Source organism: Ovis canadensis, chromosome 14, assembly GCF_042477335.2.
Source record: "Ovis canadensis isolate MfBH-ARS-UI-01 breed Bighorn chromosome 14, ARS-UI_OviCan_v2, whole genome shotgun sequence".
In the NCBI taxonomy this organism is placed as follows: Eukaryota; Metazoa; Chordata; class Mammalia; order Artiodactyla; family Bovidae; genus Ovis; species Ovis canadensis.
In genome coordinates this window covers 65434121-65569006 of record NC_091258.1, presented here as the reverse complement: position 1 = coordinate 65569006, position 134886 = coordinate 65434121, and the positions used below count along the sequence as shown (strand labels likewise).

Sequence of the window (134886 nt, the reverse complement as noted above, 5' to 3'; positions counted from 1 at the left end):
TCATCTTGGCTGGGTGGGGCTTGTGGCTCAGACTTTAGTGAGACGGGTCAGAAGACGCTCGCCCTCTGGTTCCCACTCTTCTCTGCTCTCTGGCCCGCAACCCCACCCCTGCCCCGTTAGCATTCATTTATTCACAGGGGCTTTTTTGGTGTGTGTAGAGGAGGAGGGAGATATTTTTAGGATTCTGCAGGTGATGCCTGAGAGATACATGGAGTGGGGGTGGGGGAATCCCAGGACAGTGGAGGGCACAAAAGGGCATCTTTGATTAAATCGATGTAGGCCAGAAAGTGCTGGAACTCTTCTTGAGAAATTTGGTCATTCCTTGTCCTGTATGCAAATAGCTTTGCATCAGGCTCCAGGTTATGGAGGGAGGCGCAGTGTAGGGGGAGGTGGCATGTCCCACAGCTATTTGGTGCCATAGGAGGGGCACTCTTTCAGCCACTGGAAACCAGGACCCTCAGAAATAATCTGGGAAGGGCCTGAGGCTGTGACATGAAGCGGTGGGGGCTTGGAGCCCTGCGTTCTGGGCGTCCTTGTGCATGTATGTAGCCAGACCGAGATCATCTTGGGTGAGAAGGGAAGCACATGTGGCCACCAGGAACAACAAGGTTGGCAGCGGTGGAAGGAGAGGCTGACACAGGCGTGTGTTAACCAAGGTGTTTATAGCCTCTGTGGCTCTCCGACAGCGCGGTGAAGGCGTAGGGCCCCGTTGGCTCTAACTCTAGGGTGAAAGCAGGAGAACAGAGGACCACGGTCCGGCATCCTTGCTGGGAGCGAGTGGCCCTCTGCTCCAGGGGAGGAGACAAGGAGAGTGACATGAAGAGCTCGTCTCTCTGGAGGTCTCCAGGTCCACAGTGCTACTCCAGGACTGCGGGGGAAGGACGGGGCACAGGGGTGGAGGAAGCCATCAGGGGAGGTAGGGGACCAGGTCCCCGGTGCCCCCATTCCTCCTGCACCCCTGCCCGACCCTGGCCTCCCGGCGGCCCCACCCGCCCCGTGCTCAGCCTGTGCCAGGTTCAGATTCAGGAAGCTGTGGCGTTGGTCCTTGGGCGAGGAAGGAAGGTTGACTGTGAGGAGAGAGACAGGATGAAAAGGAGATCCGAAGCGTCATCAGGGGGCGACCTGCTGTCATGGACCAGCATTCTCCCCCCAACACTGACCCAGAAAACTAGGTTTTGATGAGTGAATGGATGAAGGAGGGTGCTAGGGGTGTCTGGAAGTGATTGGGTCCTTGATCCTGGGAGCTTCAAGTCTGAGGGAGGGGGGGTCACAGTCCTTGACTCAGGGACATGGCTTCTGAGACTGCCGGGTCTGATGTGGGAGGCCAGGCTCCAGGGACATGGCCTCTCAGGCCTCTGAGGATGCTCGGTCTGATGGGAGAGACAAGATCCCTAACTCTGGGAGCTCCCAGTCTGATGGAGGAGACAAGATCCCTAACTCTGGGAGCTCCCAGTCTGATGGGGAGACACGGTCCCCAACATCTGGAAGCTTCCAGTCTGATGGAGGAGACATGGTCCCTACCTCTGGGAGCTCCCAGTCTGATGGAGGAGACATGATCTCTATCTCTGGGAGCTCCCAGTCTGATGGGGAGACACGGTCCCCAACATCTGGAAGCTTCCAGTCTGATGGAGGAGACATGGTCCCTACCTCTGGGAGCTCCCAGTCTGATGGAGGAGACATGATCTCTATCTCTGGGAGCTCCCAGTCTGATGGGGAGACACGGTCCCCAACATCTGGAAGCTCCCAGTCTGATGGAGGAGACACGGTCCCTACCTCTGGGAGCTCCCAGTCTGACTGGGAGTTACGGTCCCCAACATCTGGAAATTCCCAGTCTGATGGAGGAGACATTGTTCCTGACCACTGGGAATTTCCGGTCTGAAGAGGAAACACAATGCCCACCACGTAGGGGTCTCCATCTCGATGGAGGAGATCATCCTTATTTCAGCTTGAGAGAGAAATGTACCCTCTGAGGGTAGAAATTCTGTTCTCTTACTGCATCACAAAGCACGAAACACGATCTGCATTGTCTAAGATGACAGTCTGAGGAGGGAGGCATGGCTCCACCCTCACCCTATTCCGCTCATCTGATGGAAGAGGTACAGGGTGAGGGAGGTGGCAGTGTCTCCCGTGTTTTATGTCCCAGGGAAAAGGATACCTTACCCTCAGTCTACACCCTGTATTTTGAAACCTTTGGTCTGGTGTGCTTCTTACAGAAGAGAGAAGGCATGGAAGTCCCATTGAGTGCCCCAGTCCAATGGAGGAGGCCAGTCTGCCCCTGGTCTGTCGGTTTGACAGACGAGGCAGGAGCTCTATCTGGGGAGGCCCAAGTCAGCGGGAGGACTGAGTCAGCTGGACTCCGCACTATTGGGAGCCCTTGTCTGAAAAAAGCCGCCCCCTCCCCGTCCCCTCCTGCACACTCACGGGCCACCTGCAGCTCCACTTCCAGCGTCTCCGTCTTGCCCTGCAGTGTGACGGTCTTGAGGGTGTAGCGGCCGGCATCCGTGAGGTTCAGCTTCTGCACCAGCAGTGAGCAGTTGGGGAAGCCCACCTCCCGGCCTGTGTGCGCAGGGCCTGCGATCCAGTTCCCGGAAGGAAGTTGGCTGAGAAGCCGGTTAGGCTCGGAGGCAGGCCCGCGGTACCAGGCGTAGACCAGCAGGTCCTTGGGGTAGCCCTGGACGGTCAGCGTCACATCCTGGCCCTCCATCGGCCGGGTGGGCACTGGAACAATGGTCATGACGACCGTGGCCGCTGGGGAGAGAGCGAGGGCAACTGGGTCAGCTGGGCCTCCATGGGTCACAGCGCCCCCCGCCCACCCCCAGCCAGCTCATCTATGCCTCCCGCAACTGACTGGCCCTCCCAGTGCCAGGGTGCCAGAAGGGAGACAGAGGAAGGCGGTGGTGACTTGTGTGGTGGTGGAGGTGGATTTTGTGTCTCAACAATGCCTGCCCGCCAGGGAGCTGCGTTTTCCCTCATTAGTTTGGAAAACCCCGTGCATGGGGGCCGTCTCTCTCCCATTAGACTAGGAATTTCCAGCTCTTGGGGGACTATCTCTCCCCATTAAACTGGAAGACCCTAGAGGGCCAAGTCATGTCTCCTCCATCAGATTGGAAATTGTTAAAAGTCCAGGGGCTGCATCTCCCCCATCAGATTGGAAATTCTCAGATTATGGGGGCCGTGTCTCCCCCATTAGATCATTGGGAGCTATGTACTCCAGGTATTGTCTTTTCTGTGAGCTTGCAAGAACTCAGAATAGGGGGAGCTATAGTTCCGCATTAGATTGAAAGATTCCACAGAGGGGAGGCCATGTCTCCTCCATCAGATTGGAAATTCCAATTGATTATTGGGCTGGGTCTTTCCAGTCAGCTGGGGACCCCAGAAGTTGAATGGGGGACATGTCTATCCCATCAGTCTGGAAATTCCTAGAAAGTGGGGGGCCTGTACTCCCCCATCAGATTGGGAGTACCCCCAAAAGTAGAAATTGTGTTTTCTCCATCAGACTAGGAATTCTCAAAAAAAAAAAAAAAAGCCATGTCTCTTTAAGACCCCATCTCCCCCATCAGAATACAAAATCTGCTTAAGTGTCCCCTGTGTCTCCTCCATCTGATCAGAAGTCATGCCGTCTTCATCACTGCTTGGGTGGCGTGTGAGGCATTGCCTCTTCTCTCTGACTGGCAGCTCTTGAATAGGGAGGCCGTGCTTCCCTAATTCAAGACCGTCTGTGCAAGGGCAGAGACCATGTCTCCTCCATCAGACCAGATGGGGGCAGGATGGTGGCCCCCTTTCCTGTGCCTCCCCCTTTGGTACCTGCCACGGGGTGGCTGACAGTTCAGGAGGCCTTTGGGGGCGCTGTGCCCACTCCCTGCACATACCTGCACACCTTGGACACCCCCCATCTTGACCTGCAGAGACGGGGCTCTGGGCAGCGCCTCAGGTCATCTGGTCCACCCCACTGTCTCTTGCCAAGACCAGCTGCCAAGGCCCCCCTCCGTAGGGTGGGGCAGGAGGTACACTTACCTCTGGGGATGCCATTTCTGCTTTGGGTGAAAGAGATTCCACCCTTTGGATGAGACCCAGCCTGTTAGTAGGAGGGAGGCACGAGGGCGGGAAGGATTGTTGCCACTGTCCCTGGGGGATGGTGGCCACTTGGGAAGGAACCAAGGCGGAATGAATGAGGCCCTCATGTTCAAAGCCACCATCCCCAGGGGATGAGCAGATGTCCCCTGAGGATCCTGATGGCTCTGAGAACACCAGCTGTGTCCGTGCTACCCCCACCGCCAGGTTGTTTAAGGACAGAGGCAAGACAGTGCCTCTCTCGCTGTGTTTTTCCATTTGCCGATGAAAGGCTGTAATTTCCCCGGGAGCGCGTTTGCCTGTGCGCCGGTGTGCGCACGCGCACACCAGCATCCGCGCCAGATAACTGAATAATTGAGTTGGCTGCGCGGAGGTTCAGCTGTTTCTGCGGCAGGGAGGGGGCCCAGCCTGCAGCTGCTGTGACAGACTGAATTTAAAACAGGGGCATGCATATAAAGGGACATCGAATGTTTTTCCACTCTACTGCTGCAGGGTTTGGGACATGTGGCCCGTTTCTGGCTTTGCCACCCCTCAAGGAAGAGAGTCTGATACGACGATTTTTTTTTTTCCGGGGTGGGGGTGTGATAAGACACAGACTACCTTCCTTTTGTCACCTGAGGATGAAAAGGGTCCACCTGAAATGCCACTTTGTCCTTTGGCCAATGAATGGGGTGAGAGTCTCTCCCTTTCCCATCATCTGTTGGGCAAACGGCCGCAGAATGGTGGGTGGAGCAGCCGAAGCTGGGGTCCAACTGGGCCTCCAAGGGGAGGGGGCGGTGGCCAGGCTGCGGGCGACTCACCAGAGAGTTTGACCACCACGGAGGCAGATCCAGAGAGCAGGGTCTTGGGGTTCTTAGCAATACACGTGTACGTGCCCTCCTGGGCGGCTGTCATGCTGCTGATGTTCAGGTGGTCTTGGTCATTCTTTAAGGCCCGCCCATTGAAGGCCCACACATACTCGGGCTCCGGGCAGGACCGGGCCGCGCACCACAGCGTGAGGGACGTGTTGAAGTCGACTTTGATGGTGCAGCCTGTGCGGGTGGTGGAGTCCTGGAGTATGGCCACGCGTTCCGGGCCAACTGTGAGGGCGGGAGGGAGACGAAAGGGCAGTGGAGGGAGAGGGCGGTCCAGGCGGGCACCCACCCAGCTTTCTTTCCACCAGGAGGAGCCCCTGGGAAAATCTGGAGCAAAAAAGTGCTCTGGCCTTTGCAAATCCCTCATGGATCTCTAACTTGCTCTAAGATCTTGACAATCACTTTCCCTCTCGGGAGATTTCAGTCGTCTTTTCTGTAGAAAGACGACGTTGGGGCACTGCAGAAAAGCCCTGCAAGATGTTTTTGACATCTACGGGTTCATTAAGGGAAAAAAAGGCCTAAATGATTGGTTTCCGATAAGCCATTCTAAGAATCTAGAATTCTAGGGTTCCAAGAGTAGGTATTTCTAAGTTCTAGGAGGCTGAGTCTAGAAATCTATGTTTCTAAGATTCCAGGGTTGGGCAGCTCTAAGTTTCTAGAATTAGAGTCTAAGAATCTCTGCCTCTAGAGTTTCTGGGGTTCTCAGAGTCTAGAATCCAGAGCTTCTCAAATCTAGAATTCCCTGGTTGTAGGATTCTAGGCTCTGAGTTTTTCTGCATTGCCATCGCTCGTGTACCTGAGTGATTTCTTTCCTCTGGGTTGTTGTTTAGTCGCTCAGTCGTGTTGGACTCCTTTGTGACCCCCCTGGACTGTAGCCCGCCAAGCTCCTCTGTCCATGGGATTTCCCAGGCAAGAATACTGGAGTGGGTTGCCATTCCCTTCTCCAGGCGATCTTCCCGACCCAGGGATCTAACCTGCATCTCCTGCATTGGCAGGTGGATTCCTTACCACTGAGCCACCTGGGAAGCCCTTTCTCTGAATGCCACATGGTGTGTCTGCTGCTCCTGGGGATGACTCCATACTTTGGTTATGTTTTTAATTTTATTTCCCCTCCCATTCCACCATTCATGTCCCCTCTCCCTTTCAAAAATAACCAGTCCTGGCGGTATTGATTCAAAGGGAGAGATGATTCGATTTCGAACGTGGTCTTCTTGTCCTTTGGAGATGGGTTGAGTGCATTTTGAGGGGACCCTTTGGTTTCTAACCCCAGCTGGCCTACTGACTCACTGTGTGCCCTCGGGCACCCTCTCCTGGCCTCAGTTTCCCCATCTATGAGGCTGGGGGCTGGGCTGGGAGGACTCACAGTACACGGTCAGGTTGACGGGCTCGCTGCGGCTGACACTGACAGGGTTCCAGACCTCACACTGGTAGGCGCCGGCCTCCTCCCTGCGGATGCCATGCCGAGTCAGCACCCGGCCATCGGGAGACAGGCCAAGGCGCACGGCGATGGGCAAGGCGTCGCCGTTGAAGAACCAGCGGACCTCAGCAGGGCTGGGGCTGCTGCATGTCAGGTGTAGAGTGTCCCGGCGCTCCACCAAGGCCGTGCTGTTGGCCACGACCACGGGCTGGGCCAGCATCTCTGTGGGGCAAGAGACAGAGGGGGAGGGGGCCGGGCACTGCCTGCTCCCACGGTCTCCCCCTCCCCAGGCAGGGGGCATGGCTGGATCCCAGTACCCCTGAAACCCCAGCCAGAGGGGCAAAGAACAGGAAGAGAGGAAGGTTTAAATCCTGGAAGCCATCTGGGAGGAGGTGAGCATTTTAATGTTATTTTAGGACTTTTGTTTTTGATGGCACATTTTTTAGGCTTTTTTTTTTTTTTTCCAGGATTTGGCAGGAGCTGGGAAAGCCCAGCTAGGGTAGAGGGGGCTCTCGGGGGTGTCTCACCATAGACCTGCATGTGTCCGTAGCCCACCTCCGTCTGAAATTGCCTGTTGAGAGTCTGCAGGATGTAGGTGCCCGAGTGCCCAGGCAGGGCACCCTGGATGTCCAGGCCACCGTCGGGGCGCACAGCCTCTCGCCCCGTGTGGGCTGGGCCAGGGGTCTCATCGCCTGTGCTTACGATGTAGCTGGCTACCAGGTAAGACAGGCTGAGTGTGGGCCCCGCATACCAGTTGTAGGCCAGCAGTTCCCCCGAAAGCCCTTGGACAGCCAGAGTGACGTTGTCGCCCTCGGCTGGCAGGGCAGGCTCGGGGGTGATAATGATCTCGGCCCCCGCGCTCAGGAACGCGGCTGAAAAGGAGCCAGAGGGGTGGGGTGAGACGGGCTCGACCGCTCCCCACATTTGATGGGGGAGGAGACACGGGCTCCTGGCACATGTGTTTCCTCCATACAGTAAGTGCTCAGTAACTATCTGCCAGGTGCTGACGGGGTCTCAGTCCTGGGGGGGTGGGGGCTGGGATCTGAGGACCGGATCTGTTGGGCTGCGCTAAGGATCTAGCATAGGCCTTGCTCATACCAAGCTCACAGCACCCACTCAGCCCATGGGACCCAGGACGAGACCCAGAGGGTTTTCCCCAGCCGTGAGAGTCATCAGATTAAGCGGCCTCATCCTGCCCCCCGGGAACCCTGGCTCCCGGTTGGGTGCCCTTCCTTTGCCTCCCCAGGCTCAACCACAGCAGAAAGTAGGGCTGTGATTAATCCACTCCACCCTTTCTGTTCTCAACCCAGGAGATAAGCCCCAAACCCGACTAGCTGGTCGAGTCTGCCTGGGATGAAATTGTGTGTGGCTGCCTGGATCAGGAAGCTGTGGCGGTTCTCACATAAGAAGTGTTTACATGCCTGGCCTGGTTTCTGGTACTTTCCATACTGATGGAGCCTGGCTATGAGCAAGGGCTCTGGATCTAGTGCTCAGCCCTGTCGCTTTCTGGCTGTGTGACCCTGACCAGCGACTTCACCTCTCTGAACCTCAGGCTTCTGGTCTATGGAGTGGGGGTGATGGGTGGGGTGATTATGAATACACAAAAAGTGTATAGGACAACACCCGGTAGATGGTAGTAAATGCTGCTGGGGATGACCTTCAAATGACCCCAGGAATTAGACCCATTTCGTAGATGAGGAAACTGAGGCTGAGAAGAGGAAAGCAACTGCCCAAACCACATCCTGAGGGAGGATTGATTACAACTGAAATCAACAGCTGTTGATTACAACTCATGGTAGTTAAGGCTTCTGTAGCTCAGTAAGGGTTTGCTACATGAATGAAGCACAGCAGTGGCTCCCTAACCCATACCCCGGTTTTAGAAATCTCCAAAGTCACCTCAAAAATCTCTTTGGGTGACAGTCCCCGGCCTGCCCCACACTGGTGATTCTTGGAGGAGTAAATTGTGCCTGCATGAAGCAGAGCTGTCGCCCCTGCCTGCTGGGTTTCTGGCTCATACTCTCCCTCCCCAGACTCCCCTCCCTTCCCTGAGACCATGAGGCAACGGCTCTAGGGGTGCCGTTCTCGCTCACCACTGAGAAGGAGCCATCTGCTTCGGATCAGTACCATCTTTCACCCCAAAGCCGGCTCTTGGAGACGACGGCGTGGCGGCCCGGCGCTCCGAGGCCCTTCCTGGTTGGGGTTTGGCTCTGTCTGGCGCTGGACCTGAGAGGATTCGGTGATTTGGAGCTGGGGGAGATCACCTGAATTTGGAGGGATCGAGTCACCAAGAATCTGGGGCCCCGTTTGGGTACCAGAGCGGGTGTGGCAGGCACGGGCCAGGGGCCACGACCTGGTCAGGCCTCCTGGGGCGCCGCCTGACCTTCTTTGTGCCGAGGGCCCGGGTTTGGTACCGGGAGAAGAACCAGGTCACCAGGGAGGCGGGAGGAGGGCCAGGGGAAGATTTTAGGGCAGTTCTTACCCACAGTGCAGGCCGACTTGCGGGGGACACTGAGGGATAAAACCCATCCACGGTGACTGCCATTTTCCCAGGCCCAAAGCTGTGGGTGACCCTCAGGTTTCATCTCAGTGGCTGCCCTGTGATGCGGTCACTGAGTCCCAGCGGGCAGATGGGGAAACTGGGGCATGGGGCAAGGGCTCTGACTTGCCCAAGTTCCTGCAGGCAGGGGGTTCGGAGCTCTGCTTTGTTTCTGAACCCACACAGAAGGGAAGGAGGCTAGTGACTGTACACTTTTTCTGGGGCTCTGTTTTTGTTCATTTTTTGTACGTATTTATTTATTTGACTGCGCCGGTTCTCAGATGCGGCACATGGGATCTTTAATCTTCGTTGTGGGAGGCAGGATCTTTAGTGGCGGCATAGTGTCCAAGTTCTCTGACCAGGGATTGACAGGCCCCCTCCCTGCATTGGAAGTGTGGGATCTTAACCACTGGAAGTCCCAGGGGCTATGTTTCTTGTTGGTTCCCTACATGGGGCTGAGCAATCCACACTCTCTCTCTTCTTCCCTTGAAGTCTTGTTCTTTCTGTCTGTGAAATGGGCATATGTGAACCCTTTGGGGCCAGAGAGAGTCCAGTCTTGACCTTGGCTATACACTTCCTGGAAGTGAGGCTGGAAGCAGCCTCTTCCTGAGTCTCTGTTGACTGCTCTGAAAACCAGGGGTGGGTAGACTCTAATCAGGGTTGTTGACTGATTAGTGAGATGCCACATATCAGGAACTTAGCACCTGGCAGAGTTGGGTCCCAAACACAAGAGATGGTTGGTATTATTGGACCTAGTTCCACTTTTCCTAGTTTCCATGACCATATTCAAGTTATGGAGCCCACTGGGCCTCAGTTTCCTCATCTGTAAAATGGGAGTGATGGTAATACCCATGTCATGGGCTGTTGGAATGATGAAATGAATGAACTTGTGTGAAGTACTTACCATGATGCCTGGCACGGAGCAGAGGCTCAAGAAGAAACCACTCAGGGACTTCCCTGGTGATCCAGCAGCTAAGACTCCATGCTCCCAATGCAGGGGGCCCAAGTTCGATCCCTGGTGAGGGAACTAGATCCCACATGCTGTAACTAAGACCCGGTGCAGCCAAATAAACAAACAAAATATATTTTTTAAAAAAGAAATTGCTCATTCATTCACCCTACAAATATTTAATCAGCATTGTTGGTCTGCCAAGCACTGTCCTAGGGGCTAGTAGGTAGAATTCCTGCCCTTGTGGGGCTGAGATTTGTGGGGTAAACAAACCAAACATAAAATCTATCCCACGTTGGATGGAGATAAGTGCTGTGGGGAAAAATCAAGCCAGGAAGGTGGCTGGCGGTTTTGGAATTGGGGCCAGAGGTGGGGGGGGGGGGGGCGGGGAGGCAGGGAGGCTGTCTCTGGGAAGGTGATGCTCGGTAGAGGCCCTGGGGGGATGGGGCGGGGGTGGGAAGCACCACCCCCACAGTCAAGAACATTTGTTCTTGACAAATGTGTTATCAGTATCTCGATGGTGGCTGGGTCCTGGTGTCTCTGAGGCTCCAGCATCCTGCCTCTGGGCTGGGGGCCATACCTGTGGCTCACCTGTCCTGATTTGCTCCTCCGGCACTGCGTCCTCAGCTGCCCTGGGAGGGCGGGGCTCTGATGTGGGGGACAGCGTGAGCTGAGGGGGTGGGTGCGGCCAGGTGAGTTGTGGGTTACCTGGCACACTCCCCCCATCCCTCCTGTGACCTCAACTCACCCTTCTCTGTCCCAGCCCAGCCCTCTCCCCTGAGCCCCGGGAACCTCATACAAGGGCTCAGGATATCCTTCAGGATGCTTCCCCCTCCCCACCTCCCCGAATGTCCCTGGGCACCTCTTGCTCACCCGTCCCAAACTGACCTTGAGATCTCCCCCTAGACCTGCTCCTCCTCCCCACCCTCTTATCAGAGATGGCGCCACCGTCTACCGTCACTGGGGCAGAGACGGGGCCTTGTCCCTGATTTTAATCTATGCCCCCAGCCACCGCATGCCACACTCTCTCATGCCTGCTTCTTAAATGCCCTGTGCGTCTTTGTCTCGCTCCCTGTGGCTCCTGCCTTAGTGCCGGTCTCCCCAGCCTGCACTGGCCCCTCATCTGGCTTCCCCTCCCCAACTCCTCCCTGGTCTCTGACCCTGGTTTGGCTCCCTCTCAGTGCCCAGAACCTGCTATGGCTCCTCAGGAGAAAGCTATACCCTCAGGAGAAAGCCCAGCTTGTCACTGTGGCCCCGCATGGCCTGGCCCCTGCCTGCTTGAACCCCTGTTCCTTCTGGGAACTCTGCTCCAGTTATTCCGCCTCACTGGCACTCTCTCCACCCAGCACATCCCTGCTTCCCTCTGCTCTATTTCATTGCCTATTCAACAACTCCCCCTCCTCCTCCAGGAAGTCCTCCTGGACTCCTAGACTTCATGAGGTGCACTCCTCATCCCCAGTCAGTCCCAGCCCTGACCACCTTGGGTCTTCACTGTCAGGGGGTAGGTCTGTTCCTTCAAAGCGACTGAGTCGTGGGAGGGCAGGACTAGGGCCGCTGTGCTGTGGGCATCACCGTGTCCCCCGTACTGCCCAGCACAGGATCGGGTGATGGAGCAAAGGCTGAGAGAGTGTTTGTGGAACTGGACGCCAGGGGCAGATGACATAGACAGAGGAGTCTCCAGGGAGGTCTGGGCTTCTGGGGATTTGCCGTCTGGCTGAGTAGCGAGTAGAGGCTTTGGCTCTGAGAGTCTTGAAGACAGATCCTGGCTTTTGTCCAGACCCCACCATGGCTCCCTACCACCCTCAGCAGCGCACAGACCCTCCGCTCTCTGTGGTCCCTCAGCAGCACACAGACCCTCCGCTCTCTGTGGTCCCTCAGCAGCACACAGACCCTCCGCTCTCTGTGGTCCTTGCACTTCCTGATTCACTCCCAGCTCCATCTCCCCAGCCCCTCCCCCTGGTGCTCCCAGACACGAGCCTGGACTTTTGGTCCAATTGAGTGCTGTGGTTTCTTGAGCACCTACTATGTGCCAGGCCCAGAGCTGGGCAGAAAGTCAACCTGGCCATCCTGGGCAGGGGCCTTTGCCTGTCTGGCAGGTGGGTGGCAGGTGATCGTGACACTGACCTCTCTGAGGTTTCTCTGGGGGTGAGGGAGAGCAGGTGCATGGGCTCAGTGCCGTGACTACTCCAGAGTGGGCACTGGGTACTCAGGGGCCATCATTCATTCACCTTTCAACAAACATTTATTGAGCATCTCCTAGGTGCTGGGCACTGTGCTAGGTGCTGGGTTACAGCTACGAATAAGACTGGAAAAATCCCTGCCCCATAGAGCTGACCTTTTGCTTGGGGCAATAGTCAGCTTACAAGTAAATAGATGTAATATATCAGGTGGAGATAATGTGATGGAGAGGGACAAAGCAGGAGAGGGGATGGAGGGACCTGGGGCGCTGGTTTATGTAGGGTCAACAGAAGATGTTTTAGGAGGTGACATCAGAGTAGAGAGAGACTCAATGAGGGAAAATCGAATCTGGGGGATTCTGGGGGAAAAGCATTCCGGGCAGACAGAACAGCAAGTGCAAAGGCCCCGAGGCAGCAGTGTCCTGGTGAGTGGGAGGCTGGTGTGGCTGGAGCACAGTGAGTGGAGGGGGGCAGAGAGGAAACATGGGCGGATCCTGCAGGGCCTTGTGGGCCACAGGACTTTGGCTTCCACTCTGAGGTAGGAGCCCTGGGAGAGATGTGAGCAGAGAAGGCATGGGGGCTGATAGCTGTTAATAGGATCTTCTGGCTGCGTGTGGGGCACAGACTGTGGGAGGTGGCAGCAGATACTGGGAGGCAGTGGGGTGACCAGAGCAGTCTAGACAGGGTGTCCAGTGTGCTGGTGGTTGTTCAGTCACTCAGTTGTGTCTGACTCTTTGGGACCCCGTGAACCGCAGCACGACAGGCTTACCTATTCTTCACCATCTCCCAGAGTTTCCTGAAACTCATGTGCATTGAGTCAGTGATGCCATCCAACCATCTCATCCAGTGTGGTAGTCACGGCGATTAGCTTATCCCAGTTTAGATGAGCTGTGAGTGAAAAGCACACACCGAAGAGGTGATCATCTTGTAATATACAGAAGTATTGAATCATTATGTTGTGTGCCTGAAACTAACAGTGTTGTAGGTCAATTACACTTCAACTAAAAGAAAAGACACATAATCACAGTATCCTAATAGGTCCTGCAGTGAACAATATTTACATTGTCATTATAATGGTGCAAACACTAATTATTGATATAATTAAAAGCATGGGCTTCTTAGGTGGCACAGTGGTAAAGAATCTGCCTGCAATGCAAGAGACGTGGGTTCCATTCCTGGATCGAGAAGATCCTCTGGGGAAGGAAATGGCAACCTGCTCCAGTAATTCTTGCTTGGAAAACCCCATGGACAGAAGAGGCTGGCAGGCTACAGTTCATGGGGTTGCAAAGAGTCAAACACGACTGAGCATGCATGCGTGGATGCAGGCATGATAAAATTTTGAAGAGAGGATGAGGGAGGAGAGGTGAAGATATTAAATCTTCATGTCTTATAACATCTATAAATTTATAATTATTTTTCTCTTTTTTTAAATTGTATTTGTAGGAGGCGATAGGCTTAACTAACCCTGTTGTGACAATCTTTTCACAAAATATGTAAATCAAACCATCTTGCTGTGCACCTTAAACAGTGATATATTCAACTTTTTCTTTCTTTTTCCTTTTTGGCCATGCTGTATGGCTTAAGGGATCTTAGTTTCCTGACCAGGATTTGAACCCTGGCCCCCACTCCAGTACTCTTGCCTGGAAAATCCCATGGATGGAGGAGCCTGGTAGGCTGCAGTCCATGGGGTCGTGAAGAGTCGGACACAACTGAGCGACTTCCCTTTCACTTTTCACTTTCTTGCATTGGAGAAGGAAATGGCAACCCACTCCAGTGTTCTTGCCTGGAGAATCCCAGGGATGGTGGAGCCTGATGGGCTGCCGTCTATGGGGTCGCACAGAGTCGGACACGACTGAAGTGACTTAGCAGCAGTAGCAGCCTCCACAGTGAGAGCATGGAGACCATGAGGGAACTCCCTATATAAGTTTTTTCCTAATAAAACTGAAAAAAAAAACAAAAAACAAAAAAAAAACCAAAACCCTGAAAGTGAAAAGGAAAAAAAGCTCACAAAATATTGAAGATTTATTGTAGACACATACACAAAGAATCCAAAACCTATTGCTCACTTTTTATATTGAGTCCATGTTTAAATGATGGGCACTAGTGATAAACAACCCACCTGCCAATGCAGGAGACATAAGAGATGTGGGTTTGATCCCTGGGTCAGGAAGGTCCCCTGGAGGAGGGTATGGCATCCCACTCCAGTATTCTTGCCTGAAGAATCCCATGAACAGAGGAGCCTGGCGGGCTACAGTCGATGGGGTCACACAGAGTTGAACACGACTGAAGAGACTTAGCAGCATGTTGAAATGATAACATTTTGCCTATGCTGGGTGACATAAATTTGGTTCACCTGTTTCTTTTTATTCTTCTTCATGTGATACTAGAACATTTTAAAGTGTATGCATGGGTGGCCCACGGAGGGGAGAAGTGGTTGGGTCACTGATATATTTTACTAACGATTTATGCATTATTTTGGCATTATTGGCTTTACCTATTGTCTCAACCAGCATCACCCTCCCTCCCTGAAAACCCATTTTGCAGACAAAGAAACTGAGGCTCAGACCTTAGCTTTGGGAAATTAAAGTGGGCAAGTCTTAATTTTCTCTGCAGCTGGGACAAAGTTCTCTGACCTTATTTTGTTCACTCTGTCCCCTGACCCCTGCCCTCTTTTCTCACCAGCCACGTCATTAGTGCCCTAGGGAGCTGGGGGTGACCTGGAGCCTCCTCCATTCTGTCTTCTCTCTGAGACTCTGCCCACGACCGACGATGTTTCTAAGGTGGAACCCGTGGGTGGGGCTCTCGTGCCAGGACACTTGCCCCATCCTTCTGGTTGGAGCCCTTGCTCTGATAGCTACTCGCTTAGGGAGGCTGAAGCAGGTTTCTGGACCCCTGTTTTCTGTTCCCCTTATCTCTCCAGGGCGAGCCTGTGGGTGTTGTAATATTTACTCATGGATCTGACTTCAGGGTGTGGCTTCCTGTGCCAGCTTGGCAAGGTCTGGGCTTGGTCTTGGGGAGGCTGTTGTTGGGGAGAAAGAACTCCACATCCCCTTAATTCCTCACCCTCGGAAGAACGTCCAGGCTACTGTGCCTGGTGGGCGGTGGACAGTGGACCGGAGGGGCCAGCCTCAGACCTTCGCCTTGGCTGTTCCCGTTGCCTGGATACCTGTCCCGCTCCCTGCCCCCATCCCAGTCTCACCTTACTCACCTGGGTTTTTCCAGGTCATTCAATCACTGAACAAATATTTATCGAACACTGACTACCTGCCAGGCTGGCTGGGGAGACAGGCAACATCCCTCTCCTTGTGGGGCTAAATGCTATTGGAGGGAGACGGGTTATAATGGATAGACTGATAGAGAATATCATGTCAGGTGGAGACAAGTGTTATAAAAATATGAGATAGGGCCAGAGGATCGGGAGTGGCAGCGGTTGCTCTGTTGGTAGGGAGGTCAGGGAGTCTTTCTAGGAGGTGATGTTTGAGCTGAGACCTGAAGGAGGAGACCAAGGAAGACTCTGACTATCTAGGGGCGCTGTGTTTTTGGCAGAAGTCTTGGGCTTCCCAGGTGGCTCAGTGGTAAAATCCCCCTGCCAATACTGGAGACTCAAGAGATGCGGGTTGGATACCTGGGTTGGGAAGATCCCCTGGAGAAGGAAATGGCAACCCACTCCAGTAGTCTTGCCTGGGCAAAATCTCATGGACAGAGGAGCCTGGCAGGCTACAGTCCATGGGGTTGCAAAAGAGTCCGACGTGACTTAGTGACTAAATAACAATGGGCAAGTGCAAAGGCCCTGAGGCAGCAAGGGCCAGGATGAGTGTGAGGAAGGCAAGGAGACGGGGTGTGGCTGGAACTGGGTGAGACAGGACAGAGGGAGGAGCTGGTTATAAGAGGTGGGGGCCTTCCCTGGTGGGCCAGCGGTTAAGACTCTGCGTTTCCACTGCAAGGGGCACAAGTTCAATACCTGGTCGGAGAACCAAAACCCCTAACTAAAATCCCACAGGCCATGCGGCACAGCCAAGAAAAAAGTGTAAAAAGGAGCAGGGGACCCAGAACAGGGCCCTTTGGACACAAGATGGCCCATTATAGACGAGTCACGTGATGGTAAGGCTGAACTTGGGATAAGAGCCAATGAGGAACAGAGTGAGTGAAGTGAGTGAAAGTCGCTCCGTGGTGTCCGACTCTTTGCCACCCCGTGGACTGTAGCCCACCAGGCTCTCCTCTGTCCATGGGATTCTCCAGGCAAGAATACTGGAGTGGGTTGCCATTCCCTTCCCAGAAGGGAAGGGTTTAGGTGTAGGGGGAGGGGCCACAGGGGGCCAGGTTGGCACGAGTGAGGGGATGGGTTTTTCTGGAAGGTGGTTGAGGCCTGTAAGTGAAGGGCAGAATTAGGGAGGTGGAGGGGAGCAGAGAGAGTGTTGGGGTTCTCTGGGGACCCCAAAAGGGCAGAAAGGGCCTGGGAGGGGCGACTAAGTGTCCTTCCTCTCTGGGCCTCATTTTTCCCCATCAAGAGTATGGGAAGGGGCCGGACTTGGATTTTGAGTTATGATTAAAAGCAAAAGCTTTGGAAAACTTCACATTTTACATGCTCATCCAAAGCAGAGGGCAGAACAACGCCCTTCCCCAGAGCTCAGGCCAATCTCGTTTTTGTCCCTACCCATGCTCTTCTCTCATTTGATTTTGAAAGCAAATCCCAGCCATGGAATTGTTTTCATTCATACTTCAGTCTGTATCTCTAAAAGGTTCAGTTCAGTTCAGTTGTTCAGTGGTGTCCAACTCTTTGCGACCCCATGGACCACAGCACTCCAGGCTTCCCTGTCCATCACCAACTCCAAGAGTGTGCACAAACTCATGTCCATTGAGTCGGTGATGCCATCCAACCATCTCATCCTCTGTCGTCCCCTTTTCCTCCTGCCTTCAATCTTTCCCAGCACCACGGTCTTTTCAAAAGGTAAGGACTCATTAAAAAGGTAAGGACTCATTAAAAAAAAATACTCATGATGTCATTGTTTCACCTAAAAAGTGAAAACAAAACCAACAGTGAACAATTCCTTAGTATCGCCATATACCCAATATGTCCAAATTTCCAGTCACCTCCTGAACGTCATAATGTCTTTGCTAGCTTCATTGGGGGGCATACTTTCCATCCCATAATATTCACCTTGGAATATTCATCCCATAACATTCATAATATGCGGCCATTCCCCAAATATAGTTTTAGAAACGTTTCATCACCCCTCAAGGGTTTCCCTGTGCCAAGATCCAAAAATGGCTCAATATTTTGAAGTGTTTGCTTCACTTCAGGTGTTTGCTTCCATTCAGTGGAATGCTTTCCTCAGATGAAATCGTCTGTGGAACCCCAGTGCATCCAGCAGATAAAAGTACCTCGGAGCTCGACTCAGCCCCCTCTCCCAAGTAGAGGATCCAACCTGCAACCCCATCAAAGGTGTGGAGGGTGGTGAAGGGGCGTCCACACCTCTGAGGCCAGGCTACTCGCACCGTCTGACCCCGGCCGACTCTTTCAGAGTGCAATGCCCTTTTGCACACAAAGGGGTTGAATTTGGGAGAGAAGGGTTTCCCCCATGAATCATTATCATTCTTGGTCATGGCCCAGTGCACTTCCTTCCCCTCGCAGCCACTTCCTCGTTTGTAAAACAAGGAGCCACAGGCCTGAGAGTCTAGAGGTGCCCCTGGACGCGTGTGAAGTAGGTGGTGGTGGGCAGTGACCCCTAGTGGACAGAGATGGGGCCGAGCGCGCCAAGGAGCCGGGGGGCTCCCAGTCCCAGCCAAGGACATGGGTCTCTACCTAACCGGGCCAAAAACTGGGCCAGTGCCTGAAATTCCAGCATCAGCAATACCTCCTTCGGATTTAGGCATTCCCCTCTGCTTGGACGCGCAGATCCCAGCATTTGAATGGGTGTGGGTTACATCCTGGTCCCTCGTCCTTTCAGACTGGAATGGTGCAGAGGATAAAGCTTGGAGTTAGAAAGTATTTGGTTCCATTCCCAGTTTGTCCCTTTACAGCCTGTGTGACCTGACCTTTTTTTTTTTTGGGCTGCAGGCTCTCCAACCAGGGAATGAACCCATGCCCCCTGCAGTGGAAGCTCGGAGTCCTGAGCGCCAGGGAAGTCTCTTACTTGACTTTTCTTAGCTTCCGTTTCTGCATCTATAAAATAGGAGGAATCATAGTACTTGCCACATGAAACTGTTTTGAGGATAAAATAAATAAGGCTGCCGTCTATGGGGTCGGACACAACTGAAGCGACTTAGCGGCAGCAGCAGCAGCAAAGCACTTATTGCATGGCATTTGGTAAATGCTCAAGAGAGATTTATTATTAATTATTATTACATTGGCTTCCATATTTCCTTCCCCACTAGACTTTGAGCTCCCTGAGAGTAGGGGTTAGTCTAGTTTATCTTCCTGTCTCTGGTGCTCAGTTGAGTTCACTCAACAGAGTTTGATGTATAGTTAAGTTCAGTTCACTCGCTCAGTCGTGTCCGACTCCTTGCGACCCCATGAATCACAGCACGCCAGGCCTCCCTGTCCATCACCAACTCCTGGAGTTCACTCAAACTCACGTCCATCGAGTCAGTGATGCCATCCAGCCATCTCATCCTCTGTCGTCCCCTTCTCCTCCTGCCCCCAATCCCTCCCAGCATCAGAGTCTTTTCCAATGAGTCAGCTCTTTGCATGAGGTGGCCAAAGTACTGGAGTTTCAGCTTTAGCATCATTCCTTCCAAAGAACACCCGGGACCAACTCTCCTATAGTAATTGCTCAATAAACATCTGTCAAGAGTGAATGGAGACGCTGGACGCAGGAAGAGAAGATACAGATAATGAGGATTCACAGGTTCACTTATTCCACACGCATTCCTGGAACCCTTACCCTGCATCCCATGCTGAGTGGTGCTGGGTCTCTTCGGGTGACCCTGACTGTGTTCTTTGGGGGAACTCACAGTCCAGCAGGGGGATAAACCCATCTCCAGACAGTGATGATGACCTAGCATGGGCGAGGCTGGGGTGGATAGGAACTCAGAATGGGAGATCTGACCCAGATTGGGAGTCAGGGAGGACTTCCTGGAGGAAGAGGCATCTGAGTCAAGATTGGAGGATGAATGAATGTGTAAGGCAGGTACAGTGGGGTGATATGGCTACAGGCATACTCCAGGAAGAGAGAAGAGAATACCTGCTTCAAGGTGAAGAAGTTCATCCCCTCAGATCACTGACCACAGGGTTGGGGGGAGGGGCAGAAGTCTGAGAGGTATGACTGAGGGGCCCCCAGGAGGCAGACCCCGCAGGAGGTTGAAAGCTGTGGTGACTGTAGAGAGGATGGAAGGCCTAGCTCAGGACATTAGGGGGCAGGGTCCTCTGCCTGCCTCAGTGAGACCGAGGAAGGTAGGCATCCACGTTTTGGGGTCTGGGCAGCCGTGTGGACTCCATAGGCGCCCAGAGGGGCAAAGAAAGGGGGCGAGGCTGGAGGCAGGTGGATGCGCGGCACCACTCCGCCCGGCACTGGCCTGTGGGCCTGCGCGGCCCTCTGCTGCCCCCTGCTGGCTCCGCTTGGACTCGCGTCCTGCCTGCAAGTCTTGGCAACCAGGATGGGTCCAGTAAACCCAAACCCAACCAGGGACAAAGAGGGTATTACCTGGGCAGCCGTGCCGCAGGGCGCACCCCAGTCACTGTCCCCAATCTAACAGGACCGACTCGGATCTTCCGCTGCCTTCCCCTGCTGGCACGCTGCACTAAACTCAAGACTGGCCTCCCAAACCATCCCCGTTTCTTTCTTTTTTAAAAAGTGTTATTGAGGTGCAACACACGTGCCAAGTATTAAGTGTGTTCCTAGAGTTGTACAGCCATCACCACAATCAACCTTAAAACATTCCATCACTCCCCAAAGGAAGCCCTGTCTCCATTAGCAGTCATTCCCCATTCTCTCTCCCGCCCAGTCCCCTGCCCAATACCAATCTGTTTTCTGTCTCTCTGGATGTGCCTGTTCCGGATATTTCATTCGTGTGCCCATGGACGGAGGAGCCTGATAGGCTGCAGTCCATGGGGTCACTGGGAGTTAGCGACTTCACTTTCACTTTTCACTTTCATGCACTGGAGAAGGAAATGGCAACCCACTCCAGTATTCTTGCCTGGAGAATCCCAGGGACAGGGGAGCCTGGTGGGCTGCCACCTATGGGGTCGCACAGAGTAGAACACTGAAGCGACCTAGCAGCAGCAGCAGCAGCAGCAGTCAGCCACTGGGTGGTCTTTGGAGTCTGGCTTCTTTCACTTAGCATAGTGTTTCAAGCTTCCTCCAGTTGTAGTGTGGATCAGTATTTCATTCCATGTATTTACTTATTTGTGGTTTTGCTGGGTCTTTCTTGTTGCTGCGTCTTTCTTGTTGCTGCGCGGGCTTGCGTCTAGCTGCAGCGAGTAGGGGCTACTCTCTAGTTGCAGTGGCCAGCCTTCTCACTGTGGTGGCTTCTCTTGTTGCAGGGAATGGGCTTCAGTAGTGTGGCGCATGGGCTTAGTTACTCCTTGGTGTGTGGGATTTTCCCGGACCAGGGATCGAACCTGTGTCTCTTGCATTGGCAGGCAGATTCTTTACCGCTGAGCCACCAGGGAAGCTCCTATTTCATCCCTCTACGGGTAGATCACATTATGTTTATCCATTCATCTGCTGATAGCAAGTTGGGTTGGTTTAATTTTCAGCTGTTATGAATAACACTACTGTGAACATTTGTGAACACGTTTCTGTGGGGATGTATGTCTTCATTTCTTGCAAACCTTGCCCTCTTGCAGCTTGGATGGCGCCACTGTCTCCTACCCCCTCAGTGGCAAACCAGGCACCTGGGCACTCTGGTACCCTGGCTTCCTCAGTGCCTGTTTCCTTCTCCCTCGTAGCCCTTCTCCCTCATCCCCCTCAGACATTACCTTCAGCGCTGCTTGCTGTCAGCTCTCTGAGGGCAGGGATCTCTGTATGTGTTCTTCACAAGTGTCTCCTCAGAGCCTAGAACAGCCGCACGCAGCAGGTGATCGATTAATGTTTGCTGAATAGATGAACGGACACATTGTTGACAACACCCTTCTCCTTCATCTGCCTCATCTAATCCGGGATAAAATTATATAATATCAATATTTCATTCTAAATATCTTCCAGCTCTGTGCACTTCTTCCCCAGCCACCCCCTCCACCCTGGTCTAGCTCTTGCTGAAAGAATGTGCAAGTCACTGAATGAATAGATGGGGTAAGGCAGACCCGCCAGAGAATTTCTCTCTAGAAAGCATAGTGGGTGAGAGCATGGGCTCGGACATGAATCCTGAAGGTGTATTGACTGAGCTAGTCACATATATTTTGATTCTCCATATTCTGGGTATGAGGACTTCTCTGGAGGCTCAGCAGTAAGAGAATCCGCCTGCCCAGTGCAGGAGCCACAGGAGACATGGGTTCGATCCCTGGGTTGGGAAGATCCCTTGGAGGAGGGCATGGCAACCCAGTCCACTATTCTTGCCTGGAGAATCCCATGGACAGAGGAGACTGGCAGGCTACAGTCCAAGGGATGCAAAGAGCTGGTCACAACTGAAGTGACTTAGAATGCACGCACACACGTATTCTGGGTATCGGCTTCCTCGGTGGCTCAGTGGCTAAGACTCTGCACTCTCAAGGCAGGGGGCCCGGGTTTGAGCCCTGGTCAGGGAACTCAAGCCCACATGATGCAACTAAAGATCCTGCATGCCACAGTGAAGATCGAAAACCCCACGTGCTGAAGGTAAGACCTGGTGCAGCCAAATAAACGATGTTAAAAAAAAGAAGAGAGAGACGAACCTTTTGATGTTCTAAGCCATGGAACGAGTGGGGTTGCTTGTTGCTGCAGCATAACCCAGCCCATCCTGATGCATCACTGGTCTTTCCTTATGCTTGATGCGTGACCTTGAGGCAGTCACTCCACCTCTCCATCAACAAAATATAATAGTCCCAGCCTCCCGGAGGTGTTCTGAGAACTTAAATTCAAACCGGGAGAGGCATAGTCTAGTCAGCAGTTGCAGCTTAGGCATCCCTCGACACGTGGAATCTTCCCCCATCGGAGATGAAACCTGTGTCCCCTGCTTTGGCAGGCAGAGTCTTAACCACTGATCCACCAGGGAAGTCCAGTTATCATTATATTTAAATCTGGCTTCATTGGGGGGGAGGAAGAAGGAATGGGGCCCGTTTCCTAGGGCCGTAGTAGGAACCTATATTACTCTGCTCGAATGGCCCTGACAAAATAGCACAGACCTGATGGCTTCAACAACAGTTATTTTCTCACAGTTCTGGAGACCGGAAGTCCAAGATCAAGGTGTCAGCAGACTTGGCTTCTTCTGAGGCTTCCTTCTTTGGCTTGCAAATGACTGCCTCGTTATGATTTCACATTTTTTTTTTTCCCCATGCGTGTGCATCCCTAGGGTCTCCTCCTCTTCTTTTAATGGTATTTTTACTTTAAAATTTTATTTATTTACTTCTGGCTGCACTGCACAGCTTGTGGGATCTAGTTCCCCAACCAGGGATTGAACCTAGGCCTTTCACAATGAGAGTAAGGCGTCCTAACCCCTGGACCACCAGGGAATTCTCTCTTCCTCTTCTTGTAGGGACACTAATTGTACTGGATTACAGCCCTACCCCCTGACCTCATTTAAACTTTCAGTTCAGTTCAGTAGCTCAGTTGTGTCCGACTCTTTGCGATCCCATGGACTGCACCATGCCAGGCTTCCCTGTTCATCACCAACTCCTGGAGTTTGCTCAAACTCAAGGCCATCGAGTCAGTGATGCCACCCAACCATCTCATCCTCTGTCGTCCCCTTCTCCTCCTGCCTTCAATCTTTCCCAGCATCAGGGTCTTTCCCAATGAGTTAGTTCTTCGCATCAGGTGGCCAAAGTATTGGAGCTTCAGCTTCAGCATTAGTCCTTCCAATGAATATTCAGGACTGATTTTCCTTTAGGATTGACTGGTTTGGTCTCTGCTGTTCAAAGGACTCTCAAGAGTCTTAATCATCTCTTTAAAGGTCCTACTCCAAAAAGAGTCACATGGGGGATGAGGGCTTCAACATGAATTTGGCGGGGAGCATAATTTATTGTAGAACAAAGTTGGTACCAAGGGAGCTAGAAGGCATGCAGTCAGCCTCAGAGAACTTACTCTTGAAAGCACTGCCATCATGGACGTGGGGGTTGTTTCATTAGGATTTACAGGGAGCTGGGTGCAACAGAATCCCTCAGTAACGCAAGGGTCCTTCTTCCACCTACCACACAGTCTTTGTTTTTTGGCTCTCAGAGGAAAAGCCAGTCTTTGCAGGGGCTTACATGCCCTGCATGGTCTGCCCCTGCCCATCTCCCTAACCTCACCTCCCACCCTTTCCCCCTTCTTCATTCTGCTTCTGCCATGCTGGCCTCCTTGCTGCTCCTGGAACTCACCAGGCAGACTCCTGCCTCAGGGCCTTTGCCCTCGCTATTCCCACTGCCTGGAATGCTTCCTTCTAGATCCCCTCAGGGCTCCCTCCCTCTCCTCCTTTAGGTCTTCGTCCACTGTTACCTTCTCAGCTAAGCCTCCTCTGTCCTCTTTGTTTAAAACCTCAATCCCCAAACACTCTCACTCTTCTCTATCTGTCCCACCCCAACACATCATAGGTGGCTCAGGGGTAAAGAATCCCTGGGTTGGGAAGATCCTCAGAAGAGGAAATGGCAACCCACTCCAGTATTCTTGCCTGGAAAATCAAATGGACAGAGGATCCTCGTGGTTTACAGTCCACGGGGCTGCAAAAGACCTGGACACAACTGAATGACTGAGCGCGTGTGTACATGTGTGTGCGCACACACACACACACAGTCCCCCAACACTCTTGCCCTCCTCCTCTCTTTATGCCTCCCGCCAACACACCACATATGTTATTTGTTTCTTGACTCTCTGTTGCCAGAGTGACCCTCCAGGAGAGCAGAGATGTTTGTTTTGAACCGTGCAGGGCACACAGTTTATTTATTGCTGAATGGATGAATAAATTAGAGGGCGAGAGATGGAACCCACATTGAGGACAGGGTTGAGTAGGGATAGAGGAGAAAGTGGCTGCCCCGAACTGGGGGTGTGGTGGGGGTGGTGGAATGGGCAGAAGTTGGACACAGGTTCTGAGAAACTGAATTTTAAGAGGGGCTGGGTCTGCCTGGACAGGGAAGGGGCCCCGGCAGCAGTGGAAACTGGCCTCAGGTTCCTGAGGTCCTTGTGATCATGGGCCTTGTGCTCTGGGCCACGTGTGGTAGGGAGCCCAGGGGAAGGGGCTTCCAGGGAGGTCAACAGAGCTGGGTGGGGCGCTGCGGGTTGAGATGAGGGAGCCCGGCCAAGCAGGCACTTGTGCAGTCTGGCTGGAAGCAGGCCTGAGACCACGCTCTGGGGGGCTTTGGAGTGGAGCAGGGGTAGCAAGAGCCTGCTTTTCCCAGGCATGGGCCCAGGCCAGGTTGCTGGAGGGCCAGACCTCAGGGCGCGCTGTTCGCTCAGCTGCGGAGTGAGGAGCTAGGCCCGTCACCGTCCTGCGGGCTGCTGCCGAAGCCACGGGCGCGTCCATCCTGTCGACCTGGCAGCCCCGGGTCCCAGTCGTGCTGCGTCTCTGCGGAGGCTTTTCTGCGGGTTCAAGGCCCGGCGCGGGAAGTCTGAGGCGTCTCCTCTCCCTGGCTGGCCTCACCTGGGACCCCTTCAGGGCTCGGGCACCAGCTGGCAGTACGGGGCAGGGTCGGGGTTCAGCAGATCCTGGGGGGAAGGGGAGGGAAGGACACGGAGGGGTTGTTGTGGTTTGGGGGTGAGAGCCAGGGGGAGACAGGGACACAGAAAAGGAGGGACAAGGAGAGAGTGAGAGAGACAGAGAAACAAAGTTCTGTGCAGAGTACAGGAAAAAAAGAGTTAGGGAGAGACACAAGGTCACAAAGAGCCTGGGGGCGGGGCGGGGAGACCCCTCAGGGGTAGAGAGACACGGACAGAGAAACGTAAGATGGGCCACACAGGGACACAGACGGAGGCAGAAGTTCAGGGCGAGGCAGCGGGCGACTGGCTGAGACCCAGGCCCAGGATCGGGGTGCGGGGGGCCCTGCGGTTGGGCTCTGACTCGCTGTGTGACCCCGGGCAAGGCCCTTCCCCTCTCTGGGCTTCATTTCTTCCTGTGTAAGTTCACTGCATTGGCATCCTTTGACGAAGGAAGAAACTAACCCGCCCCTCGCCCCTCGCCCGGGAGACGGGAAATGACTTGCCCGGGAAGTCTCAGCGAGGGGGCTACGCACTTCCTTCCCGAGAGCTCGGGAGTCGGGGGCGGGGTCGGAGAGGAAGCCCCGCCCACCGAGCCTGGAGGTCCCACACCCGCCCCCCCGCCCCCCCGCCCCCCCCGCCCCCCCGCCCCCCCGCCCCCCCCCCCCCCCCCCCCCCCCCCCCCCCCCCCCCCCCGCCCCCCCGCCCCCCCCCCCCCCGCCCCCCCGCCCCCCCCGCCCCCCCGCCCCCCCCGTCCGCCCCCGCCCCCCCCGTCCGCCCCCGCCCCCCCGCCCAGCTCCATACCTGGTAGGGGTGGTTCTCAGGCCCCGGCAGTGGGGGCGGTGGGGGCGGGGGCAGAGGCAGGTCTGGCGGCTGCAAGGGAAGAGCAGAGGTGAGTCAGGCCCCCGGCACCCTAACACCCCCCACCTTTGCCCTGTGGCATAGGGACAGACCTGGACTCCGCGTCCCCATTGCCCCTCCCTGACTCTGAGGCCTCTAAGTGAAGGGAATTAACCTCCCTGTACTCACCGTTCTCCTCTGAGAAATGGGTGCATGGGAGGTGCAGCCAGTGCTTACCTGACCTGACAGTCACCCAGATGATGCTCAGCCTCCCCGGGGACACATGTGGGTCTAAGCTTTCAGTCTTAACTGTTTAAGTTCCTTTTCCTTCTCCTCCACCTTCTTCTTCTTCTTTTTTTTCTGATTACACCATGAGGCTTGTGAGACCTTAGTTCCCTGATCAAGGACTGAACCTGCACCCTCGGCAATGAAAGTGCACAGTCTTGACCACAGGACCGCCAGGGAGTTCCCAGTCTCTCTTAATTTCTTACTTTAAGCAACCCTTTCCACCTGACTGTAAAGGAAATATCTGCCCAGTGTAGAAAATCCTCTTATAAGAATCCTAAGTTGCCACACTTCTAAGAAGCAGATAAAGCCCACCCACCCGCCTCCACGCCCAGAGACAAATTGTCTTTGTCTTGTGCTGTTTCTTTTGCTTATATTTTAAAAATAGGGAGTGGCCTAAACAGGGAACAGCAGTTCCCAAACTGTGTGACAAGGCACCCTGGGGCGCCCCAGCACACTTGGAAGGGAGGCAGCAGGTTAAAAAGTAGGCTTTGGGCGGGGGGGCTCACCGTGGCAGAGTTCATGGGTCCCGAGTCACAAGGGGACACCAGGAGGACTGGCGATGGTATTGCTTCATAGATCCTGTCATCACCTGAAGCAGAGGACAAGAGGGGGAGCCGGCTGACAGGTGGCCCTCAGGTCCATCCCAGCTACTGCAACCAACATTTGTGTTAAGCCCTCTTCTTGCCCAGCCATATGCTGGGGATACAGTAGTGACTGAGGCAGCGCTGGCCTTGCCCTGCCTTCCTGGGGCTCATGGTTCAGTGGGGGGAGACAAACCTGTCCCCAGTCAGGGGTGACCCAGAGTGTGCAGAGCTGGAGTTGGGGAGCCCATAGGGCTCCTGGAGGGGGGTCATGGAGGACTTCCTGGAGGAGGGGACCTCTGAGAATAGCAAGAGAGGTAAGAGCCATGCAAAGGCAAGAGAGTGGCTGTGCAGAGGCCTGGCGGTGAGAACCCTGGTGTTTGAGGAACTATGTTTCATCTGTCTGGATTATATTCGGTCATAAAGTTTGTTTGGGTTTTTCCATAAGATCTTATGGAAAAATCTGAATGAACTTTTTGGCGACCCCAATATATATATATATGTATTTCTTTGTATTGTTTTGAGGATGGAAGTGTTACTTATGAGAGATGAAGCCAAGAAAGACAGAGGGGACCAGTTAATGAGGGACCTTGAGAGTCATGTTAAGGAGTCTGAACTTTGTCCTAAGGGTGCTAGGGAGCCATAGAGGGTTTTTGAGCAGAGGAGAGACAGGGTCAGAGATGTAGAAGGGCTCTGCTCAGAAGTGGGGTGGAGACGAGTGTGGGAGCTGGGAGGACAGTGGGGAACTGGGTTGGGAGATCCGGAAGATGGAGCTTGGCTTGGGCTGTGACCCGTTGGAGGACAGGAGACACCAGAGGACGGGGGTACTAGACATTGAGTAAAGGAGGAGAAGCAGGTTTGAGGCAAGCCCTAACATGCTCAGACTCTGTGGGCTGAATCTGGGGAGTCCCAGCAAGCTCTGGGTAGGGGAAGTGATTGGGAGGCCCCAAACTGGGGACAACAAGGGAGTTTTTGGCTGAGAGGCAGAGGAGGAGGGGGCCCTGAGGAGAGCCGGGTTGTGAGACGGGGGCCTCTGGCTTACCAGCACGATGACTGGGGCCCAGCTCTGGTTTCTCTGTGGCTGTTATCCTGGGGGCACGTGGAGAAAAGGATATTAGAATCGAAAGATGCTCAGGTGGCTGGACAGAGACTCACAGAAGCTGGAAAACCCATCAGGCCCTAAAGAGAGAGGATCCCTGCTTCAGAACGACCCAGGACAAGTCCTGCCCCATCCCAGCTTCTTCACCCATAATCCCCAGGCACACGGTTGTTCCTCGGGTTTTCCCTGCTCCCACCTTACAGAGGGCATCCTTAACCTCGTCAGTTACACAGGCCACCTGAATGATGCAGCTCCACCTACCTGTTCCATGATTTCCTTAATATTAATCTTTAAATCGCCTCTTTTGAATACCCTTATTTAAAAAGTATGTGACCTCCCTACCACGAACTCATTAATTCACTAAACAAATATTTATAGAAACACTGACCACAGGCTGGGCACTGTTGAAGTCACTGGGGACACAGCTGGGAACAAGACTGACAAAGACCCCTGGTCTCCTGGAGCGGACGCCGTAGTGAGGAGAGAGGGAGAGGATTCGAATGAATGATGGGACATTGAACATCAGGGAATGAAAAGTGGGATGAAGGAAAATGAGGACTGCAGGGGGCAGAGGGTGGTGTGTGTGTGTGTGTGTGTGTGTGTGTGTGCAGTTTCAGGCAGGGTGGTTTGGGGTGCCTCATCGAGAAGGTGACAACTGAGCAAAGGCTTGAAGTAGCCAGGGGGACCAGGTGTGCAGAAATCAAGAGGAGAAAGTTCCAAGTAGAGATGACAGTCTGTGCAAAGGTCCTGAGGCAGGAGCTGGGACAGCAAAGGAATAGTAGGGAGGGGAGTGTGGCTGGGGCAGAGAGTGAGGGAAAGAGTGGCAAGAGGGGAGGTCAGGGAGGCGAGAGGGTGCGTGGCCGATTGAGCTGGGTCTTGTGACCATGGAGTGGACTTTGGCCTTGACTCCAGGACCAGAACTGACTGATTTCTTTCTTTATTTGGCTCTGTTGAGTCTTAGTTGCAGCCGGGGGGAATCTTCACTGCATCATGTGGGATCTTTGCTGGCTGAGTAGCTACAGCGCCCGGGCTTAGTTGCCTGTGGGATCTTAGTTCCCAGGCGAGGGATCGAACCCATGTCTCCTGCATAGCAAGGCTGATTCTTAACCACTGAACCACCAGGGGTGTCTCTGACCAATTTTAACAGACTCTCTGGCTGCTAATCGGGGGACTGGGAGACAGACTGTGGGTGTGGGAGTGGCAGCAGGGAGACCAGTTGGAAGCTGTTACATTGTGAATGAAAATAAAACTCCATACAGCTGATCGTAAATATAGAAAGTGAGAAAGGAAAAGTCAAACAGTGGTTTAGATTTGTAGCTCCACATGTTGCTGATTTTCTCTTCATAGAAGCTAGCAAGCATTAGAAAGGCATTAAAAAACCTGATCAAGGTGTTCATTTGCTGCTCTCAGAATCATGCAAAAAGAGAAGAAAAAGGACTTCTTTTCCCCATCTGATTCAACGCCTTTAAAAATATCATAACTTTAAAAATGTCATCAAAAGGTTAAACAATTTTTAGATTTGGAAATGTTTCAAACTTACCTAGAATCACTGGCCCTGTGGGAAGGAAGCTGGTCAGAGGGTCAGGATATACAGTGTCTAGCTTTGGTTCTGGAGCTTACAAGGTAGGCAGGTAGGGTTCACTATCTTGAGAATTTGCCACTCACAGGCCAGTTCTGCGCCATTTGGTAAATGACTTCTAGTCTCTAAGGCTATGGCAACTCTGGTGTTTGTGTGTGTGTGTGTTTGCCCCGTCGTGCCCTTCTCTCCATGACTCCACGGACTGCAGCTCCCTTTCATTTACTTATTTTGGCTGCATCCGGGCTTAGTTGTGGCAAGCAGGCTTCTCTAGTTGCGGGACAGGCTAAGTTGCCCCTCGGCGTGTGGAATCTTAGTTCCCCGACCATGGATTGAACCCTCATCCCCTGCATTGCAAGGTGGATTCTTAACCACCTGAGCACCAGAGACGTCCCGCATCACCTCTTTTTGTATCACCTTTGAGAAGACAAGGATGTCTAGCAGGTATGGCTTATGTGCCTCCACTTCCTTTGATATGACTGTGGCAGACATGGTTAATCCATCGCAGCATCTTTTCTCACTAACTTAGATGGGACTCCCCACTTCCTTTTCCGTTAAGCTGTCTAGTGCCTAGAATAGTACCTGGCCTATAGCAGGCCCTCAACAAATATGTGTAGGTTAATTTACTGATCAGAATTGGGCTGGGAGGTGAAACCTGTTTGCCACCCCTAAATTAGAACATATTCAGGGGAAACAGAATCTTGAAGGTCAGGAAACTATAACACGTAAGGAAGAGTCGAGAGAGGAAACAAAATTACGGCTTTCATTTTCTAGGGATTACTGAGTGGAAGTGAAATTAGACATCTTAGCTCAGAATCAAGGTAGGAGACAAAGTTCTGAGGAGGCTGCACCCTTCTCATGAGAAAGGAATTTTTCATGAATACACTGTTCCCTGGGAAAACAGGCCTCCTCCCCCTTCTCTCTCTGTCTTTGCCTCTCCCTCCTTCCTGCCTACCCAGCCCCTCAGAGGTAAGCACCATCTGATGCCTTTGCCTGCCCACCATCTACTCCCATTCTTTGGCAATTACATCTGGTTTTCTTTTGAGGAACCTTCGCCACTCTCAATCCATTTCATCATGTAGAGCTGGGTTTATGTCTCTGTCTCCAAGGTTATACAAGTAGCTCAACTTTGCATTCTAAGACCTGGCCATGGTGATTGTTTCATTTAAGGACATGTGATTTAGTTAAGCTTGTGAGAGGCAGCTCTGGGGTATTTGATGGAACTATCAGGAAAAAGGTCCTATTTTTCCTCTTGGGTGGCTGAGCTGGACTATAAGCCGAGAGCCACTGAGAGCTATCTTGTCACACCTTAAGGGGAGAACCTTCCTGGAAATGGAGCCACCGTGGAGAAAAGGAGAGTTGAGAGGTCTGCATTCTATCAGAGTTTCTTGATAGAATTGAGCCCCTGGATCTGGCCATACCTGAAGCTCACTTATATAGGACAAGAACATTTCTTATTACTTGCTAAGCCAGTATAAAGGTGAGGTCTCTGTCCCTTGCAATGCGGAATTCTGTCTAATATAAGGTAGGAAGATCCTCTCCACCTCAGGGGTTCCAGGATGGATGAGATTGTGTGTGAGCTGGATGATGTGACTTAGGGAAGAAGAATCAAGGGGATCCAAGAGGGGAGGGAGAGAAGACTTGACAGGAAGGAGACAGGGCTGGGGCTCCTGTACCTGTGGTTCTGAGCCCTCCAGCCTCTTGTCACCAGGAGATAGGCAATGCTGCCGACAAAGATACATCCAGTGGCAAGAGATCCGATGACGATAGCAGCCACAATCCCAGCACTCACAGGCAGGCTGGTAACGGGCGGCTCCTTAGACTTTTCTAGGGAGGGAGAGAGAGAGAGGGCCATGTGATTCTTTGGAAGGCCTCCCCACCACCCTCCCCACTGTATCAGTGACAGTCCATAGGCCACTGATGTGTGATTTCATCTTCCCAGCTCAGAGCTTTCTCCTGTATTTCAGATCTGAGCATCCAATTGTCCGGTTGATTCTGCTGCGTGGAAAAGTCAACATGTCCCAGATGGAACATGTTGGCTCCCCCCACCTCAAAATCTCTGCTTCTCTAGGATTTCCTTCCAACCTCAGCACATCCCACACCTACCTCATGACACGCTGCCCCACCCTTGCTCCAGTGACCGGCTTTTTCTTGCCTCAGCTGATGACCCCTCCATCCTTCCAGGAAAACGATGAAGTTCTGGACTGTTTTGTCAGGAACATAAAGGACTCATAGGATTCTCAAACTCAACTTGCCAGATCTGGGACCAAGCCTTACCTGACTCTGGCCCCTTCCAAGAAGACCTCCAGCCTTTAATCTCAATCTGGACATCTGTTTCATCCCAGTCCTTCTTGGTACCAAGAAGGGGTAGCTTAGAATCCACTTGCCAGATCAGCAGACATAAGAGACACAGGTTTGATCCCTGGGTCAGGAAGATCCCCTGGAGGAGGGCAGGGCACCCACTCCAGGATTCTTGCCTGGAGAAGCCCATGGACAGAAGAGCCTGGTGGGCTACAGTCCACAGGGTCGCAAAGAGTTGGGCACGACTGAAGCAACTGAGGATGCAATTCAACATACAACACGTTCCAAGCCCAGCTCCCTGCCATTCTGGAGACTCTCTGAGTTGTCTAGGATCCTTGAATTTGTTCCTTTTCTGTTTAAGTCAGCCAGAAGCAGTTTCTGTTGCTGTAGCAGAAAACTTCCCTGATTCACATGATTTTCACAGCTTGTTTATATTTTCTGCCTTTTATTTTATTATTTTAAAAAATATTATTTATTTAAAAATTTTACTTATTTGGGGCTATCTTTTCTGCCTTTTATTTTATTATTTTTAAAAACATTATGTATTTTAAATTTTTTCTTTATTTTTGGCTATCTTTTCTGCCTTTTATTTTATTATTTTTAAAAACATTATGTATTTTAAAATTTTTCTTTATTTTTGGCCGCGCTGGGTCTCCGTTGTGTCCTGCATCCAGGGCTCTTTGGTGCTCTTCAGTAGCTGTGGTATGCAGCCTTGGTTGCGCTAAGGCATGTGAACACTTCTCGGGCCACGGATCCAAATGGTATCCTCTGCCTTGCAGGCGGGTTCTCAACCACTGGACCACCAAGGAAGTTTTTCTGCCTTTTATTATAGGCAGTGAGCTTGTGGAGAGCCAGCCTGTGAATCACTGTATTTTCCGAAGTTGATTGCAACTGAACACCCGTCTTCAATATGACTTTGCCACTCTCTTGTCTAGTGGAAGGTCTAATCTCCCTCCCTTGAATGTGGGCCAACCTTAGTGATTCACTTGTAATCAGAAGAATACGGTGTAGCTCAAGGTGTGTGACTTCCAAGGCTGGGTCAGAAGAAGCCACGGAATTTCTGCTGTGGCCTTCCAGAACACTTGCTCTTTCCATGCTTTCCCATCATGAACCCAGAACCAGCTACCATGTTGTGAGGAAGCCCAAGCAGTCACGCTGGTGAGGACACGTGACATCACACTGGTGAGGACACGTTGATCCATAGGATCAATGATCTTATTGATAGCCCCAGCTGAGCTCCCAGCTGACAGCAAGTACATGAAGACGCCTCTGGGTGCGTTTAGCTTCCGGCATTTGAGCCAAGCGCAGCCTTTCGAAGCCGTTCATCTGAGGCTGGATATCACGAAGCTCTCTGTATTTTTGACCCCAGAAATCATGAACATAATAAAGTGGTTGTTGTTTTATACCACTGAGTTTGTCCCACAGCAAGAAGTAGCTGGAACCGAGCCTCACATTCTGTTTCTCCTTCCAGCACTGAAACTTCTTTTCTTTTGGCTTGTCTCTTCACTGGTCTCTGGGACCACCTATTCTCAGTTCTACTAACAAAAAATCTGGGTCTTCCATGGAGTAGATTTATCCATGTTGATCCTTTTATTTTTAATTTTATTTTTGGCTGCACTGGGTCTTTGTTGCTGCACGGGAGCTTTCTCTAGTTGTGGAGCGGGGTCTGCACTTCATTGCTGTGTGAGGGCTTTTCATTGCAGTGGCTTCCCTTGAGGCTGAGTACAGGCTCTAGGGCGCATGGAGTTCAGCAGCTGTGGTTCTCAGGCTCTAGAGCGTGGGTTCAGTACTTGTGGCATACAGGCGTACCTGCCCCACGGCATGTGGGATCTTCCCGGACCAGAGATCGAACCTGTGGCCCCTGTGTTAGCAGGTGGCTTCTTAACCATTGCACCACCAGGGAAGTCCCTCCATGTTGATCTTTGATTAGATAGAATCACATTGAAAAAGTACTTTGAGAGACCAGTGCGCAAACCAACAACTGTCAGACCAGCCCTGAGAACAGAATTCTGACTCACAAGGTGCCGCGAACTGCCTAGGAAACCAACCCTCTTACAAACAGCCCAGAAAGCCAGCTAAAGTCAGACTTACAGGAAGCCAGATTTCCATTTCCATCCCGGTGACAATGCAGGAAGCTGAATAATAGCTTCTGTAACAATCAGTGCCAAATGGCCAGGACTTGATTAACAACTGACAGCCTCCCTAATTTTCGTCCCTGTTTTTTCTAACTCAGGGCCAGCCAGAGAAAGCCAAACACGTACCGTAACCAATCACCTAGGCTCTCGCGCTTTTCTGTGCCAACAGCCTCCCACAAGGACACGCATGTAGCCTTTCCTGTTTTCCATTCCAAGGCTTTTCTGCCTGCCTTTGAGTCTCTGCCAAAATGCAAGGGAGAGTGGATGACTCCCCTGCTACACACAAGCTCTGAATTAATAGCCTTTGTTTTCCTCTTTTGGTTATCCTTCATTTCCACAGCTTCAAAAGTAGCAGCTTCACATGAACTTGCCCAGGCAGTCCTCTAAAGCAGGGGGTCTCCAAACTCTGGGATCTAATGCCTGATAATCTGAGGTGGAGCTGATGTAATAATAAACAGAAATAAAGTGCATAATAATAGTAATGCGTTTGAATCATCCCCAAATGACTCACCCCACCCAGCCTGCCACGGAAAAATTGTCTTTTACAAAACCTGTTCCTGGTGCCAAAAATATTGGGGACCTAAAGGGTCCTGTGATGGTGGCGATGTCGTTGCCCCCATTTTACAGACACAAGAACAAAGCCTCTGAAAGTTTTGGCCATTTCACTAAAGGTCATATTGACACCCGGGTTATGCAGTCTATGCAGTCCAGGTCCCAGGTACAAAAACTGTATTTTTTTTTTAAACCACACAGGTTAGTTATGTTTTATCAACAGGATGCTGCAAAGACCCGAGACAAAACCAGACTGAACTGGCTAGCTCCAAGAAGGCCGACTTGTCTCATTTATCTCTGTGTGTTCATACCAAGCCCTGAGAGCTGAAGAACACTTGCTCTGATTTATCTCCGTGTTTGTTTCAAAGCACTTGATATCTTCCAGCGATGCTTTGCAGCTGTGTGCTAAGAGATATGCAGGGGTCAATCGCCCCCAAACTGGCTCTGACATGACCCATGAGTGCGCCTGTGCAGCTGAGACCTGGAGGTGTCCGAGAGTTACCTTTGTTTCGTTAGATCTCTGCCCAAAGAGGGGATTTATACTCTGCTAGGCAAAATTAGCTTCCTTGGTGGCTCAGTGGTAAAGAATCCGCCTGCCAATGCAGGAGACTTGGGTTCGATCCCTGGGTCAGGAAGATCCCCTGGGTAAGGAAATGGCAATCCACTCCAGTATTCTTGTCTGGGAAACCCCATGGACAGAGGAGCCTGGTGGGCTACAGTTCATGGGGTTAAAAAGAGTCAGAGGTGACTTAACGACTAAAACAGCAAAGGCTCAGTTAGAGCTGTGTGCAAAGGAGCATGGTGACTGCGCGTGCCCGAGGCTGCCCCTGAAATCTCCACCTCTTTCCTAGAGCCCTGATGCCCTGTTTGTTTCCTAACCCTTAAAACCCCCCTACTCCTCTCCCTTCAGAGGGAAGAGGCTTTTAGAGTACAAGTTCCCTTCTCCATTCTCTGGCCACTCTCAAGCGGTGTCTTGCTTGCACCAAATTCAATTTCATTATTGGCAGCTCAAACTTGATCCTGAGTGGCAAAGAACTCCCTAAGCCAGGGGGGGCTTTGGTTTCAGCTAGGGCCTCAAGGGCAGGCTTTGTGTCTAATTCTGTAACTGCATTGTGGGTCAGGACTAAACTCTTGACTTCATATAGTTAGTTAACGATGATAGCTGTTAACACTCCAGCAAAATCAAGACCTAACTAGAAGCATGGACTCTGGAGCCAACTAGCCCGGGTTCCAGTCCAGCACCTGCTTCTCCCTATGTGGGTGACCTAGACAAGTTACTCAGATTGTGCCTCAGTTTTCCCATCTGTAAAATGGGGATTGCCATGCCATGGGTGGGAGGGCATAGATGATACCTGTGTGAGAAACGCACTGTACATGGTCAATCAGGGGCAGTCAGGCTCCACAATTAATCCCCATGGGTATCAAAGGGCCTGAAGACTTTGAGGAAACCAGGCAGAGTTGCTCAGAGGCCCCAAACCCTCATGAATAGGTTTCTGGGACTGTGGCTCCCCTCTGTACTTTTGAGCCAAGTTGCTGTTGCTTGTGGGCTGTGTGACCTCAGGAAACTGACTTCTCCTCTCTGAGCCCCAGTATTGTCATCTGTAAACTGGGGATGGTTTATAGTATCTATACATCCTGAGCCTTCACTTGTGTTTCTGTGAGTCATACGTCTTGGGAGTCCTGCCAGAGACCCTCTTTCTTAGGTTCTTTTTCCATGGGAACCTGTCATGTGAGCCGGGCTCCCTGAGTTAGAAGCATCCGTGTGAAGCCACAGATGCAGGTACCACGTGGGGCCTGTGATGGTGAGGCTGGAGCCTGCACATCTACCGACGTATAAACTCCACAAGAGCAGTGATCTTTGTACTTTCCTTCTGTAAACTCAGTGCCTGGCGTACAGTAGGTGCTTGATGTCGATACTCATTGCATGAATACGTGAATGAATGCAGCCTTCCAAGGGCCCTCAGGCAGGAGTTCTGGGCCCCAAGGGGCCCAGATGTGGGCAATGGCTACTCCAGTCAGAGCAGTTCCACCAAGTTATTTATACCTTGTTTCTTGTTTCTAGCCTCGGGAAGGTCCTGTGAACATGTATGACCTTTTTCATTTTATTTTTTAATAGTTTTTTTTTTTTAAATTTAACTATAGTTAGTTTACAACGTTGGGCTAGTTTTAGCTGTATAGCTTCAGATTCTTTTATTGTAAATTGTTGCAGGATACTGACTACGGTTCCCTGTAGTAGTGTTAGTCACTCAGTCATGTCCGACCCCGTGGACTGTAGCCCGCCGAGCTCCTCTGTCCGTGGAATTCTCCGGGCTCGAATACTGGAGTGGGTGGCCGTTTCCTTCTCCAATGGTTCCCTGCACTATGCAGTAAACCCTCATGTTTATCTATTTTATATATAATGCTCTGTATCCCATATTCCTCATTTATCCCTCCTCATCCCCTTTGGTAACCATAAGGTTTTTCATGCCTGTGAGTCCGAGTTTTCAATAAATTGATGTGTATTTTTTTTTAGACATGCTAAGCTTTATTAAACCCCTTTCTGGGGACTTCCCTGGTGGTCTAGCGGCTAAGATGCTGAGCTCCCAATGCAGGGGGCTTGGGTTCAATCCCTGGTCAGGGAACTAGAGTCCACATACTGGAACTAGAAGATCGCACGTGACGCAACTAAGACCTGGCACAGCCAAATAAATAAATTTAAAAGATAAATGTAAAAAACCCCTAAAAACACCTTCCTGCACATGCCAGTCGGAGTTGGCTTCTGTTACAGCCAAACTCCCTCATGATGAAGAGAGATTGAGTGTGTGAGTTACCTGGGATGCTAGAAGTGCTGTTGGCCATTTGCATTCCCACCTAGGTTGGGGGGCTGAATTTGGGGCCCCTCCAATGTAAATGTCTGGGGCTGAGGACACCCACCCTAACATGAGGACCCTCCCAACCAAGCCTATCCCTAATTCCCTCTGCCTTTTCCTCTGCTCTTCTTTTTATGCTGGGCTGAACTGCCTGGCTTCCCTGCTCCCTGTGCTCAGCCCTCTGAAATCAAGGCCATTCCCCACCTCCTTTGCTTGCTTTCTCCGAGGGGACCCCTCAGTACTTCCATGGGAGTCCGTGTGTAAGAACCTCATGGCAGGAGGGCCAGGGCTGTGCACTTGGCTCCTCCTTTTCCCAGAGGCATGCTCTGGGGCCCACTCTGGGCCTCCATTTACCCTTCTGTAAAATGGGGACCATCCCAGGGCTACCTGCAATGTTCTTATGGGAATGGAATGAAGTGAGGTTGGCAAAGCACTTAGTGGGAGGTGCCGGCAAGTAGTAAGTGCCTCATAAATCAGAGATGGGGTTGCAAATATTTAAGCTGCTCATGTGTGCTAAGCCATGCTCTGGGCAGTAGGAGATTGATGATGAACAAAATGATAGTGACCGTTGAGTCCTGGCTCATCATCCCCAGCTCCCCTCTGGTTTGTTGTACTTGATCCCATCTCCTCGGAAAAGGGGTGGGCCTTTGACTCAAGGGGAAGCAGACCCACAGGCCAGATAAGGCCAATCAGATTCTCTGTCTGTCTGTCTCTCCAGCTCCCTTTCTCTCTATCTCTGCATCTTGGAAGAGAAGACTCAGAATGCGCAAAGCCTGTGCAGTGTCTTGGTAGGAATCCTTGCTGTGAGAAGAGAATGGAGCCCTGGAGCAGAGATGAGGCCAGAGATGGCACCCTCTGGAGGGGGAGGGAGAACCTGCTTTCTGCAAAGCTTCCTTTCCCACCCTCCAGGCTGGGTGCCTGGTCCATTCATTCATGCAACAGTGTGACTGGCCCTGTTCTAGGCTCTGAAGAAGCAGCTGTGAACCCAGGCCTAATATAGAGCCCATATCCCAGGGGCTACCTCTGGGGTTCTACAAGACACCCCCACTCTGAGTCAGTTGGAGAGAGCTTCTAGCCTTACAACCCAAGTGTTAGTTGCTCAGTCAGGTCCGACTCTTTATGACTTCATGAACTGTATAGCCTGCCAGGCTTTTCTGTCCATGGAATTCTCCAGGCAAGAATACTGGAATGGGTTGCTATTCTCTTCTCCAGGGGATCTTCCCAACCCAGGGATCAAACCCAGGTGTCCTGCATTGCAGGCAGATCCTTTACTGTCTAAGCCACCAGGGAAGCCCCTGGCCTTGGCTCAAATTTATCCTGCAGTGCTGGCCTCCTAGGATGCCCCCATTCACTGCCCTGCCTCAGCCAGGCTGGCCTCCTGCCAGCTAATTCATGAGCCCTGCAGCTTCCTGCCCCAGGCCCTATGCACAGGCTGAGCCCTCTGCCCATATACCTTCCAGAGCTCCTTTCTTCCCTAATTAGAACTTCCAGGGGACTTTTCTGGTGGTTCCAGTGACTAAGACTCTGTGCTTCCAATGTGGGGGGCCTGGGTTCAATCCCTGGTCAGGCAACTAGATCCCACATGGTGCATGCCACAGCTAAGACCCAGAGCAACCAAAACAAAAAGTATTAAAAAAAAAAAAAAAAGAACTGTCGATCATCATTCAAACTTTGTTGAAGGATCATCTTTTCAGGCAACCTCCCTGACACCCCTCTTTACAATCTCATAATTCCTGCACTTTCCTTCCAAGTACCTGCACTGTGCATAAGATTCTATTGTATGTGTGTGTGATTATGAAGTTCATATCTGTCTCCCTCACTGGGCTGTGAGCTCCAGAAGGGGAAGGTCAGGGCTGCCTCGGTCACCACTCCGTCCCCAGCACAGCTCAGTACCGGCCAGACACAGAGGAGGCCTTGAGGAGGTGGCCCTTAGCGGGTGCTTGCTGAAGGAGGAGTGGATGAGGAATTTAGCTCCTGCAGAGGCAGTGTGTGTCTAATTCAGGAGGCGCTGCATTCGAGTCCCATCTCTGCTGCTGATTTGACGGTGAGCTGCCTGATACCCTGCCTCAAACCTTCAGGATAAAACAGAGATTCAACCTGCCCTGTGCCCGATGGATAGGTTAAGCTGTGAATCCGATCACTTTCCTGCTTAAACCCTCTTGTGGCTTCTTGTCAGTCTTGTCGTGGCCTATGAGCCTGGCCCCTGTCTACCTCTCAGACCTCACCTCCCTACACCCACCTCGCTCACTGTCTTCTAGCTATGGAGTCCATCTGTCTATACTTTAAACACACCAAACTAGTCTAACCTCAGGGCCTTTGCACATGCTGTTCCCTCTACCAGGAGCTCTTGCCCTACAAATCTTCAGGACTCCCTTTCTTCTTTTGCCTACTTTCTCAGCAAAGCCTATTCTAGATCACATCATTATTTATTTATTTATTTTTACTGGACAAGTCTAACCTCTCTGTGCCTCAGTTTCCTCATCTGTAAAATGGATCTAATAATGTTACCTACTTAGCAGTTACCTTACTGCAGTGAGGATTAAGTGAGTTGTTATGGGTAAAGCTGGCATTTACCTATAACAAGTCATTTAACAGTATAGTATAGGGACTCTACTTAATGGTGAGTTGAATGGGAAGGAAGTTCAAAAGGGAGGGGATGTATGTATGGCTGATTCACTTTTCTGTACAGTAAGGACAGTAATGACACAACATTGTAAAGCAACTATACTTCATAAGCATTAATCAAAAAATAAAAGGGTAAGTATGTTCCATTTTTCTTACTCTGTGCTCTGTTTGTTTGGCTGCACTGATGCGCATGTGAAATTTTAGTTCCCCAACCAGGGATCGAACCTGTGCCCTCTGCAGTGGAAGCAAGGAGTCGTAACCACCGGAACACCAGGGAATTAGCACAAAACAAGTTCTCAAGGTGATAAATTAGAACACATGAGGGCAATCAGGAAGGTAAAGGGATGAGCAGAGTCCTCTGGGGACCTAGATGGTGAGTGACCAAGTCTGCCTGGAAAAGTTGTCATTCCACTCCCAGCTTTATTGAGAAATACTTGGCACATAACCATTCATGGAGTTCTGAGAAAAGAAACACATGAATTAATATAGGGTATGGGCTGCCGTCTATGGCGGTCGCACAGAGTTGGACATGACTGAAGCCACTTAGCAGCAGCAGCAGTGGTTCTCAAACAGGGGTGACGTTTGGCAATGTCTGAAGACATTTTTGGTTGTCACTCCTGGGAGGGCTCTATTAGCATCTAGTGACTAGAGCCCGGGGAAGGTGCTAAATACTTGTCAGTGCACAGAACGTGTAGCCTCTGCTACAGAGAAATAGCCAGTCCAAAACATTAATAGTGCCCGGATTGAGAAGTTGTGTTCTGGGGCAGCTGTTTAGAGCTGGTTTTGATCCATAACAAGTACCCAGGAAATACTAGCTGTGCTGTCGTCTGCCACCATGTCTCTGTTTTGCTCAGAGTAGATTCATCAACACATTTTTCTTTTACTGTACTGTGCAGCTTGTGGGATCTTAGTTCCCTGACTGGGGATCAACCCTGGGTCCCCACAGTGAAAGTGCCAAGTCCTAACCACTGGACTGCCAGGGAATTCCCAATAAATTCTTGACTTATGAACATAGATCCCTCAAGGCTAGGCATACAGTAGGTGCTCAATACACATTTCATGAATTCATGCATGTGAAGAATAAATGAATGGTGCATTCTCCAGGGTCCGGCTCAGTGTCTGGCACAAAGTAAGCATTCAATAGATGTGTTCTTAGCTAATGCCCCAGAGGATTAAATGACAGCTTCGGGGCTGGTACTGAGTAAATGCTCAGCCAATATATGTTGCATGAAGGAACAAGAGGACCAAATGTTTGCACAGAGCTTGGTGGCTGCTCAGGTTGCATTAGCCTCCCCACTTCTTCCCCCAGTGCCCAACACTCACCGACCACCTGGACCTCAGTCTTGGCCCGCATGGTCCAGGAAGGGTTGATGGTGACAGCTACCTGATAGGTGCCGCTGTCTTTGGGCTGGGCGTGACGCAGCAGCATGGAGCCGTTGGAGAAGCCAACGATGTCTCGCTGGTTCATGGCACTGCCATCCCTCTGGGGTCGTAGTAGCTTGGGGATGTAGGTGAATAGCATTGTGCCACCATGGGCCTCCTCCCCCAGGTACCAGCTGAAGTCCTGGAAGGTGTTTGGGATGCCCTGGACAGACAGCAGAAGGTCCTGGTTCATTTGAGGCTGCTCTGGAATCTTCTGGATGCGCAGGGCTGCCCAGGAGCCTTGGGGAACCCAGAGGGCCAGGATGGAGGCTGTGGGGTTACAGGGGAGGCCTGGGATCAGAAGTGTCAGGCGGGGACCATAGCATTCTCCTCCTTATTTGTCCTCAACTGCAGGCTCTGAGTGCTGCTCATTGGCAGCAACACTGGGATTGATTAGTGATGTCTGCTCTGGGTGCAAGAGTGGGAATCCAGGTATGAATGTCACAGATCTGCCATCCCATCGGTCCAGAAAGTTTTTTGGCTTGGAGATGGTATGTGATCTGCCTCCAAACACATGGACTCTTTGAACTGATTTATTAATTTGTCTAACTAATAATTGTTTAACCAATATATTGTTCATGTTACAATACCAGTTATATATGATATGTCTAAAATTCTTTATGGACTTCCCTGGTGGTCCAATAGTTAAGACTTCCAAGGCAGGGGGTGTGGGTTTAACCCCTGGTCAGGGAATTAAGATCCCGTATGCTGCGTGGTACAGCCAAAACAATAATAAAAGAAAATAAAATTCTCTAGATTTCTAAGCCTTGGGAATTCAGCAGGGAATCAAGCAGAAGTAAATTCCAGCCTTCGTGGCCCTGACATTCTAGAAAACTCCACAGGTTAAATGGGGATGAGGTTGTGATTCTTCTGCCCCTCCCTCCCATCTTAATGTCATAATTTCCCTTCCCCTGACAAACTTTCCCTTCTTTCAAGAGGAAACCTCAGCCCCTGGGCTAAGAACCCCTTCTCCCCTCAGCCCTGGGGGTACGTTTCCTCCTTACCTGAGAGCAGGAGGCTGTTGGGGAAGGCGTGCTGGGACCCAGCAGGAATCTCCATCTTGGTGTCCTACAGAGATGCCAAGGGGCCACCTACTGGACACCGAGGGGGCCCGAAGGTGGGGCCCTGGCTATCCGAAGTGAGCCCACTCAGTGGGAATCCTGGGGTGCCTCTGAGACATGGCTGAGGCCGGCCCAGCCTAGCACCCCTTTCCCATAAGCTCTGAAGGCCTCACCTGTGCTCCTTCAGATGAAGGATGATCTGCACAGAAGCTGACTGAACCAGTTTTCCAGGGTGACTGAGGAACTTCCTAGCAAGACTCCTCCCTTGACCCCTTTACATCTCTTCTTCCCTGTCAGTAGCAAGCCAGTAATTATAACAGCAAAACCAACAGTCACAGCAGCCTTGGATTGAGCAATCCCCCTGGGCCAGGCAAGGAAGTAGGTAATACCTTGTTCAAATATCTCATCCTATATTCACCATGCATAACTTTCCATTCCATGAAATGAGAAAACTGAGGCTCAAGGAGAGAGGCAAGTCAATCAGCAGGTGGAGATGGAATCTGACCTGTGGCTGGCTAACTCTGAAGCTCTTAGCATAGTTGTTCCAAAACATCCCCCTGTTCATTCATTCCAACATGCACACACTATGCCCAGCCCTGGGCCAAGTGATGCTGAGAACATGGTGATGACTGAGACGGCTCCTGCTCTGCCCTCGGTCCACAACGGGGCTCACAGTTCTGTGTGTGTGTATGCACGTGTGTGTGTGTGTGAGAGAGAGGCCCATCCCCAGACAATGATGATACAGAGTGATCATCAATGCTGGGATGGAGGAGCCTCAGGGCCCAGGAGAACCTGAGGGAATGCCTTACTCAGCCAGAGAGGCAGGGCGGACTTCCTGGAGGAGGGGATGTCTGTGCTGAGACCTAGAGTAGGAGGAGGAATGCAGTGGGATGGATTGGGAAAAGGTATACCAGGCAGTGTAAACAGCATAGGCAAAAGGCATGGAGGCTGAGACAGCCCTCGAGGTGCACTGAGGAGTCAGCAAAATCCTGGAAGAATGGAGGGCCGAGCAGGGAGGAGGTGTGTGTTGGGGGGTGAAGCTGGAGAAGTAGGAGGACCAAGTGTAATTTTGAGCTCTGTTGGGGCATGACCTGGGTGCTGGAGGGTCCAGGATTGTGCTCTGACCATAGCCACCTAAGGCTATTTATATAAATTTAAATTAATTGAAATGTAATGCCTTAGAAAACCTAGTTCCTCGAAATAACCACTTTCAAGTGCTCAACAGCCCCATGTGGCCAGTGGCAACCACACTTGAGAGCATGGGTACAGGACATTTCCATCATCGTCAGAGAAACTTCTATGGGACAGCGCACACCTAGGGATCTGACGGGGTTGATGCCAGGTGAGATTTCTTGTCTTGCAGGAGGAGAGAACACCAAGTCAGGGTCCCATGCATCACGTAGCAGTGTGTGTGTGTGTGTGTGTGTGTGTGTGTGTGTATGTGTGTGTGTGTTGGACATACTTCAGAGATTGGCATCTTCCAGAGTCCCCAGGTTGGAACACTTTTCTTTCTTTTCCTTTTTCTTCTTCTTCTTTTAAAATCTTTTGGCAGCGCTGCATGGCACGTGGGATCTTAGTTCCCTGACCAGGGATTGAACTCGAGCCCCTAGCATTGTCAGCACTGAGTCTTAACCACTGAAGCACCAGGAAAATCCCAGAGTCCTTAGGTTGGGACAGGAAAGAAATCTTGACTTTGAACTGTCTCAAGGCGGGCATGGTCCAGATGTCTGAACATCTGTAGATTCCAGGACTGCCCTGCTGTGAGTGGCTGAGCCTGGCTCTCAGCCCAGCTTTGCCACCACTTGGTTATGGGATCTTGGGCGCAAGAGTTCACCTCTTGGAACTTTGGTTTCCTCCTCTGGAGGATGGTGCAAACACCCTTACTTATGGGGCTGTTGGGAGGAGTAAGGAGACTTTGCAGGCAGGGGCCAGTAAATGCCCGTTATTTGTAATTATTATCCAACTTGTCTATGGACTTGCCCTGCCTCCCAGATTTGTGACCCTGCTCGTGGGAAGTGTGTTTCCCTGGAGGTGTTTTCAATCCTCGTCTCCCAAACCGTCTCTACCGCCTGGAAGGCCTTGAGGCGGTGTTCCTGGTTGTGTTCCTTGCCAGAATTCTTTCAGGATCTTTTGCTGCTGTTTTGAGGTTTGTTCTGTCCATCTGCCTCAGAGGGATTGTTGCAAACCCAGCCTTTATTGCCAAGGTTGTTGCCCCAATCTTGGGCTGCAATCAGATTGCCCAGACCAGTCTCATTCTGGCAGGTATTTGGAGCACAGCAGAAGTGGAGTTTAGGGGCCACAGGGATTCTGATGAATTTTCCCTGTTAAACCTCAGGAGCAAAGGTTCTCTGAGCTGGGAGAGGGAGAGCAGGGTGCCAAGCAAAGCCAGTTATTCCAGAGTTTCCAGTTCCTAAAGCTCCTCTCTCCCTTTCTTCCCCTCCCTCTTTCCCTCCTTCCTTCCTGCCTCCCTCTCATGTAATGACTTTGATTCCTCTTACAACTACTAAAAGGAAAGTCAAGGTTTATTTAGAACATTTAGACAGAATGAACTTAAAAGGAAGAGAGTAAAATTCAGCCAGCTTCCAACTGCCCAGAGAGAATCACTGTTAATTGTCATAGTTGCTCAGTTATGTCCAATTCTGTGTGACCCCATGGAGTGTAGCCCACGTGAGTTGCCATTTCCCTTTCCAGGGGATCTTCCTGATCTGGGCATCGAACCTGCATCTCCTGCATTAGCAGGCGGATTCTTTAACGCCGAGCTGCCAGGGAAACTGGTCGCTGTTAATACCAGATATTAGTTTCATCCTCCGTCCTGAAGTCTTCATCCTGGCTTTTCACCAGCCCCAGAAAGCAGGTCCTGGCTGGTTCAAGCCTTCTAATCTCAGAGAGGCAGCAGTAAGTGGTGATTTGAAGCGATATCTTAGTTCCCTGCCCAGGAATTGAACCTGGGTAACCTGGGGGCCTGGAAAATCTCATGGGCGGAGGAGCCTGGTAGGCTGCAGTCCATGGGGTCACTGAGGGTCGGACACAACTGAGCAACTTCACTTTCACTTTTCACTTTCATGCGCTGGAGAAGGAAATGGCAATCCACTCCAGTGTTCTTGCCTGGAGAATCCCAGGGACGGGGGAGCCTGGTGGGCTGCCGTCTATGGGGTCGCACAGAGTCGGACACGACTGGAGTGACTTAGCAGCAGCAGCAGCAGCAGCAACCTGGGCGAAAACCAGGAATCCTAGCCACCAGATCACAAAGGGCTAGAGGCTAGAAGCAGAATTTCCCTGTCTCTCGCTTCCATTTGAAAGCAAGAATGTTTTAAGGAGGCAAAAACTGTGAAAACACATGCAAGGTTTATTACTGGAGGCATAGTACAAGTGGGAGAGCACACAGAGAAACAGTTTGTTTAGTTAAGACAGAAGCAAGGCAGAGGGGCACACCTGGAGAGAAAGGGTGTGGGCTTCCCCCCCTAACGAGGAGGACCACAGTACACAGCGCAGTTCTTCTGGGTCTTTATGCACGTGTGCTAAGTCACTTCAGTCGTGTTTGACTCTGTGTGACCCCATAGACGGCAGCCCACCAGGCTCCCCCGTCCCTGGGATTCTCCAGGCAAGAACACTGGAGTGGGTTGCCATTTCCTTCTCCAGTGCATGAAAGTGAAAAGTGAAAGTGAAGTTGCTCAGTTGTGTCCGACCCTCAGGGACCCCATGGACTGCAGCCTTCCAGGCTCCTCCGTCCATGGGATTTTCCAGGCAAGAGTACTGGAGTGGGTGGGGTCTTTGTTTACCTTTGGCCAATTATTTGATTTCTTTTTTCACACCTGACCTGCCCTAGGACCCTCCCCAACAAGGATGTGCAACTTTCTCCAAGATGAGTTTCATCCCAGAGGTCAATGGAGGGCCTTGGCATCACCTATTATGGTTTGGTGCCTCCTCCTTTTTAACCCCCCAAGGATTCTTTCTGCATATGTGCTGTGTCTCCCTTGCCCCAAGGATGGGAAATGTGTGACCTCTTGATCTTTTACTCAAACATAATTTAGCCTGTCTCTGTCCCTGCCGTGACTGTTATCTTAAAGTGTCCACAGGAGACAAAGTCCAGTTATTTATCCTGTTCCGGTTGTTATTTCTAACTCAAAGTGCAAACAGGAGGCTTATTGTAAATATCTAGCCTACAACCTGCCTGCCTGTTTCCCCAGGAAATGTAAACAGGAGGATAATTGCAAATGCCTGGCCTAGAGCCCATCTCTCTCCTGCCTCACTCCCAGGTGGTCCCATTCTCTGGCCAGGGATTGGCTGAGCAGTGGGTAGTGCTGGCCAATCAGAGCTGAGGGGAGGCTCCTGGAGAAGCTCTCCCCGAGTGGAGTGGGCTGCTTCTCGCCACAGTTGTTTGGCTGTGATGGCCGGAATGCAGCAGCCACCTTGGCACCAGCCTGAGGATGAGAGCCAGCATGTGGAGGAAAACAGAGGAAACAGCAGAGAAGCAGAGCTGAACACCCCCACGTAGTACCTGGAGTTGAACTAGGTAATCCAGTTCTTTGTTTTTAACCTCAGCCTGGGGAGTCTGGGGTGGGGGTGGGAGGGGCGAGAGGGGATTTCTGCTGTTGGAGCCTGAAGCACCCCCTCTGTTATATTTTCATACACTGACAAAGATCCTCTCATTGACTGAACTCTGCTTAAGCTTTCTTGAACTTTTTCCCAGCTAGGATTGATGTTTGACTTCTGTTGTTCATCTTGGCCTTGTCCAGTTTGAGCAAGAATCCTTCTAAATCAGTTCAGCCAGAACTGCCTTCCTTTGATATTTGATTGGGTTCTTCTTCCATCACCGCCCCCAGCCCCCAGGTGATATCTGATCCAGGAAGAATCCTGTTAGGTCGGCATAGCTAAATTCTTTCTTACCCTTGAAGCTACTGAAGCTGAATCCAGCCTCTGTACCCCTCTGCCGAACTAAATCTCAGAGACACAGTTTTGGGAGAAGTAGAAAAGAACAGTTTTCTTGTTTTGCCAGGTAAGGGGATGACAGGGGACTAATGACCTTGAAACTGTGTCCCGACCTGCAGGGGGTTGTGAAGAGTTTTATTTTAACATATGTTTAAAATTTATTTATTATGATTGTTAACATAAGTTACTATTATTTATTTTGGGCTGTGCTTGGTCTTGGGTGCTGCATGGGTTTTTCCTCTAGCTGTGGCGAGTGGGGGCTGCTCTCCACTTGCGGTGCACGGGCTTCTCATTGCAGTCGGCTTCTCTTGTTGCAGAGCACGGGCTCTAGGGCGCTCAGGCCTCAGGATTTTGGCACGGGGCGGGGGGGGGGGGGCTCACCAGTCGTGGCTCCTGGGCTCTACAGCACAGGCTCAATAGCTGTGGTGCACGGGCTTAGCTGATCCTCGGCAAGTGGGATCTTCCTGGATTAGGAATCGAACCCACATCTCCTGCATTGGCAGGAGGATTCTTGATCACTGAGCCACCAGGGAAGCCCCTAATTTATCGTCATTATTACTTTTAGCCATGCCACGTGGCACATGGGATCTTAGTTCCCCCACTAGGGATAGAGCCCATGTCCCCCGCATTTGATACATGAAGTCCTAACCACTAAACCACCGGGGAACTCTGGTGAGGGAGTTTTATAATCATGGTTGATAGAGGGCACGATTAGTTCATGGAGATTCTTCTGATTGGTTGGTGGTGAGGTAAGTGGGAGTCAGCATCATCAACCTTCTGGTGCCAACCGGTCTGGAGTCTATGTCCTTGTGGGTAGCACACCCCTTAACCTCTCCCATCTAGTGGGGGTTTCAATGTGTGCAAAACAACTCAAAGATATTGTTTATGTGTATCCCTTGAGGGTGAACCAGGACCCTGCCCCAAGTGTATTATTTCTCTTGACTGTTCCTCCCTTGTCTCTGAACCCTGAAGTGAAGTGAAGTGAAGTCACTCAGTCGTGTCCGACTGTTTGAGCCTATCAGGCTCCTCCGTCCATGGGATTTTCCAGGCAAGAGTGCTGGAGTGGAATGCCATTTCCTTCTCTAGCTAGGAATCGAACCTGGGTCTCCCGCATTGCAGGCAGATGCTTGCTGTCTGAGCCACCAGGGAAGCTCTCTCTGAACCCTCTCCTCTCCCTAATATTGATAGCAGCTATTTGAACCTGCTCTTGGAACTCTGGGAAGGTCAGGGAGGCTGAATGAAGCATCTTTCCTGTAATCAAGAAATGGGGGACACAGAAAGGCTTTTGCACCCAGGAGCCCCACCGAGATCTCCCTCCCTATCCCCACCTCTTAGTTGGTTTCCATCCACCGACTCCCAGCCTGCTGCTTGGCTATGAATCCCCACGTGCCCACACTGGATTTGGAATTGGGTCCAGTCCCTCGCCTCTTGGCAGATGCTCCCTATACCTAAGGTGAGGACCCCATCTCCCTAAATAAAGTCTGCCTTGGGCTTCCCTGCTGGCTCAGATGGTAAAGAATCTGCCTGCAATGTGGGAGCCCTGGGCTGGAGCCCTGAGTCAGGAAGATCCCCTACAGAAGGGAACAGTGATCCACTCCAGTATTCCTGTCTGGGAAATCCCATGGACAGAGGAGCCTGGCAGGCTGCAGTCCATGGGGTTGGAAAGAGTCAGGCATGACTGACCCACCAACACTTTCTTTTACTTTATGCTTTAACTGAGCTCCCCAGGTGGCACTATCAGTAAAGAATCCACCTGCCAGTGCAGGAGATGGAAAAGATGTGTGTTCGATCCCTGGGTGGGGAAGATCCCCTGGAGGAGGAAATGGCACCCTACTCCAGTATTCTTGCCTGGGAAATCCCATGGACAGAGGAGCCTGGTGGGCTACAGTCCAGGGGGTCACAAAGAGTCAGACATGACTGACTGTCTGAGAATACCATGTTTTAACTGGTATCATTAAGTAATTTTTTCTTTAACAGTTAGAATATCATTTTTTTCTCCAACAATTCACCTACCCTTCATGAGTTTAATTGGTTCCTGAAAATTCTTCCAGTAATCTCTGGGGAATGGAAAAATTCTTTAAATAAAAATTTTAAATTATTTTTTTTTATTGTGACAAAACCCACATACGATGTACCATTTTAATGTGTACAACTGAGTGATACTTATAGGTCCATGATCTTGTGCAACCATCACTGTTATCTATTTCTAGAACATTTTTATCATGCCAAAGGGAAGCCTTGAACCCACTAAGCAGTCACTCCTCATTCCCCCTCCCTCTAGGCCCCAATAAACACTGATCTCTTTTCTGTCTCTATGGATTTGCCTATAGTGGATCTTTCATTTACATGGAATCATGCAAGAAATGATCTTTTGTGTCTGGCTTCTTTCATTTAGCATCATGTTTCCAAGACTGTCGAGTGCATTAGTCCCCCATCCCTTTTCATGGCTGGACAATATTCTGTTGCATGGATAGACCAGATTTTGTTTATCCAGTCATCTATTGAGGGAGTGAGCTAAACCCTCACTTTATTACTTCTGTGCAAATAAACTCAAAATGGGCCCCTGATATCTTTTTATAACTTTTGGTTTGAGGCTTTTATGTACAAGCCCACCTCATTTGATGGCTCTTTGCCTTATTACACTTGGCAGATACTGTGTGTTTTTTGTTTTTTTTTTTTTAAATAAATTGAGCAGCTCCACACTGAGCAAGTCGGTCTGTGTCATTTTCCCAAAAGTATCTGCTGACTTGGTGTCTCTGTATCATATTTTGGTAATTCTTACAATATTTTAAGCTTTTTTCATGATTCTATCTGTTATCATGGTCTGTGATCTGTGATCTTTGGTGTTACTGTTGCAAAAAGATGATGACTTACTGAAGGCTCAGATGATGGTTAGAATTTTTTTGTTTTAGCAATACAGCATTTTAAAATTAGGATGTGCACATTGAAGTCCAGGTGGTGGTGCAGTGGTAAAGAATCTGCCTGCAAAGGCAGCAGACACCAGAGCTACAGGTTTGATCCCTGAGTCAGGAAGATCCCCTGGAGGAGGTTATGGCAACCCACTCCAGTATTCTTGCCTGAGAAATTCCATGGACAGAGGAGCCTGGCGGGCTACAGTCCATGGGTTGCAAGAGCTGCACACGACTTGGCAGCTAAACCACCACCACCATTTATCTGCTTGGCTGTGCTTGGTTCTATTCAGGGGCTTTAGTTTCGGCGTGTGGGATCTAGTTCCCTGACCAGGGATCAAACCCGGGGCCCCTGCACTGGGAGCTTTAGCCACTGGACCAACAGGGCAGCCCCTCTTTGTGGCCCTCTTGGTTCAAGGTCTTGCCTCCACGCCTTTGTATCTGTCTCTCATGGTGATGGTTTGGGCAAAACTCTGTTCCTCCCCAGTTTCCACAAAAGACCCCCATGCACACAGCCACTCGAGGTATAATGAATTAACTTTAATAAGGTGTTTGGGGGCTGGGAACAGTCAAGGGGCTTATGTGGCAGCTAGGTAATCAGTCTCCCTTTATGTTCCCGCACTGTGGAGCCCCACTGGCCTTGTCATGCCCCCACCCCTCCCGTTTGGCTGGCTTCCATCTCTTCCCCACCCTTCTCTGTTTTGTATTCTCCCATCTGCCCAGACAGAAGCCCACACGTCCTTCTCACTTTCTCTTGCAGGATGGCTCATGCCCTGCTCTCCGGTTTAGCATTCTGGCCCAAGGTCTCTATCTGCCTGATATGATACACAGACAGAGGAATTCTGGTGCCTGACCCCAAGATCACAGAAAGTTATAAAATAAACATGTCAGTGTATCAGAGAAGCTCTTTGTCCTGGGGCTTGGGCCATGTCCCTCCAGGTCCGAGGGCAGACTGTGCTGCACAGCTGTAGCTTCTGATTCTTCAGCATCGATTTTTTCCTTCTTGTTTTGGAAACAACTTCTTGCTTTCCTTGGTGGATGACCAAGGTCTTGTTAACCCCAGCACGCTGGCCACAGATGCTCTCCGGGGACCACATCAGTTCAGGGCCACCACTTGCTCCTGCTCCTTGGACAGTCCCGGGGCAGCTGAGTTCCGGCCTCTGGTTCTCTTCTGATGACAAGGATCAGTGACTATTTCTTGTAAGCCGCCAAGATTCAACTAAATCAGAGATTTAGAAGCTCAAGGCCAGAAGTCAAATTCTTACCAAAAAAACCTCTGGTAGTTGCAACATTCTGTGTGGTCCTACTATTCAGGAAAGGATTAACCTGTTCAAAAAAAGACGTGGCCCTTTGCGCCCCTGGTTCCTGTGAAGTAACCTCTTAGCCCTTCTTTGGAATGTCCTGGCTGACAGAAGGCTTTGTTTACCTGGGGCTGTGGGCTATCTATGCCGATGGTGTGATTCATGGTGGGGGAATTAGGCCACACAATAATGGCTTGACCTATGTTGGTGCCAGGCTTCCCAGGGGGTGCAGTGGTAAACAAATTGCCTGCTAATGCAGGAGATGCAAGAGACACAGGTTCAATCCCTGAGCCGAAAAGATCCCCTGGTAGAGGAAACGGCAACCCACTCCAGAATTCTTTCTTGGAGAATCCCACGGACGCCAACGGGGTCGCAAAGAGTCAGACATGACTGATCATGCAGGCACTCTTTCTACGTTGGTGCCAAGGTCAGCTGCATGGGTGGTCAGCCATGTCTACATGATTGACACCTCTGGAAACCAAGGCTCAGGCGCGCTTTCCTGCTTGGCAACACTCTGTGTGTGTGGGCACAGGTCATCGCCAGAAGTGAGTGCTGTCCACATGATTCCACCAGGACCGAACAACCAGAAGCTTGTGCCGGGACGTGCCTTTTCACATTGCTGCTCTTGATCTCATCCTTGCAGTGTAGGAAATTATATCCATGAGTAAACAGCTTTCCTGAGTTCCATAGTCCTTGTAGTGAATGACTCAACCTGAGGCTGGTCTTGTAGACCCCTGAACTTGTCCTCCACCCAGGTCACCGTGTTGTGTGGCAGAGAGGGCATCCTTGAGGTCTGGCAGGGGGAAGGGTGGCCAGTGTCTTTGGAGGGAGACTCTCTCTATTGAGGCAGGGGAGGAAGTCCAGCTGGAAGATCCACGTCCTTACCAGCTCCAATCTCACCATCCAGCCCCATGCTGTCACCTGGCGCCCTCTGTTGATGGACCCTGGGAATTGCAGGCAACGGCTGTATAGCTGACCTAGGGAAATACACAAACTTTAGCCTCTGGTTCAGTTGCTCAGTTGTGTCCAACTCTTTGCGACCCCATGGACTGCAGCACAGGCTTCCCTGTCCTTCACTATGTCCTGGAGTCTGCTCAAACTCATGTCCATGATGCCAACCATCTCATCCCCTGTCCTAACTTTAACCTCAAACCCTTATAAAAAAAGTCTTCCTGCTGAAGCACAGCATGCAGAGGGCTGCAGGCCTGCTCCTTTCCCAACCCTGGCAGCACTTCTCCAGGTATGGTCATGAATGGGAAGGAAAGGGGAGATCTGAAAATGCAGATTCCCAGGTTAAGTGCTGCGGGTGCACAGAGATACCTGGCCCTTTCTTGGGAAAGCCCACGGAGATTAATCTGGGGTTCGTGCAGACCCCCACCCCCTCCTCAGCTCCACCAGCACACTTACCCCATTAGCAGTGGGACTGTACTGGTTCCGACCTGAGGAGACAGGAGGAGAAGTGATCAGAAGTGGATGACTACGCTGGAAAGCATGGGAAGAAGACACACGTGGGTGACCAGGCCCCTTGAATTCTAAGTCCCGGCTCTGCTATTGACATGGGGGAGTCATGTCCCAGAATGACTCCTACATTTAAAAACACAGCTGGGGTATAGGCTTCATCTAGTTATTCCTTCAGTTATTAAGCATACATAAACATTTATTGAGCATGGGCTCTGGAACCAGACGGAAGAGTTCAAATCTCAGTCCTTTAGGAGCCGTGTGACCATGGGCAATTGACTTAACCTCTCTGTGCCTCAGTTTCCTCAACCATAAAACAGGGACTTATTCAGCAAATAGCAAATGTCCACTTTGCGCCGGATGCATTCTGGGTGCTGGGCATATAGATGTGAACAAAACAGACAAAAATACCCAGCGTGTGGCTCACTGCTGCTGCTGCTGCTGCTAAGTTGCTTCAGTCGTGTCCGACTCTGTGCGACCCCATAGATGGCAGCCCACCAGGCTCCCCTATCCCTGCGATTCTCTAGGCAAGAATATTGGAGTGGGTTGCCATTTCCTTCTCTACTGCATGAAAGTGAAAAGTCAAAGTGAAGTCGCTCAGTCGTGTCCGACTCTTAGCGACCCCACAGACTTCAGCCTACCAGGCTCCTCCGTCCGTGGGATTTTCCAGGCAAGAGTACTGGAGTGGGGTGCCATTGCCTTCTCCAAGCGTGTGGCTTACAATGTGCCAAATGCTATGGTAAGTGCTGGGTCTACATTAACAGGTATGGACATGCCCATTTCACAGATGAGGAAACTGAGTCATAGTAAGGCTTTTGCCCATGGGCATGATGCATTCAGCAAACATTTCCTCAAGTGCCTCTTTTGTGCCTGATCCAGTGGTAGGTGGTGCTGGGGACACAGCCATGACTGACAGCTCTAGCTCTGTGCTCCTGGGTTTCCCAGTCCACTGGAGAGACAGACAAGTCCCCATACCATGATGCCCCTGAGTGGGCAAGGGGTGGGGGTGGGGAAGCCCAGAGCAGGTGCTTGGTTCATTTCAGGGAAAGGTCAGGGAGGGCTCCCTGGAGGAGAGGGCTTCCCACTGGGATGTGAAGAGGCCTTTTTGTTTAGTGGTTGAACAAATAAAACTTTGTAACCAACAGATTTGCCTTCAACTCTTGACTTTCCAGCTGTGTGCCAGCTGGCAGGTAATGTCATCTCTCTGAGCAAATGTTTCCTCATCTGTAAAATGGGCTCACGGGGGACTCTCTTTACAGGGTGGTTGTGAGCATTCAAGGGGGCTGTGCACAGGAAGTGCTTGGCACAGAGAAAGGGCTCACCAAAATGTAGCTCTTTTGATTACAGAATTAGCCACAGGACTTTGCCAGAGGGAGCCATGGGGAAGGGGACTCCAGGTAGGGGAACAGCCTTGCAAAGCCCTTAAGCCAGGGATCTGGGCACCTTTTAGAGCCAGGGATTGGGGCAATCCCTCCTTTCAGGGAGCCAGTCCTGAGCAAGGCAGATGAAGGGAAGTGAGGGTGAGGGGGTTAAGTGTTATTCCACACTGCATCCCTTTGGCAGGAGCTTCTATGTCACCAGGATTGAAAGCCAAAGTCCTTACTGTGGCGTTTCAGAACTTACAGGAGCTGTTCCCACTTTGTAAAAATGAGTCGGTGACCCAATGAATAAAACTCCCTGGTCTCAGTGTCGCTGTCTGTCAAACAGAGGAACCTCATGGTGTTGGCATGAGGGTTCAGGGAGAGGTTGCCACATGGAAGGCTTAGTACAGAGCCTGTAGGCTCATAGTAGGTGCTTAATTGTGGCGGCTGTAGTGATGTTCATTTACAGCAGGCAGGCGGGGGATATTGCGAAAAAGAGGGGACTCACGGGACTTTCTGCACCAGTAGAGAAAAATCAGGACCACCACCAGGACGACAAACAAGATTACCAAGGCCAGGATGATATAGATCGCAGAGTACGAGTGCTCTTGTGACTGCTCCCTAGGACGTTCTGCCAGAGGAGAAGGAAGCAGAGATTTAAGCTGAGAGACTTTTGGGAGGGGTTTCACCTGCCCCCCAAAATATTAGACTTCACTTTTGAAGGAGGCTACCGTTCTGCCTCCCTCAGTCTATATGGTTTAGCTGAGCTTCACCCCACCCTCTGGTTCCTAGGATGGGACTTGGGTTTTCTTTTTTTAAAAATTTTTTATTATGTGTTGGGGTAGAGCCGATTAACAAATGATGTTGTGTTAATTTCGGGTGAACAGCGAGGGGACTCAGCTATACATATATATGTATCCACTTCCCCCCAAACCTCCCTCCTGTCCAGGTTGCCACATAACATTGAACAGAGTTCCACCTGCTACATAGTAGGTCCTTGTTGGTTATCCATTTTAAATACAGCAGCGTGTACAAGCCGGAGGATGGGACTTTGACCTGGGCCTGGTCAATCAGAGCATTCCATTCTCTCTGGCTGCTGCAACTGGTTCATGAGGTGGGATCTAAGTTGAGCCAATGAGGGCCAGCCTTCAGACTCTGGCTAGAGCTATTGAAAGTGGTGTATTCTTTCCCTTGGGATTATTAAACTGGTGGGCTGTGAGCCTATAAACTGCTGGGGATCATCTTACCTTCCTGAGGGGAAAGCTTGCCAGGGAATAAAGCCAGCAAAAGAAAAGCAGAGACAAGAGAGGTCAAGAAAAGTTCCTGGGTTACTCAGCTGGAGCACTTGGATCTAACCATACCTGAAAGTGAATTTCTAATAAAGTCCCATTTTTGCCTGGACTGTTTTGAGTTGTGCTTCTATCAATTGCAAATGACAGAGTTCTGTCTAATATACTTGGAAAAGCCTGCCTGAGTCCATTGGGAAGAGGCATTATGCAACTATCCCAGCCTGGGTTTGCAGAGGAGCTGTGTCCAGGTGGCTGTACAGTGGTTCCAATGGTTCACATGGTGAGTTAACAGACAGTAAAGCTGAGCCCGTTGAACCTTCCATGAAGGGGCTTAAGGAAAGAATGGGAGCTTGGGAGCATTCTTGTGGTTGAGGGACTCCTTTAACCAGGGACCACCTCTAAACCCCTCCCTCAGAGGGAATCCTACTTCGATATCCTCTTTGATATCTATCCTAAGTTCCTCTGTTCTCCCCACCCGGGGGGCTCCTCACCTCTGACCAGGACGGTCACGTTTGCCTGGTTGGTCCCTAGGGCGTTGGTGACAAGGCAGATGAAAGTCGCATTGATGGTCTCGTCCACAGTATGAATCAGGAGCTGAGTGCCCTGGGCCACAGCAAAGGATGGCAGGGTTCCCCTGGTCCTAGGAGAGACAGATGGGTGAGGAAGTGGTCTTAGTCAGAGGCCTAGAGTAACCAGTGTTGGGGCACTCACTGTACAGCAGGAATATAGCAACTCTCACGCCGTCTATAATACAAGTTCAGAGCAAGCCTGGAGTTCCCCCAACTCTGCCTCTCACACTCCCATCCAGCCTACCAGCAAACCCTGTCTGCCCCACGTTCAAAATCCACACAGATGGACTTGCCTGGTGGTCCAGTGGTTAAGAATCTGCCTGCCAATCAATCCAGGGGATGTGAGCTTGATCCCTGGTTGGGGATCTGGGATCTCACATGCTGAGGGGCAACTAAGCTTGCAAGTCAAAACTACTGAGCCCAGTCACCTCAGCTAGAGAGCCTGTCTGCTGCAAACCACAGAGTCCACACACTCTGGAGCCTGCACACCATGACTGGAGAGACACCCACGTGCTGCAAGGAAGACCCAACTCAACCAAAACCAAATAAACGTTAAAAACAAAGAGAACATAGCTGAAATCTCTCCTCTGTCCAGTCATTGTTGTCGTTCAGTTGCTAAATCGTGTCTGACTCTGTGACCCCGTGGACTGCAGCCCTCCAGGCTCCCGTGTCCTTCACTATCTCCCGGAGTTTGCTCAAATTCATGTCCATTGAGTCAATGATGCTATCTAACCATGTCATCCTCCGCTGAGGATGATGATGTTATCCTCTGCTGCCCTCTTCTCCTGCTGCCCTCAATCTTTCCCAGCATCAGGGGGTCTTTTCCAGTGAGTCAGCTCTTCCCATCAGGTGGCCAAAGTATTGGAGCTTCAGCTGCAGCATCAGTCCTTTCAATGAATATTCAGGGTTGATTTCCTATAGGATTGACTGGTTTGATCTCCTTGCAGTCCAAGGGACTCTCAAGAGTCTTCACCAGCACCGCAATTCGAAAGCATCAGTTCTTCAGCCCTCTGTCCAGAGCCCTTCCGTAAAGGAAAAGTCCTGACCATGGGCACAGGTCCCACACAAGCTGGCCCCCTGATGCACTGATCCATTTGCTCCTGCCTCTATATCCATTGTGGCTGACTTGTTGGCCCTGGAACGCTTCAGTTATGTTCCCACCTCAGGGTCTTTGCATATGCTGTTCCCTATGCCTGGAATGCCCTTCCCATTGGTACCCACGCTGCTCACCCTCACCTACTTCAGTCCTCTACTCAGACATCACCTTTGTGACACCTTCCTTGGTTACCCTCTTTCAATTGTAGCGACCCCCAGCCTCCTCTACAAGATCTTTCCCACAGCATTTATCACCACCTGACACACTCCATCCTTGAAAATGGTATCTTGTTTGTTTTTCTTTAAATTAAAAAAAATTTTTTTTGATTTTGGCCACACCCTAAAGCTTGTGGGATCTTCGTTCCCTGACCTGTGATTGAACTCCAGGGGCCCTTGGCAGTGAAAGTGTGGAAACATAACTTGTGACCCACCAAGGAATTCCAACATTACCTTGTTTGTTTCTCTCCCCAGATCTGGAGATTTGAGAGGGGGGAATTTGGTTCTTTTTCATTTACTGAAGCCTGTGGGTGGTGCTAGTGGTAAAGAACCCACCTGCCAATGCAGGAGTCTTAAGAGGTGCAAATTCAGTCCCTGGGTGGGGAAGATCCCCTGGAGGAGGGAATGGCAACCCACTCCAGTATTCTTGTCTGGAGAATCCCACAGACAGAGGAGCCTGGCGGGCTGCAGTACATGGGGTCAGAAAAAGTCGGACATGACTGCAGTGACTTAGCATGCAGCACGGGGGTCAGTAGCATCCGACACACAGTAAGTAGTCAAGAAACACTGGTTTAGGGACTTGCCTGGTGGGCCAGTGGCTAAGACTCCGCCTTCCCAATTCAGGGGGCCCATGTTCGATCCCTGGTCAGGGAACTAGATCCCACATGGCACAACTAAAACCCAGCGCAGCCAAATAAATAGATGAATATTTTAAAAGAAAGAAAGAAACACTGGTTTAATGGATAGAGGAGACCGGGGCATGGGTTTGGGTATTCTGCAGAGCTGGCATAGAAAGCTGGCTGTATGGTTTGTGAGCCTGAATTGTGGTGCTTTGAGACAGGAAGGTAAAGGTCAGCTGTCAATACCAATTGAAAACCTTCGATTGGCAGCTCTGCTGGCCAACCATTGAGACATGCCTGGCTGTCCACAGAGGTAGACTGACGGGGATGCCCCCCCCCCCGCCCCCGCTACGACATTTGCATAGTCAAGAATGGGAAAGCACCTCTGTATCCCCAGCTGGGACCGGTTATGTCACTGACAGCCTCATTTGTGACAGAGTCCTAGCCCCTCAAAGAAGCAGGTGTTGGGGATTTGAAATGCATAAATGATGAGGACTGTTGGATAGATGACAAGAGGGATGGACTGAAGGGCAGGAATGTGATCAAGCAAGTCCAGGAAAATGTTAGTGAGAGAATCCACACAGCAGGCTTGTGAAGGTTTACTGGAAAATGCTTACAAGACTTCTGTAGGCTTGAAAGATTTTCTGATAAAATGCTGAGGGAAGATCTATGTGCCCTGACTTGGAAAGGTGTTCACGAGAGGGACTTCCCTGGTGGCCCAGCAGTTAAGACTCTGTGTTTCCACTGCAAAGGAGCGTGGGTTCCATCCCTGGTCAGGGAACTGAGATCAGATATGCTGTGAGGTGTGGCAAAGACGGAACAAAGACGAAAGAAATGTATTCATGGACAGAGGAAAGTTTTCAAAATTATACATACAGCACAGTTTCTTTCTTTTTTTCTAGAAATATTGATAAAAAGACAGGAAAGATGTATAACAAAGGGTAACAGTGATGTTTCTGGAGATGACTGGGTATAGGACTATAGAGCTATTTTCTTCCTTTTACTCTTAACCACATTGCCTAAATTTCTACAGTACTCATAAGTTATTTTTGTAATAACAAAAACTGGGCCCAATAAAAATTAGGGTAAACAATTTACCCCTTTGCCTTTAGCTTTCCCCACTCTTATCCTTAGTCTCAACAGGAATTTGAGGAAGTGTTTTGATTGCTCTGCTCCTCAATCAAGAAAATTGGAAGAGGGCTATTTCCCTGGTGGTAGCTTCCAGTGGTTAAGAATCTGCCTTGCAATGTAGGTTTGGTCCCTTGTAGCTCAGTTGGTAAAGAATTTTGGTAGCTCAGCTGGTAAAGAAAAGTTGGTAAAGAATCTGCCTATAATGCAGGAGACCCAGGTTCAGTTCCTGGGTTGGGAAGATCCCCTGGAGAAGGAATAGGTTACCCACTCCAGCATTCTTGGGCTTCCCTTGTGGCTCAGTTGATAAAGAATCAGCCCGAAATGTGGGAGACATGGGTTCGATCCCTGGGTTGAGAAGATCCCCTCTAGAAGGGAAAGGCTACACACTCGTATTCTGGCCTGGAGAATTCCACGGACTGTATAGTCCATGGGGTTGCAAAGAGTCAGACATGACTGAGTGATTTTTACTTGGGGAACTAAGATCCCACATGCCTTGGGGCAACTAAGCCTGTGCGCTGCTACTGCTGAGCGTGCACATCACGACTAGAGAGTCTGTGTGCCACAATAGAGACCCCACATGCCGCAACTAAGACCCGATGCAGCCAAATAAATAGGTATTTTTAAAAAATGAGAATGGGGATGGGACAGTATTTGCTCTCTAAGAGGTGACTGAGCAGGTTATGCAAGGTGGCTGGGGAGGTGGCACAGTCCAGGGCTTAAGAGGATTGGGTTTGGAGCCAGACACCGATGGGAGAGTCACCTCTATACCCCTGTGCCCGGGCAGAGGACCACAGCTCCCAGGCATATCTTTAACACGGGCCTGGCGATAGTGCAGACTGTGGCCGGAGCGTGGGGATCACATGGGGTGCAGGTAAGTACCTGGCACACAGCAGGCACTCCGTAAAGAGCAGGTGTGTCAACAAACCTGGACTTTATCACCTCATTAGCTCTGTGCATACAAGATATTTTCCTGGGGGCCCACAGTTGACTTCTCGTTTTGTTTTTAACTCTCCTGCCTACACCCCTCCTTCCTCAGACCCAGGAGTCTAGACCCCCAGCCCCTCCTCCCTCAAACCCTGGAGTCCAGGTCCCCAGCCCCTCCTTCCTCTGAGGAACTCACGTGGTCCAGTTGTAGCCCGTGGGCTCTGGTTTGCTGTGGACGTCACAGTTCAGGGCAACCTCTCTACGGCCGATGTACCAGTTGTCATCATAGCCGGATATGGAGACCTCGGGGGGGTCTGGGGGAAACAAACACACAGGCTCAGAGACAGGGAGCCTTCAAAGGGCCTAAAGATAGCTGGGATTCATGTCACAAAAGGAAGAGGGCCTTGACAGGTTTGGGGAACAGCTCAAGGTGGAGAGGCCTGGGAGGGGTCTGGGCAATGGGTTCCAGCTTCCGCCCCAAGAATAGAAGCCTGGGAGTCCTCAGCAGGGTGCTAGGAGGGGGGTCACAGACAGCGCTTCTCAGGACCTGCTTCTCTATCAGTTTTCCCTATAAAGCCAGGTCTTGGCATGCCTGGGATGTCCTGTGAGAAAAAGCCTCCTTCTGGGTGTTCATAACACAGGTGAGCATATTCAAGGCTCTGACAAGTCCTGCAGGAGAGAATCCTGGGTGGCTGCACTCAGTCTGTGTCTCACCCAACTCAAATGTGATCAACAGGGAAGATTTTTAAAGTCCCCAGGAGGAAGGCCAAGCGAGACAAGGTGTTTTCGCATGTGTGTTGGGAAGGAGTCAGTTTAGACACCCTCCTCACTCAGATCCAGTTGAGGGGGTCGGGTGTAGACAGCGCAGCATCTGTCAGGCAGGGAGTAGTCAGTCCAGACAGTGACGGGAGGACCCAGTCCGTAGATGAGCCAGTGTAGACAACAGTGGGGCAGAGGGGAGTGTAGACTACGCGGGGGGTGGGGGGTGGGGACAATGTAGGCAGTTCTCCAGGATAGCCAGTGTAGACAATGTTGTGGGTCGGTGAGAGGGAGTATCTAGGAGAACCGGAGTAGAAAATGCTGGGCGTCAGGGCAGCAGTGGTCAACTGCCAACTGCCCTCAGCTGGTGGCCTAAAGGAGTGGTGTAGACAGTGAGGGCAATGCTGTCTGGGGCCCATAGGAGCCAGTGTAGATAACAGTGTGTGTGTGTGCTCAGCAGCGTCCAGCTCTGTGTGACACCAGGAACGGCAGCCCACCAGCCTCCTCCCGTCTGCGGAATTTTCCAAGAACACTGGAGTGGGTTGTCATTTCCTCCTCCAGGGGATCTTCCCCACCCAGGGACCAAACGTGCATCTCCTGCATTGGCAGGCAGTTTCTTTACCAGTAGCGCCACCTGGGAAGCCCAGACAGTGCTATGGCAGTGGAGGAAACACAAGGGAGTTGGTATTGATGGTGAGGAAGCAGTGCAGCAGTGTGCCCAAGGTCAGTGCGGACAGTTGCCCAGGGAAGAGGGTGTAGGCGCTGTGTGCAGGCTCAAGAGAGCGTATGTGGGGTGTCCGTGTGGACAGCGGCCCCCAGGGAGCAGTGTGAACTGTGGTATAAAAAGCTGGTAGGGTCCTTCCCTAGCAGTCCAGTGTTCAAGACTCAGCGCTTCCATTGCACAGGGCGTGGGTTTGATCCCTGGTCAGGGAACTAAGGGGCTTCCCACGTGGTGCTAGTGGTGAAGAATCCGTCTGCCAACGCAGGAGACATAAGAGTCTCGGGTTCACTCCCTGGATGGGGAAGATCCCCTGGAGGAGGGCATGGCAACCCACTCCAGTATTCTTGCCTGGAGAATCCCATGAACAGAGGAGCCTGGTACAGGCCATGGGGTCGCAAAGAGATGGACACGACTGAGGTGGCAGCATGCATGTAGGCACAGGGAACTAAGATCCCACATACCCGGTGGTATGGCCAAAAGAGGGAAAAAACAGAAGCAGCTGGTATAGACAATAAAGGACAGGGTTATCTTTGGCCCAGGGGAGTCGGTGTAGACCATGCGGGGATGGGTGTAAGGCATTAGTCAGACAGCCAGCTCTGATGATGACATGATGCAATGTCGAAAGTGCCCCTCGGAGTCAGTGTAGGGGAGGGTGGAGACACGGGCAGGGGGAGGGTGGAGACAGTCTGGCAGCCCCTCCCGCCCTTGCTCACACTTAGACCCACTCACAGGACACAGCCAAGGTCATGGGGAGCACCATGGGCTCCTCAAAGCTCTCGTGCTCCACTCTGCAGGTGACGTTCCTGCCATCCAGCTGGCTGGAAGGTGTTAAGATTAAGAGGCTGATGATGGTGGTGGTGCCCGGCAGGGGCCCCGGCACCTGGGTGGTATTGGTCTTTTCATCTGAGGACCAGGAGATGCGGGCAGGTGGGTGACCTCCTGTGGAGATGCAGCGGGCCGCCGGCACAGGGTTTGGGCTGAGCGGGATGTCCAGGGTCTCAGCCTCGTTCTGGGGCCGGGCTGAGAAGAGGAGCAAAAGACACAGGTTACGCCTCACCAGCAGTCACGCAACAAACATCTCAGCAGCAGGGGAGTACAGAGATGAGGGTACTGGATGTGGCCATGTTCAAATCCCTGCTCTGGCCCAGCCGTAGGGTGGCCTTGGGCAAGTCAGTGCCTCAGTTTCCTTGTCTGTCATTTGGGGATAAGGAGAGGATGACCAGCGGTGAGAATTTATAGGTAAAGCTCTTAAAATGGAACTTGGCAGGTAATACGTGCTCAATACATATAATTATGATTGGTAATTGAATACGGTGCCTGACTCTGTGATGGGCAGTATTGAAGACTCGGGAAGGACTGAGACAGCCCCAACTTGCCTTCATGGGATGGACTGTTGGAAGGGAAGACGGATTTCCCCAGACAGTGATGACTCAGACTGGGCAAGGCTGGGATGGGGGATCCCGGAAGGGGTGCCTGAATCTCGGGGATGTGGTTACTGAGGGCTTCACGGAGGAGGGGAGGGCTGAGCTGTGCTCTGGAGATTCAGACAAGAGGGACTGGCTCAAGTTTCCATAGTCATAAATGTCAGAATTAGATCTTCCCACAAGGTCTGTCTGACTCTAAAACTACCTTGCCCATTTTCTTAACCATTCTGGTGATTCCCAGACCTGGGGTTTCACGTGGTTCCTTTTCCCTCAGTACCTGTGTTCTTCTTACTCAAGATTTCTCTTTAATTTGACTCACCGGTTCTGTTTTACTCTCATCCTAAATCCTAAGACATGAAGTCTTAAATTTTCTGAAATGATGAGAGATGCCTTTGGTTGGGGGCATGTGTCAGGCTCTGTTCCAAGGAATTAATCTTTTATGAGTCATTCACGCAAGGCCCAGGACAGTTCCTGACACAGAAAGTGATAGTGAGCTCCCCTGGTGGCTCAGAAGGTAAAGAATCTGCCTGCAATGCAGGGAACCCAGGTTCGATCCCTGCATTGCGAAGACCCCCTGGAGAATGGTGAGTCATTCATACAAGGCCCAGAACAGTTCCTGACACAGAAGCAAAAAAGAAGCATGAGCTCTTATTCATCCTCACAGCAATCTCCATTTCACAGATGAGAAAACCGAGGCAAAGAGACTTCATACTCAGTTGCCAAGAGGAAGGCCTGTCATATTTTCTCTGGTACTCATAAAAATGAACGCATGTTTCCGTGACAATGCCAAGGGCATCCCCCTGCCCCCCGCCACCTCAGTTGGAGAAAGCCCTCCACTCCTGGATATCAGAATCTTCCCCTCCTAGTCTATTTCAACTCTCCCTTTGGCTCAGTGGGTAAAGAACCCGCCTGCAATACAGGAGACAGGGGAGACAGGTTCGATCCCTGGGCTGGGAAAATACCCTGGAGCAGGAAATGGCCACCCACTCCAGTACTCTTGCCTGGGAAATCCCACAGGGTGGAGCCTGGTGGACTAGAGTTAGACTTGACGGAGCAGTCACTCACTCACTTCCTCACCAAAGGGAGTAACAATAACTGAGTCACTATCCCCAGCCCACATAGGTCTCTGCTCTAAGCGGTTCACCTGGATGAACTCCTTGTACCCTCAGGATAGCTTTCTGAAGGCAGGCAGAACTATTGTTACTAAGCCTCTTTCACAGATGAAGAAAGCAGCGTTCAAGATGAATCCACCTGCCCAAGCTGGCAGTGGCTTCCCAGCTTCCCAGGCTAGTCTCTGTCCCCACCTACTTCTTGCATCAGCCACTCCCCCCTATACCACCAGCATCCCCAGATCCTCCAATCCCCTTGGCCCACAGTCTCCAAGATCTTACACCCCAGGACCTCTGACTCTCTTCCGGTCCTTGACACCCTCCCCCTTCTAATCTCCCCTGCATCCCGCAGGGTCATTGCCCGACCTCCTTTTGTTCCCTCGGAATTTCTCCCTCCCTCCTGGGCCCTTCCCTCTCTTTGCCTACCTCCCTATCCAGCTCCACATCCCTCCCTTTCGGCTGCCCCCTCCTCCCGGCTTACCGAGCACACGGAGCTGGATTCGAGCGCTCTTGTCACCATTAGGGAACGTGGCGAACTGGCAGGTGTAATTACCCTCATCTTCCACGCGCAACTCCCGCACAGCCAGTGAGGCGTCCCGCAGCTTCTCACCAGGCTTGGCGGCCAAGAATTCCAACCGGCTGGATTCGTGGAAGCTGGGGCCCTGGGCGGGGTGGAAGACCGCCACGCTGCGGGACTGCTCTGCCCGGCTCTGCTTTGTCCAGGTCACTTGCGTTACCGTCACATTGTGTTCCAGGGGGTGCAGTTTGCATGGCAGTGTCACAGTTTCTCCCAGGAAACCGGACACCTGGACTGGGGCCAGCACTGTGATTATCTTGGTCCCTGCAGGGAAACACAGGGTGGATCACATCTGAGTGTCCCTGATCCGGATGGGGCAGGGGGCTCCTGGAGCTTGGAACCACTTGGGTGTGCGTGTGTTGAGGGGAACGGGGATGCGGAGCACCAGTCCTGGTCCAGGGGTAAGGATGAGATGGGGGCTGGACTGGGTCTGCCACTGGGTCCCGCCCTCACTGCCCGCCTGCGGGCCCCCCCACCCCACGCCTTTGAGTTGTTATTACCGTATATCCTCTATCTCAGCATCATCAATTTTAAAAATTGCATCCGTGTTGTGGTTAAAAATTAAATTTGCCTCTTAAACCACTTTAAAACATATACTCCAGTGGCAATTAAGTACATTCGTGATGTTGTGCAGAGAACATCACTAGATCCAAAACTTTTCTGTTACCTCCAGTCATCAATTTTAAGATGCACTGGGACGCTGTTAGAGCATTTCTGATTTAGAGGTATGGGAAGGGGAAGAAGGGGTTCTCAGTGGCTCAGTGGTAAAGAATCCACCTGCCAACGCAGGAAATGCTGGTTCAGTCCCTGGGAGGGGAAGATCCCCTGGAGTAGGAAAAGGCAACCCACTCCAGTATTCTTGTCTGGAAAATCCCACGGACAGAGGAGCCTAGTAGGCTACAGTTCATGAGGTCACAAAGAGTTGGACATGACTGAGTGACTGAGCATGCACACGTGAGCACACACACACACACACACAAGGGGGAAGAAACTCAACGTCTTAGGATCCATGAAATAAAATAGTATTATTACTGTTTGTGGCCTTAGGTTGGGAAAATGTTTGTAGGGGGGCGTCCAAGAATAAGAAGGGAGTTGACGGGACTTCCCTAGTGGTCCAGTAGCTAAGACTCCCAATGCAGGAGGCACAGGTTTGATCCCTGGTCAGGAAGCTAAGATCCCCTATGCCTTGCAGCCCAAAAGCCAACACATAAAAGTGAAGCAGGATTGCAACAAATTCAATAAAGACCATTAAAAAGCATCCACATCCAAAAAAAAATTAAGTTTTTTTTAAAAAGAAGGGAGGTGATCATAGCCCCCAGGTTTTGGATCCCCTCAGCTGTCTGCTGTGAGGGGTTCAGGCAGATTCCTTAACATCTCGGATTCTTTTCTGCTAGTTTGTAAAACAGGACTAATTACAGTTAACATTCTGGGGTTGCCTACACAGACTAGGAGCTGTTCTGAGCACTACACTCATCTCCTAGCATTAAGTCCTTAAGCAGCACCTTGAGGCAAAGCACCACTTGTCAGCCCCACTTTACAGAGGGGAAATCCAAAGCACAGTCTTTTGCTCCAGGTCACACTGAGGGCAAATGGCAGAGGTGGGATTTGAACCTGGGCCATCTTCAATCAAGACTCCCGATCTCTAATCCACAGACTCCATATGAAAATCATTCTCCCTAGAGTCCCTGCACACACTAGATCCTCAACACGTGTTGACTTTTATCCACATTGATAAACACAATGCTATGCATCCTTATTAATAATAACTGGGATAAAGGAGAAGGCGAGAAGAAGTGCTTTGAATCTCAATCCTTCCACTCACTAACTGTGGCCTTTGTACCATGGTTTCACTCCCCTGAGCCTCCATCTCCTCATCTGTAAAATGGGGGTGATTGTAACTTAAGATGGAGTTGGGAGGACTAAATGAAGAAATTTATGTAAAGACATATGCCAAGCACTCTATACCAGTGAATATTATAATTATTGCTACGAGGAAGAGGAGGTCAGGACATAGTGGACTGGGGTGCTTGGAGCGAGGCGTGTGGACGGAGGACGCGGTCTGGACACGCGGGTGAGCTGAGCACGCTAGTCTCGGAGCGAATGCCAGCTCTACCATGGATGTGCTGTGCGGCTCTGGGCCAGTGTGTCTCCTTCTCTGATGGTAAGACCTCTGTGAGGATGACACTGGGTGAAGTGGCCTTTCTCTAGGCTTACACCCTGCGGCATAGCCAGGCCCAAGTTCCACCACGTGCCAGGCCCCTGAGCTGCTGCCTTGGCTCAGTCCTCCTCCACCCCTCTCCAAGGTCCATGAGATGCACACTCCTAACACTAGGATTTTCACCCTCATTGGACAGAGGGGTCGTGAGCCTCGCATGGTCAAGCTATCTGCCTGGGTAAACTAGAAAGCGAGGGGGCAGAGCCTGGGTCGAGACCTTTTGATAAATGAGGAGACTCTGGTCTCAAGTCTGTGTTCAGTATTATTACTGTTCGTGTGAATCATCACGGTCATTAGCGTTTTTCTTCAGTGCATCTCGCTCAGGGTGTTTCCAAGACACCATCTTACAAGGTAGGTGGGATTCCATTCTCCCCTCCTTCCTCCTCCCGGCCCCCAACAGACATTTCAGGGAAACAGGGAGCTCAGCTCATTTTCCTGAGGTCACACAGTCAATAAATGCCAAAAGCTATTTTGAACTCACCGCTGTCTGACGTCAGAGCTATACTCCCAGTAAACCGAAACGCGGCCCAGAGTAGGCACTCAATAAACGTGCGCGATGTGAATGCGTAAATGAGTGAATGGCCGCGGCCTAGAGCCAGACGCGGTCGACGGGGAACGAGAGAACGCGGTTGTCTGCCGCTGCCCTTCTTCCCCTCATCAAGCATCCTCGGTGGCTTTTAGCTAGCTGTGGAGGGCTGGGGAGAAGGCTGCGCTGGTATAGCGAGCAGGTGCGCGGGGGTGATGCCCGGGCAGGTGCCGCACCGAGAAAGTTCACTTTCCGCTTTACTGTTCCCTGGAGGCCTGCCCGCCCTGCCCTTCAGAAATCTCCCGAAGTCCGGCGGTTATCCGGGAAGCTATCAGGAGAGCCTGGCCCAGGCCCGGCGTTCCTGCACCACTGGGGCGGAGGGCAGCGGGCGGGCTGGCGGGCGGCGAAGGCCGGCGAGCAGCTCAGGGTGGGGCGAGCGCCGGGCGGGTGGGGAACGGGGGCCGCCCGATCGCGCGGGGTCACTCACCGGCTCCCAGGGACGCCCAGAACAACAGCAGCAGGAGTGGCGGCAGCAGCCGCCGAGTGAAGACAAAGGCAGGGGCCATGCCGGCTTCCTCCCGGCGCCCCTGGGCAGGGCGCGCCCGGCCTCCTTCCCTCCAGCCGAGCGTCCGCTCGCTCTGCCAGCCACTTGGGCGCGGCTCGTGCCGATCCCGCACCTTCTGCGCAGGAGTCCCGGCGTCACTCAGCCGCCGCAGCCTCGGGAGGACGTGTTCGGATTAACAGCGAGGAGAAGAATGGGGGCGCTCGGGTGAGCTGGCTCAAGCCGGAGGCGCCGGGTACTGCCCCTCCCCTCGTCCCTCTCCTGCACTCTGACGTTGCCTGCGACGGTGACTTGCGTTCGGATGTGTCGTTGTTTCAATCGCTGAGTCGTGTCCTACTCTTGGTGACCCCACGGACTGTGGCCCACTAGGCTCCTCTCTGTCCATGGGATTTCCCAGGCAAGAAATACTGCGGTGAGTAGACATTTCCTTCTCCAGGGGATCTTCCCTATCCGGGGATCCAGCTGGGGTTTCCTCCTGCACTGCAGGCAGGGTCTTTACCACTGAGCCCCGAGGAAACTGAGACGCTGGCAAAGAGGTTCAGCGGCTTTCTAAAGGGGATTTGAGTCTATCACGGGACAGATCTTGAGTTCCTAACCCCCAGAGCTGCCACCCCTGGGGTCATACCGGGCAAGTTGCTTCTCCTCTTGGGGCCTCAGTTTTTTTCATCTGAAAAAAGGACAGGATAACAATACCCTGTCTGTTTGTAAAGACTTAAACATGCAAGAGTCCAAGCTGGCTCTGCTCGCTGCGGGATGGGTCAATGAATGAGAGATGAGGGACTGAGGCAAGGAAGAGATTTTACTCCAGGTGCTGCCTGAATGAGAAGATAAACAGGCTAGTGCCTCTAAAATAACCATCTTATGGGGTCTGGGTGCCAGGTTCTTTTATAGATCACAAATGGGAGCAGGTGAGGAGGCAAAGTAAAACACCCATTAATCTTGCAAACATCTCCCAGAAAGGCAGACCTGAGGCGGGGAATGTGTTCATTTCTTCGTGCCATCAGTAGGTGGACTGAACCCTTAAAATGAATTAAATTAAACCCTTAATTTAACAGTCAGGCAGAGGGGCAGGATTCTCTGAGGTGGGCCATTCTGTATAATAACAAAAGCAACAAAAAGCGGGTCAAAGAAACAGTTCCAACCTGCAGTCAGAATTGGCTGCTTCTCCACAACGCTTGGTCCAATTCCTGGTTTATATTTTGTACTCAGTAAAGAGCCACGAACACAAATAACAACTCATGTTGCTTTACAGTTATTATAAAATAATCTTGATGGTATGGAATATTAATATCCTCACTTAGATGAGAATGACAGTTCATTCAGTTATCATTCCACAGATACTTCCTGAACCAGGCAGTATTCCACGCACAGGGGACGCAGCAGAAAGCAATACAGACAAAAATCCCTGCCTTCATGAAGCCCACTTCTCCTGGAAGAAAACAGGCCACTATAAGAGCAATACACAGAATAGCATCATGTCTGGGGGTGATAACGGTTAGGGAGGAACATACAGGAGGGAGAGAGATGGGAGAGACCAAGACAGAAATGGAGGAATGACAGACCGATGGAGATTAATTCACTCTCAGAGACAGTCACTGGGAGATGGGGAGAAAGAGAAAACACAAAAGACACTAAGATAGAGAAACACAGGGCAGAGGGTGAGGTGGAAGAGGAGAACAGGTGGCAGAGAGGCCAGACAGCGCTGTGCTCAGATAGAAAACTTGCGAGACTTCCTCGTCCCCAGTCCTGTTCATCCTAGCCAGGGTCCCCACCTGGCCCACTAGCAATTCTGACCCTTGTTCTGTGACATCCCCATGTCTTTCTAGAAAATTCCCCCTTTGGACTTTGGCCAGTTCGAAGGGTTCCACTTCCTGCTGCCCTCTCTGCCTTGGTCCTGGAGCCCACTCTTGGCACACAGCCGTGGGTGGGCAGTTCTGATGCTGGGTGTCTCTCGCTCTGCATGCACGTAGGTGAATTTCTGAATGGAAATGTGGAAGCTGGTCTCTGGGAAATCTCTGAATTTTCTGGCACTCTTGTTCGGGGCCTGTGAGTAATTTCCAAATTGGGAAATTGGCTGTTGCTTTGTTCCTCCCTTGAACTGTGATGTCACCTCTGGGATTCCCCCTCCGCCCAGGGCTCCCAGCTTCAGCTACTGTGGTTTCAATAGCCACCTCTCTGACTCTGGATGGTTAGCAGCTGCCCCCTGCCCTCACCAATGTTTGGATGTCATACTTGGCCCAAGTCACCCCACTTTCTGTCTTCTCCCCACTGGACATCTGACTTCCTGGCAACAAGAGTGGGGCCTCTGCTTCAAATCAGACCATTAGAACCTTGGTCCTGAACAATTCATGCAAGGGGGATACTATAGGCTCTGTCATTGAAGCTGAAAAGTGGGGTCAAGGCAGGGCTGAGGGTCAGGGATGGGGTGAAGGTTAGGGATGAAGTCAAAGATGGGGTCTAAAAAGGGAGGGCCTTGGGGATAGGGTTAGGATGTGGTGAGGGTCAGTAGGAGGGGAAGGTCCTTTGGTGGCTAGTATTCCCAGGGAAAAACCCTTTGAATAGATAAATACTTGTGAAGGCCAAAAGCTCCAGGCTGTCAAAATCTTTGAATTAAATAAAATGTCCTGGACTTCCCTGGTGGGCATTGCAACCTCCAGTATGCTTGCCTGGAGAACCCCATGGACAAAGAAGCCTGGTGGGCTATGGTCCATAGCGTCGCAAAGAGTCAGGCACGACTGAAGCGACTTAGCACACACGCACAGTGGATGAGAATCCTCCTGCCAATGCAAGAGCTGTGAGTTTGAGCCTGTGGGAAGATTCCACAGGCCTCGGAGCATGCGGGCCACAATGCGTGAGTCTGTGCTCTACAGCCCATGAGCAGAAACTGCTGAGCCCGCGCCACACAGTTACTGAAGCCCATGCTCCTACTGTGCTCTGCAACAAGAGAAGCCCCATCTAGTCCCAATTAGAGGAAGCCTGTGTGCAGCAAGGAAGACCCAGCGCAACCAAAATAAATTAATAAAATATCTTGTTGCAGGGCTGAATATGGCTAAGGCAAGGACATGATGGGGAGAGATGGGTGCCAGCTGGAATGGGTGGGTGGGGTTAAGGAGTTGTCAATAGCCGCCCCACTGCAGGCCCTTTCCACCTCTGAGCCCTGAGAGTGGTCTGGTGTCCCATTGAAACCACCCTCCTCTGGCTCTCGCAGCTCCCTGGGCTCTCCCACCACGGCCCTTTGTTCTTTGTATTAATTCAATCAATGCATGTTGATTGAGCACCTACTGTGTATTTGGCCCTGTCCTAGGTGCTTCACTTTCTTAGGTGCTAAAGATACAGCGATGTTCAAAGTTCCTGCCCTCCTGGAGGTCCTGGGTTGGATGAGAGTTGGGGAGAGGAAGATAATAAAAAAGTAGACAGGTACTATATATACCACGGGATGGTGAAAGCTATGAAGAAAAATAAGATAAGTGAAGGAGACAAGGACATTAAAAAACTAAGATGATGGAATCTGGTCCCGTCACTTCATGGCAAATAGAAGGGGAAAAAGTGGGAGCAGTGACAGATTTTCTTTTCTTGGGCTCCAAAATCACTGTGGATGGTGACTGCAGCCATGAAAGTAAAAGATGCTTGGTCCTTGGAAGGAAAGTTATGACAAACCTTGACAGCATATTAAAAAATAGAGACCTCACTTTGCCAACAAAGGCCTGTATAATCAAAGCTATGTTTTTTCCAGTCGTCATGTATGGATGTGAGCGCTGAACCATAAAGAAGACTGAGCACCAGAGAACTGATGCCTTTGCATCGTGGTGCTGGAGAAGACTCTTCGAGAGTCCCTTGGACTGCAAGGAGATCAAATCAGTCCATCCTAAAGAAAATCAACCCTGAATATTCTTTGGAAGGACTGCTGCTATAGCTGAAACTCCAATACTTTGGCCACCTGATGCAAAGAGCTGACTCATTGGAAAAGGCCCTGATGCTGGGAAAAATTGAAGGCAAAAGGAGAAGAGGGCAGCAGAGGATGAGATGGTTAGATAGCATCACTGACTCAATGGACATGAATCTGAGCAAACTCTGGAGACAGTGGACAGGAGAGACTGGTGTGCTGCAGTCCGTGGGGTTGAAAAAAGTCGGACACAACTTAGCAACTGAACAATCACAAGAACATGTCAGGATAAGACACTGACATTTTAAGAGAACGGAAGACTTTGGAGGGTTTTGAGCCAATGTGATCAGATTTGTGTTTTAACAGAATCACCTGGAAGCTTATATAACTAAGCAATTGTGAACATATTTCCTTATTCTTTTCTTATGTATATAAGGAATTTATTTTGTATATGTGTGTATTTTCCTTATATACACATATGCAAATTTCCTTATATACATATGCAAATATCATATATATTCCTTATACATAATTTCCTTATTCTTTCCTCCCACATTGAAAAGAATAAATAGTAGCATTGTTCTGCCTCTTCCTGCTTTTTACCTAGCAACACATCTTGGTGATCTTTCTAGGCAAGGACACAGCTCCATTCATTCATTCACTGGTTCATTCCTTCACAGCTATGCAGCATTCCAGTGCATGAACCCACAATAACCTGTCCTCAGCAGATGAGCCCTTTGGGTGTTTCCAACTCTTTGCATTTGCAAACTATCCTCTGATGAGTGACCATGTCCACACCGTTTCCCACGCCTGTGACAGTATCAGTTCCCTAGGTTCCTGGAAGCTGATTTGCTGGGTCAAAGCACAGGCTGCACATTTGTGGTTTTGGAGGATATTGCCTAGCTGTCATTCAGTACTCTTGCCAGTCAACTAGGAACGTGGCAGTGTTTCCTACCCAGGGAATCATGTGGTAGTGAACTGAAGCTTTTACAATTTCAGATGTGAGGTTTTGTCCTAAACGATTTGATGTAGGGACCTGGAGGCGGGGTGGGAGGGTGGGGAGGGAAAAAGAGAAAAAGAGGGAGAGGGGGGTGGCAGAATGGGGTAGGGGGAGAAAGGGAGAGAGGGAGATACAGGCAATGGGGGTGGGGGAGAACGGAAGAAGGTGAGACAGGAATGACTCGGTGGGGGCTCCTGAATGCGACTCCCTTGGTTCAAATCCCACCTACACCAACTAACAGCTGGTGACCCTAGGCAACCTGTATGGATTTTCCTGCCTCCTCTTTCTCATCTGGAAAACAGGAGCTCACAAAAACATAGAGTGATGGTTAAATAAGTTATATGGATAAAAAGATTATTTATTTTGCTGCTCTGACAAATGGCAGCAGTTATTACTGACGTCCTGGGGCTTGGGAGACCACCTTGTATTGCCTTGTCGTGCACCCTGGTTAGGAACGACAGTCTTGGGCAGCAGAGAGTCATTCAGTGTTACGTAAGACGAGGACCTCATGGCAGATAATAAAACTCATGTTCCTCATGTGGAAAATAGTGACATGCCCTGTTGTCCTGCCGTCTTTGAGGCCTGGGACAGAGAATGGGGGGGATGGGCGAGGGGAGAGCTTTCATCTTCTGTACTCCGAGGCTAGGCAGGATGAGCTGGCAGAGAAACCCGTAAATAAAAACCACTTTCCTGCCCTTCCTCAAGGGCTACCAGAGCAGACACTTCCTCCCTCTCACCTCCCACCAGCCCCGCTGACCTCACTTCTATTTGGGATGTACTGGTGCCTTGCAAACCCACTCCAGTGTTCTTGCCTGGAGAATCCCAGGGACGGGTGAGCCTGGCGGGCTGCTGTCTATGGGGTCGCACAGAGTCGGACACGACTGAAGCGACTTAGCAGCAGCAGCAGGTGCCTCGCAATGGTTGTTCCCCTCTATCCTTCCCTTCCAAATCCAAGTCCTCTCGCTCCCCCGAGGAAGGAAATGACACCTTCCTGCCCTTCCCTCTGCCCACAGATAACTCATCAGAACCACACCTTTGGATGCATCTCTGGGATTAGTGGGAACAAGTCCCAGTTCTAAATCCTAGCTGACTAGTTCCTGCATGACCTGGCCCTTGATCAAAGGCTCTTCCACTCCCCCTTTATGTGTCAGCCAGATGGAAACCTTTGTAATTCTTTTAAGCAAACCATATTTTGTCACCTTCAGGCCAGAACACTTTCCCCTCTGGTCTTCATTAGTTAATGGCTCCCACTTCAGGTTAAGCCACCCCCTCCTCCAGGAAGCCTTCCTGGATTCCCCAGGCTGGGTTATCCCTCCTCAGATCTCCCTGAGCCCCCTCAGCTCTGCTGTCTCAGCCTTGCCTACTCTGAGTTATCACTCTCTAGGGATGGATCTGTCAGCTGCTGGGCTGTAAAGTTCCACGGAGGCAGAACCCAGGACTGTGTAACTGACAGCTCGGCAGTGACAATTCAACTTCCTCATCTTGTAAAATGGAACTAATAATGACATCTACTTTCCAGGGTTTGGGGAAATGATGCATTAAAAGCCCTTCAGTACAATGTCTGGTAAATATCAGTTTCAGGATATATGGCTGCTCTTGTTGTTAATCATCTTAATGTGTTCCCCAGTACAGCTGACCCCTCCCATAAAATGACCTCTTAGACCCCCAGACTGGATCAGGAGCCCTCTCTGGGTTCCTATGTCCCAGCCCCAACTACTTTGGGTTGTTACTATCTGGGGATGGTTCTGTCTCCCCCAGTGGCTGTGATGGTCACCTCTGGGTCCCCAGTACTGCCCAGCACAGGATTCAATACCAGTTGCCAGAGGAAGGCATGCTGGATGAATGAACAAATGACTTTAGTAATTATTTGATCTCTGATTGTTATATAATCTTAATTCCTATTTCTTGCTCTAGCATATACAATTATGTTTTCTGTAATTGCTGGAATTTAGACAAAACAATGCAGGAGACCTGGGTTCGAGTCCTGGATTGGAAAGATCCCCTGGAGAAGGGAAAGGCTACCCACTACAGTATGCTGGTCTGGAGAATTTCATGGACTGTATAGTTCATGGGGTCAAAAAGAGTCAGACACAACTGAGCGACTTTCACTTTCACTGCTCATTGACTTGTGTCGGTGTATATGAGAGAGAGGCAGAGAGTGAGCGTGAGAGAACTTGAGGAAGAGCCTTTAACTGTGTTTGAAAGAGGGGAGACATTGAGGGTGGGCTGTAAGAGTGGGGGAAGGCTGAGAATTTGGGCAAGAAATGGGTTGGAGGCTGGATTTGTAAACCATCAAGAAGAGACCAAGTCTGTCTTGCTCACGGCAATGTTGCTGGCACCTAGCACGAGCCTGTCACATAGATGGTGCTCAGCCCATATTTCTTGGCCCAATGAATGCGTCAGACATTGTTAAAATAGCTCAGAAATGTTGCTGTGCCTCTAATTGTGACCCAATAGTATCCTCTGAGTAGGCCTACAATTCTTTTGGTCCCCATCAGAGAGTCCAGAGAATGTGACACCCGGCTGATGAGCAGCAGAAGCAAATATGGGGTTGCTGACATCACTCTCATGTCCAAGCTCTCAGCAGGCCTCAACAATCAGCGCAGGCATTCCTTCCTGGGGAGCGTGAGTAGGTTCCCAGAATTCTTAATACTGATCTTAGAGGACCCACTGCCAGTCTATCAACAATGGCAGTTGAGGGGTTCCCTGATGGCTCAGTGGTAAAGAATCCTTTAACAGTTGAGGAAGCACGGGTTCGATCCCTGGTCCCTGAAGATCCCACATGCTGTGGGGCAGCTAAGCCCGTGTGCCACAACTACTGAGCCTGTGCTCTAGAGCCTCGGAACTGCAACTACTGAACCCCGGGTGCTCTAGAGCCCATGCTTGGTAACAAGAGGAGCCACAGCACTGAGAAGCCCACGGACTGCAGCAAAGAGCAGCCCCAGCTTGCCACAACTAGAGAAAAGCCTGCACGGCGGTGAAGACCCAGCACAGCTGGAAACAAAGACAGAAAGAAAGAGAAACTGTGAATTAAAACAATGATAACATTAAAAGAAAAAAAAAGTAGTTGAGAAGAAATGTATTTGTCATCCCTGGCAAATAGATGTGAAAAATAAGAGTTGGGGAGAGAAATGATGGCCAGAGATTATAGTTAGGCATTCCCTATGCATTTGGGTTTGTTTATTCGCTTTCCCTGAGATCCTGGATACCTTGGTTCACCACATGAGGACAGAAAAGAACTACGTTAGTGCTTTGCTCCATGCCGCAGAACTCTGGGGGCTCAAAAAGTGTTTAACTGTCTTCCATCCATTCATTTATTCCTTTCAGTTCAGTTCAGTTGCTCAGTCGTGTCCGACTCTTCGCGACCCCATGAATCGCAGCACGCCAGGCCTCCCTGTCCATCACCAACTCCCGGAGTTCACTCAGACTCACGCCCATCGAGTCGGTGATGCCATCCAGCCATCTCATCCTCGGTCGTCCCCTTCTCCTCCTGCCCCCAATCCCGCCCAGCATCAGGGTCTTTTCCAATGAGTCAACTCTTCGCATGAGGTGGCCAAAGTACTGGAGTTTCAGCTTCAGCATCATTCCTTCCAAAGAAATCCCAGGGCTGATCTCCTTCAGAATGGACTGGTTGGATCTCCTTGCAGTCCAAGGGACTCTCGAGAGTCTTTTAGCAGGTGTTTATTGAGTGCCCATCATGGACTGGCATTACTGTAGGTTCCGAGGGCAAGATGCTGAGCAAAGGGGGACAGTTCCTGCCCTTTGGGACTTCATTCTTGACTGGGGAGACAGACATTGTCAAAGTATCACCCAAACACTTATAAACCGGCAACTTCCCCCCCCACCCCCACCCCCCCCCCCCACACTGTGTAGCACGTGGGACCTTAGTTCCCTGACCAGGAAACCAACCTGCACCCGCTGCAGTAGAAAAGCAGAGTCTTAACTACTGAACCTCCAGGGAAGCCCCTAACCTGGCAACTTATGATGACCGTTAAGGAGGGATTTCCTGGGTGTGGGCAGCTAGGGTGGGAGAGTGAAATCCAGGCAGGTGGTGGTGACTGAGTTGGGATATTTTTAATGACTAGGAATCAACCGGTTGAAGAAAGGTGAATAAACTTTCCAGGCAAAGAAAACAGCATGTGCAAACAACAGGTGGCTTGAGAGCACTGCATTAAATACAATTGGCTAGCTATTCCCCTAAACCTATTTCCCCTTATTTCCAGGAGCTTAGCAAGATTTCATTTCTCAGAATCTCTCATAGTACTGTGGTCATATGACCCAGACCAGGGCAGAGACTCAGGCTAGAAGTATGGCAGGTTCGGTAATGACTGTGTAGGGATGGAGTCTCCTCAGTGACCTGCAGTGAACTATGGTATGAGTGGGTGATACGCTTTTACTGGGTCACACCGCTGACATTTTGGAGATATTTGTTACAGCAGTAATCCAGCCCTGACTAAAGTCGGTGCAGCTGGAGAGGGGCAACAAGGGGGCAAAGTGAGACTAGAGATGTAAGCAGGTAATTAACAGTGCATTACTTCGTGGCAAATAGAAGAGAAAAAAATAGAAACAGTGACAGACCTTATTTTCTTGGGCTCCAAAATCACTGTGGACGGTGATTGCAGCCATGAAATTAAAAGATGCTTGGTCCTTGGAAGGAAACTTATGACAAAACTTGACAGCATATTAAAAAGCAGAGACTTCACTTTGCCAACAAAGTAAACAGTTAAAGCTATGGTTTTTCTCCAGTAGTCAGGTACAGATGTGAGAGTTGGACCATAAAGAAGGCTGAGTGCTGTAGATTTGATGCCTTCAAACTGTGACGCTGTGAAGACTGTTGAGATTCCCTTGGACAGCAAGGGGATCAAACCAGGTAATCCTAAAAGAAATCAACACTGAATATTCACTGAAGGACTGATGCTGAAGTTGAAGCTCCAATACTTAGGCCACTTGATGCGAAGAGCTGATTCATTGGAAAAGACCCTGATGCTAGGAAAGATTGAGGGCATGAGGAGAAGGGGGCAACAGAGGATGAGATGGGTGGATGGCATCATCGACTTAATGGACATGAGTTTGAGCAAACTCCAGGAGATTGTGAAGGACAGGGGAGCCTGGTGTGCTGCAGTCCATGGGGTCGCAGATGTGACTGAGCGACTGAACAACAAACAACAAATTAACAGTAGAGTCTTGTGGGGTCATGTGACCAAGTTCTGGCCCCTGGAACGTGAGTGCAAGTGATGAGAAACTTCTCATGTCACCTCTGATGGTTGTGCCATCAAAGGAAGGCAGTGAGACTGTCTCCAACATTGCCACCTTTTTCTGGCTGGAATGGGGACTTGGCCATGCACCATTCTGACTGTGTAACACCCTGAGGATGGCCAGACCACAAGGTAAAGAAACCAGGGCTCCTGGATGACATCACCAAGCACAGCTTCTATACCACTCCTGGGCTGCATCCATCAGGACTGTGACATGAGAGAGAAACCCACTTCTATCTTGTTTTGTTTTTCTGGCCATGCTGTGTGGCATACAGAATCTTAGTTCCTTGACTGGGAATTGAAACCGTGACTTCTGCATTGGGAGAATGGGATCTTTCTTTTTTTTTTTCCCTTTTAAATATTTATTTTTGGCTGCACTGGAGCTTAAGTTTCGGCACACAGGCTTTCTAGTTGTGGTATGTGGGTTTAGTTGCCTCCTGGCATGTAGGATCTTAGCTCCCTGACCAGGGATGGAACTTAGGTCCCCTGCTAGGTGGATTCTTAACCACTGGACTTCAAGGGAAGTCCACTTCCCTTGTTTAAGCCTTAGTGATTTGGGGTCTCTGACAAGCTTATATCCTGTCAAGATGGGGGATCCCTGGGAGAAGAGCAGGTTGAGAGGATGAGCTGTGAGTTTGGGACACATCTTGGAGGCAAACTTGTTTCATCAGTTTCTTTTCCTCCTCGAGTCCCCTCGAATCTGAAGGCAGCTCAGCTTTCTCTCTGCCCTCTCCTTCTACCCCACGTCTCGTCTATTCTTCCTTCCTTGCTTCTGCCTATGGACACTGAGCTCATCATGGCAGGTGTGGCTGCCAGGGAGGGGGAGAATTCCTGCCCAGAGAAGGAAAGTGCCAGTTTTTCTTTGTTTTTATCTTTCTTCTGTCTGGATACAGAACATCTACACAATCAGAGCCGGAAAACCAGAACAAGGTGTGGGAGTCTCAGCTCTTTCCTGTTTCTGATAGTTGCATTCCCCAGCCTGCCCACCCCACCCCCCACTGCCACCATGCCAAGTTGGCATATGATTCTCCTTGCTCCTGTCTCACACTTTCATTGTGGCCCAATTCATTCATGCCTATATATGGTCACAGGCTCTCTTCCAGCCATTCAATCTCTGTTTTGCCGAGTGGAATTTATTTATTATTTTATTTTAACATTTATTACTCATTTGTCTGTGTCGCGTCTTGGTTGTAGCACTTGAGATCTTTCCTTGTGGTGCGTGGGCTTCTCCAGTTGTGACGTACGGGTTTCACTGCCTTGAGGCATGTGTGATCTCAGTTCCCTGACCCGGGATCGAATCCTTGTCCCCTGCACTGGAAGTCAGATTCTTCCACTGGACCACCATAGAAGTCCCCCAAGCAGCATTTAAATATTTGACTTTATGGCTTAAATCTTAGGGTTAGATATATCCATTAGGATTAGACCAGGTTGGGACCTCTCTCGTAGTCCAGTGGCTAAGACCCTGAGCTCCCAGTGGAGGGGACCCAAGTTCAATCCCTGGTCAGGGAGCAAGATCTCACATGCTGCAACTAAGACCTGGTGCAGCCAAATAAATAAATATTTTAAAAAGGGAATGGGGATGATCCAGAGAGATGATATGGGGTGGGAGGTGGCGGGGGGGGGGGGTTCATGTTTGGGAACTCATGTACACCCGTGGTGGACTCATGTCAATGTATGGCAAAACCAATACAGTATTGTAAAGTAAAATAAAGTAAAAATAAAAATTAAAAAAATAAAAATAAAAAGGGAATAGAATAGGTTGCAAAAAAACAATGGAACTAAAACAAGAGTGGGTTTGGCAAGATAGACTTTTGTTTCTCCTTTCATGTAAAAGGAACTGCACATATGTTTAAGACAGGGCTAATTGAACAGCTTCACAAAATCTCCAGATATCTGTTTTTCAGTGGAGGGTTGGTAAATTATCTCTCTGGAAAAAAATTTCCTGATTTGTAGTAATTCCCAATTTCCTCGGTGTAAATATCACTATCACAATTGATTTCAGTCTACCAGCATGTTATCATTGAATGTAGAGTTAGGAAGAGATATAAGTATTTTTTTTTTTTTAAGATTATTGACGTGGACCATTTAAGTCTTTATTGAATTTGTTATAATATTGCTTCTGTTTTATGTTTTCTGGGTGTTTTTTTTTTTTTTGCCCTGAGACATGTGAGATCTGTTTCCTGACCAGTGACTGAACCCAAGCCCCCTGCAGTAGAAGCCCAGAGTCTTAACCACCGCTGGGGAATTTCCCAAAGTAAGTTCCTGTGAGCCGGCACAAGCTGGGTGTGGCACACTTCACGCTTGCCACTCTGTCATCCTCCATGTGAGACGGTCACCTCAGGATCTTATATATCTGCTTGGCTCCAGTCATCACTTTCTCATTCCTGCCAGCAGGAGAAGATGCTCCTTCGCCTGAAGGGCATGCTCTGCAAGTCCCACATAACCCTTCCACATTTTACTGGCAAGGTTGTTTTTCTTTCCCCTTGGACATCACGTGCCCAGCTGAAACTGAAGATTTGGTTATTATAGAGGGAGGAGAGAATGAATTCGGGGACTCTGAGGGTAACTGCCTCCACAGTTGCTGAGACTGGGCCCTTCTGTTGCAGCCAGATGATCGTTTACCCTCCATGTGGGGTTAGGGGAGGGGCCTCAAGATGCCTGACCTTTTCATTTTTATTTTGACAGAGAGAGTGAGAGGAGCTCAAGTCAGGTTGTTATTCCTGTTAAACTCCAACTTAGAGACGGCTGGAGACTCAGTCAATGCTTTCACGTCTGAGCTTTTGAATTTTCCTAGTGGTGTGGTTTTAGTCTCTTTCATTCATTCATTCAGGAAACATTTATTGAGCACATCCTGTGGAGCAGATACAGGTCTGGCTATGACGGGGCTGACATTTAACCTGGAGATGTTGTTGTTGGTTAGTTGCTAAGTTGTGTCCAACTGTTTGTGACCCCGCGGACTGTATGTAGCCCACCAGGCTCCCTGTCCGTGGAATTTCCCCGGCAAGAATACTGGAGGGGGTTGTCATTTCCTTCTCCAGAGGATCTTCCCAACTCAGGGACGGAACCAGAATCTCTTGCTTGGGAGATGGATTCTTTACCACTGGAGCCCCCTGAGAAGCCCTATCATGGAGATAATTGTTAAATTATCAATTGGTATAACCAATAAATAGTTAATGACATAATGTGCTAAGTACTATAAAGCAGAACAGTCCTATGGGCAAGTTCAATTAGGGGAGTGAATTTATAACAGAGGTGGTAAGGAAATCTCTTTGAGAAAATTTGCACAGTTTATTTTCAGTGAGGGAGGAGCATCATGATGATTCTCAGCTGTTCTACAGCCCTGGCCAGCTGCTCTCTAGCTGGCGGCCGAGTGGCAGCTGCAGTCAACTCTAAGACCCAGGGAACCAGCTGCCTTCACCACTGCCCAGGCAGGAAATGATTCATTTATCTTTTATAGTAGAGGGATGCTGCAGGCAGGAAAGGGTGTGGTTCAATATTAGGGGTTTCTGAGCAAACCTGGACCCTTGGATAGATCAGGGCAAGGACCCCAGAACTGCCACGGAGTCAGTAATATACACATATGGCTGCTGGGGGATTTATTATTATTATTTTCTAACAATTAGGAGTTTAAGTTGCATTGTCCAATGCAATAGCCATTTGCCATGGGTGGATATGTAAATTAAAATTAATTAAAAGTCAATTAAAAATGCAGTTCCTCAGTTACATGATGTCCATTTCAAGGGCTCAGCAGCCATTTGTGTTGGATAATATTGTAGAGGACAGTACAGACATGGACACTTCCTTCACCAGAGAGTGTTCTTGGATGTGCTAGTCTGAGAAACAGGCTTCGGTATTGGGCAGACTTGGGCTGGCATCACGTGTGGCTGTGTGACTTTGGGCAAATCACTTGCCCTCTCTGTACCTTGCTTTTAGCTTATGTATATGAACACAAGGACACCTCCCTGACATAGGAGGGAGCAATGGGAAGGAGGGTCTGGCGCCAGGGAAGGAGCAATGGGGCAGTCGAATGATTGGAAATAGGGATTTCAGAGCCCAGGAGCCTATTTTCAGCCATGACGAACGGCATGTGGGCTCTTAGTCCCCCAACCGGGCACTGAAGCCACATCCCCTGCATTGGAAGCACAGGGTCCTATCTGCTGGACCACCAGGGAAGTCCTACTACGTAGTATTTCACTGTGGAACCCATTGTCTGAAAATACACTGAACTTGGTTGTAAAACAGTTATCGATGCTCCCAAACTGTTTTATAAAAACTGCTTGATAAAAGCTGAGGATATATATATTCTACAACTGTGAAATTCCACTACTAATTATATACTGAACAGAAATGTACACATGTCCCACAAAATGTATATTTTGACTGGATATGGTAAAATAGCTGTTAGTATTTTAATACCATGGAAAAATTCATGATTAAGATCTGCTTGTAATGCCTCCTTTTGTCTAGATTCATTTGTTTGTATTTTTATTTTTATTCAATTTATTTAAACCCCCAAATGGTTCACTCATCTCTTCATTGTCAGCCAGACCTACAATGGAGAGAGAAATAATAATAATAACAAAAATAGCCATAATAATAATACACGTGGCTGACATTCTTTGAAGGCTCACCATGTGCCAGGCACAGTTAACAGTATCTCACTCCTACCATTTTATGTAATCCACACATCTACCTTATTATTTTATTTTATTTTTTTAGTATTTATTTTTATTTTTTGGCCACATGTAGGATCTTAGTTCCCTGACCAGGGATCAAACCCACGCTCCCTGCAGTGGAAGCATGGAGTCTAAACAACTGGATCACCAGGTTAGTCCCACATCTACCCTTTATTAAAAAAAATTATTTAATTTATTTATTTGGCTGTGCCGGGTCTTAGTTGCCCCCATGGGGGCATGTGAACTCAACTCTTAAGTTGTGGCATGTGGGATCTTAGTTCCCAGACAAGAGATTGAACCCACGACCCCTGCCTTGGGTGTACAGTGTCTTAGCCATTGGACCACCAGGGAAGTCCCTCACACACCTCCTCTTTGAGGCAGATATTATATTACCATTATCCCTGTTTCACAGATGGAGCACAGAGCAGTTAAAGGGGTCACCCAGAGTCCCACAGCTAGCATATGGCAGAGCTGGGATAAGCTTAAGGCGTCAGGGTCCAAGAATGTAACTGCAAACCTACGGGGAATCTCCCTTGGCCCTTGGTGGGTTTGGCAGGCCTTCCTGGGGTGCTTCTCAGTCCAGACCCCTCTTTTCTGGAGACTGCCTCTTCCCACCGGGAGAGTCATCTCCAAGGTCCCAGCTGACGGGACAAGGCTGGTTCCTTCTGGATGCCATCAGCAGTGGTCTGTCATAAATAGGTCTTGGCCAGAATGGCAGGGAGGACAGGAAGTGACCTCTTCTGCTGTTCACGGAGGCAGGGACTTTGAGTAGTCTGAGTGAGCACTTTCATACTATCTGATATCTCACCTTTCCCCTCTAAGAATATGACCTTGGAGTTAGACCTGCGTTTGATTCAGGGTCAACTCTTTGTTAGCAGCATGTCCTTGGGCAGGTTGATGGATTTTTCTGCAATTTAGTTCTACTCATGTGGAAAATGAGGACCATATCCCAGGATCTTAGTTCCCCACCAGGGATCAAACCTGTACCCCCTGCAGTGGAAGCGCAGAGCTCTAATTATAAGACCACCAAAGGAAGCCCCAAAAGGCTTGAGAAATCCAAATGAGAGCCCCATGAGGCAGGTGCTATTAATACCACCACCATTTTGCAGATGCGCAAACTGAGGCTGCAGGAGCGGCGGCTGCGCGATGGCGCAGGAGTGGCCGAGAGGAGCCACCCCACGTCCAAGGTCGGGAGCGGCAGCTGCGCTTTGCTGGAGCAGCCGTGAAGAGATACCCCACGTCCAAGGTAAGAGAAAGCGAAGTAAGATGGTGGGCGCTGAGAGAGGGCATCAGAGGGCAGACAGACTGAAACCACAATCACAGACAACTAGCCAATCTGATCACATGGACCACAGCCTTGTCTAACTCAGTGAAACTAAGCCATGCCGTGTGGGGCCACCCAAGACGGGCGGGTCATGGTGGAGAGGTCTGACAGAACGTGGTCCACTGGAGAAGGGAATGGCAATCCACTTCAGTATTCTTGCCTTGAGAACCCCATGAACAGTAGGAAAAGGCAAAAAGATAGGATACTGAAAGAGGAACTCCCCAGGTTGGTAGCTGCCCAATATGCTACTGGAGATCAGTGGAGAAATAACTCCAGAAAGAACGAAGGGATGGAGCCAAAGCAAAAACAATACCCAGCTGTGGATGTGACTGGTGATAGAAGCAAGGTCCGATGCTGTAAAGAGCAATACTGCATAGGAACCTGGAGTGTCAGGTCCATGAATCAAGGCAAATTGGAAGTGGTCAAACAGGAGACGGAAAGAGTGAACGTCGATATTCTAGAAATCAGCGAACTAAAATGGACTGGAATGGGTGAATTTAATTCAGATGACCATTATATCTACTACTGTGGGCAGGAATCCTTTACAAGAAATGGAGTAGCCATCATAGTCAACAAGAGAGTCCGAAATGCAGTACTTGGATGCAATCTCAAAAATGACAGAATGATCTCTGTTTGTTTCCAAGGCAAACCATTCAATATTACAGTAATCCAAGACTATGCCCCAACCAGTAATGCTGAAGAAGCTGAAGTTGAATGGTACTTATGAAGACCTAAAAGACCTTTTAGAACTAACACCCAAAAAAGATGTCCTTTTCATTACAGGGGACTGGAATGCAAAAGTAGGAAGTCAAGAAATAGCTGGAGTAACAGGCAGATTTGGCCTTGGAGTACAGAATGAAGCAGGGCAAAGGCTAATAGAGTTTTGCCAAGAGAACACACTGGTCATAGCAAACACCCTCTTCCAACAACACAAGAGAAGACTCTACACATGGACATCACCAGATGGTCAACACTGAAATCAGATTGATTATAGTCTTTGCAGCCAAAGATGGAGAAGCTCTACACAGTCAGCAAAAAGACTGGGAGATGACTGTGGCTCAGATCATGAACTCCTTGTTACCAAATTCAGTCTGAAATTGATGAAAGTGGGGAAAACCACTAGACCATTCAGGTATGACCTAAGTCAAATCCCTTATGACTATACAGTGGAAGTGAGAAATAGATATAAGGGACTAGATCTGATAGACAGAGTGCCCGATGAACTATGGAATGAGGTTCATGACATTGTACAGGAGACAGGGATCAAGACCATCCCCAAGAAAAAGAAATGCAAAAATGGCTGTATGAGGAGGCCTTAGAAAGAGCTGTGAAAAGAAGAGAAGTGAAAAGCAAAGTAGAAAAGGAAAGATATACCCATTTGAATGCAGAGTGCCAAAGAATAGCAAGGAGAGATAAGAAAGCCTTCCTCAGTAATCAATGCAAAGAAATAGAGAAAAACAATAGATTAGGAAAGACAAGAGATCTCTTCAACAAAATTAGAGATACCAAGGGAACATTTCATGTAAAGATGGGCTCAATAAAGGACAGAAATGGTATGGACCTAACAGAAGCAGAAGATATTAAGAAGAGGTGGCAAGAATACATAGAAGAACTATACAAAAAAGATCTTCATGACCCAGATAATCACGATGGTATGATCACTCACCTAGAGCCAGACATCCTGGAATGTGAAGTCAAGTGGGCCTTAGGAAGTATCACTATGAACAAAGCTAGTGGAGGTGATGGAATTCTAGTTGAGCTCTTTCAAATCCTGAAAGATGATGCTGTGAAAGTGCTGCACTCAATATGTCAGCAAATTAGGAAAACGCAGCAGTGGCCACCAATCCCAATGAAAGGCAATGCCAAAAAATGCTCAAACTACTGCACAATTGCACTCATCTCACACGCTAGTAAAGTAATGCTCAAAATTCTCCAAGCCAGGCTTCAGCATATGTGAACCGTGAACTTCCAGATGTTCCAGCTGGTTTTAGAAAAGGCAGAGGAACCAGAGGTCAAATTACCAACATCCGCTGGATGATGGAAAAAGCAAGAGAGTTCCAGAAAAGCATCTATTTCTGCTTATTGATTATGCCAGAGCCTTTGATTATGTGGATCACAATAAACTGTGGAAAATTCTGAAAGAGATGGGAATACCAGACCACTTGACCTGCCTCTTGAGAAACCTGTATGCAGGTCAGGAAGTAACAGTTAGAACTGGATATGGAACAACAGACTGGTTCCAAATAGGAAAAGGAGGACGTCAAGGCTGTATATTGTCACCCTGCTTATTTAACTTATATGCAGATTACATCATGAGAAACGTTGGGCTGGAAGAAGCACAAGCTGGAATCAAGATTGCCGGGAGAAACATCAATAACCTCAGATATGCAGATGACACCACCCTTATGGCAGAAAGTGAAGAAGAACTAAAGAGCCTCTTGATGAAAGTGAAAGAGGACAGTGAAAAAGTTGGCTTAAAGCTCAACATTCAGAAAACGAAGATCATGGCATCTGGTCCCATCACTTCATGGGAAATAGATGGGGAAACAGTGGAAACAGTGTCAGACTTTATTTTGGGGGGCTCCAAAATCACTGAAGATGGTGACTGCAGCCATGAAATTAAAAGACACTTACTCCTTGCAAGGAAAGTTATGACCAAACTAGATAGCATATTGAAAAGCAGAGATATTACTTTGTCAATAAAGGTCCGTCTAGTCAAGGCTATGGTTTTTCCAGTGGTCATGTATGGATGTGAGAGTTGGACTGTGAAGAAAGCTGAGCACCGAAGAATTGATGCTTTTGAACTGTGGTGTTGGAGAAGACTCTTGAGAGTCCCTTGGACTGCAAGGACATACAACCAGTCCATCCTAAAGGAAATCAATCCTGGGTGTTCATCAGAAGGACTGATGCTAAAGCTGAAACTCTAATATTTTGGGCACCTGATGCAAAGAGCTGACTCATTTGAAAAGACCCTGATGTTGGGAAGGGTTGAGGACAGGAGGAGAGTGGACGACAGAGGATGAGATGGTTGGATGGCATCACCAACTCAATGGACATGAGTTTGGGTAAACTCCGGGAGTTGGTGATGGACAGGGAGGCCTGGCGTGGTGTGGTTCATAGGGTCACAAAGAGTCGGACACAACTGAGTGACTGAACTGAACTGAACTGAAACTGAGGCCCAGAGCAGGGCTGTGACTTGCCATGGCCTCACTTTGGGTAAGTGACAGAATGGGGATTTGAACCCAGATCCAGGACCCTCTCCTGGTCTTTGTTTCCCTGGGGCTACTTTGGGAACTGACTAGTAGGGTGGGGCACATGGGGGTCTGTGTCATCCTCTCTGAATGAACTTCATGCTCCCTGGGATAAGGTTGTTGGTTTGGCTTCAGTCTTGAAGCAGAGAGAGTTCTGTGCCTTGTGGAGGCTGAGTGGATGGGAAGAAAGGAAGGCAGGTACCTTAGCTTCCGGATGAAGGTGAAGAGCACGTTTCCAACCAATACCAAGCCTGCCACAGATGCGGCCGCGATGAGCGCAATGGCAGATCCTCCTGACAGGGAGAGCGGGGGGTTCCGAGAGATGGGTGCAGGTTCTGTGGGTTCCACGTCCGCTTCTGGGAATCAAGAAGGGTAGAGACTGGAGGAGATACCCTCCCTCCGTACCCCCCCGCCCCCCGCCATTCCACCTCCTCCCCCATCCTCCCCATCTCCACCCCAGCTTCCTCCCTGCTCTCCCGTCTCAGTCTCTCCCCAACCCATCTCATCACCACATAGAAACCAGAGGGTTCTTAATTTTTTTTGGCCACATCTTATGTGGGATCTTAGTTCCCTGACCAGGGATCAAACCTGTGCCCCCTGCATTGGAAGGACAGAATCGTAACCATTGGACCACCTGGGAAGTCCCCCGAGGGGTTTTTGTAAAGTCCACACTTGACCCTGTTCCTCTCCTGCTCAGAACCTTCCCATGGCTTCCCAGGACTTCATCTTGGCGTTCAAGAACCTGCATCTAGCCAGTCTCATCTCTCTCTACCCTCTACATTTATAACTAAGCCTTGTTGGATTCTACTTAACTTTCTACTTCCCTCTCCTACTTCCAAGCCTTTATCTGTGCTCCTGGAATGCCATTTTCTCCCCCCTGGCCTGGACAATTTCTATGTGTCCTCGTACCAACTCAGATGTCCCCTCTTCCAGGAAGCCCTCCCTGATTCCCTTGCTGGGTTGGGTGCGCCCTTGGGTCTCACAGCGCTTTGAGTTCCCCCATCCCAGCCCTGCCCACTCTGGTCATTACTGTTTGTCAGGCCTGTCCCCTACTGCACTGGAAGTCCTGTGATGGCAGGACCAGGACTGTCTCTGTTACCAGTTGTCCTGAGCACTGCCCAGCATAGGCCAGTCACATAATAGGTGCTCAATAAACATTTCCTGAACAGTTGATGAACAAGGGAAGGGGGTCTTAGAAGTACTGTCATTCTCAGTGAAGGTATCAGGGTCACCAGGTGCTCCGAGATTTATATTTTTTCTCCCAATAAATTACCTAAAATCAAATCCTGAAACCTCCCACTGAACCATGGCTGGGGAGAGGAAGCAGCTCTAGGAACGTAGCCAAGCCAGGCTCTCCACCCTCTCTATCTTTCCCTTGCTCTGGACCTTGGCTCAAGTGATTCCTGCTGCCTACATGCCTCCCCATCTACTTTAGGCAGTGCCTCCTGACCACCCTATGAATAGAAATACTAAAAATAACATGCATGGCAACTGCTGCTATTTAAGGCACCAGCTCACTGATTTTCTACTAGCTTCCAGCGTTTACCATTTCAGTTCCTTACCAGCAATTTTGTAGAGGTCTACACAATCACATTGGTTATACACAGGAGGAAACTGAAGCTCTAGGGAAGGGACCCCACTTGTCCTAAGTCACCCAGCCAAGAAGGCACAGGGGCAGGAACTGAGCTCCCCTTTGACTGGCTCCCAAACCACTTTTTTTAATCCCAATAACTGGCTCGTCTTGTCATTGCCATCTGAGCCTCTGTACACACTCTTGCCTCTGGTGACAGGCACAAAATTAATAATAATAGGGATAGTACTAATCATAGCAATGATACTAGTGCATGTTTGCTGAGCACTCACTAGTGTTCCATAGTGCTAGGCACTCTTATTTCAAGCTGTTCACCTGCTTATCTCACTGAATGCTCACAGCTATATTTTGCGGGTGGGCACTATTACTTTCCCGGTTTATATTCCTCAGAATACTGAGGAAACTGAAGCACAGAGAAGTCAAGGCACTGGCCCAGAGTCACACAGCCAGCAAGTAGTGGAGCCAGAATTCAAATTCCAAAGCCCGTGCTTGGAACCACTTGTTATATTCCCACCTTCATTTTTCCTGTGGCATGTGCTGAGATTCAGAGAGGCAAAGAGACTTCTCAGACACACACAGTAGAAAGTGACTGGAGCCAGAAGGACCCAGACAGCCAGCTCCAGATCCTGCCCTGAGCTTTCATTTGCATTCATGTCTTTGGGCCACAGCTTCTCATCTGTAAAATGGGCTAATAATCCCCACTCTGCCAGGAGGATGAAAGAATGGGATGTCACCTTGACTATAAAGGGTCTCAGAGGGAACTGCTCACAGACGGTGGCTCAGTGGGATCAGGAAAGCTGGCCACTGGCCAGGGGTCTGGGGTCAGGGTGGGAGACTCACGTGGCAGCATGAGAGTCACAGGCTGGGAGAGGTACACTCCCTCGCTATTCTCGGCCAAGCATAAGTAGGTACCCAGATCCTTCATGGACAACCTGTGGATAATCAGCCTTTCCCCAGTTCCACGAGGTCTCCCATTGAAGGTCCACCGTAGCACAGGCTCAGGTGTGATTAAAGCCGCCCACTGCAGGATCACAGAGTAGTTGAGTTCACTCCGGAGGATACCTTGTCTATTTCCCAGGAATGTCACCAGCTGCACCCCATCATAGGTGGCTGTGCAAACAAGGGGGTAAGGTCACATGGGTGGAGACCACTCAGAGAGGCCGAGCCCTTCCTCTGTTCACCGCAGAGGCATTCCTTCATTCATTCACTCACTCATTCATTCATTCACCACCATGTTTGGAGGGCCTGGTCTGTGCCCACTGTTGATCCAGACACTGGATGGAGCTGAGCAGTCCTCAGCACATATGACTGCCAACACTGCATCTGTGGCTTCAGGGCATTCACTGGCCGCCAGAGCCTGCTCTGCTCATGGAGCCAGTGGCCAAAGCACTGGAGAGTGGGCACGGAGCCTTCCACAGTGACCAGTGTGGACTGGTACATAAACCCCAGGTCCCCTGCCCTCAGCTGGACCAGGGTAAAGGCCAAGGAGCTTCTGGAGGAGTGGCTGGATTCTGGATTATTTTGCAGTTAGAGTCCACAGGATTTGCTGATAGATTGGATGTAGGTGAGGGCGGTGGTGGTCAAGGGGTCCTCCAAGGCTTGGGGCCTGGGCCACTGGCTACTGGGAGGGCTCCTTACAGACAGCATACATCATCCTCACCATTTCTTGTTGGTTTTGAGTCACTAAGTTGTGTCCGACTCTTTGTGACCCTATGGACTGTAGCTTACCAGGCTCCTCTATCCAGGGGATTCCCTAGGCAAGAATACTGGAGTCAGTTGCCATTTCCTTCTCCAGGGGATCTTCCTGACCCAGGGATGGAACCCACATCTCCTGCACTGGCAAACAGATTCTTGACCGCTGAGCCACCAGGGAAGCTCCCCTCCCCACCTCCTCACCATAGTTCTTAATTTTTTTTCAGGTGAAAGACTCTGAGGTCTGGGGGTCTTAGGGCCAGGGCACAGCTGGGATTTGGATCTGATGTCATGGAGAGTGCTGGGGACCTCTATATGGAGCTGATTACCATTCGGTGCAATATGAAAAGTGAAACAAATCTTCAATCCAGCCAAAGAGCTCAGAGAAGTCTTCCTGGAGGAGGTGGTGCCTGAGCTAAGCCGTGCAGGAGGAGAAAGAACCCAGGGGTGTGGAAACAAGAATCAATGTAGGGCCTTCCCTCGTGGCTCAGTGGTAAAGAATCTGCCTGCCACTGCAGAAGACACAGGTTCGGTCCCTAGTCTGGCAAGATCCCACATGCCACAGAGCAACTAAGTGCCCGTGCTACAACTACTGAGCGTGTGCTCTAGAGCCCATGAGACACAACTGTGGAAGCCCATGCACCTAGGGCTTGGCAGGAACAGAGGCCACTGCAGGAGAGGCCCGCACACCACCACCAGAGAGCAGCCCCCACTCAATGCAACTGGAGAAGACCCCACACAGCAATGAAGACCCAGCACAGCCAAAAATAAATAAAATTATTTAAAAAAAGAATTGATGTGATAGCCGTCTAGATTGGACTCTTACTGTGAGCCAAGCACCACTCTAAACACATGTTAACTACAGCTTGTTATATTACTGGCTTGTTATGTTACGAGTAAGACCCATGCTTGGGTGAAGTCATTTTGTAGCTTATTTTAGTAGGTTGTAATCAGCATTTAGGGCTGCAGTCCATGGGCTCCCAAGGAGTCAGACATGACTGAGCACATTGGGTGAATAATCAGCATTTAAAATGTGAAATGAGATGTAAAAGAAAGTATCAGAATGCCTTACACTTAGCAATAATTGTTATTTTATGACACTTATAAAGACAAGTGACTTGTGATGTATAGATGAACATCCAGGGTCATGATTTAAAAAACTTGAAAGCCACTGGATTTACTCGTTTAATCCTCACAACAACCCTACAAGGTAGATTTCATTGTTATCATCCTTTTAATGGGGAAACAAGGGCTCAAAGAGGTCAAGTCCCCTGAAATACTCATGGCGAACATTCGATTACTCTGTGTGTTGCAGCAAAGATGGAAATGAGACTTTTCTGATAAAGAAGGAAAATAAGGAACCAATGAACAGCCTGGGGACACAGCATAAACTGGCCTGAAAGAGTTAAGCAATCCTAGCTTTACTCTAACTGCCACTGACTCACTGCATGTAGCAAGGCCTGCCTTTCACAAAGCTAATTCCTTAACCACTCTCAGACTCTGTGTGAGTTACACCCTGCACCTGGGGTTCACCTTCCCCCATACTTCTTGTAACAACCCCCTATAGCATTCTTCCTTTCAGAAAGAAGATAATGGGCCAATAACCCGGGAGATAGACAGACAGAGTCACAGAGTCGCCTGATGTCAACTAGGGCTGTTTTGAAACTCTACAAAAGGAAGAAGAATATAAGACCTTTCTTACTTTGATCCTTATCATGTATCCCAGACCATGAGCCCCATTATAACGATTATAAAACTCCTCACTAGGCCCTCCACCAGGGACACAGTTCTTATAATAGAGTAAAAGTTAAAAAAGTGTGTTCCCACTCTGCCTGGCAAAGAAATAAAGTGACTCTTTCTCTTTCCTCCAAAACCCTGTCTCTGTATTTTTACCTGGCATCTCCCACAGAGAACCAAGATTTTGGCAACAGGTGCCAGGCACTGTTCTAGGTATTTGGTGTGGATTAATTTGTTTGTTCCTCATAGCACTCCTACAAGGATGGGTCTACCATGATTCTGTTTTACAGAGGAGGGTGCTGAAGCACACAGAGGGCAAGTCACTTTGCAAAGAGAGATGACTAGGAAGTGAAGGAGCAAGGACTCAACGCAGGTGGTTGGGGTTTCAGAATCTGCACACATTCTAGAAGAACTGGCCTTCAGATCACAGATATGTAGACCGATGGTGGTGGTTTACTTGCAAAATCAAGTCCGACTGTTGTGACCCCATGGACTGCAGCCTGCCAGGCTCCTCTGTCCATGGGATTTCCCAGGCACGAATACTGGAGTGGGTTGCCATTTCCTCCTCCAGTGGATCTTCCCAACCGAGGGATCGAACCCGGTCTCCTATGCCTACTGCATTGGCAGGTGGGTTCTTTACCACTGAGCCCCCTGGGGGGGGAGGGGCGGGGGGGCAGGGTGGGGGCGGGGGGAGGCAGGTGGTGATCTTACCCTTGATCGGTATCTGCTCCGTTGCACTCCTGCGTCCCCTGCTGGTTTCCAGCACCACCATGTAGCTGCCCGCATCTAGAGTCATCACGTTTCTGATGATCAGGCTGCCCTCGGCGTCCAGCGTCTCCCGGCCAGTGTGGCCAGGCCCTGGGAGGCCCTCGGGAGAGAAGATCATGGCTTCTGGCCGGACTTCATGCCCTTGGAACCAAGAGGTGGCGAGAACCCTATCCAGGCTTCTAGGGACTGGAAGGTGGGCATCGGCTCCGTCAGTCAAGGGGTCCAGAGACACAGAGGAGGGAGCTCCAAGGAGGCAGAGCAGGTACTGAATGCGAACAGGGTGCCTTGTAGGAGGGTGGGAGGGAGAAGAGAGAGCGAGGGAGCAATGGGACCAAAGGCAAGATGCTGCCCCAGCCGCCAACCCTTCCGCTGCTGGTGAGAACGTGTGCCGTGGAGAGCTGATGTGACAACGGTGATAATAATAAATAAAAAGGGGCTTCCCAGGTGGCACAGTGGTAAAGAATCTGCCTGCCAATGCAGGAGACAAGGGTTCGATCACTGGGTTGGGAAGATCCCCTGGAGGAGGGTATGGCAACCCACTCTAGTATTCTTGCCTGGAAAATCCCATGGACAGAGGGGCCTGGCGGGCTACAGTCCATGGGGTCGCAAACAGCTGGACACAGCTGAAGCAACTTAGCATGTACATGCAATTTTTATATATATATATATATATATATATGTATATATATATACACACACATACAATACATATAAAACCTATATATAATATATATATAATTCCATGTGTATACATATGGAATTTCAGAGCTAGAACCATAGAGATAATTCCAGAAGTCCTACTTGCCTGGAACATGGCTATTTCATTTCATTTCTAACCTTCAATCAAATGTAGAAAAGTCATTGTTCAGTTTTTTTCCTGTTTGATCCCAGAACAGTTCCCTGCATCACTATATATAAATATAAATACACCAGAATGTTAAACTTGACTTCCATTATCGCAGAATCTCCCCAAAGGTTCCAGAGGCTGAGAACAAAACAACAGACACCACGAACTCCCCATTCCCAACTGAGGTCTAGCTAACAGGGGTTTTTGTTAAATTAGTCACTCAGTCATGTCTGACTCTTTGCGACCCCAAGGACTGTAGCTTGCCAAACTCCCCTGTCCATGGAATTCTCCAAGCAAGAATACTGGAGTGGGTTGCCATTCCTTTCTCCAGGGGATCTTCCTAACCCAGGGACTGAACCTGGGTCCACCTGCATTGCAGGCAGATTCTTTGCCATCTGAGCCACCGAGGAAGCCCAGCTAACAGGGGTTACCCATCACCAGTTCTTCCAGCACCAGCCACTTTACCCCTGCCAAGAGAGAAGGCTGAGAACTCACAGAGAAGAGGAGATGGCGCAGAGTGAGGTTTTCTGGGGGACTGGAGATCCCTGCTGGGGCTGGGACTTTCCTCCACCTCCTGCTAAGTGAGGGGGGCTCCAAGGAACCTCTTGGAGAGCTGGAGATGTGTGCCATGGAGTTTGTGGGCACTTAGACCTGTAAGTCTTCAGGTATCAGATGGAGGCAGAGTGGGCAGGATGGATGTGGTCCATACTTCCTGCGTTTGGTGGAACAACAGAGATGTCTACAAGTTTCCCATGAGCCAGTGTGAATGCCGCTGAAGGAGCCAGTCAGAGCTCCAAATGGGGGCATCTCTGGAGCCTGTCCTGGCAAAAAGCCCCATAGGAGACGACTTGCCAGGAGGATTTCCCACCCAGAAAGATCTCACCATCATGCCTCAGCCACACAGAAGGCCATGTCCCCACCTTACCACTACAGCAGTCAAGTTGAAACCTTCCTGTACCCTCCTTGCCTTCCTCTCCTCTGCCCATGGCCTTGGGCGGTGGAGGGGGTGGGCACAGACCTCACCTCTGGGTGGGGAAAAAGGACAGGCCCACCACATCCCATCTCACTGCAGCCTGACCCAGGTCCAAGCTGGGGCAGAAGTGAAATTCTCAACTGTGGCTGAAGTTTTGAAATTACATGGAACTGGACTTTTTAAGGCCTGGAAAAAGAAGCAATTCATTTACTCTCCAAGAGGTAAATGTGGGTGGTTTCTGGAAAGTATGGTCTTGGTGGCCAGACCATCTGGGGTCAAGTCCTTCTTCGGTTACTTTCAAGCTGTGTGGCCTGGGGAGGACCCATAACCTCTCTGTGTCTTAGCTTCCCGCTCTGTGAAATGGGGCTCATGTAGCTCTAGCATCCTGGGGTTAAGAATTAAATGTTACTACATGAAGAGGCTGACATGTAGAAGTACTCAGTCACAATGGCCTCTTTTTATTATGATTGTTATACTATTTTCATTGCTATTGAAAAATTATTATTAGATATGGATAGCTAGGGTCAGCCAGGGTGCTCTGGTGGAAAGGGGCTGGCATGGGGGTACTGAATTCTTATTTTGCCTTTGCCAGCCGCCTGCGCTTGAGCAAGTGACTCCACCCCGATCTGAGCCTCACTTTACTCCTTTGTAAAAGGTGTCAGTCACACGGGCCTCGGGGATTTCAAGAGCTCTTGTGCGTCAGTTGCCCATGCTGCGTGGGCTGTAACATGACCAGAATCAGAACTCAAGAGTGGGGGCATCTCTGATTTGGATAAAGACTCTCTTCCTCCCCAGGGATGTCTTCTCTTTGTCCGCAACCCGTGAGTGTAGCCCTTGTCTCTCACGCACCTGTTAGAAGCAGCCTTGTCCAGGCGGGGCTGTGGCTGCAGCTGGTGCCCAGAGGCCACCTCATGCCGCGTTCTGTCCCGCAGCGTAGGCAGCGGCGCAGGAGAGGCCGCCCTTCTGGAGTGGGGTCTCCTAGACCACACAATTAAGTACACAACCTTGGCCCCGCCTCCGCAAGGCCCCGCCCATTCCCTGGCCACACCCCCACGGTGCCCTGCCTTGGTCTCCAGTAATGAGCTGGGAAGTCTCCTCTCTAGCCCTGGGTTCGTGGCAGTGGGAGGCGGGGCGGGGGAGCAGGCTGGGGAAGGGTGTTTGGAGAAGAGGTGTTTGAGCTCGCCTCTCTCTCCAGCTTCCCCTCCCAGCCCCTCTGGGCCGGGAGAACGGTGAAGATGGAGAACTAGGACAGGACTGTCCCTGGAACCCCACATCAGAGGCGACGACGGGCCAAAGGTCATCAGGTAGGCGGGGAGCTGGGCCTCGTGCTGGCCTCCTGACTTTGCTTTAGACCTTCAGACTGTTAACTCTGAGCCTCTGTAAAATGAGGGTGTTGAGTGCCTTCTCTAGGATCAGAGGGGCCCATGCATACAGAAATCAGGTGCTCAAAAGAGTGTCTGGCATGTCCTAGGTACTCAAAAAATGGCCGTGGCTATTACAATAATGCTAATTATAATAATTATTATTGGTGTCTTGAATGTTCTCGAGTCACGATCAGGAGCCCTTTCTCACGGCTGTGCTCATATTATATATCCTAAATGTTGGATTCTAGAAGGAGAAGCCATCAAAGCTTCATTCTCTCATCCTTTTGACCCTTCAGGAGGCCTAGTCTTTCCTTCTCAAGTTAATAATAATACTGCCCAAATAATATCTTGGATTTACTGAACACCCATTGGGTGCCAGTTACTGCCGTTTACAATTGTTTTCTGGTTGGCTCCTCATAGTACCTTGAGGGGTTGGTATGAACATCCTCATTTTCCAGGGTTCACAGAGGCTAAAAAATTCATGCAATGCCACACAGCTCTTCATAACGGCTTTTGTCAGTTCTTGGAGTGAGCCACCTCAGGGCCTTAGCCCTGCTACTCCTCCTTGGAGGCTTTCACGAATCATCTCATGACTGGCTGAGACAAGAATAATAATCATCTCATCATTTTAATCTCAAGTCAAATATCAATTCAAATAGTAATGCCCCACAAAGGTCTTCCCTAAACACCTACTGACGTACAGCAGCCCCCTCCTGCTTCTTGCTAGCAAGATACACTGCTTTATTTTCTTTATAATGTCTACTATTATACGATCTGAAATCATTTCTTTTTTTATTTGTTTATTATTTGTCTCTTATCCCCCACATCTACCTCCCTAGCTAGAATGTCAGATCCAAGAGGAGCCCTTCAGTCATGTTTGGCTCATGACTATGTCCCAGGGTCTAGAGCAGGTCTAATACCTGGCACATCATGCTGCTGCTGCTAAGTCGCTTCAATCGTGTCCGACTCTGTGTGACCCCATAGACGGCAGCACACCAGGCTTCCCCGTCCCTGGGATTCTCCAGGCAAGAACACTGGAGTGTGTTGCCATTTCCTTCTCCTGGATGCCCAATAAATTTCCTTTAGTGAATGCATGAAAGAATGAGTGTTGGAAATAATGAAATAATGGGAGTGTTGGAATTTGAACTCATATCTGACTCAGAAGTTCCTATTTTTCTCTCCCAGAGATGTCTAGGTTCTACTCTACCCTGGGACAAAGTCTCCCCCTTGAATCTCTAAAAGTAGTTATCATCAAGTGACAGGGTTATGTCTTTATTGGTACTAGCCATACTGCCTCTTTTATGATTTTTCTGAAGGCCTCTGCTAGGGCAACTAGCCAGGCCAGGGGACCAGGGATGGGTAATAAACAAATATTTGCAGTATGGTTAATGACCGTCTATGGATGAGAACTCGTGGTTTCTGCTCCACCAGTGTTCACATTCTTTTATCCAGGTGACAACAAGTGGAGCTTCTTTTGAGAAACAAACTTCCTCTTGGTTCCAGGGAGCCGAGGAGCCCAGGCCTGACCGATCAGAGCATTTTATACTCTTCAACCACAGTGTCTGAGTAAGGGCTGGACTTGTGACCCAAGCTTAACGGATCAGAGCATTTTAGCCTCAAGCCTTGGTAATTTCTTGAGACTTGGGCACATACCCAAAGCAGGCCAAGGAGGAGCAAAATGAGGGCTTTTACTGGAATTCTGGGAAATATAGGACTGCTTTCTCCTGGGCTTGCTAAGCAGAAGGGATATAAACGTGGAGCTGCTCGGGGCCCTCTTTCTACCTTGAGAGGGGCTGTAAACGAATGAGGCCGATACACAGTAAAGCATAGCCAAAGTGAACAGAAATTTCAGGGGATATCATTTAAACACCTAGATCTAGCTGTGCCTGAAGTTGGTACTAATGTTGACTTCACATTTTAGATTACGTGAGTCTATATATTTCCATTGATCTTCCCAGACCAGTTTGATTTGGGATTCAGTTACCTGTCTCCAAAAGAAATTGGATTGAAAGAAAAAGTGAAAAATAGAGTTTTGAGACCATATGATTTGGGATCCAGCAGAGACTGAGGATGGTAGGGGAAGTGCCCTGTGAAGCGGATGGTTAAACTGACCTTGGGGGAGGAAGAGGATGTAGCAAGTCAGTGTTTCACAAACCTCAGCCTTTCTCTTACCACATCATAATACCTCCCATATGCACACCCACATACATTTTAACTTATTTACTTAATAGTTTTCCTTAAAACAACTCAACTAAAATAAGCTCAACTCAGTTTTTAAACACTAATATTCACAAAATTATATTCTAATATGCAACTTATATTAATGCAGATGAAAATTAAAGCATAATGATGAATATAAAACATATTTTTCCACATAACTGGTGTAAATATTTTGGTGCGTCACCAAAAGAATACGAGCCCCAGTCTGTTGCTTCATGATATGAAGATACTTAACATTTCTGATCTGTACCTCAAAAATAAAATTAACTGTACCTTAAAAATTTGTATCATGAGGTGTTTTTTGCAACCACACTTAAAAAAAAATTTTTTTTTAACCAGAAGAGAGCCAGGAGCAATCATGTACATAGCTTATCTTTACAGTCTAAAATAAACCCATGCTTATATTCCAATAAATAGCAAAATTACATATGTAGAAATCATAATAAACCATCATCAAGTCTGTAGTTAACTTGGGGAAGGGACTGAATACTCAAATAGGAAGAAAGAATGCAAATGGGAGATGTAACATCTAATAAGTTACTTCTCTTTCATTAGAGTCAGATAATTTAGCCTACCATCGCTAGTGATGTCATGTGAGTGTTAGGTAGCTCCTCATATGACGTGATAAGAAGGGCACTTCATCTCCATGGTATTTCTCCCCTCCCTCCAAACCTGTAACCCCAGTCTAAGTATGAGAAAAACTCAGACCAAGCCAAACTGAGAGACGTTCTACAAAATATCTGACCAGTATTCCTTAAAACTTTCACAACCATGAAAAACAGGGTAAGACTAAGAAACTGCCACAAAGGAAACCCAGGAGCATGGAAACAACATGTGATATGGTAATCCGGATAGCATCCTGACACAGAGGACTTTAATGGAAAAACTGGTGAAATTAGAATACAGTGTAGAGTTTAATGGAAACAATCAAACAAACATGAGTCCCACTTGGAGGACATAATCCTGACATAGCAATTGCTAACATTTACAGAGAACTCAACTCTGGGGCACTGCTATAAACACTTGACATCTATTAGCTCAGTTATCCTTTCAACAGCCCTCTGAGGCAAGTGCTGCCATTCCCTATTACAGAGGAGGAAAGAAGGCACAGAGAGGGTAAGTGACTTATCTAAGGTCACACAGCTGGTGGATGGCTGGGCAGACCCAGGTGCCAGTTTCCAGAGTCTGTGATCTTAAACATTATATACAACAATCTTTTAATGTCATTTGGGAAACAAACACAACGTGGTAAATCAACTATACTCCAATAAATTTTTTTTTAAGTCATTTGGGCCTTCTAACATCCCTAAGTGGTAGATATTATTGTTTTCATATTTTCATATGAGGAAACAGAGATACATGGTTGAGGTTAAATAAATTGTTCAAGGTCACACACATGTAAGTCACAGTCACCCCAAACCAGCCTCACTTCCTTCCTCCTGCCCTCAGACAATGCATTCCCTGAGGCACAGGTCAGATCCTGTCTCCTTGGCTCCTTGAATACTTGCAGCATCATTTATTTCTTTGTGTGTGTGTGTGTGTGTGTGTGTGTGAGATGGTGCATCGGAGGGGAGCAGTAAAGCATCGTTTTAAAACTATTTATTTAATTTTGGTTGCACTGGGTATTTGTTGCTGCACGTGGACTTTCTCTGGTTTCAGTGAGTGGGCTTCTCGTTGCAGTGGTTTCTCTTTTTGCAGAGCGCCGGCTGTAATGTGCATGGGCCTCAGTAGTCGTGGCATACCAGCTTAATTGCTCCCTGGCATGTGGGATTTTCCTTGTCCAGGGATTGAACCTGTGTCCCCTGCATTGGCAGGCAGATTCCTAACCACTGGACCAGCAGGGAAGTCCAAAGCATCATTTTGTTAATAACAGGACAAATAGCAAGGTGGTGCCGTTCTGGACAGAATTGTGAAATGCACCTTGAAGGCCAAAAGAACTCCCTGTCCCGCCAGGGGCCAAGTGTGGATGGGGCAAACCTTATCCCACATGTTTCACATTTCCATGGAAGGATGTCCTGCCATTCCTCAGAGGCAGCCACAGCCCCTTCCAGGGGTTTTGGAAATATCTCCCTACATTTTGGTTGTCACATGCCTGAGGATGAAATAGCGTTGACATTTATTGCTGTAAAGATCCACCAATAACAGATGGGACTGTCCCATATACCAGAGATTTGTCTCACCTAAAAAGCCAATAGTGGGACTTCCCTGGTGGTCCAGTAGTTAAGACTTGGTGCTTCCAATGCAGGAGGCAAGGGTTTAATCCTTGGTTGGGGAACAAAGATCCCACATGCTGTGCGGCCAACACATAACAATAAATAAATAAATACTTTAAAAAAGAAAAGGCCACCAGCGCGCCAGTTAGGAAGGCGGGATTGGAGTCAGGCTCAGGTGACTCTGGTTTTTGTACTACTTTGTGTTCCTCTTGTTTTGAATCTGCACATTTTGGTCCGTCGCCTCCTGTCACGTGATTGTAGGGCCTGTGGAAGGTAAGTTTACAAGGAAGAGAAACTAGTGGTGCCCCCATCCCTGATCTATTAGCCTCCTCTTTCATAGTTAAAGAAACTTAAGCGGGGCCCTTCATTGTTTGGAATAAGGACTACATTTCCCAGCCTCTCTTACAGCAGGTGTGGTCATGTAACCAGATTCTGGTCCATGAGACGTGAGCAGAGGTGGAGGTCATGGTCGTGTATGGATGGGAGAGTTGGACTATCAAGAAAGCTGAGCACTGAAGAATTGATGCTTTTGAGCTGTGTGGTGTTGGAGAAGACTCTTGAGAGTCGCTTGGACTGCAAGGAGATCCAACCAGTCCATCCTAAAGGAGATCAGTCCTGGTTGTTCATTGGTAGGACTGATCTTGAAGCTGAAACTCCAGTACTTTGGCCACCTGATGCAGAGAGCTGACTCATTTGAAAAGACCCTGCTGCTGGGAAAGATTGAGGGCAGGAGGAAAAGGGGATGACAGAGGATGAGATGGTTGGATGGCATCATTGACTCGATGGACATGGGTTTGGGTAGACTCTGGGAGATAGTGATGGACAGGGAGGCCTGGTGTGCTGCGGTTCATGGGGTTGCAAAGAGTTGGACATGACTGAGCGACTGAACTGAACTTAAAGGAAGAGGGCCTCCCTTTCTCATTTTCCCTTTCTTCAGGCTAGAGTGGGGACATCATGAGCTGGCATCCTGGGCCAAGGGGGTAAGTATCACAATATCAAAGAACCCTTGGCACCTTCACAGAGCAGAGCTGCACACCAACTTGGACTGTGGCAGGAGAAACATTTCTGTGTAATGCAAGCTATCATTATTTTGAATATCTCACATGCAGCCAAATTTTAAGCTGTTCAGTTTGGGGGCAGCAGAAAGGAGGGGAAGGTGATGGTAAACCCACTGGGCCACGTTCCCTGCTGTTGCTTATAGTTCAGGTAATAAAACCATCATGTTATCCTCTCTCTTACACACCCCTGCATCTCTTTTTCTCTCTCAATTGTTACTACCTGCAGATCAGGACAAAGGGTGATATTCACTGAGATCTTCAATCTCCCCCCAGTTGCTGGTAGAAAAATGGGTGTAAAGAAACCAGAGATTATCTGGACTTTCTTCTGCAAAGCAGGCCTTACTTACACAGGGGACAGATCAGCAGTGGAGTTCCCCTTGGATGTAGGAAGCTGAAGAGAAAATGTCCCAGGGGTTTTAGATTGTTGCATTTCTTTGCTCACCATCTGAGACTTTCCCCGTCTAGAATACCTTCCAGTACCGCAGAGGGTGGGAAGCTATATTTCCTTACTTCCCTTGAAGCCAGGCTTCTACCTATATGACATACTTGCATGAGATTTGGAAAATGAAAGTGAAATGGAAGCTTTGCTCATGATGCTTCTGCTATGGATTTTTGTAAAGCCAGTCATGGACAGACTGGCTTTGTGTGTTTTGAGAGGCTCTTTGTGAATTCAGCAAGTATGATGTGGTTCTGGGGCCAGTATAGACCTACTAGTTTCATTGTGCTTTGCAGAGATTTATGTTTTATACAAACTGAAGGTTTGTGGCAACCATGTGTTGAACAAGGCGACTGGTGCCATTTTCCCAACAGCATTTTTTCACTTCCTGTCTCTGTGTCAGATTTTGGTAATTCTCACAATTCTCAGACTTTCTCATTATTACTGTATTTGTTATAGTGGCCTTGATCGGTGATCTTTGATGTTGTTACTGCAGCTGGCTGAAGGCTCAGATGATGGTTAGCGTTTCTTAGCAATAAAGTATTTTTAAATTAAGGTATGTGCATTTTTTTAGACATAATGCTGTTGCCCACTTGATAGACTCCAGTATGGTGTAAACATAACTTTTATCTGAACTGGGAAACCAAGAAGTTCCTGTGGCTTGCTTTACTGTGATATTCACTTTATTGTAATGGCCTGGAACTAAACCTGTAATATCGGTAGGTGTGGGTCTGTCCCTTTCAGCCAATTTAAGTTAATCCAGGGCTTCCTTGGTGGTCTTGTGGTTAAGAACCTGCCTGCCAATTCAGGGGATACGGGTTCAATCCTTGGTCTGGGAAGATCCAATATGCCAAGGGGCAACTAACCATTTGCCTCACAACTGTTGAGCTTGTGCTCTAGAGCCCACGCTCTGCAACAAGAGATATCACCGCAATGGAAGCCCGTGCATTGCAGCGAGAGAGTAGATCCTTCTTGCTGCAACTAGAGAAAGCCTGTATGCAGCAATGAAGACCCAGCCCAGCCAAAAATCAGTCAATCAATAAATTTATTTAAAAAGTCAGTCCACTCTTAAGTCATATCATATACACAAGAATGTCATAGCACCAGATCATCTACCTTCCCAACATATAGAAAACACAAGGGCAATAGTACCTCCTAAGTGAAAGCAACTTTCTCGCCTTCCTCTTTTAAGTCACGGCCCATAGCAATAGGAGGTAAACATTAATTTGAGTGACACAACACTATTTGTTTCAATAAAGGATCTAGCAGAATCATGAGTGTTCTTCTTCGCTCCATGAGGGTAGAAGAGAGAAGCAACAATGAAAACTGATCTTGGCATTTTTCCGGAAAAGGGAGTATCAATGTAGATATTATTATCAGGGGCAACAGGTTATTATTAAAACAACCAGTCCAGATTTGGGACGTATTAGCAACTAAATTGTGTCCTCCAAAATCCATATGTTGAAGCCCTAAACCCTCATGTGACTGTATTGGAGACAGTTCTTTAAAGGGGTAATTAAGTTTAATGAGGTTAAACTAACCCAACACGCCCAGTGATCTCATAAGAAAAGACACCAGGGATGGGCATGCATGCAGGGAAAAAGTCATCTGAGGACACAGTAAGAGGTCACCCATCTGCAAGTCAAAAAGAGAGAGCTTAGGAGAAACCAAATCTGCTAGCACCTTGACCTTGGACTGCTGGAAGTATGAGAACGTTTTTTCTGTTGTTTAAGGCATCTCATTGTTGTTGTTCAGTCATTAAGTCATGTCCGACTCTGTGACCCCATGGACTGCAGCACATCAGGCTTCCCTGTCCTTCACTGTCTCCTGGAGTTTGCTTAAATTCATGTCCATTGAGTCAGTGATGCTATCTAACCGTCTCATTCTCTGCCACCCCCTTCTCGTTTTGCCTTCAATCTTTCTCGGCACCAGGGTCTTTTCCAGTGAGTTGGCTCTTTGCATCAGGTGGCCAAAGTATTGGAGCTTCAGCTTCAGCATCAGTCCTTTCAATGAATATCCAGGGTTGATTTCCTCCAGGGGGGCTTCCCTGGTAGCTCAGTTGGTAAAGAATCTGCCTGCAATGCCGGAGACCCTGGTTTGATTCCTGGGTCGGGAAGGTCCGCTGGAGAAGGGATAGGCTACCCACTCCAGTATTCTTGGGCTTTCCTGGTGGCTCAGCTGGTAAAGAATCTGCCTGCAATGTAGGAGCCCTGGGTTCGATCCCTGGGCTGGGAAGATCCCCAGGAGAAGAGAATGGTTACCCGCTCCAGAGTTCTGGCCTGGAGAATTCCATGGACTGTATAGTCCATGGGTCACAAAGGGTCAGACACAACTGAGTGACTTTCAATTTCAGAGCTTTTCCTTCAGGACTGAGTGATTTTATTTAAGCCACCTAGCCTGTAGTATTTTATTAAGGCAGCCCTAGCAAACTAATACGGCAGGTTAATGGGGGCTTTCAAATGATGAATCAACATCAGCTTTTGAAGTCCAGGTTTCTTATAAGACTCCTTTATTCAAAATACATGTACAAAGAGGATTTCACGAGCCAAAGTCTCTGCTTTTCAGAAGCTGTAGAAGAGAGATTGTTGCTGAGATTTCTGTTACCAGTTAAAACAGCCTAGAGTTTCAAGGCAAAGTCTTGCAATCACGCGCTTTTTTATTTTTTTTTTAGTGTTAAGAAAACAAAGAAGCAGTCTCAATATGGTCAAAACTTACAATGTAAAGGCAAATGGGATTAATATGATTATTAACAAATAGAACATGAGGCGTGCAAAAAAAAGAAGTTAGAGACAAAAGTAAAAATTGTAGTTTGAGGGGTCCCAGGATGGCTGTGAACCCAAACCAGTCTTTTGGACTCAGGTTCTGTCACTTTTTATTTTTAACGTTTTGAGTATGAAGGCGATACTCTCTCTCTTTTTAAAATTTGTTTGGCTGCGCCAGGTCTTAATTGCAGCACACAGGATCTACAGTCTTCATTGAGGCATGCTGATCTTTAGTTTTGGCCTGTGGGATCTAGTTCTCTGACCAGGGATGAAACCTGAGCCCCTGGCATTGGGAACACAGAGTCCTAGCCACTGGACACCAGGGAAGTCCCATAAATAACCTGTTACTTTTAAGCTGTATCCCATTTGGAGGTTAATGGTGACATTCAGATATCCCAATTATTGGGAGGGGGGGTAGGGAATCTACCTCGCACAATCGCCTCACTTCTCAGAGAGCTGCATTTGAAAAACTGTTGTTTTCTTGCAAAGTTAAGAATTCCACAGTGGTGACAAGTCCAGTCTTCAAGTCTTATGTGGGTGGGTGGGCTCTTCCCCTTAATGTTCAGCTCACATTTTAAAACCTTTTAATAGACCTTCCTTCTTGCTGCCTATGTCCCTGCGCCTCACCTTATATGCTTAATTGAATGGGGACTATGATCAGGTGAGAAAATCAGCCTCCAAAATATGTTTGGTTGCTTTTGGTTGAAAAAAAAAAAAGGATAACCCAACTCAAAAAGATTTAAAAATCTGACATGTATAATCCTATGTAGCAGGATTCCAAGGATAGAGCAGCTCTGGGTTGGTTAACCCAGCAGCTCGGTGGTAACACCGAAGACCCAAGTTCTGCATCTTCCTTCACTGCTCTCAGCAGGTTGAACTCTGAGGCCAGATCCCTTCACAGTCCAGGATAGTCACTACCTGGGCCAACAACTTCCAAAGGCAGAAAAAAGGACCCCAGGTGACTAGCTCTCTTTAAGACAGAATAAAATCTTTCCCATCAGCACGCCCCAGAAGACGTCATCTCACTTGGTACCACGTCACGTGTCTATTGCTGGGGATAGGAACATTATGATTGGTTCAGCTGTTAACCAATGAGGACTTTTTTTTTTTGGCGGGTTTCTGTCCTTAATTCCCCACAGAGGGCAGGGGGCACGGTGGTCAGGTTACAGCTGTGGGGTCACTTCAAGCGAGGGAGACAGGGAGGAGTGGATGCTACTGGGAGGTACCCCACCTGCCTCCGCTACCCACACCTGCTACCTTTGAGGCAGCCGCCTCATCAAGCCGGATTCACAGCCCTCCCTTCCACCCGTTCCAGTCTCAGGCTCTTCCCGCTGCGTTCCCTCACACTTCAAAGCAGCCCTCAGGAGAAATCCGCCTGGTGGAGACCTGGGGCCTTCAGTCAACAGCCAAGGGAATGAACCATCTAGAAAGCAAATCTTTTAACCTCTAGTTGACTGCTACTTTGGTTCTCACCTTGACCGAAACCTCGTGAGAGATACTCTTAGCCAGAACTACCCAGGTAAGCCGCGCCTAAATTCCTGATACACAGAAGCTGTGCTTAAAAACTTTTTTTTTTTTTTTTTAAGCCATGAGTTTTTGGAGTAATTTGTTTCACAGCAATTTGTTACACTCCTTCACGGAAACCACGGGATTCATCGGATTCAGTGAGGTAATAGATAAGCACATGTGCTTGGCACGTGGTACCGTCTGTTTAAATGCTACCTATTACTGTTTCAGCATTTCCTAAGGCTTATCAAACTCCCCCTGCCCCCTCAACTATTTAAAATCAGTCTCTTTTACATGTAAACTTACGCTGAACTGAGCCATGTACCAATCCTTGGGAAGTGGGTAGCATTGCAGTCTGAAGCAGCTCTGAACAATGGAAATATATTGCATGCCACAGATATATTTTTTAAAATTTCTAGGAGTTACCTTAAAAAGCAGAAAGACAAAGACTTCCCGGTAGTCCAGTGGTTAGAACTCCACCTACCACTGCAGGGGGCATGGTTTTTGATCCCTGGTCCGGAGAAGGCAATGGCACCCCACTCCAGTACTCTTGCCTGGAAAATCCCATGGACGGAGGAACCTGGTAGGCTGCAGTCCATGGGGTCGCTAAGAGTCGGACACGACTGAGTGACTTCACTTTGACCCACTGGAGAAGGAAATGGCAACCCACTCCAGTATTCTTGCCTGGAGAATCCCAGGGATGAGGGAGCCTGGTGGGCTGCTGTCTATGGGGTCTCACAGAGTCAGACACGACTGAAGCGACTTAGCAGCCAGGGAAATAAGCTCTTGCATGCTGCAGGGTGTGACAGGCAAGGGGTGTGGGCAAAAATTGTAAATAATAACAAAAAGCAGACAGGATACTTATTTTCATCTGTTTGCTACCATGTACATAAAATTGGTTTCAGGTGGTCATCTGGTGGATTTGGATTTGTTAGTAATTGTAACTGAAGCTAGATGTAGTTAAGATATATTGTTTTAAGAATCACTGAAAATTATAACTTGAAACGTGGGTGTTGTGAATTATTAGTGAAAGAAAAACTAGATGAGAATGTAGTATTCTTATACATTTAGAGAGACTCTGATTTGGTATTTCTTACACAAAATCGATTGTCATACACCTTTTTTAATTTGTAAAAATTTTTATTATTTTTTTCTTTTTAGTTTCTGACTATGCAGCGAGGCATGTGGGATCTTAGTTCCCCAACCAGAGATCTAACCCATTCCCCTGAATTGGAAGCGCAGAGTCTTAACCACTGGACCACCGGGGAGGTCCCTTTTCAAAAAAAATTTTTTTTTAATTTTTTGACACAGTTTTAATAGAAGTGAATGGGCACCATACTCAAAGAGATTACTATCATGTGAATCTGTGCCAGAAAACAATAACAACAACTAAGTTGGATGTTTCTTCCTTAAATTATTTTCAGTTGTCTGGACGAAAACAGTGACGTTCTTAGCGTGGTATTTGATGTTTTTCATGTTCTAATCTCTACCAGCATTTCCATCCTGACTCTGTCATTTCCTCCATATAGTCTCCACCAGAGTATCTGGAGGTGTATACTCTGTATGTGGCTACAGCTAAAATAGCCCTATTATTTGAGAGTGGATAAAATCCAACTGGGCTTCCCTGGTGGCTCAGTAGTAAAGAATCCACCAATGCAGAAAACATGGGCTGGATCTCTGGATCAGAAAGATCCCCTGGAGAAGGAAATGACAGTCCTCTCCAGTATTCTTGCCTGGGAAATCCTATGGACAATGGGGCCCAATGGGCTACAGACCATGGGTTTGCAAAGAGTCAAACGTGACTTAGAGACTAAACAACAACAAAATCCAACTGTTCTTCAAGGACCACCTCAACTTCCTCCATGGTCCCTTTGGTAACCATTTACCATTCTGCTCCCAAAGCACCGGACCCGTACCTCCTTCATAGTTCCCATCACATTTATTTGAGGGAACACCACAGCTGGACTCTGTGCTACCTGAACATAAGGATGCTGCTCTGTCTGTGTATCCCCAGGCAATGGAGTAAATATTGAACACACGCTTAATTGATTGGTACAGGAAGCATATTACATGCCAGAGAGGTACTTTGCATTCCTGTGTATATATCAGAATCATTAGTACAGCTCTGTGAACATACAGATCCTCAGGCTCCATATGAGAGCCACTAAGTCAGTGTCTCACAGGGGTGGGCAGAAGGTCCACACCTGATTCTAATGCGGGAACAATTGAGTTTGTAAAGAGGTCAGTATAAACTGGAACTGCCAGGGAAGGTTTGTAGAGGACAAGCTATGTACCAAACTTTGAAGTTTTAGGGAAAGACATATCAGGTCAAGTTAAAAAAAAAAAAAGCAAAATTACAGATATGAAAGTCAAGATGATGGTAAGGAAGCCAGATTTTTGAATAGATGGTTTATGTGAGACTGATAGCTGCTAACTGTGAATAAGCATGGTAGGACCAGATCATGGGGGATTTTGAAAATCTGTGCAGGTTCAAATCATTTTGCTCTACACTTGAAACTAACAAAACATTGTAAATTAACTATACTTTGTTTTTCAAGTACACATTTGATGTATTTAATCCATGTAACCACCACTGGGCTTCCCAGGTGGTGCTGGTTGTAAAGAACCTGCCTGCCAGTGCAGGAGACATAAGAAACACGGGTTTGATCCCTAAGTTGGGAAGATCCCCTGGAAGAGGGCATGGCAGCCCCCGTCAATATTCTTGCCTGGAGAATCCCTTGGACAGAGGAGCCTGGCGAGCTACTGTCCATAGGGTCATAAAGAGTCAGACATGACTGAAGCGACTTAGCACGCACGCACAACCGCCACTACAGTCAAAATACAAAACATGTTTGTGACTCCAAAAGATTCTTTTGTGCCTCTTTGCAGTTAATCCCTGCATCCCAGGCAACCACTAATGGGCCTTTTTTTAGGGAAAAAAAAATTAGATTTGTCTCTCTCAGCATTGCTTATCAAGGGAATTACACTGAATGCCTTCTTTTGAGTCCATTCTGAGCAGTCATTTAACTCAGCATGTTTTTGAAATTCAGCCACATGGTTGCTTGTGCCGCTACTTCATTCCTTTTTACTGCCGAGTACAGTTAACCCTTGAATGACACAGTTTTGAGCTGCATGGGTCCACTTACACGCAGATTTTTCTCAATAAATACACAAGAATATATGTGTAGAACATCATGTGCAAGCCTTGTTTTGAGGTGCCTCTCCTTACAGAGGCATAAGCTGAATATATTTATACATTTACTATAAAATTAACATGTTAGCTTAGTGTTTTTATGACTTTGCTTTCAAAGAATTAAATTCCAGGATATCTTTCTCCCTCCCCCTCATAATCGGAGAAACTTTGTGTCAGCCTACACTTACTTAGATAAGTGATTTTTTAAAAAAAGCAACAAGGTTCCCAGTACTGTATTATGAATATGACTGTAATACTTGTATGCCATAAAAAAATTTATAGACCCCCTCAACCTAGTTCTTCTGCTCCCTTTCCACCCCATTGGGAGCTGGACCAGGATGCCAGTGCCTTGCATAACTCTGTTGGCTATGCTTTGTGAATGGCGCCTCCTGTTGGTGGAGGTGTATATTTTAAAAGGGGACATTGGTAGGATGGGTGTCCAGAGAGTGGGCCAGGGGAGAACTGGGGGTCTTCTATCTCTGGGGGTGGCAAGAGACCAGAGCCCCTCCCCATTTACAGCTCTTGGGAGTCTCAGGTAAGCATTCATTGTTGTTGCCTCGTGGGAAGTCTGGATTCTTGATTAGTGTCAGCTGCCAGCTGGGCAGCAGGAACCTTGCCCTGGGTGGGGCTGGGATGGTTTTCTCTGTTGATAAGAAGGGATGAAACTGGGCTCTAACCGAAGATCAACAGCTCTTTGGCTTATCTCTGCTTCCCAGGTCACCACCTGTCCCCTGGTGAGCTACATCCACTGGCCCACTGTTGATAACCTGGTTTTGGTGCAATCAATTATTTGAAGGCCTGTGAGGAAAACTCTCAGTTTAGAGGGCTTTGGTGGAAGCTTCAGGATGCCCTCCATCTCTGCTGAAGGATAAGATTCTGGAAGAGAGTCCTCTGATATCCCTGCCCCTTTCTCCCTTAGTAATACAAACCTTGATTTTCAAATGGACACATTAAACCAGCAAACATTAGATTGTCTATGTTTCCCTAAGTATGGCCAGGTGATAACATTTTGGCCAATAGGTGCCAGTAGAAGCATTGTGTGGGCCTTCTCGGGATTGGTCTTAAAGAATTTTTCTAAGTCCATTGTCCTTTACACTACTGACTGGAATGTGGATATGATGGCTGGAGCTCCAGCAACCATCTTGGATCACTAGTTATATACTGACGATGCCAGAGCAATAATATTGAAGGAGGCTGGGTACTAATGACTATGAAGCTGCCACATTAGCCTGGATGCCCTACCACTAGACTCTGTGTAAAAACAAATTAAGCTTCCAGCTTGTTTAGGTTATATGATTTTGGGTTTTTCTGTTATGTGCAGTTGAACCTAGTCTTGACTAAAGTACTCTCTCACAGAGAAGAAAGTCAGGATACATCCTGTCAAGTCAAGTGTATCTCTTGAAATTCTTCTGCGGCTGCATGACAGGAATCCCACTGGAAGGAAAAAGGAAAACTTGTAAGGGAATTCCAAGATAAGAGTGGGGCTGTGTTTCAAGGACACCCAGACCAGAAGCTCAAACCTCTGCAGGGACTTTTTTTCTCCCTTTCATATCTGCCTCCCTCTGTACCCTGCATTCATTCTTTTCTCTCCTTACAGCTTGACTTTTTCCACAGAGGCAAGAACATAACTACTCATAGCCCCTAAGCTCTCTTGAATTTTTGGCCACCAAAGGGAAACAGATTCCCTCAGGCTCCCCTGGCTGGGAATCCTAAGTGAGCACAGTGGCATACTGGAGGGGTGCTGACCTGAGGCTCTGATCATGGGCAGCATCTGAGCTTCCCTACCTCACAGCCTCCCAAGCCATGCCCATTGCAACCGCTAGTATCTGTCTCCCCAACCTCCCCATTCCTTTTTGCCACGTGTCTCTTGTCCTGATTGTGCCAGCTAGAACAATCCCCGAGTCACTAAAATCTGGTCTTCTTAGACAAACTGAACAATGGGAGGAAATGGTGATGGTGTAATATGGACTGGACTAACAGCGTGATAAAATTGCTTGTTCCTGAAACCTCCGAGCTCAGCTTCTCAGTAAGATTCAGTGATCTGAATTAAGGGTGGGGAATGCAGCCTGGCCTGTGGGTGGCATAACCCAGAGGTTGAGGGCACAGTCGTGGAGTCAGCCTGCCTGGGTACAAGTCCTGCCTTCATCATCAGCTAGCCATGAGCCAGCCATCAGACAAGCTATTGCTCCTTTTACCCACAGTTTCTCTGAAATGGAATTATAAAGGAGTCTACTTCCTAGGTTTGTTAGAAGTAACAGTCCTAAGATAGTGCCTGCTGGGTGGTGAGTGGCTCAGTTCAGGAAGCTTCTGGGCCATAGCAATCAAAGTATCAACACTTATGCAGCCTAACACTATACACAAAAATAAACTCAAAATGGATTAAAGATCTCAGTGTCAGGCAGGACACAATAAAGTTCTCAGAGGAAAACATAGGTAGAACACTACAGCAAGATCTTTTTGGATCCACCTCCTAGAGTGATGAAAATGAAAACAAAAATAAACAAATGGGGCCTAATTAAACTTTAAAACGTTTGCATAGGAAAGGAAACCATAAACAAAAAGACAACCCACGGAATGGGAAAAAATGTTTGCAAACAGACCAACAAGGGATTCTCCAAAATATGCAAACAGCTCATGCAGCTCCATATAAAAAATAAACCCCCATCAAAAAATGGGTGCAAGATCTAAAGAGACATTTCTCAGAGAATACATACAGATGGCCAACAGGAACATGACAAGATCCTTAACATCTCTAACTATTAGAGAAACTCAAATCAAAACTGCGAGGTGTCACCTCACATGGGAATGGCCATCATCAAAAAATCCTACCAACGGTAAGTGCTGGAGAGCGTGTGGAGAAGAGGGAGCCCTCCTACACTGTTGGTGGAAATATAAATAGGTGCAACCATTATGGAGAACAATGCAAACTTTCCCTAACTAAAAATAGAGCTGTCATGTGATCCAGAAGTCTCACTCTTGGACATATATCTGGGGAAGATGAAAACTCTAATTCAAAAAGATACATGCACCCCAGTGTTCACTGAAGCACTATTTACAACAGCCAGACCTAGATGTCCATCAGCAGATGAATGGATAAGAAAGCTGTGGTACATATACACAATGGAGTATTACTCAGCCATTAAAAAGAATTCATTTGAATCAGTTTTGATGAGATGGATGAAACTGGAGCCGATTATACAGAGTGAAGTAAGCCAGAAAGAAAAACACCAATACAGTATACTAACACATATATATGGAATTTAGGAAGATGGCAATGACGACCCTGTATGCAAGATAGGGAAAGAGACACAGATGTGTATAACGGACTTTTGGACTCAGAGGGAGAGGGAGAGGGTGGGATGATTTGGGAGAATGACAGTCTAACATGTAGACTATCATGTAAGAATTGAATCGCCAGTCTATGTCTGATGCAGGATGCAGCATGCTTGGGGCTGGTGCATGGGGATGACCCAGAGAGATGTTATGGGGAGGGAGGTGGGAGGGGGGTGCATGTTTGGGAACGCGTGTAAGAATTAAAGATTTTAAAATTAAAAAAAAAAAAACTAAAAAAAAAAAAAACTAAAAAAAAAAAAAAACAAAACAACAGCCAGGACATGGAAGCAACCTGAATGTCTACCAACAGAGGAATGGATAAAGAAAATGTGGTACATATATACGCCGGAATGTTACTCAGCCACAAAAAAAAGAATGAAACAATGCCCTTTGCAGCAACGTGGGTGGACCAGAGATTGTCCTCCTGAGTGAAGTCAAAGACAAATATTGTATGATATCACTTATATGTGGAGTCTTAAAAAGTGATGCAAATGAACTTATTTACAAAACAGAAATAGAGTCACAGATGTAAAAAGCGATCTTATAGTTACCAGGGGGCTCAGAGGGGAGGGATGAGTGGGGAGATTGGGATTGATATGTACACACTACTATATATAAATAGGTAATAAGGACCTACTCGGTAGCACAGGGAACTCTATTCTGTAATGACCTTGTGGAAAAAGAATCAAAAAAGAGTGAATATAGGTATACGTATAACTGATTCACTTTTGCTGTACAGCAAAAACTAACACAACATTATAAATCAAAAAGCAGAACAAAACAAAATACACGCGGCGCGGCATCTGCCTGCTGAGTCTTAATCCCAGTTTTCCCACTTGCATTTGGTGGCCGGGGCTTTGAGCAAAGTCCCACTCTGTGTCTCCATTTCCTCCTCCGAGAGGAGAGCACGTTGTGGAAACTGAAGGAGACAGGACGTTACAGTTGGGACAGAGTTAGTGCTTGCTAGATGGTCATTCTCGGGATTGTTACTGTCTCCAACCCGTCATAACGGCTGCTGGAGCCAAGTCCTACCAGATTCGTTGAGCTGTTAAAAATTCAGGAATGCCAGCTCCTTGTGAAGCCATTAGTAGCCATTGGTGGGAATATGCCCTGCACAGAAACGACAAGCAGAGCAAATCAGGGCTTTTACTTTGCTTTCAGAGGACTAGTGTACTGGCACACACCACGGTCCCCATTCCGTGTTTCCTGAAAATCCTCCTCTGTTGCCCACCTCCCTTCTGAGAACCAGAACAATCTTTTCACCTGCTTCCTGTCAGTTGCCACGTAGGACCCACAGGCCCCTCAAGCCCCATATGGGAACTCAGCATTGTCACCTCCACTCTGCCCTGTTCCGAGTACATCCATGCTCAGCCCTCCCACACCTTGCAGTCATCCCCAGCACCTCTCTGTCCCATACTACTCGATCCAGTAGGTCATCAAATCCTGTTAACTCTACCTCCAGAATATCTCCTGAATCTCCCATTGCTTTCCCTCTGGGTCCCCCCGCCCCTGACACCCCAGGCATCCTCGGGTCAGCTTTCTGTCACTATAGCTTAGTTTACATTTTCTCATCTTTTGTATAAGTGGAATCACACAGCAGGTACTCTGTTCTCACCTGGCTGTGTTTACTCAGCATGACAGTTTGGAGATCTATCCATGTTACTGGGTTATCAATAGCTTCCTCCTTTTTACGGCTGTGTAGTAGTCCATTGTATGGAGCTGGCATCATTTGTTTATCCACTCCTCTACTGATGGACACCTGGGTCGTTCCAGTTTCAAGAGACTAGAAACACCCTGGTCTGGGCCCTGTCCCCCATGGTCTGGGTCATCGTAGTCTTCCCTGTCTCCCTGCTATTGCCTTCTTGCCCCCGCCGTCTTTCCCCTACATATAGCCACAGGGATTCCATTAAAACAGAAATTGTGTCTTTGTTCTGCTCCCTCTCAAGCAGAGTAAATATCAAGTCCTCACCTCACCGACATATCCACCCCACCTTCACAGTTAGCTTTCTGCCCTCATCTCTCACTACCCCTCCCCAACACACTCATTCTCCTTTGGCCGCCCCCTCTCCTGGCTGTCTGTTACCGCACCATGTCCCGCCATGCTTTGACTCAGGGTAGACTGCTGTCCTCCGCCCGGTCTGCTCCCTCCATCTGGATGCTCCTCCTTTTATAAGGACACAAGTCCGAATGGATGAGGGCCCACCCTAATGACCTCAGCTTGATGAGCGCAAAGACCCTATTTCCAAATAAGGTCACACTCACTCCAGGTCCTGGGAATCTGGAACTTCATCTTCTTGGTGGGAACACAGCTCAACCCACAGTAACTCTTTGGTCTCAACTTGAGCTCCCTTTTAGCCTCAGAGTGGTCCGAGGCCTCACTTTCTTTCCCACAATAGGTCAGCTCTCTCCACCCAAGCCTGCCTTCCTCACCACCCATGAGGCTGGACCTGAAAACACTCTCCCGGCAGACCTCTCACATGCAGCTTCCTGTCTCAGAGTCCATTTCCAGGGACACCAGGCAAACAGGGACGCAGTGAAGTCTGGTGAGGGACTTGGAAGGGACCACACGTGACCACAGTCTGAAGCCAGGCCCGTGCCTCAGCCTGCTTCTGTAGCAGGGCGGTGAAGACCGCGTGCTGGATGGCCAGGGTTCAGATTTCAGTCTTGTCACACATTGGCTGTGTGACCTTGTAAAACTACTAATACCTTCTTCCTAGGGTTGATGTTTTGCTGGTGGCTCAGTGGTAAAGAATCTGCCTACCAATGCAGGAGATTCCAGTTCAATCCCTGGGTCAGGAAGATCCCCTGGAGAAGGAAATGGCAGCCCACTCCAGTATTCTTGCCTGGAAAATCCCATGGACAGAGGAACCTGGCAGGTTACAGTCCATGGGGTTGCAAGAGTCAGCTGAGTGACTAAACAGCAACAGGGTTGATGTAAAGATTAAGCGAGTTAATCCAATAAGGCTCTTAAAACTGTGCCCGGCACACAGTAAGCACTCAATAAATGTTTACTTGCATTATCCAGGTTTAGGTTGAGCTGGTCTGCAGACAACACCTCCACTTACCCAAAGGAGGCAGCATCTAGGTTCTGAACTTCTGCTTCTAAATCTTGGGTGACTTCTGTGAATGAGTGGCTTACCTTACATTCAACCCCTCTGGAATGTGTTTGCATCTGAGTGTTATAAAATTTTACATTACATTAATGGACAATGAAAGCTAAATTTAAATTTTATTTTAGAAAGGAAAGGTGGTTACGCGAATTGCTTCAAAAGTCTTGTCAGGGTAGATAAAATAGAGAGGTGTATAATATAACACTGTCCTTTGCAAAAAGCTGCAAATTTGAAAAAAAAAAAACAAAGTTTATTGTAAATGAAAAGTTAAATCCAAGTGCCCTTCACATCTTTTAAAAGAAAATTATAACATTTCATTTTGAAATAGTTTAACTCACAAGAAGTTGCAGAAATAGGAGCAAGTGTTCCTGTGTGCACCCTTCACTTACTGGGATGTTTTTACTCACACTACTGATACCAAATGTGTGGTTTTCTTTTCTCATACTGTCTCTGAGTTTCTAACACCATCTAGGGTCCTGCAGTTCAGTATGACAACAGCTGCCCAGAGTCAGTCAGACTCCACAGGTTAGGGGCTCAGCCCAAAAGATTGCCCTCACTTCAGATGCCAGCAGCAAGCACTGGGTCCCCACGTTACCTGAACTTCACTCAGACTTGGCTGCAAGATCGGGGGTTTACACAGCCCCTTCCCTTTCAGGTTTAGTTGTTTTCCAGAACAGCTTATAAAACTCAGGGAGCACTTAACTTGCATTTTGTGGTTTATTAGTAGTATTCTATGGCTGAACCTCGTGGCACTTGGGATCTTTGTTCCCTGACCAGAGATGGAATCCATGCCCCCTTCAGTGGAAGCATGGAGCCTTAACCACTGGACTGCCAGGGATGTCCCGCTGTGTTTTTTTTTTTTTTTTAAATAAAGGATGCAACTCAGAAATAGCCAAATAGAAGAGATGCATAAGGCTAGGTATGGGGTATATGTGTGCAAAACTTCCATACCCTCTCTGGGAGCACCACCCTCCTAGAAACTTAATGTCTTCTCCAACCCAGAAGCTCTCTGAATCCTGTCACTTAGGGTTTTAATGGAAGTTTCATCACACAGGCAAGATTGATTACACCATTGGCCACTAGTGATTCATTCAACCTCTAACATCTGTCTCTTCCCCAGAGGTCCAAGTGGGGATGAGGGTTAGGGTTAGTTTAGGGTTAGGAAGTTTGACCCCTCTAATCATACCTTGGTCTTTCTGGTGACCAGCCCCTATCCTGATGCTTTCTCAGTTCAGTTCAGTCGCTCAGTCGTGTCCGACTCTTTGTGACCCCATGAATCACAGCACGCCAGGCCTCCCTGTCCATCACCAACTCCCGGAGTTCACTCAAACTCACATCTATCGAGTTGGTGATGCCATCCAGCCATCTCATCCTCTGTCGTCCCTTCTCCTCCTGCCCCCAAGCCCTCCTAGCATCAGGGTCTTTTCCAATGAGTCAACTGTTCGCATGAGGTGGCCAAAGTACTGGAGTTTCAGCTTCAGCATCAATCCTTCCAAAGAACACCAGGACTGATCTCCTTTAGGATGGACTGGTTGGACCTCCTTGCAGTCCAAGGGACGCTCAAGAGTCTTCTCCAGCACCACAGTTCAAAAGCATCAATTCTTCTGAGCTCAGCTTTCTTCACAGTCCAACTCTCACATCCATACATGACCACTGGAAAAACCATGGCCTTGACTAGACAGACCTTTGTTGGCAAAGTAATGTCTTTGCTTTTCAATATGCTATCTAGGTTGGTCATAACTTTCCATGCAAGGAGTAAGCGTCTTTTAATTTCATGGCTGCAGTCACCATCTGCAGTGATTTTGGAGCCCCCCAAAATAAAGTCAGACACTATTTCCACTGTTTCCCCATCTATTTCCCATGAAGTGATGGGACCAGATGCCATGCTCTTCGTTTTCTGAATGTTGAGCTTTAAGCCAACTTTTTCACTCTCCTCTTTCACTTTCTTCAAGCAGCTCTTTAGTTCTTCTTCACTTTCTGCCATAAGGGTGGTGTCATCTGCATATCTGTGGTTATTGATATTTCCCCTGGCTTTCTAGGGATCCCCAATAACCAATCACCTCATTTGCCTACACAGAACACTCTCACTTTGAAGATTTCAGGAACTGTGTGCCAGGAACTGGGGTCAAAGACTAAATATTTAGTTTCTATTGTATCACACTCAGCTTTCCATCAAGGCTCATATTTTACATAACAATAGCACCTTGTCAAAATCAAGAAATTGATATTGGCAGTGCTGTTAATTCAGTATCACATTGTTTTTTAAAGAGCCTAGAAAAACGAAAGAATGAAAAAAAACCCTTTCAAGAGGGTGTGAGTTATAGGTAAACTGCGGAGTGGGTTGGATCTTTAGGAAACCATCTGCCGGGGGCTTGTTTTAGGCAAATTCCCCAGCCAGCACCTGCAGGCTGCTAGAGTGGAGTGTGAAGCCCAGGTGGATGCAGAGCCTAATGGTGAAGTGCCAGACCCCTGGGTCCAGCCAGTCCACCTGCTGTGTAGTGATTATGATACGATTTCAGATCCACTTGTTTATAACAAAAAATGAAATTGCTTTTAAGAGTGAAGTTGTTTTCAAGGATGAAGGTACTATTTTGAGGTGAAAATGAAATCGGATGTCAGGATGTCATCTTCCACATCTGTGGTTGCTGATAAGCACTAGTAGCTCAGCTGCTCGGAGACCCCACTGGGGGCTTGTCAATAAGAACAGGTGAAAAGGCAACTATGGGCATCGGGTGTTTAGAGTATAAATGCACAGAATTTACGAGGACCATCTAAGAGTGTCCGGTCTGGACAAAACTACCTTTTGCTGATCTAAATAAATCTCTCTGTGGAATCTAAGGGGGGGAAAAAAGGGGTGGGGTTTACAAATGAACTTACAAAACAGAAATAGAGTCACGGATGTGGAAAACAAACTTATGGTTTCCAGGGGATAAAGAGGAGAGGGGTAAGTGGGGAGAGTGGGGTTGACAGATACACGCTGCTGCTGCTGCTGCTGCTGCTGCTGCTGCTGCTGCTGCTGCTGCTGCTGCTGCTGCTGCTGCTGCTGAGTCGCTTCAGTCATGTCCGACTCTGTGCAACCCCATAGACGGCAGCCCACCAGGCTCCCCCTTCCCTGGGATTCTCCAGGCAAGAACACTGGAGTGGGTTGCCATTTCCTTCTCCAGTGCATGAAAGTGAAAAGTGAAAGTGAAGTCGCTCAGTCGTGTCCGACTCTTAGCAACCCCATGGACTGCAGCCCACCAGGCTCTTTTGTCCATGGGATTTTCCAGGCGAGAGTACTGGAGTGGGTTGCCACTGCCTTCTCCGATGCACACTGCTATATATAAAATAGAAAACTGATAAGAACCTGGTGTACAGCACAGGGAACTCTACTCAATACTCTCTAATGGCCTGTATGGTGGTGGTGGTTGTTCATTTGCTAAGTTATGTCCAACTGTGTTGATACCCTGTGGACTGCAGCATGCCAGGCTCCTCTGTCCTTCACCCTCTCCCAGTTTGCTCAAATTCATGTCCATTGAGTTCATGATGCTATCTGACCATCTCATCTTCTGCCGCCTCCTTCTCCTTTTGCCTTCAATCTTTCCCAGCATCATGGTCTTTTTCAATGAGTTGGTTCTTCGCATCAGGGAGTCAAAGTATTGGAGCTACAGCTTCAGCATCAGTCCTTCCAATGAATATTCAGGGTTGATTTTCTTTAGGATTGACTGGTTTTATTTCCTTGCAGTATATGGGAAGTGAATCTTAAAAAGAGTGGATATATGGATATGTATTACCAACTCACTTTTCTGTACACCTGTAACTGATCAACTGTACTCCACATTTTAAAAAGAGAAAAAGTAAAAATAAACTCACTTTTCTGTACACCTGTAACTGATCAACTGTACTCCACATTTTAAAAAGAGAAAAAGTAAAAATAACTCTCTGAAGACCTTGAGCCTTTAGCTTCTGCCACTGCAAAGGCAACTCTTTTCCCCTCAGGGGCAAAAAGCCGTCAGCAGCCTAAAGAAAGATCATCCTGCCAGCCAACACCTACGTTTTTCACTAGCAACGTGCTCTAGCAACGAAAGGACTTTTGTTTTCCCTGATTGGTAGTTGGACATCATCTCATGGTTGGTTAAGCAGCCTCTCCCAAGAACCAACTTATATAAGGGTACAGCTCAACTAAATTTCGGAGAAGGCAATGCCAACCCACTCCAGTACTCTTGCGTGGAAAATCCCATGGACAGAGGAGCCTGGTAGGCTGCGGTCCATGGAGTCGCGAAGAACTGGGCACGACTGAACGACTACACTTTCACTTTTCACTTTCATGCATTGGAGAAGGAAATGACAACCCACTCCAGTGTTCTTGCCTGGAGAATCCCAGGGACGGGGGAGCCTGGTGGGCTGCCGTCTATGGGGTTGCACAGAGTCGGACACGACTGAAGCGACTTAGTACCAGCAGCAACTAAATTTGGACTATATTTTTTTCATCTCCCCTTGCCTGGAACAATAGTGTAGTTCATCTGTCACTAATTTGCAGAAAAGTCAAAGTGTTAGTCATTCAGTCATGTCTGACTTTTTGTGACCCCACGAACTGTAACCCACCAGGCTCCTCTGTCCATGGGATTTCCCAGGCGAGAATACTGGAGTGGGTTGCCATTCCCTTCTCCAGGAGATCTTCCCCAACCAGGGATCGAATCCAAGTAGCCTGCATTGTCAGTTTAGTTCAGTTCAGTTCAGTAACTCAGTTGTGTCTGACTCTTTGCTACCCCATGAATCACAGCACGCCAGGCCTCCCTGTCCATTACCAACTCTCGGAGTTCACTCAAACTCATGTCCGTCGAGTTGGTGATGCCATCCAGCCATCTCATCCTCTGTCGTCCCCTTCTCCTCCTGCCCCCAAGCCCTCCCAGCACCAGGATCTTTTCCAATGAGTCAACTCTTCGCATGAGGTGGCCAAAGTATTGGAGTTTCAGCTTCAGCATCAATCCTTCCAAAGAACACCAGGACCGATCTCCTTTAGGATGGACTGGTTGGATCTCCTTGCAGTCCAAGGGACTCTGAAGAGTCTTCTCCAACACCACAGTTCAAAAGCATCAATTCTTTGGTGCTTGGCTTTCTTCACAGTCCAACTCTCACATCCATACATGACCACTGGAAAAACCATAGCCTTGACTAGATGGACCTTTGTTGGAAAAGTAATGTCTCTGCTTTTCAATATGCTATCTAGGTTGGTCATAACTTTTCTTCCAAGGAGTAAGCGTCTTTTAATTTCATGGCTGCAGTCACCATCTGCAGTGATTTTGGAGCCCCCAAAAATGAAGTCTGACACTGTTTCCACTGTTTCCCCATCTATTTCCCATGCAGTGATGGGACCAGATGCCATGATCTTCGTTTTCTGAATGTTGAGCTTTAAGCCAACTTTTTCACTCTCCTCATTCACTTTCATCAAGAGGCTTTTTAGTTCTTCTTCACTTTCTGCCATAAGGGTGGTGTCATCTGCATATCTGAGGTTATTGATATTTCTCCCGGCAATCTTGATTCCAGCTTGTGCTTCTTCCAGCCCAGCATTTCTCATGATGTACTCTGCATGTAAGTTAAATAAGCAGGGTGACAATATACAGCCTTGACGTACTCCTTTTCCTATTTGGAACCAGTCTGTTGTTCCATGTCCAGTTCTAACTGTTGCTTCCTGACTTGCATATAGGTTTCTCAAGAGGCAGGTCAGGTAGTCTGGTATTCCCATCTCTTTCAGAATTTTCCACAGTTTATTGTGATCCACACAGTCAAAGGCTTTTGCATAGTCAATAAAGCAGAAATAGATGTTTTTCTGGAACTCTCTTGCTTTTTCCATGATCCAGCGGATGTTGGCAATTTGATCTCTGGTTCCTCTGCCTTTTCTAAAACCAGCTTGAACATCAGAAAGTTCGTGGTTCACATACTGCTGAAACCTGGCTTGGAGAATTTTGAGCATTACTTTACTAGCGTGTGAGATGAGTGCAATTGTGCGGTAATTTGAGCATTCTTTAGCATTGCCTTTCTTTGGGATTGGAATGAAAATTGACCTTTTCCAGTCCTGTGGCCACTGCTGAGTTTTCCAAATTTGCTGGCATATTGAGTGCAGCACTTTCACAGCATCATCTTTCAGGATTTGAAATAGCTCAACTGGAATTCCATCACCTCCACTAGCTTTGTTCTTAGTGATGCTTTCTAAGGCCCACTTGACTTCACATTCCAGGATGTCTGGCTCTAGATGAGTGATCATACCATCATGATTATCTGGGTCGTGAAGCTCTTTTTTGCACAGTTCTTCCGTGTATTCTTGCCACCTCTTCTTAATATCTTCTGCTTCTGTTAGGTCCATACCATTTCTGTCCTTTATTGAGCCCATCTTTACATGAAATGTTCCCTTGGTATCTCTAATTTTCTTGAAGAGATCTTGTCTTTCCCATTCTATTGCTTTCCTCTATTTCTTTGCATTGATCACTGAGGAAGGCTTTCTTATTTCTCCTTGCTATTCTTTGGAACTCTGCATTCAGATGCTTATATCTTTCCTTTTCTCCTTTGCTTTTTGCTTCTCTTCTTTTCACAGCTATTTGTAAAGCCTCCTCAGACAGCCATTTTGCTTTTTTGCATTTCTTTTCCATGGAGATGGTCTTGATCCCTGTCTCCTGTACAATGTCATGAACCTCCATCCATAGTTCATCAGGCACTCTGTCTATCAGATCTAGTCCCTTAAATCTATTTCTCACTTCCACTGTATAATCATAAGGGATTTGATTTAGGTCATACCTGAATGGTCTAGTGGTTTTCCCCACTTTCTTCAGTTTAAGTCTGAATTTGGCAATAAGGAGTTCATGATCTGAGCCACAGTCAGCTCCCGGTCTTGTTTTTGCTGACTGTATAGAGCTTCTCCATCTTTGGCTGCAAAGAATATAATCAATCTGATTTCGGTGTTGACCATCTGGTGATGTCCATGTGTAGAGTCTTCTCTTGTGTTGTTGGAAGAGGGTGTTTGCTATGACCAGTGCATTCTCTTGGCAAAATTCTATTAGCCTTTGCCGTGCTTCAGTCCGCATTCCAAGGCCAAATTTGCCTGTTACTCCAGGTGTTTCTTGACTTCCTACTTTTGCATTCCAGTCCCCTATAATGAAAAGGACATCTTTTTTGGGTGTTAGTTCTAAAAGGTCTTGTAGGTCTTCACAGAACCGTTCAACTTCAACTTCTTCAGCATTACTGGTTGGGGCATAGACTTGGATTACTGTGATACTGAATGGTTTGCCTTGGAAATGAACAGAGATCATTCTGTCGTTTTTGAGATTGCATCCAAGTACTGCATTTTGGACTCTTTTGTTGACCATGATGGCTACTCCATTTCTTGTAAGGGATTCCTGCCCACAGTAGTAGATATAATGGTCATCTGAGTTAAATTCACCCATTCCAGTCCATTTTAGTTCGATGATTCCTAGAATGTCAATGTTCACTCTTGCCATCTCTTGTTTGACCATTTTCAATTTGCCTTGATTCATGGACCTGACATTCCAGGTTCCTATGCAATATTGCTCTTTACAGCATTGATCCTTGCCTCTATCATCAGTCACATCCACAACTGGGTATTGTTTTTGCTTTGGCTCCATCCCTTCATTCTTTCTGGAGTTATTTCTCCACTGATTTCCAGTAGCATACTGGGCACCTACTGACCCAAGGAGTTCCCCTTTCAGTATCCTATCATTTTGCCTTTTCCTACTGTTCATGGGGTTCTCAAGGCAAGAATACTGAAGTGGTTTGCCATTCCCTTCTCCAGTGGACCACGTTGTGTCAGACCTCTCCACCATGACCCGCCCATCTTGGGTGGCCCCACAGGGCATGGCTTAATTTCATTGAGTTAGACAAGGCTGTGGTCCATGTGATCAGATTGGCTAGTTTTCTGTGATTATGGTTTCAGTGTGTCTGCCCTCTGATGCCCTTTTGCAAACCTACCGTCTTACTTGGGTTTCTCTGACCTTGGACATGGGGTATCTCTTCACAGCTGCTCCAGCAAAGTGCAGCTGCTGCTCCTTACCTTGGACGAAGGGTATCTTCTTACCGCCAGCACTCCTGACCTTGAACATGGAGTAGCTCCTCTCGGCCCTCCTGCTCTCGCGCAGCCGCTGCTCCTTGGATGTGGGGTTGCTCTTCTTGGCTGCCTCCCCTGACCTCGGGCATGTGGTAGCTCCTCTCGGCTGCCACCCCTGACCTCGGATGTGGGGTAGCTCCTCTTGGCCGCTCCTGTGCCGATGCAGCCTGGCACTCTTGGTCGCTGCCCCGACCTTGGGCAAGGGTTAGCTCCTCTTGGCTGTGCTTCTGCGCTCTGCATTGTAGGCAGAGTCTTTACCATCTGAGCCATCTTTCTTTATTGACTTCTTAAGGGACATTATCTTGTATGCTGCTGGCTTATGAAATTATTAAAATTCTCACAGTGAGCCTGATAAAATATTTGACAAAGACCGTCTCAGTCTCTAAGCTCAATTTGCCCCAAACAAAACACTGTCCCACTCCTACTTGCTTCTTAGAAAGAAAACATTTTGACCCCAAACTGAAACTGAAGCCCACCATGTGTTCTGCATCTTTACTCACTGGAGAAATGTACAGATCACTGCTCGTGGAGCCCCTTTGCCGGACAGACCCCCACCTGACCCTTTGGAGTTGGACTGTTGGTGCCTGGCCGCTAATTGGCTTCTGCTAGGGGATCAACCAAATAGGAAAAGGAGTACGTCAAGGCTGTATATTGTCACCCTGCTTATTTAACTTATATGCAGAGTACATCATGAGAAATGCTGGGCTGGAAGAAGCACAAGCTGGAATCAAGATTGCCGGGAGAAACATCAATAACCTCAGATATGCAGATGACACCACCCTTATGACAGAAAGTGAGGAGGAACTAAAAAGCCTCTTGATGAAAGTGAAAGAGGAGAGTGAAAAAGTTGGTTTAAAGCTCAACATTCAGAAAACCAAGATCATGGCATCTGGTCCCATCACTTCATGGGAAATAGATGGGGAAACAGTGGAAACAGTGTCAGACTTTATTTCTGGGGGCTCTAAAATCACTGCAGATGGTGATTGCAGCCATGAAATTAAAAGACGCTTACTCCTTGGAAGAAAAGTTATGACCAACCTAGCTAGGATATTGAAAAGCAGAGACATTACTTTTCCAACAAAGGTCCATCTAGTCAAGGCTATAGTTTTTCCAGTGGTCATGTGTGAATGTGAGAGTTGGACTGTGAAGAGGGCTGAGCACCAAAGAATTGATGCTTTTGAACTGTGGTGTTGGAGAAGACTCTTGAGAGTCCCTTGGACTGCAAGGAGATCCAATCAGTCCATTCTGAAGGAGATCAGCCCTGGGGTTTCTTTGGAAAGAATGATGCTAAAGCTGAAACTCCAGTACTTTGGCCACCTCATGTGAAGAGTTGACTCATTGGAAAAGTCTCTGATGCTGGGAGGGCTTGGGGGCAGGAGGAGAAGGGGACGACAGAGGATGAGATGGCTGGATGGCATCACTGACTTGATGGGCGAGAGTCTGAGTGAACTCTGGGAGTTGGTGATTTACAGGGAGGCCTGGCGTGCTGTGATTCATGGGGTCGCAAAGAATCGGACACGACTGAGCGACTGAACTGAACTGAGAGGATCAACCGGAGAAGGCAATGGCAACCCACACCAGTACTCTTGCCTGGAAAACCCCAGGGGCGGACGAGCCTGGTGGGCTGCAGTCCATGGGGTCGCTAAGAGTTGGACATGACTGAAGCGACTTAGCAGCAGCAGCAGCAGCAGCAGCAGCAGCAGCAGCAGCAGCAGCAGCAGCAGGGGATCAACTCCATGGCCTCAGGGGGATTGGCTTCGCTTCTCAGAAGTTGCTTATTATTTCCAATTAACATCTCCTGCCTAAAGATGTCCTCCCACATCTGATGCTACGCTGATGAGAATGTGGTGCTTTGACATCCTGGGGAAATAAACAAGACTATGGCTGCTCTGCTCTCTCCCAGCCCACCTCCACCAGGCTCACTCTATCTGCTGGTCCCCCACCCCCAACCCCGGCCTCCCACCACCCCCCACCTCCTGCAACCCCACTGTTGGTGAGAAATCAACTTTGACACATGCTCAAGACTCAGAAATTTATGTCTAGCTTTTTCCACATGGGAGTCTGGGATGAAGCCCTGGGGTGGGTGAAGGAGGGGGTTCTGAGTTCCCTCCTCTTAGTGCTCACACTTCAGTCTGGAAGGTATTAGACTCCAGGCTCTAGAGCCAGATAGGTATGGTTTGCTGCTGATTCAGTCATGACTTAGAAAAAGAGACTTAAATTGCTGAGCCTCAGTTTCCTCATCTGTGAAATGGGTATTGGATAGTACTAATCTGTGAATCTGTAAAATTGCTTTTGTTAATTAACTTCCAAGGACAAAAGGTAGAGAAGCATCATTCTCTAAAATCGACTCTCAGAGACTTGGACATTTGAAATCAAATTAATGAGAATGGGACATTCCATTTTTGCCTGAGGGGTCTAAATAACTCTGACCTGGAGACATAACCTCCAGCCCCAGCCCAGGTTCAGAGCTTCAGATAAGGGGTCTCCAGACTCAGTGTTACATACTGAGCTTAATGTCATAGCTTCCAAGGAAACAGGGTGCTGAGTTCCCTTCGCAGCCCCGGCCTTATTGATACTCTTGCTCATAGCCCTGCTTTTCTTTGTCAATCAATACACCAAATCAGCAATTCCCTGGTGGTCCAGTGGTTAGAACTGCGCGCTCTCACTGCTTAAGGTATGGGTTCAGTCCCTGCTTGGCATGGAAAAAAAAAAAGTATCATTTAAATTTCACCCACACACTACACTTACCCACATCTAATATAACCCTAGGTCTTCTGCTTGGGGAGAGAGCGCAGAGGATTCGGAAGTCCTCTGCTGCAACATGAATAAATTTGAGTTGTCAAACTGTGGGAAACGTTCCCAGTGTCCTTATCAGATAAATTTGATCACGCCTCATAATTTCGCTGCCAGGGCTGAAAGAGCTAATGCAGAGAAAGCGTTTAATAGATTTCTTGGCTCATGAATTGTTTTAACCACATTTTACAAGTTTTCTGTATTATGATGCATCCTGGGGCCTTGCTGACCCTCCACAGCCTACAGATTTGGCTGATTCCTAGAGACAGCAAAAGGCTTGGCTGCTAGCAGGACTTTCATACACAAATTAACCAACCCAGAACTGGAACGCTCCTGTTGGGGCCCAGTATCGCCCTTCATTACCCAAGGGCCAGATATCAATCAACTAGGGACAGTCCCTTACCCCTCAGGGCCCACTGAAACAATTCAAACAAGCCAATTTTAAGCTGACTTAACCCTGCTTCTCTGGTTCCTCCTGTATAAACCACAATAAAGGCTCTCACCCACCTCCCCACCCAGGCCTGAGACCATGGGGTATTCTCTCATGGGGCCTTTCATGGCTTGGCTTATCCCCCTCATCTTGGGACCTGTGAGTCATCACCTGTCTTTCCATTGGCAGTTGACTCGTGATCTCTTGGCCTCACCACGCCTGAACAGAAATAAAATCCACATTCTAAAACGTCCCACCTGTGCTCACGAACCCATCAGTCAGCCCTGACTCCAGTCCGGCCCCAGCTTGTTCACATCTGCCCGCCGACTCAGATGACACAGCCAGCAACCGTACCAAAGGGCATCCTCTGGTCACGTGCAGAGGGAAGAAGCTAGATTCCCAGGGGAGGAAGAGGAAGGCCAGGCAGGACTCTCTTGCTGATCCTTGCAGAACTGCCTGAGCCGAGTCTCCCTGGAGCCCGCTGGGCCTGCTTCTGCCTTTTCCCGGAGGTTCATTCTGGGGTGAGCTTCAGGGCTGGCCATCTCTGCAAGTTGAGCGGCAACGGTTGTGTTACCTGCATTTTCAGCTCGGAGAGAGGCCTGGAGAGCTTTCTGCTGATTCTCCAAGGAATCTTTAATCCTCCCTAGAAGGATTATGAGGAGAACAATCTCATTTCAAACCTACCCCAGTGATGTGGTTTGAGAAGCATGCTGATCGTTGCTTTTGGGGAGGAGAGTGGGTGGGGGATGAGGGGAATCAAGGGCAGCATCTGTCCCTGGCAGGCTCTAGCTTATGCTTACGTGGGCGTCATCCTTTCTGAGAATTTGAACTCTCTGCTTAGGTCCTGCATACTTCTCTTCTAAATGCATGAGAAAATTTTTGCAGTGCGGTAAAACCGATGCGGCAAAATGTTAATCACGTATGAAATTGATGTAAAGGAATGTAGATGTTCGTTGTACTGCTCTTGCCTAATTAAAATTAGATAATTTAATTCATAGTTAATTAATAAATCAATTTGTAAAATTTAATTCCTAATTAAAAATTAGGTAGAGGGCTTCCCTGGGGGCTCAGAGGTAAAGAACCTGCCAATGCAAGAGACACAGGTTCAGTCCCTGATCCAGGAAGATCCCACAGGCTGCAGAGCAACTTAGCCTGTGAGCCACAACTATTGAGCCTGTGCTCTGGAGCCCAGGAACTGCTACCGTTAAGCCCACGGACTGAAGCCCGAGTGCCCTAGAGCCTGTCCTCCGCAACAAGAGAAGCCACGGCAATGAGAAGCCTGTGCACTGCAGCTAGGGAGTAGCCCCGGCTCACCTCACCGCAGCTAGAGAAAGCCCACACAGCGATGAAGACCCAGCACAGCCAAAAACAAATAAATGAGCAATTTCAAAATGAGGTAGAATTACAAAGAAACGAACACATTCAGTAAAACTAAAGGCAAATAAAACTTTCCCAAAGAAACAGGCCAGAGGTAGACCATCTTCTCTCTTCTTCCCTCGTCTGTCTTGGTTTAGGTTAATTCACAAAACTTCCATCTTCCCCTTTCAGGAAATCATTCAACCTGCCGCCTCCCCCAACCATCACCACCTGCAGTCTCCCAAAAGTCTCCTGGCCCTCCCCAGGCTTGGAGCTTCAATATTTTCTAGGGAGAAAAACACCAGTCTTAGGTCTCAGTCCAAGATGTCAGCTCTGCCACTTTCTAGGTGTCTTTATTATATATTGCTGTGTAAACAAATTGCCCCCAAAGGTGGTGGTTGTTCAGTTGTTAAGTCCTGTCCGACTCTGCAACCCCATGAACTGCAGCACGGCAGCCTTCCCAAAGGTATGTGTGTCTGTGTGTGTGTGAGCTTAGTCACCCAGTCATGTCCAACTCTTTGTGACCCCATGGACTATAGTCCGCCAGGCTCCTCTGTCCATGGGCTTCTCTAGGCTAGAGTACTGGAGTGTGTTGCCATTTCCTCCCCCAGGGGATCTTCCCAACCCAGGGATCGAACCCAGGTCTCCCACATTGTGGGCAGATTCTTTACCGTCTGAGCCACCAGGGAAGCCCAAATGTAGTGGCTTAAATAAGAAGCAGTGATATCACCCCTGTGGGAGTGGCATGGCTAGTTGCACCTGTGTGAAGGGTCCTAAACCAGAACCACCCCACGGAGCCCTTCCTCCATTCCTGACCCATAGAAGTTGGGAGAGAGAGTAATATGGTTGTTTCAAGCTGCTTGATGTTGGGGTAATTTGTTTTGCATCACTAATAACTGGGGCACTAACCCAGGACGCCTTAAAGAAAAGAGGAAGGAGGAAGGGAGTGTATGCTAGGACGCAGCACATGTTGTGAGAGGGCTCAGCCAGGCCTCAGAAGAGAAAGGAAAAAGAAACAATGTCAGAGTGTCATCAGCGCCCTGCACTACCTCCCCTCTGTGCAGCTCTGTCCATCTTTCTCCTCCTTTCCTGCAGCTCTGCTTTCCCTGTCTCTCAGGGCCTGGCATGGAGAAAGCAGGCTTCCGCCAGCTCCGTTTTTTTTTTGTTTTGTTTTGTTTTTTTTAGTTTAATTTTATTTGGCCGAGCCATGGGCTCTTAATCGCCCAACCAGGAATGGAACCCATCCCCGCTGCGCTGGAAGCATGGAGTCCTAACCACTGGACCGCCAGGGAAGTCCCCAGCTCCCGTTTTATAACTTCTCTTTGAGAGGCTGAGCCAGAATCTCTCGGTCTCAGCCCCAAACTCCCTGGGAAAGAGACTCTAATCAGCCAGTGCCAGTCAGGTGTCCAGACTGGGATTTTGAAGTTGCACAGGTGTGCTCGCCCCTGCCCCAAGGTGGCGTCTGGCCACTTCTCTCCCTGCCAGGCTGGAGATCTGGTTCAAAGCTGGAGGAAGGGGCACCGGGTGAGTTTGGAGTCCCCAGAAACAGCGCCTGTGACCAGGATTCAAGGGCATGTGGTTGATTTGGCCGCGGGATCCCCGGAAGCACCTATAGAGGGTGGGGACGTGGGAGGAAAGGGAGGCAACCCGAGGGGTACTGATGAGCAGGTGACTGCCGGGGACCTCTGAGAACCATAGCATGACATCCCCTCAGTCCCCTTCCTCGGGAGCAACGTGGTTGTTATGGACAAAACCTTGCTCCCTGACCATGAAATTCATATGTTGAATCCCTCACCTTAAGGTGACTGTATTTGGAGATGGGGCCTCTTTACAGGTTCTCCTTTTACCCTTGGTCATGAATAAGTAACTAGTGGGGAGCTGCTTTGATACTGCATAAATCTCCTGTTCCTCATCACACATTCGCTTTTTGAGTGAATTAATTTATTAAAATCAGTATTTATATATCAATATGGACATGTGGCTTCCTGTTGATCCCTTACATTATCATCTGCTATCATGTATTACAGGTTGAGGTGTGTACCCACCCCCAATTTAAAATCTAGTGAAGTCCTTACTCCCCAGGACTTCAGAATGGGACCTAATTTGAAAATGGGGTCATTAGTTAATATAAGGTCAGACTGAAGTAGGGTGGTCCCTACTCCAACATGTCTGGTGTCCTTTTAAAGGGGAAATTTGGACAATGACCTATGGGGAGAATGCCATGTGAAAATGAAAACAGATCAGGGTGAGGCTGCTACAAGCAGAAGAAAGCAAAGACTGCCAGCAAGCCATCAGAAGCTGAGAGAGAGACAGGGGACGGATGTTCCCTCAGAGCCTCAGAAGGAGCCAGCCCTGCCAACGCCTGGATCTTGGACTCCAAGCCTGTGAGACAAATTCGTTTCTGTCGTTTGAGCGACTCTATGGCACTTGGTTAAATCAGCTGTAGAAATCAAACAAGTTGCTGTGATTTCTTTTGATGTCCCAGTTATCCCTTTTTAGGCCAGAGGACATCAGGTGACTTCTGCATCCTCTCGACATGACCCCATCCTTCCTTGTGCACGTCTTTACTTTCCGGCATAACAAGATGTCTCAGACTCACCTTGAACTTTTGCTGCCCTGGCGGCTCAGATGGTGAAGAATCTGCCTGCAATGCAGGAAACCCAGGCTCGATTCCTGGGTTGGGAAGATCCCCTGGAGGAGGGAATGGCTAACGCGTTCCAGTATTCTTGCCTGGAGAATTCCATGGACAGATGCTACAGACCACGGGGTCGCAAAGAGTCAGACACGACTCCGCTCAAAATAAGTCCATTCTACAAGGATCCCTGGTTCTCGTTAGTGGTTAATGGTACTTCGAGGCAAATATCTCTGTGCTGAATACCGTTTAGTGCACACACACATTTACGTCACCTGTATCTCTTGACAACCCATGGAGAACCTCATGTCCACACTGATGCCTAATTCCAGCCTACAGCCGCAGTGTCGTGCTGGCTTTCTCCCTTCCCGTTTCAGACCTCGCCACTCCGACAGTGAGAACCCCGCTCCTGTAATCGTGAATCTATTTACTTACTCGATGGACCCTGCTGCATGTTATGCGTGGCCTTCTCCCATGCCTGCTCCCTGCCTCCGTGTCTCCTTCATGCTGGGCAGACTCTGACTCCCTTCGCTGGGCCAGCTGGCCCTCCCCCAGCCCCTGCCTACTAACTCTGTCCCACCTGATGGCTTTTGTCCCAGAGTGTTCAGGGAGAGGCAGGAAATGACCACTGTGGAATCGCCATGTCTACCAAGTGGAGTATCAGGACTCCAGGGGCACAAGCTGACCCGATGTCGGTTTGTTTTTTTTTTTTCCCTTCCTTGTTCCTGTCGATAACTACAAGGACAATTCCTCCATGCCCTTTGGACACAATATCAGGCAAAATGCAAATGTTTCAGATCCTCTTGAGTAATAAAAGGCCCTGAAACTGCCTTTTGTCCCAAGAGCTGTCTCAGCTCAGTAATAAAATTATGCAGCACCATTTCATCATGACAGCTCAGAACGTTACCAAGATTCTTGCTTCCCCAAGGCAGCTTCAGACTCGGAAGCTGAGGACAGAACCAAAAGGGTGGGTCTGCTGTGCAATCGCTGCAGACAGCGGCCGCCTCAGTTGCGTCTGCAGCCGGTTGCCCTAAGGGACCTTGGAGACAGCCCTTTCCGGTGGACATTCATGACTGGCCTGCTGTCCCCGGTCTAGCCTCTAGACAGGTAGGTGCAGTGCCTTTGGAAAGCCCCAGGGCATAGTGGCTGGTGTCCACATTGGGCAAGTCATAATGTCTGTCCGCACCAAGATGCAGAACAAGAGCATGTGATGGAGACCCTCCACAGGGCCAAGTTCAAGTTCCCTGGCTGCCAGAAGATCCAAGACATGAGGATTTACTAAGTTTAAGGTGGATGAATTTGGGAACATGGTATCAGAAAGGCGGCTCATCCGAGATGGCTAGGGGTTAAACACATCCCTAACCGTGGCCCTCTGGATAAACAGCAGATCCTGCACTCACGAGAACATTGGCGCTGTCCCCTCCTTACACATGCTCACCAGTAAATCCTCTTCCCTGTCAGAAAAAAAGAGCAAAAAGAACGGAATATTCTCCTCTATTTTCTCTGCTTGGGATGCTGACCCGCTCTCTCCTCACTCCCTTTTTAGAGCTGAGCCCTGGCATGCGTGCATGCTCAGTCATGTCCGACTCTCTGCCACCCCAGGGACTGTGGCCCTCCAGGCTTCTCTATCCATGGGCTTTCCCAGGCAAGAATACTGGAGTGGGTTGCCATTTCCTCCTCCAGGGGATCTTCCCGACTCAGGGATGGAGACCGATGCTCCTGCATTTCACGTGGATTTTTTTTACTGGAAAGTTCTGGATGGCTGGGCCCAAGTGGGACAGGCTCTGGCACTACTGTTCTCCCCTCAGGGGGCACTGGAGCTCAACCCAGTCATCCAGCACCAGAACCCATGTGCCTGCCTCCACGTTATAATCACAATGATAAACAATATGCCAGGTACTGTTCCGAGCATTCCGTGTGTGCCTCGGGCTGGGTGCTCTGGAAAGCTGACATCAAGACTGAGTCAGTAGTGCAAGAGGTTTGGTAGGAAGACACACCTGTGACAGGAGAGAAGAGAGGGACACAGACCATGTGCTGACTTGACAAAGTCCCAGCCAGCTGGGGAGGAGCTCTGGAGCCAAGACAGCCCCTTGAAGTCTTGCGCTGGGCAGAAATATGCAAGCTCCAGTGGCTCCACCAAGTTCAATCGCTGTGGATGACCATCCCCCAAATAGCGTAAGTGCAGTTCAAACCTGAGACAGAGCCTTCACACAGAGACTTGGGCATGAATGTCCACAGCAGTGTCTTTTGTCTGTCCACGCATTATTCATGACAGCCTCAACTGGAAATCATCCAAGTGTCCATCAAAAGGTGAACAGAGAAACAAAATGTGGGCCATCCACACAGTGGAGACCTCTTGGCAGGAAAACAGAATGAGCTCTTTTTTTAAAAAATGTTTTTATGGAACTAGAGTTGATTTGCAACGTGTTACTAATTTGTGCTCTACAGGAAAGTAATTCAGTTATATATATACACCTTCCGTGTTCTTTTGCTTTATGGTTTATTGCAGGATATTGAATATAGTTCCCTGTGCTAGACAGTAGGACATTGTTGTCTGTCCATTCTATTTGTAACATTAATGGATTGCATCTGCTGGTCCCGAACTTTCAATCCCTTTGTCCCCAGTCCCCTTCCTCTTGGCAACCACAAGTCTTCTCTATGTCTGTGGGTCTATTTCTGTTTCATAGATAAGTTCATTCGTGTCATATTTTAGAGTCCATATACAAGTGATATCGTATGGTATTTGTCTTTTTCTTTCCAGCGTACTTCATTTAGTATGTTAATCTCTAGGACCATCCATGTTGCTGCAAATGGCATTATTTCATTCTTTTTTATGGCTGAGTAGTATTCTATTGTGTGTGTATACACACATACACACATACACACACATATATATGTACAAATATATATCACATCTTCTTATCCATTCTTCTGTTGATGAGCATTTAGTTTGCTTCCAAATCTTGGCTATTGAAAAGAGTGCTGCTGTGAACTTAAGGGTGCGTGTATCTTTTCAAATTATAGTTTTGTTGGGATATATTCTCAAGAGTGGGTTTGCAGGAATCCATAACTCTATTTTTAGTCTTTTGAGGAACGTCCATGCCGTTTTCCACAGTGGCTGCACCAATTTACATAAAACAGATCGAGCTCTTGATTCACAGAGTAACTTGGATGAGTCTCAGATGCATGACGCTGAGCAAAATATGCTGGATAGGAAAGACCATATGACTTATGATTCCATTCCCATGAACTTTCTAGAAAAGAGGCCCCAGAATATCCCTGACTGTGGCACCAGCTGGCTTCAGGGAGTCGTTCAGTTCAGTTGCTCAGTTTTGTCCGACTCTTTGTGACCCCAGGGACTGCAGCACTCCAGGCCTCCCTGTCCATCACCAACTCCTGGAATTTACTCAAACTCATGTCAGTTGAGTCGGTGATGCCATACTACCGTCTTATCCTCTGTCATCTCCTCCCGCCTTCAGTCTTTCCCAGCATCAAATGAGTCAGTTTCAAATGAGTCAGGAAGTTGTATCTGGGACTTAAAACCAAAGAGTCTGGCGCCCTCTGGTGGCTGCCTTTCAGAGGCAGAAAATCAGTGAGAACTTGTCAGTGAGAGGATAATT

The 134886-nt window shown here is 49.0% G+C and overlaps 4 protein-coding genes, 2 long non-coding RNA genes and 1 pseudogene across 11 annotated transcripts; 3 read left to right on the top strand and 4 right to left on the bottom strand.

Annotated features, from left to right (window-relative positions):
• Positions 1-643: 643 nt before the first annotated feature.
• Positions 644-8965, bottom strand: CEACAM16 (CEA cell adhesion molecule 16, tectorial membrane component). 5 transcript variants are annotated; one of them, XR_011248418.1, is made up of 8 exons: positions 8822-8954; positions 8433-8565; positions 6870-7214; positions 6289-6564; positions 4872-5150; positions 2422-2748; positions 1161-1370; positions 644-1067 (listed from the first exon to the last, which is right to left on the bottom strand). XR_011248418.1 is itself a non-coding variant. In XM_069549145.1 (7 exons), exons 2-7 carry the CDS (start codon positions 8467-8469, stop codon positions 661-663), a joined length of 1671 nt encoding a protein of 556 aa, XP_069405246.1. In that variant the 5' UTR covers positions 8470-8565; positions 8822-8965; the 3' UTR covers positions 644-660. The 5 variants fall into 5 exon arrangements, 4 of the variants coding, with proteins under 4 accessions (XP_069405246.1, XP_069405247.1, XP_069405250.1 ...); XM_069549145.1 differs by lacking the exon at positions 1161-1370 and having other exon boundaries at positions 8822-8965; XM_069549146.1 differs by lacking the exon at positions 1161-1370 and having other exon boundaries at positions 8433-8603.
• Positions 8966-23961: 14996 nt separating this feature from the next.
• Positions 23962-42071, bottom strand: CEACAM19 (CEA cell adhesion molecule 19). The gene is made up of 7 exons (XM_069551049.1): positions 42017-42071; positions 40914-41282; positions 30805-30955; positions 27496-27542; positions 26379-26461; positions 25549-25617; positions 23962-24756 (listed from the first exon to the last, which is right to left on the bottom strand). Exons 1-7 carry the CDS (start codon positions 42069-42071, stop codon positions 24703-24705), a joined length of 828 nt encoding a protein of 275 aa, XP_069407150.1. The 3' UTR covers positions 23962-24702.
• Positions 42072-46211: 4140 nt separating this feature from the next.
• Positions 46212-53814, top strand: LOC138418981 (uncharacterized). Its single transcript, XR_011248820.1, has 2 exons — positions 46212-46586; positions 50672-53814. It is a non-coding gene; the product is annotated as an uncharacterized lncRNA (long non-coding RNA).
• PVR (PVR cell adhesion molecule) lies at positions 50431-68214 on the bottom strand. 2 transcript variants are annotated; one of them, XM_069551046.1, is made up of 8 exons: positions 67694-68214; positions 64370-64729; positions 62085-62375; positions 60072-60189; positions 55812-55960; positions 54540-54662; positions 52620-52651; positions 50431-52189 (listed from the first exon to the last, which is right to left on the bottom strand). In XM_069551046.1, the coding sequence occupies exons 1-8, from the start codon at positions 67770-67772 to the stop codon at positions 52130-52132; spliced, it is 1212 nt and encodes a 403-aa protein (XP_069407147.1). In that variant the 5' UTR covers positions 67773-68214; the 3' UTR covers positions 50431-52129. The 2 variants fall into 2 exon arrangements, with proteins under 2 accessions (XP_069407147.1, XP_069407148.1); XM_069551047.1 differs by lacking the exon at positions 54540-54662 and having other exon boundaries at positions 67694-68144.
• A 12960-nt stretch (positions 68215-81174) lies between these two features.
• IGSF23 (immunoglobulin superfamily member 23) lies at positions 81175-95743 on the bottom strand. The gene is given in 6 exon segments (XM_069551048.1): positions 81175-82455; positions 87360-87513; positions 89589-89858; positions 92889-93185; positions 93188-93229; positions 95615-95743. Coding segments are annotated over 6 exon segments (837 nt in total). The 5' UTR covers positions 95679-95743; the 3' UTR covers positions 81175-82445.
• Positions 94570-98630, top strand: LOC138418982 (uncharacterized). The gene is made up of 2 exons (XR_011248821.1): positions 94570-96069; positions 97582-98630. It is a non-coding gene; the product is annotated as an uncharacterized lncRNA (long non-coding RNA).
• Positions 98631-132198: 33568 nt separating this feature from the next.
• On the top strand, positions 132199-132318 carry LOC138419833 (small nucleolar RNA SNORA70; annotated as a pseudogene).
• Positions 132319-134886: the final 2568 nt, after the last annotated feature.

Excerpts from the sequence above, each read along its gene's own strand:
- PVR (XM_069551046.1), bottom strand. The coding sequence starts at position 67,772 with ATGGCCCCTGCCTTTGTCTTCACTCGGCGGCTGCTGCCGCCACTCCTG. Across the intron at positions 62,376-64,369 it reads AATCCAGCTCCGTGTGCTCG|CCCGGCCCCAGAACGAGGCT; the intron begins GTAAGCCGGGAG and ends TCCTCTTCTCAG. Across the intron at positions 55,961-60,071 it reads ACGGGCTACAACTGGACCAC|GACCAGGGGAACCCTGCCAT; the intron begins GTGAGTTCCTCA and ends TGTCTCTCCTAG.
- CEACAM19 (XM_069551049.1), bottom strand. The coding sequence starts at position 42,071 with ATGGAGATTCCTGCTGGGTCCCAGCACGCCTTCCCCAACAGCCTCCTG. Across the intron at positions 41,283-42,016 it reads CAACAGCCTCCTGCTCTCAG|CCTCCATCCTGGCCCTCTGG; the intron begins GTAAGGAGGAAA and ends GTAACCCCACAG. Across the intron at positions 27,543-30,804 it reads TGGAGGGCTCAGAACCACAG|GATAACAGCCACAGAGAAAC; the intron begins GTACAGGAGCCC and ends ACGTGCCCCCAG.
- CEACAM16 (XM_069549145.1), bottom strand. The coding sequence starts at position 8,469 with ATGGTACTGATCCGAAGCAGATGGCTCCTTCTCAGTG. Across the intron at positions 7,215-8,432 it reads CAGATGGCTCCTTCTCAGTG|CCGCGTTCCTGAGCGCGGGG; the intron begins GTGAGCGAGAAC and ends GCTCCTTTTCAG. Across the intron at positions 6,565-6,869 it reads CGGACACATGCAGGTCTATG|AGATGCTGGCCCAGCCCGTG; the intron begins GTGAGACACCCC and ends CTTGCCCCACAG.